Source organism: Pistacia vera, unplaced genomic scaffold, assembly GCF_008641045.1.
Source record: "Pistacia vera cultivar Batoury unplaced genomic scaffold, PisVer_v2 Contig200, whole genome shotgun sequence".
Taxonomy (NCBI): domain Eukaryota; kingdom Viridiplantae; phylum Streptophyta; class Magnoliopsida; order Sapindales; family Anacardiaceae; genus Pistacia; species Pistacia vera.
The window spans coordinates 1,181,497-1,323,445 of NW_022196003.1; the positions used below are offsets into that span (position 1 = coordinate 1,181,497).

General features: G+C 35.9%; 18 protein-coding genes across 20 annotated transcripts; 14 read left to right on the forward strand and 4 right to left on the reverse strand.

Annotated features, from left to right (window-relative positions):
• Positions 1-10,470: 10,470 nt before the first annotated feature.
• LOC116128491 (cytochrome P450 71A1-like) lies at positions 10,471-11,067 on the forward strand. The gene has a single exon (XM_031414205.1). The coding sequence runs from the start codon at positions 10,471-10,473 to the stop codon at positions 11,011-11,013; it is 543 nt and encodes a 180-aa protein (XP_031270065.1). The 3' UTR covers positions 11,014-11,067.
• A 3,068-nt stretch (positions 11,068-14,135) lies between these two features.
• Positions 14,136-16,099, reverse strand: LOC116128631 (cytochrome P450 83B1-like). Of its 2 annotated transcripts, none has more exons than XM_031414386.1 (2): positions 15,162-16,099; positions 14,136-15,060 (listed from the first exon to the last, which is right to left on the reverse strand). In XM_031414386.1, exons 1-2 carry the CDS (start codon positions 16,041-16,043, stop codon positions 14,434-14,436), a joined length of 1,509 nt encoding a protein of 502 aa, XP_031270246.1. In that variant the 5' UTR covers positions 16,044-16,099; the 3' UTR covers positions 14,136-14,433. The 2 variants fall into 2 exon arrangements, with proteins under 2 accessions (XP_031270246.1, XP_031270247.1); XM_031414387.1 differs by having other exon boundaries at positions 14,136-15,039; positions 15,162-16,096.
• A 4,942-nt stretch (positions 16,100-21,041) lies between these two features.
• LOC116128533 (protein IQ-DOMAIN 32) lies at positions 21,042-30,255 on the forward strand. Its single transcript, XM_031414246.1, has 6 exons — positions 21,042-21,216; positions 22,158-22,490; positions 22,578-22,760; positions 23,122-23,202; positions 23,331-25,065; positions 29,789-30,255. The coding sequence occupies exons 1-6, from the start codon at positions 21,136-21,138 to the stop codon at positions 29,806-29,808; spliced, it is 2,433 nt and encodes an 810-aa protein (XP_031270106.1). The 5' UTR covers positions 21,042-21,135; the 3' UTR covers positions 29,809-30,255.
• Positions 30,256-31,179: 924 nt separating this feature from the next.
• LOC116128492 (zinc finger CCCH domain-containing protein 6-like) lies at positions 31,180-35,287 on the forward strand. Its single transcript, XM_031414206.1, is given in 4 exon segments — positions 31,180-31,604; positions 33,723-33,932; positions 34,111-34,235; positions 34,327-35,287. Coding segments are annotated over 4 exon segments (1,356 nt in total). The 5' UTR covers positions 31,180-31,544.
• Positions 35,275-39,657, forward strand: LOC116128543 (zinc finger CCCH domain-containing protein 6-like). The gene is made up of 4 exons (XM_031414263.1): positions 35,275-35,696; positions 37,815-38,024; positions 38,184-38,308; positions 38,400-39,657. Exons 1-4 carry the CDS (start codon positions 35,637-35,639, stop codon positions 39,400-39,402), a joined length of 1,398 nt encoding a protein of 465 aa, XP_031270123.1. The 5' UTR covers positions 35,275-35,636; the 3' UTR covers positions 39,403-39,657.
• Positions 39,658-39,793: 136 nt separating this feature from the next.
• Positions 39,794-42,264, forward strand: LOC116128544. The gene is made up of 2 exons (XM_031414264.1): positions 39,794-40,296; positions 41,974-42,264. The coding sequence occupies exons 1-2, from the start codon at positions 39,940-39,942 to the stop codon at positions 42,001-42,003; spliced, it is 387 nt and encodes a 128-aa protein (XP_031270124.1). The 5' UTR covers positions 39,794-39,939; the 3' UTR covers positions 42,004-42,264.
• Positions 42,265-43,007: 743 nt separating this feature from the next.
• LOC116128644 lies at positions 43,008-46,556 on the reverse strand. The gene is made up of 7 exons (XM_031414403.1): positions 46,284-46,556; positions 45,550-46,161; positions 45,029-45,213; positions 44,474-44,712; positions 44,146-44,345; positions 43,462-43,587; positions 43,008-43,356 (listed from the first exon to the last, which is right to left on the reverse strand). The coding sequence occupies exons 1-7, from the start codon at positions 46,437-46,439 to the stop codon at positions 43,258-43,260; spliced, it is 1,617 nt and encodes a 538-aa protein (XP_031270263.1). The 5' UTR covers positions 46,440-46,556; the 3' UTR covers positions 43,008-43,257.
• Positions 46,557-46,781: 225 nt separating this feature from the next.
• Positions 46,782-48,699, forward strand: LOC116128647. Its single transcript, XM_031414406.1, has 3 exons — positions 46,782-46,931; positions 47,138-47,203; positions 48,275-48,699. Exons 1-3 carry the CDS (start codon positions 46,884-46,886, stop codon positions 48,320-48,322), a joined length of 162 nt encoding a protein of 53 aa, XP_031270266.1. The 5' UTR covers positions 46,782-46,883; the 3' UTR covers positions 48,323-48,699.
• A 1,533-nt stretch (positions 48,700-50,232) lies between these two features.
• Positions 50,233-54,562, forward strand: LOC116128591 (probable pre-mRNA-splicing factor ATP-dependent RNA helicase DEAH5). The gene is made up of 2 exons (XM_031414339.1): positions 50,233-53,282; positions 53,726-54,562. The coding sequence occupies exons 1-2, from the start codon at positions 50,464-50,466 to the stop codon at positions 54,117-54,119; spliced, it is 3,213 nt and encodes a 1,070-aa protein (XP_031270199.1). The 5' UTR covers positions 50,233-50,463; the 3' UTR covers positions 54,120-54,562.
• An 834-nt stretch (positions 54,563-55,396) lies between these two features.
• Positions 55,397-56,407, forward strand: LOC116128493. Its single transcript, XM_031414207.1, has one exon. The coding sequence runs from the start codon at positions 55,484-55,486 to the stop codon at positions 56,405-56,407; it is 924 nt and encodes a 307-aa protein (XP_031270067.1). The 5' UTR covers positions 55,397-55,483.
• Positions 56,408-56,429: 22 nt separating this feature from the next.
• Positions 56,430-58,277, forward strand: LOC116128573. Its single transcript, XM_031414312.1, has one exon. It carries the CDS (start codon positions 56,718-56,720, stop codon positions 57,972-57,974), a length of 1,257 nt encoding a protein of 418 aa, XP_031270172.1. The 5' UTR covers positions 56,430-56,717; the 3' UTR covers positions 57,975-58,277.
• A 1,009-nt stretch (positions 58,278-59,286) lies between these two features.
• LOC116128571 (auxin response factor 5) lies at positions 59,287-66,188 on the reverse strand. Its single transcript, XM_031414311.1, has 14 exons — positions 65,515-66,188; positions 65,106-65,218; positions 64,057-64,155; positions 63,891-63,947; positions 63,555-63,707; positions 63,382-63,466; positions 63,067-63,157; positions 62,504-62,668; positions 62,271-62,393; positions 61,990-62,065; positions 61,716-61,851; positions 60,339-61,630; positions 59,856-60,046; positions 59,287-59,705 (listed from the first exon to the last, which is right to left on the reverse strand). Exons 1-14 carry the CDS (start codon positions 65,618-65,620, stop codon positions 59,552-59,554), a joined length of 2,841 nt encoding a protein of 946 aa, XP_031270171.1. The 5' UTR covers positions 65,621-66,188; the 3' UTR covers positions 59,287-59,551.
• Positions 66,189-69,584: 3,396 nt separating this feature from the next.
• On the forward strand, positions 69,585-72,880 carry LOC116128614. 2 transcript variants are annotated; one of them, XM_031414364.1, is made up of 7 exons: positions 69,585-69,816; positions 70,325-70,476; positions 70,745-70,854; positions 70,987-71,072; positions 71,273-71,374; positions 71,471-71,655; positions 72,566-72,880. In XM_031414364.1, the coding sequence occupies exons 1-6, from the start codon at positions 69,707-69,709 to the stop codon at positions 71,607-71,609; spliced, it is 699 nt and encodes a 232-aa protein (XP_031270224.1). In that variant the 5' UTR covers positions 69,585-69,706; the 3' UTR covers positions 71,610-71,655; positions 72,566-72,880. The 2 variants fall into 2 exon arrangements, with proteins under 2 accessions (XP_031270224.1, XP_031270223.1); XM_031414363.1 differs by lacking the exon at positions 72,566-72,880 and adding an exon at positions 71,774-71,820.
• Positions 72,881-80,603: 7,723 nt separating this feature from the next.
• LOC116128628 (auxin-induced protein 6B-like) lies at positions 80,604-81,700 on the forward strand. Its single transcript, XM_031414382.1, has one exon. It carries the CDS (start codon positions 80,690-80,692, stop codon positions 81,140-81,142), a length of 453 nt encoding a protein of 150 aa, XP_031270242.1. The 5' UTR covers positions 80,604-80,689; the 3' UTR covers positions 81,143-81,700.
• Positions 81,701-96,657: 14,957 nt separating this feature from the next.
• On the forward strand, positions 96,658-97,753 carry LOC116128629 (auxin-induced protein 6B-like). The gene has a single exon (XM_031414383.1). It carries the CDS (start codon positions 96,744-96,746, stop codon positions 97,194-97,196), a length of 453 nt encoding a protein of 150 aa, XP_031270243.1. The 5' UTR covers positions 96,658-96,743; the 3' UTR covers positions 97,197-97,753.
• Positions 97,754-118,759: 21,006 nt separating this feature from the next.
• Positions 118,760-123,462, forward strand: LOC116128494 (filament-like plant protein 4). The gene is made up of 4 exons (XM_031414208.1): positions 118,760-119,211; positions 119,744-119,869; positions 120,452-120,671; positions 120,791-123,462. Exons 2-4 carry the CDS (start codon positions 119,750-119,752, stop codon positions 123,460-123,462), a joined length of 3,012 nt encoding a protein of 1,003 aa, XP_031270068.1. The 5' UTR covers positions 118,760-119,211; positions 119,744-119,749.
• Positions 123,463-123,512: 50 nt separating this feature from the next.
• Positions 123,513-129,473, forward strand: LOC116128577 (filament-like plant protein 4). Its single transcript, XM_031414321.1, has 6 exons — positions 123,513-123,732; positions 124,265-124,390; positions 124,973-125,192; positions 125,312-127,736; positions 128,192-128,237; positions 128,706-129,473. Exons 2-6 carry the CDS (start codon positions 124,271-124,273, stop codon positions 129,153-129,155), a joined length of 3,261 nt encoding a protein of 1,086 aa, XP_031270181.1. The 5' UTR covers positions 123,513-123,732; positions 124,265-124,270; the 3' UTR covers positions 129,156-129,473.
• Positions 129,474-137,732: 8,259 nt separating this feature from the next.
• LOC116128449 (auxin-responsive protein SAUR50-like) lies at positions 137,733-138,828 on the reverse strand. Its single transcript, XM_031414173.1, has one exon. It carries the CDS (start codon positions 138,358-138,360, stop codon positions 138,043-138,045), a length of 318 nt encoding a protein of 105 aa, XP_031270033.1. The 5' UTR covers positions 138,361-138,828; the 3' UTR covers positions 137,733-138,042.
• Between the last annotated feature and the right edge of the window lie 3,121 nt (positions 138,829-141,949).

The window sequence follows — 141,949 nt, forward strand, 5'->3', positions numbered from 1 at the left end:
TCCGGCCATCATTCCAAGGCTCTGCGCACGAGGCACTGGTGGCGCTGAAACAACACTCCACCGTGACTGAATATAGAGAGGAGTTTAGTCCCAACAGCACCGTTGAAGGACTTAGGGGAAGAAATATTGATGGGAGTATTTATTAATGGGCTTAGGGAGGAAATACGGCTGAACTAAGAGTGTTAAGGCCCAGTTCACTGCAAGAAGTAATTGACAGGCCCATCGCGTGGAGGAGAAAACTGGATCATGGATAAGTGTCGGCCCAAATCATTCAAGCCCAAGGCTCCAGAAGGCTCCTCACGCGTTTCCTATAGCCCAGACTTAAATCGGGCCACATGGTGGTCCAACCCAGCAAAACATCCACCACACCAGATCTGCCCCGACCCGCCTGGTGGCCCAACGCAACAAAACCTCCAGATCCAAGCCAGATCGCATCGTCACGACACCCGAGAGGAAAGAGAGATCACCGGAAATGGCCAGCGCGAGTTTCCGAGGGGGTTCAGGAGTTTTTTCGGCGTTTGTCTGAAGCAATATCAAATACAAGAGAGAAAGGGGCTGTGCTCCGATGTGACAAAAATTTGGCCCCAATCACCGCTGTCGGAGCAAATCAAAGACTTGCTGGTGTTAGACGACGACGACTCTGAGAAGAACGAAAACCCACCGAAAATGAAGAAAATCACAGCCCAGAGGGAAACGACTTAGCGCTGTCCATGAACTCCATCGTGGGTTTATCATCAACAAACTTTGAAGGTAAAGGGTCAGATTAAGGATTCAGAGTGGTGGTGCTGGTTGACAGCGGAGCATCACACAACTTTATTTCTCGGAGTTGGTTGAAAGGCTTGGGATTGCAGTAGAAAAAGGGAAAATGTTTGGGGTAATGGTGGGAAATGGCGTAACTGTGAAAGGGAAGGGGTATGTCGGCAGATTACTCTGGATGTGCAGGGGATTCATAAGCAGGATTTTTTCCCTTTGAACTTGGAGGAGTTGACATCGTCCTGGGTATCACCTGGTTACTCATTGGGAGACGTCTAGGCTACTGGAAGAAGTTGACGATGAGTTTTGAGGTGGATGGGATCAGATTTATTTTACAAGGGGACCCGTCCTTGTGAAGGCAGTTGTCTCCCTGAAGTCCATGTTTCGACCCTCCCCATAATGGGGGAGGAATTCTGGTGATGCTACTCATGGGGAGAGTTGTCACGACCACAGAGGAAGAAGTCGTCCAGAGTTCAGGCAGTGGTAGATCAGTTTAGACACCTTTTTGACCAACCCACCAACTCCCTCCACACCGCACCCATGACCACGCCATAAACCTAAAGAAGGAGCACCAATACCTAACATCCGTCCTTATCGGTATCCTTATTTTCAAAAATGAGATTGAGAAGTTGGTGGAAGAAATGTTAGCGCCCGAATCATTCAGCCCAGCACCAGTCCGTTCGCCAGCCCAGTGTTGCTAGTTAAGAAAAAAGATGGAATTGGAGGTTTTGCGTTGACTACAGGGCTCTTAACGACATAACAATTCCGGACAAATTCCCAATTCCCACCATGAAGAGCTGCTGGATGAATTAGCAGGGCAACGATTTTCTCGAAACTCGATCTTCGATCCGGATACCACCAGATTAGAATCAGGGCACAGATATTCCCAAGCGCCTTTCGAACACATGATGGCACTACGAGTTTCTGGTTATGCCGTTCGCTTGACCAATGCCCCCTCGACTTTTCATCTTTGATGAATAGCATATTTAAACCAGTTTTGCGTAAGTTTGTGCTTGTTTTTTTGATGATATTCTGATTTACAGCCCCGACTTGGAATCCCACATCAAGCACCTGCGGCACACTAGTTGATTCTGGATGAAAACAAATTGGTTGGAATTTAAAAAAATGTTTGTTTGGGCAGCAGAAGCTGGAATATCTGGGGCATTTGATTTCAGCCCAATGGGGTCGAGGCAGTCCACAAAATTGCCGCGATGGTTTCTTGGCCCACACCCACCAATGTGAAGAGTCTTCGTGGTTTTTTGGGATTAACAGGTTATTACGCAGGTTTGTAAAGGATACGCGCACCATCGCCCAGCCACTACAAAACTACTGAGAAAATCCTTCGTTGGGACCAAGAAGCACAACAGCCTTTCAGGCTTTAAAAGAGGCCATGACTTCAGTACCTGTTCTGGCAGCCCCGGATTTCAACTCTCCATTCGAGATTCACACAGACGCCTCGGGTTACGAATGGGGGCGTTCTTAGTTCAGAACAAACGACCCATAGCTTACCTAAGTAAAGCCTTCTCCCCTCATAGACATAAATCAGTTTATGACGAGAGTTAATGGCCGCGTGTTTGCGTACACAATGGGTCCTACTTATGGGCAAAAATTTATCATACGCACAGACCAGCGTAGCCTCCAGTTCCTCAAAGATCAGCGGATTAAAACCCCAGAACAACAAAAATGGGTATCCAAGTTAATGGTTTTTTCATTCGATATTCACTACTGGCCAAGAACCACAAATAAGTGCCGATGCTTTATCCCGACGAGAGAGACCTGAATTATCATCCTTGTTAGTAAGTCAGTTTACAGAATTTGAAGAATTGTCAAATGAAGCTCACAGACCCAAGCTTAGACATGATTCAGGATTTGGTTGTAGCACCCAAGCCGACCAACTACAGACTTCGCCACGGCTTTTTTACTGTATAAGGACAGACTGGTTCTGCCAAAAACTCTCGGTTCATCCGAAATTACTTGCTGAATTTCACTCCAGCCCAACTGGTGGTCACTCGGGCTTCTTCCGGCCATATAAAAGGGTAGCCAATATCGCTTATGGATAGGCATGAAGACGGATATCCAGAACTATGTTAAAGTCTGCACCATATGTCAAGTCAATAACACCTCAGCTTTGAAACCAACCGGATTACTTCAGCCTCTTCCGATACCCATGCACATTTGATGACTTGAAAATGGACTTCATTGGAGGACTCCCACGGGCCAAGGGATTCGATACCATTCTGGTTGTAATTGACCGCTTGACCAAATATGGCCATTTTCTACTCTTATCGCACCCGATAACCGCTAAGGATGGCCCTACTATTCATGAAAGACATAGTGAAGCTTCACGGGTTCCCTCGAACCATCATTACCGATAGAATAGACTTTTCATGAGTCAATTTTGGCAAGAGATTTTCAGGTATCCGGGACAGCCTTGAAGTTTAGCTCAGCTTATCATCCTCAAACGGATGGTCAATCCGAAGTGGTCAACAGGTGTGTGGAAGCATATCTTCGCTGTTTTGTAGCTCACAGCCTCGTCAATGGCCGAATTGGTTGCCTGGCTGAATTTTGGTACAATACGACATATCATCGCTCTACCAAGATGACCCCGTTCAAAGCCTTGTACGGCCGTGACCCCCCGTTTCTCCTGAAATTCACAGACTATCCTTCCCGGTTGCTGAGTAAACCAACAGATCAGTGAGCGAAATGCCATCATTCAGGACCTTAAACACAACCTGGAAGTAGCACAAGATCATATGAAAACACAGCAGATCGACATCGCAGGAATTCATTTCTCCTAGAGATCACGTGTACCTTCGCCTACAACCTTACCGATTTAAATCTCTGGCCACAAGGTTGAATGAAAAACTGAGTCCTAGTTCTTGGACCTTTCCGGATCTTGGATAAATCGGTCAGGTAGCTTACAGGTTAGAACTACCTCCGACGGCCCGCATTCACCCGGTCTTTCACGTATCTCAGCTGAAACACAGCCTGCATAGCTCGGTTCCTGTACACTCTACCGCCCTGTCCACCGAGGACTTGGAACTGCAAGTTCCCAGCTGATTGCTGGATATAAGGTCTCTTATAGATGGCACTACAGAGGTTCTCATTCGATGGCACGATCTGCCCACTTTCGATGCCACATGGGAACCCTTTGAGGTGATAAACAGTCAATTTCCTCAATTTCACCTTGAGGACAGGTGGCACTTCGAGGGGCGGGTATTGTTAGACCTCCCATACATAAGGTCTAAAATCCAAGGCAAAGTAGGAATAAGAATAAAGAGGTGCTGGGTATGAGTTTGTTTTCAGGGGTTGAGGTGTACAATAAAGTTGTTAGGATGTTGAGTCTGTTATGAGTCTGGACAGGTGGCTGGACAGGTGGCTGTCAAGTCTGTTACAAAGGGAATAACTTGCTTATAAATGGAAAGAAGTGGAGGGTAGGATTAGTTTATATTCTGAAATTGGGTGGGAGGTCCCCAGCTCCTCGAACTGCTGGGATATCAGTTTGCTAATTGCATTTGTTCTGTTTCTTCATTCAGTAGCTATTAATACAATCTGTTATTCCTATTATCCTTGCCTATTGCCTTTGTGTGTGTGTGTTGGTTGTTTGGAGTTTCTCTTTACAGAGGGTTCCAACAGTTTTGTTGGGATCCCACTTGAAAAGGAAAAGGGTGGGCATGTGGGTTATAAAGGCTTGGGCACCCTCCCTTGGCAAGCCGGTTTTCCAAGGAAGTTCTACCCAAGCCCATGAAAGACCCATGGCCCAGCCCAAATTATTGAGTTATAGAGTGGGTTCCTATCAATTGGTATCAGAGCATGATCCGGCGTCTATGTGGCAGCGCACGCGTGGCAGGCTGACCCGTGGCAGGCTGACCTTGGCCCGGGCTGCTACCCCGAGAAAGGGCATGGAGGCCCGAGGGAAAAGGGGATCCGCGTAGTCACCCAGGGGCAAAGAGGCCGACGGGGGTAAAGAGGCCGACTAGACTCGGTTGCGGAAGCGTGTGGAATGTTGGGATCCCACATTGAAAGGGAAAAGGGTGGGCATGTGGTTTATAAAGGCTTGCCACCCTCCCTAGGCAAGCCGTTTTCAGGAGAGTTCTACCCAAGCCCATGAAAGACCCATGGCCCCCCAAATTATTGAGTTTTAGAGTGGTTTCCTATCAGTTTGAAGAACTGAAGAATAAAGTCAAATTGCTGGAAGAACAACATCAAAAAATGTTTGAGATGATGAATCATCACATGACTATAGCAGCTGCTCATGCACAATCTGCTGCAACTCTAAATCCACAGCCAACTCCATCTCCAATTGATGATGACACATCATCATCTGCATCAGCTGCGTCTACACCCCCAACTGGTAACATTTGAGATGCTACTATTGATGGTTAGTTTTTTTGTTGTGTGAGTAGTATATATTCTGACATGGGGGTAGGATAGGTTTTTTTTTTGGACTTTTTGGGATAGCTTGTGCATATATTTAGGTGGTGTACACGGGGTGGGCATTTTGTAAGTTGGAGTACTTATGCACAGATAGATATATTTTGATGAAAATGATGGGTGCATGCTTTTGTTTTTTGTTATGCACACATGATAGTGTATTTTTGGATTTTTATTGCTCATGTTGCAAAAAAATCCATGTATGGACTATTGACTTTATATATAATGAAGACAATTGATGTTATATATTGATCCACATTTTTGCATTGTGTCTCTTATTTTGTTGATGTTCAATGTGTTCACCAGGTGAATTATAAGGAGCAGCAACATTACTCTTAAATGTAATCCTATTTGCCACTAAAGTTTTAGTTGTAGAAATAATAAACAATCTTGGAGTAATCAATTATTACTTACTAAAAAACTTAGGCTCAGGTACATAGTTTTGGAAAACTATTCTCAATAAAGTTAAATAAAAAATTTGTGTTTGGTTTACTTATTCTCAAAATATTATTCTAAATTATTTAATTTCTTTTAAACTCCTAAATTTGTTAATTTAACTAAACAACCCTAATTTTTTTTTTTAAAATTGACAAAAACACCTTAGCAACCCACATTTACCAGATTTTGGTCACCACTGTTGGAAGCTAGCCAGAATCTGGTGTAATGACGCACTATTGGCTGAATCATCTAGTCTTTTCTAGCCAGATCCACGGTGGATCTGATCGAAAAAGGTCAGATCTTTGGCCGTAGACAGTTGTCAACGACAGTCAAGATATGGTCGTCGTTGACCATCAACGACGGTCTTATCTTTGGCCGTCGTTGATGACCAAATGCGGCCAGATCTGGTCGTCAATTGTTAGATCTAGCCGTAGATTTGGTCTTTTTGGGTCAGATCCACCGTGAATCTGGTCGAAAAATGCCATATCGGAGCACGACCGGCAAGATCCAATTGGTTATGCGTCGATATGACGACTCTGGCCACCCTCTAGCGGTGGTGGTCGGATGTCCGTATTTAATGAGTAGGTTGGGGGTGTTTTTGTTATCTTTAAATATTTTATTATAGGGGTGTTTAGTAAATAAACAAACATAGAGGGTATTTTTGTTAATTTTCAAATTCTGCATCGTAATACCCACCCAATTTAAATTTTTTCAAAATATATTCTAAAAACTATCAGAATAATGAACCAAACGGACCCTTAGTTTCCAAATCTCATATACTATGGCCAACTATATATACCACTTATGTAATAGCTGCTTTCTACTCAAATACTTATAAAACATGTATATATCAAAATACGTATAAAATAGTATAAAAAATTGGGCCCAAATTTTTCTTTCATTAAACATATACATTCTTTAAGCAAAATTTGTATCATGTACAAAACTATCAAAAACAAGGTGAACAGTGTAGCCATTTCTCATCGCTTACCTTTTTCTTTCATTAAACATATACATTCTTTATGCAAAATTTGTATCATGTACAAAACTATCAAAAACAAAGTGGACAATGTAGCCATTTCTCATCGCTTGCCGACGTCCATCCGACTGTGTCTTCACCTAGATCCTGCAAAACATAGGAAACAACGGGGTGAGCACTAAAACAATGCTCAATAAGTAAATCCTCTACTCATCTAACCCCGTAACTCTCTCTCTAATTCTTTTCTTATAATGCTCATTTACTCTTTCTGTTGTACTTCTCTCTATTTTTCCTTTCTCATAACTCTTTTCTACTAACTCTCTTTAGTAGTCACGGCCTCATCTTACCAGAGACACGGCCGGGACTCGCTCCCGCTCTACGTGACTTCTACTCATTCTTCTTCGATCGGACTTGGTTATGCATAGATTCGGAACCCTTGGCCATGTGAGTGTATACACTCTCTCTCGGGTACTCTCGGGTATAGCTCTCATCCGTATATACTCTCACGGGCTACACCATTTTTCTCTCTCATACTCAAGCCGCTCTCTCTCTTTACGATGTACATACGGGAATACGCTACCTATTACTCACGGGTTCCCCATCGCATAACCTACTCTATGCTCTTTTTCTCTCTTTTCTCTTAATGAAACTCACACTCAAAGTTCTCTACTCTCTTTCTTTAATGCAAATAATGCACTTTCTCTATTCTCTTTCTCTAATGCAATTAATGCATATGGATGAATCATGCTCATTAATGCACTCATGTAATGCAATTATGCCATGTAGCAATAATTAAGGTTCTCTACTCTTACCAATGTCTTACTCAAGCATTTCATCATACAACTCATGTGCATATAAAACTCTACTTGCTCTATAACTCTTCTCCCCTATTTAATCATCCCAAAATGGGAGAAACTCCCTCATACTCTCTAAGTTCCTATCAAAGAAAGACACTCCCAGAGGATTTGGCTCAAAACTCTCTCCAACTTCCACCAAACTCAACTCAATCTCAACTCAACATCATAACATCTCAACTCTTCTCATAACTCAAGTATATACAACAATAAATAGAAATAACCATCAATCTCATCATAATTTCTCAGTAGACATAATATATACACATACATACATAAATCTCCTTAAATCTCAACTTGAGTTGGATTTACTTACTTTGTGGGTAAGTGACTTCTCTAACACTTCTAATTTCCCTTGTTGTCTTGTCATCTCTCTACAACTATAACAATAACAACAATATTAGACTTCAATACAACTATAAGCAAACTCACATCTAAAGCAAGAATCCTTACCTTAGGATGCTTTAGATTCAAACTCTGCTAAATTACCCCAAAAGCTCCCTAAAACTCCTTAGAAATCCTGGAAAATTGAATGGAGGATTGGAAGGAAGTAGAGAATGAGAATGGCGATGGAAAATGGGTGAAATGAAGGGATAATTCTTTGTTAGCTCAATTTACAAACAAACATTCCCATTTTACCCTTGCTCTTCCTTGAAAATTCCATCTTTGTACTTTAATTTATTACAAACACACCCCCAACTCCAACACATGCTCTACTAAATTTTCTTACATTTTACTTCCCACTTTTCCTGCTAATTAGGGGTAGAAGAGTCATTTTCTCCCTATGGAGAATGCTCTAGAAACCTCAAGAAAACTTTTCGGCTATCTCGTCGCCGCGGCCAAGAAAGTTTCGTCGCCCTGGTGAAAAATTATAGAATCAACATCGCAACACAGAGCTGACGTCGTCGCGGCGAAGACTATTCTTCACCCCGGCGAAGACTGTACTACCAAGATTCCTCAAATCTCAACCAATTTCGACCAAAACTACCAACATACAAACTCAATTGAAGCTAGATCAATGAACATTTAAGTAATAAAACAAATCTTAACTACGTACCTCAAGCGGAGCGTTACAACTTAGATGCAGAAAAATCTATTTTCCTAACCAAATGATTAGTTGCAAAATCAAAGAAAGCAAATTGGCCAAACACTTTTAGCAACTAAAATTGAGCTGTTTTCGCTACTGATAATTTAGTCGTTAAAATGCACTTTCTGAAACTAATTTAATGGTTGTAGAAAAGAAATTATAATATTTGATTCAACATTCACCGACTAAAATTTTTGGAAATCACCATTGAAGTTTTAGTCACTAAAAGAGGCATTTTGCAACTAAAAAAGTTGTTGTGAAATGCTTTTACTACATTACCGTTAAGCATTTGGCGTCAACTTTTTTAGAATTACTATCCATTTTTTAGTCACTAAAAGCTATAATTACCCTTATTCATTTGGCATGTAATTCAGGGGACTATTTTCTAAGACAATTAGTAACTAAATTGCTGGTCGTTAAAGGAAAAGTATTGGTGTCTAACCATGTTTCTAGTCGCAGATACTTTCTGGGACAGCGATTTTGCAACTAGCTGGCGACTAAGAATTTTAGACGCAATAAACAATCAACGTCTAAATTTGACTATTAGCATCTATTTTCGATACACCCCAAATACCATTTTTCTTGTAGTGATATTAAGTGCAAAGAAGAGTATTGTTGGCATCACTCGCAAATGGCGAAGGTCATTGATCCTCCTCTCAATACAATCACATTGAACAAAAATTAAGGGTATGTTTGGTTCAGTATTTCTACCCATATTCTCAATCCTATTCTCAAAATATTGTTTGGCACATTATTCCAGAAATATTAGTGAATTTTTTAATTACTTTTAGGCCCCTTAAGTTATTAATTTCACTAAATACCCCCCAAAAAAGTTTAAAAATTAGTAAAAACACCCCCACCCACCCATACTTGCCAGATTCCGGTAACCACAGTCGGTGGTAGTTGGAATCTGTCACAACGGCTTAAACCAAGCCCAAAACTGATCGGTTATTCACCGATCTAGCCATAAGCGACGTCAAAACTTGGCCATCGTTGACCGAAAACGACGGCCATATCTTTGGCCGTCACTGACGGCCAAAGATGGATCTTTGCGGCTATCGACAACCACATTTGGGCGTAGATCTGGCCTTTTCCAGCCAGATCCATGGTGGATCTGGCCGGAAAAGGCCATAGCGACGCGTTACGACACAAATCCGACTGGTCTATGTCGTAACAAAATTTTTCGGCCAGATTGTGACGGTGGTGGCCGGAATCTGGCATTACGGGTGGTGGGGATATTTTTATCATTTTACATATTGGGGTGTTTAATTAAATTAGTAAACCTTGGGGTTTTTTTATAAATTTTTAAATTTTACATCGTAATACTCTCCTATCCAACTACCCAAAATTATTTCCGAAATCATATCGAAAATGATGAACCAAATGCACCCTAATATATAGAAATATGATAATGTGTTAAGAAGGTCAACAACTATTACACTAACGCTAATACCCCTCTAAATGCGAAAGTACCTCTTCAATTGTATTAGACATGTTTTTTTTCATGTATATGAATATGACGACAAATTAATTATAAAAATCTTTTTTTTTTTTAAACAAAAATTAATAATGAAATTTAGGCTAATAATATTACGTGGTATGTAGGTAATTTAAACTAGTATATATATGTCTCCTCTCCATATTTCAATTGTAAGTGAGTTGGAGAAAGAAAAAGATAAATAAACTTTTTCTATTTTGTATTAGTTGTAAGAAATAAACACAATTATAGAATTTATTTTTTCAGCAGATCCCTAGAGACCGAAAACTGATCCACAAGAAGATATTATTGATACTTTATTAATTAAAACCTCAAAAGGATGGCAGATTTAAATTTGATCTCACTTGGAATTACATCAAAGCCGTACTTATGGTCACTTACTGTCTGAGTTTATATATATACACACGGGTATTAGATATCAGCTTCGATGGCACAATTCACAAACACGAGTGCAGCTGCCGTGGTTTGGGCCCTGACACATCTAATGAAGAATCCTAGATCAATGGAGAAAGGTCAAGAAGAAATTAGATCCTTAATTGGAACTAAAGGTTTTGTAGATGAAGATGACACCCCGAAACTGCCGCATCTTAAAGCCATAGTGAAAGAGACAATGAGATTGCAACCGATAGCCCCATTACTGGTTCCAAGAGAAACTACGGCAGAATGCATCATAGATAGATATGAAATAGCAGCTAAAACACTGGTTTATGTGAATGCATGGACAATAGGGAGAGATCCTGAAGCGTGGAATAATCCGGAAGAATTTGATCCTGATAGATTCGTTGGCAGTTGTATTGACTTGAAAGGACAACACTATGAGCTAATACCATTTGGCGCCGGCCGAAGAATTTGTCCAGGGATGCTCATGAGAATTGCAACTGTGGATCTTTCACTTGCTAATCTGCTTTACAAATTTAATTGGGAAATGCCGATGGTAATAAAGGGTGAAGACATGGATTTAGATTGGTGAGGATTATCATATAAAGGATGAAGATGAATATAGAGGAGCCTCACCAAATAATTCGGTCAGAATATTGTTGGTATAAATGGTACAGGATCTCTTAATCAATATATGCACACATGGGAATATAAAGATAAACCATTACGTTCATCCTAAACTTTTTCCTCATATCGAAATTCACCAGAAATTAGATTGTACAAATTTCACAATGTCACTTCACTAAACCCCACCTCACATGATACGTGACAACATAGCGAAAATTAAATACCAATATGCGTCGGTGCTTCGTCCTTTTCGGCTTTTCAAATGAAAGATCCAGTATGCAATAGAATTAACCCTGCTCATTTTTGGTCTTGTAGTATAATGTCGTCCTCAGTTGTGCGGTGACTAATGCCTATCGCCTACCGACCACGCAACACATAAAATGAAATTACCTGTGTGCATTTTTAAAGGGTAAATTTTTGTTGGTTGGCTTTGTTTTGGTGGTGGTTATCTTATGTATGTTTTAAAGATAATCTTATATAGGTTTTATTTTTGTCTTAACTCAGGATTTATTCTGTGGTAAGATATACACTGAGAGATAATGTTTTGTATAACTCTTTTATCTTGATTAGACTTTTGCTTTTTATCATATTTTAGGGGTTTGTCCTGTGGAGCTAATCATCTTTATAAGTCTCTTTGTACATTCTTTTTCTCTTTTTATTGAAAGCTTAATTACCAAAAAAAAAAAAAAAAAGAAATTTAACAACTCAAAATGAGAGATAATAATTAATAAGACAATCGACATAAGCTTTCACGGACGTCAAATTTCATTATTTTATATGCAGAATGAAGAAAACTTGTTTAACACAACTATCTGATAAAACCCGTAGGCCAGTTTTAGTCGTAGTGTTAGTTTGACTACCCGTCTGAAATTAGGAATTTTTACTTGAAATCTACTGTAATTTGCTCGAGTTGTTTGCCTGTTTTTATCAATTCTTCTTCATAATTCCCTGAAAAATAAGAGTGCCGCCTGAAACATTTATATAAACAAAATAGGAATAATTTAACACAAGGTCAAGGCTATGTTTATAAAAGAATAATTTAATCTTTTATATAATTCATCTACTCTCACGAAATAATTATTGTCAAATTATTAGATAAAAACATCGGGTGCGTTTGTTTTATTATTTTAGATTGGATTTTGAGAATAATATTGAATAATTAAATAGGGGAGTATTACAAGGTAAAATTTAAAAATTTTAAAAAACCTCATAGGTTTGCTAATTTAACTAAACACTCCAATATATAAAAAATTTGTAAAATGACAAAAACACCCCCACTACCCGTAGTGCTAGATTCTGACCACCATCGTCAGAATCTGGTCGGAAAATTGCGTTACACCACAGACCGATCAGATTTGGCAGGTAGGGCGTTGATATGGCCTTTTCCGTCCAGATCCATCATGAATCTAGTCAGAAAATGCCATATCTGGCAGTTGATGGTCGCAAATGTCCTGACAGCCAAAGATATGACCATCGTTGTCTGTCAACGATGGCCAAGATTTGGCCGCCGTTGACCGTTAGCAAAGGCCATTTCTTTGCGACGGCCAAATCTGGCCAGAAAATGCCAGATTAGTGAATTACCGGCCATTTCCGGTGGTGGTGTAGACCGTTGTGATAGATTTCGGCTACCACCGACGGTGGTTGCCAGAATTTGGCAAGTATTGGTGGGTGGGGGTGTTTTTGTTAATTTTTAAACTTTTTTCTGAGGATATTTAATGAAATTAATAAACTTAAGAGGTTTAAAATAATTAAAAAATATACTAATATTTCTCAAATAATATACCAAACAATATTTGGGGAATAGGATTGGGAATATAGGTAGAAATAATAAGCCAAACGGAGCCATCGTTTACACAACTGTTTTGTTTGTATGAAATTATTGATGTGATTTATACAAGACCTAGGGGTCTCAAATCACCTTAATCATCTTGTATAATTGATTGGAGGTAGAGGATGATTAAGTTAAAGCCCTCTATCAACAACAAAACCAGGTTTGGCCTGAATATTACATCAAAAATAAAAATTAAAGAAGACAAAAGAAGAGAAAAAAGAACGCCACAAATCAGTTTTAGTTTCACTTTTCGAGATTGGGTGAAATATTTAGTGTAACATTTTAATGTATGAGCACTGAGCAGTGTAATAAACTAATAACTTAAGTCATAGGAAACCATCAAAAAGAAGGATGGGAAAATCCGAATTAAGTTCACATGCCTAATATGACCCCAGTATTAAGGAATCCTTTAAAATTCTATTTCCATGTGAATAACATAAAATAATGGGATACTGCACCTTAGCATTCATGGGTAGGGGTATCATGCTAAGGTACAGTTTCAACTTTATAACCTAAATTATGTGAGTCATTTGAGACTTTCAAAAAAAATAATGGATCAATCCAATAGTTCATATGAATAATCTGACTCCAGTATCAAATTTATAACGATTTCATATTTTTTAACTGATTCCGCAAAGCCATGGATTTGAATGGTCTACTAAACTTATGTTGTATATATAAATCCTTTTCTCAGTTGCCTCTTGGATTATTAGGGAACTCAACCAGCCCTCTAAGCAGAAAGAGGTTCGTGTTTTATATTATGAAGAGGCAACTTGCTTTGTGTGCAATTCTGGAAACTAGAGTCGTGTGAGTGACTATTAAGAGCATCTTCGATGAAGTTTTCAGGGGATGACATTTGGTTTCTAATAGTGATCAGAGTATGCGTGGGTGTAGGATTGTTGTTGGGTGGGATTGTTTTTTACTTTTATTTTTGTCAAGGCCTGGTTTTTGTTCTGGGTTTGATTGTAAAGAATTGTATATCCTTATGTCTCTTGGTTTTTTGATGGACACTTGAGCCTGTCCAAGTTTGTTGCTTTAGATTGAAGGGGAGTCCCCTCTTCTAAGTTGTATTTGTTTCATTATTTCTATACAATTATCTATTTGCCCAAAAAAATAAATAAATAAATAAAAATTAGTGCAGGATTTTCGAGCAACATGAGAAGATGATCAATGCATATATATACTAAATTCAAAAGTTGTTTACATCAAATACGCTTCATGGGACCAATCAAACAAAAGTTTAGTGGATTTCAAGATAAGCTGATAAACGTAATCCCAATTGTGGGGACAAGCTTGAAGAGGTTTCATATTGTTTGTTTAATCTGAATAAAATTGTGTCCAGCTAAAGCCTAGATGAAAAAAAACAAATGAATATAAGGCAACCAACTGTATAAAACTCAAGCCCCTCTATATCCACAAGCTTTTATTTATTGCAATCCGGGTTGACCAAGTTATAACCTAACCAGAAAACTGAAAAAAAGAAAAACCTGATTTATTATAATATAATATAGTTGGCATTGAAGACTTTTTCATTCATCCCTTTGCCTTTTCATATTACATGTATTTCCTAGGCACAAGGCGAAGAGGATTCTTCTTGTGCATGGTAATACCTGGTAGAACATCAAAATCTAAGTCTTCATTCTTCATTCCAGCTGGCATTTCCCAGTCAAAGTGATAAAGAAGATTAGCAAGTGCAAGCTCCACACTTACTATTCCCATGTGAATCCCTGGACAAATTCTTCTGCCGCTACCAAATGGTATTAGCTCAAAATTTTGTCCTTGCATTTCAAGACAGCTGCCAATGAATCTATCAGGATTAAATTCTTCTGGGTTATCCCAGGCTTCAGGGTCCCTTCCTACTGCCCATGCATTCACGAAAACAAGTGTTTTAGCTTGTATTTCATACCCATTCACAATACACTTTTCTGTTGTTTCTCTTGGGATTAATGGAGCTGCTGGTTCCAATCTCAATGTCTCTTTCACTACTGCTTTAAGATAAGGGAGTTTCTCAACATCATCTTCATCAACAAAACCTTTTTTTCCAATTATATTTCTAATTTCTTCTTGAGCCTTCTTCATTGTTCTAGGATTCTTCGTTAGGTTGGTCATGGCCCAAACCACAGATGCTGCAATAGCGTCTGTGCCACCAACAAATACGTTCTGCATAAAAAGAAAGGATAACTAGTAAACTATCGATGCATGGAATAATCATTAAGTACTTTGAAGATATAATAGTACACATACAAGTAAATAAAGCTGATCGATAAGTTAAAATTGATTACCATGAGTATTGCTTTGATGTGTTCATACGTAAGATCTACTTTAATCTCGCGATCTCTCTTGATTTGAAGTAAAACATCAATTATATCCTCTTGCTCATTTTTTGGTCTCTTTGGATCTAGATGCTCTTCAATGAGTTCTTGATAAAACTTATCACATTCCTCAAAGTTTTTTTCAAGGCGACGCCTCATTCCCGTGAGTTTGTCAACCCAACCCAGGAAAGGAAAATGATCTGCAAAAAAGAAGCTTCCTAACATTACCTGAGTTTCTTTATGTAGTGCACTAAATCTGCTTTTTTCGCCTCCTTCATCTTCATACCTCTTGCCAAAACCAAGTCTACAGATAATTGTGCTTGTAAGAGACATCGTCACCTCACTTAAGTTGATGGGTTGAGAAGCATCAGCTGATTTTGATATTTTTTTAATCATCCGATAAACCTCATCTTCTCGAACGGGACGAAATAGTTGAACCCTTATAGAGTTAAAGAGATGAATAACACAAACTTTCCTCATCTCTCTCCAATAAGCATTATATGGTGAAAAAGCCAAATCTAAGAAATTGTAAGATAAGGTTTGCTGGCCTAGCAAATTAGGTCTGCCTGAAAATGTAAGATCGTGTGTTTTTAAGACCTCTTTAGCCATCTTTGCGGAGGAAACTACAAGGACTGATACAAAACCAAGACGCAAGAACACGAGGGGGCCATATTGTTTAGATAGGTTCCACAGGTACCGAAGAGTGTTTGAAATATCGAACTGATGTATGTTACCAATCAAAGGAAGACCTCTAGGACCAGGTGGGGAACGAACACTTTTGCTCTTTCTGTGTCTCTGAAGAAGCAATAGAAGTATTGGGAGAGATAATACAAGGATGATAAGCAAAGCCATTTTGCTGAAAAAGCATGCAATAACAGAAAAAGACTATATTACTATAACTTCTTTACCTCTGTTCGGGTAAAGGATTCGGGAGCAATTTTTTATATCCATTTACTCTGACTGTTGTCAAGAACGGCACTCAAGCTATCTATCTGCCTAACTCTTATAAGTTATCTATGAGATTCCTTCCAGATAGAAAGTGCCAATCAAAAGGTTAATTTATTAGGTGATGTTATGCCTAAAAAGGTAAGGCACAGGGTCAACATCCAGGGCTCAAGAAGGTTTTATGCCACCTGCGCGCTGCTATGCCGCACAATAGCGCAAGTGGTATGGCTCCTATCAGTAAGTATTAGTCTTGCGAGTAGTTAGAGATCGTCCACGTGCCTAAACCCTATGTAAGTTGTGGATATCTCTCGGATAAGCAACCATTGGGACGCAAAAAAAGATTTGTACAGCACCTACCCACTTGCAGATTTATAATTATTACATGGAAATATCCCACTATAAATAAAGGTTTCTCCTCTCATTTGCGGGATTGGCTAATCTTACTCTAAAAATAGCTTACACTCTCTCTCTCTCTCTCTCTCTCTCTCTCTCTCTCTCTTTATTCTCTCTAAATTGTAACTCAGTTTACTGCGTATGACCTGATTTTACCATGTTATTAATACAATAGCAATAGACGTAAAATTCGTTTTTGATTATCTGAATCACTTTAAATATCACCTCTCATCCGTTATTTTATTTGATATTCTCATATCATGTATGATTTCTAAGTCCGTTTAGCATTTTACACGTGCAAATAGTTAGTGTCAAAATCAAACATCATCAAGTGTTGATATCCGTGTTTTTTTTTTTTTTTTGTAAAATATGATCATAGAGCATCGATTACACGTTATACAACCAATATTTGTAAAGTTATCTTTAAATTTTTGTCTGTTAATATTAGAGGTTGATAATGAACGAGATTTATGCATATTTTTTAACAACAATCACAACAAGGATAAATTAAATCATAACTATAAATAAGTTTCATTAAGTCAATGTTAATCTTTCTTCTATTATCTTCTAACATAATTTGTTGTGCTACTTCCACTTCTTCTACAGTTTTACTTGCACGTATAAGAATTTATCCTTCCTACTAGAAGACACGCCTGTTACGTATACAAGTCGAAAAAGAGAAAAAGAAAGATATATTAAAATAAATAACGTTAGTATAATGTTACTGTTAGTGACAATGGCTGATAAACTTTTGTACTCATTCAAATTTATTTGTTAATGTATCGTTTTCACATTATCGTATAATTAAATTTGTTTTATTTAATGGTTATTATTAGTTTAATTATTATCTATTAAAATAATAAGTGAATGGCTATAATTAATACATTAATAATATTATGTAGTCGATAGATAATAAACACAATTATAAAATTTACTTTTCAACAGGGTTATCTTTTTTTTATAATCATTCTTTTATAAAATAAGATAATATTAGCGATGGTTGTTTACTTCTTTTAAAGTTGAATGTGAGTGTGTTTAGTTTGATTACAGTGTCAACTAGATATTAGTGTATTTATATGAGTAATGCTAGATTCATAATTCAATCTTTTAACCTTCTCTCATAACTTTCAACGTGATAATTCGTCATTGGTCAACTCGTAAAATATGTCTCGTCTGCTTGTATAGGTTTTATATGTCTATTTGCGAGCTAACCAATAATAAACTATCACGTTGGGGTTATGAAAAAAGATTGTAGATGTGGTATTACTGGTATTTATACATAAATAATGAGCATATATATAATGAGTATACCAATTTATGTTTTGGACAAATATTTTATATATGGGCAATGTCATGCATGTTTATGAAGATCAAAGAAAGTATTATATATTTAATTATATAATAATATATTTAACTTTTTCTTAAATCATTTATTGCATGTAATATAATCAATTTTGTTATTTAAAATATAAAATTAAAATGGTTATATTAGTATAGTGATGTCGTTGGGGCAAATAATATATTACCGATAACTATATAATCATATTGGCCCTTTCAATTGTTAGATGGGTGATGCGATTTCCGTATTAAAGTTATATCCTAAATTATGCCGTTATCGTTTTTTTGGAAATTATAATAATCATATTTTACTTAGATCATCAAAATATTAAATTTAACAGTCTCTTTCATTTAATTAGAATAAGCAAAATCCATCATAAGAAATGTATACTTAAGAAATGAAGTAAACGACTTTTTCCCACCCAAGTTTTTCCTTAATGACACTATCCCACCCAAAAAGTTTTAAAATAGAATAAACCACTTTTCCACCCAAAGTTAATATTTCGTTACTATCCAAAGTCGATTCTAGTAGCGAAAATTCTTCCTATCACTACCATTTAAACCTCAAATATCCTCTCTACAAAACCCCTCTTACTCTAGCACCTGATTTCTCACGGATTGTTAACCACCACAAAGTTAAGATTTCATGTTTTTATTTGATTTTCGACTGATTTCGATGGCGAATATTCAATCGATCATCACCATTTGATCCATCGGCCTCCACTCTACAAAAACCCTCTTACCCAGACTCTTTGTAACTCGTCGAACGCCGATTGAGAAAGTAAAGTGTATTTTGGGTATTAACGAAACATAAACATTGGGTGAGAAATAGTATTTTGAAACTTTTTGATAGAAAAGTGAACCTTGGTTGGAAAAAAAAAAATCCTTTACACTTGAGAAATATTTATAGTAGAGTCCAAACTGGATTTAATTCAGGGATGGCAATGTGGGTGAATTAGACTCATAATGTGGGTGAGTTAAATTGGACAGTCCAATTTAATTGGGATTTTAAGTGAGTCCAGAAATTTAATGCAATATTTAAGGCATAGGCCCAACCCAATAAACAAAATAGATTATGAAAGGTCTTGATATGAATCATAAAGTAATTGGCTAATTGCCTAGTAGGTTTAAGTCCAAACAAACCATTTATATCATATTGTGCAGTGAGTGTGACGCTATTGGAAGTTGAAATTGCAGTATAAGTTGAGAAATAATGAGATGCATGTTAACTTGTGGTTAAGATAGAGTGCCAGAGTGTCGTAGGGACCATGCTCACTTATATTTTGCTTCTAAAGTCAATAATCGAAAGCTAAAGAGGTGACATCAATACCTCTCAATGCATTTGTGACTTTACTCCCAACAAGCTTCTTCTCCTTCTTGTTCTTGGTGGAATAGATTAAAGCCAGCCGGTCCCGCTTTTACCCAAACATGACCCCTTCCTTCTATGATAACCTTTATAATATATAGTATTAGTTCAACAAATGTTATGAATTTTATTTTATTATTTGAAGTACACGATCTTAGGTTATATGAAGAAACGAGAGTGATTTATTGGTACATAGATAGAGATTAATTATATTATGAAAAAGAAAATTTGATGCCATTATAGCCATGTGAGAGGGGCCAGCACCAGCAAAATGGTGGACAGTCATATGCCGTTGTTGTACCTAAATGCCAGTTGCTTCATCAAATAATTCTCTACCTATGAGTGAAAAGCTTGACTTTAATTGCCTTTGTGATTGTGACTCCTTGCTTTCTACAAGCTTTTAAAATTACTGCAATTACATGAAAACGTCGTTGTACTACTACTAAAATATTCATTATATTGAAGTGAGTTGGTGCAATTACTGTTAATCTCATCATTACTAGATGATCAAGGATGAGATAATACGCAAGTTAATTAAAAGGTTATTGTTGATGGTTGAGGCAGTGATCTCCTATTAAATTCATTTAAAAATCTATGTGATAAATTCATTAAATAGATTCACTGGGTTGTTGTGTATCACAGAAGAAGAGAGAAGATTAAGTTAATTAATCATAGTTTGACTACTAATTAAGGGGGTTTTGGGGAATAGAGATTGCTGGATTTAGAATGATTAAGGTCATAAGAGCTGGGTTTGGTTTGGTTAGGCCATAAATATAATCGCATTAATTTTATGTGGGGTAGGGCCGGGGGGAGGCATCCCCACTTGCTTCAATGAAGCATGGCATCCCTTGTGAAAATTAACCATCCCATTAACAGTGAGGTGGACTCCACGTGCTATTACGTGTCAGCAATCCCATAAAGCCACGTTTCGTGTCAAGACAAAAGAGCTGTCAATGGATGGTTAGTGGTTTGATACCATGTTGTCATAACATTATTTGCCAGAGGGATACTCGACAACCTCCGTTTGCCCCTAAAACACACCGTTTTATATATTTTATTCCTTAATCTTCATCATCTTCACATGAAAGGCCCCACTCTCACCTTCTCTTTTTCCCCATTTCATCAATTTCTCAATTATGTTGTGTGTCTCACGATAACATGCATTTTTTTTTCTTTTTTTATAATTAAGAGCAAACAAAACTTTATATTTCAATTTGGACTCAATTATCAATTAAATTTCTCACCATATTTGATATGGGACCCTTTTTCATAAGTAATCAATAAACACATCATGCAATCAAACTTTACCATTAGTTCAAATCAAGCTATCAATAATGCTAATCTTAGCCTTATCCATCTATAATCTAATTGGCCTTTTGTCTTTTACACAAAAGGCAATAATTTAACTATATAGTACCATTTTTTACTATTTATTAGGTAATATAATTTAATATCTATAATATAAGATTCAAATTTATATTAATTAGATCTTGTCGCATAATGGATAAAAACGAGGAATTTACGCGAGTGGAAAGAACGTAAATTATCGCGAGTCCTGTGAGCAACGGCAGGATAAAACAAAAAAAAAGGTGTGCGTAGAGAGAGATCTGACAGCTTTTCCTCGCCTATCTCAACGAACAGGGCAAACAACGCAACAGCCTTTCTTAAGAGGCGGATTCCAACGCAAGAGTGAACTACATTTAAGGAGTGCGTTGAGGCCCGTGGTGTCTTTGTTACAATTTCCAACACAGCACAACACAACAATATAGGGTCTCTTGTCTGAAATTGAGAGAGAGAGAGAGAGAGAGAGAGAGAGGGAGGGAGGGAGGGAGTGAGTGAGAGAGTAAGGTCTGTGTGACTGTTCGAGAAAAACAGATAAGAAAAAACGGAAGGAAAAAAGCAATGGGAAGATCCACTTCTTGTTTGAAAATTATCACCTGCGGTAGCGACTCAGCTGATAAAGATGATCCTGATTTTGCTGAGGTATCTAATTGGTTAACTGACTGTTGTTTTCTTTACTCACAATTCATTTGACTTTTCATTTTTCTTAGTTCTGTTTCTTCTCTATGTCGTCTCGATTTGCATTTGATGGTTTACTTAGTTTAGACGACGTTAAAGCTGTTTTGTTATAATTTAAGTTGTTAATGTTAAGATCTGACTAATATAGAGTGTTTATCAGAGTAAACGATTAAGTTCAGCTCAGCTCAGTACTGGTTGACGACTTTTACAGAAGTGGAAATAGTAACTGTGATGTTAAATATGTTTTTTCGTTTACTTAGATTTACTGGCAGCCAACCGGAGAATTAGCTTAGATTATTTAATATGTATACGCAGACTTATTGTTATTTTTGTTGATTGAAAAAGTATAATTGGATAATTGTGGAGTGTGGTATTTGTAATTGTGATGGTTATCAGAATTCTTGAGGATCGTGTGTATAACTCCCATTGGCGTCCCTGCTGATGATAATTTCAAGTAATCTTTTGATGACTTAATTATTAGTTTTCTGCTGGTCTTGTACTATACTCCACCAATGTGTCTTTTGCATGTACAGTATGATCCACTACCGAGGTTATTGTAAAAGTGATCACATGATTGAGATTCTTGGAGCATTGAAGCACGTTCTGATTTCCATGGTTTGCATAATGGAAAAATGCAAAATCAAATGTACCATTTCTCAAGAAATATTAGATTGAATAGATTTAGTTATGAATTGTTCAGGTGCTGCCGTTCACATTTAGCTAATTGTTACTCTCTTGTTCTCCTTGAGTGACACTATTGTGATATGTTCAAGGTGAAATGCGCTTTGTTTTACATGCTAGACATTGTGAAGTTCTCATTTGGACACTAAGGGAAAGACGGTGGTTGTATTTCAATTTCATTTGCTTCTCCTACAGAGTTAATTGATATTTGAATATCTTTACAGAACAAAGGTGCAAATGACAAACGTGGGTGGAGTTTTCGAAAGAGATCTGCTAGGCATCGAGTGCTAAGCAACACTGTGATATCAGAAACCCCTTTATCTGCCAAAAAGGAGAGCCCAGAATCTGCTGATGTCAACTACCAACCACCCAATAACTCCAGTGTTCCAGAGAAAATCTCCATGGTACAGTGCATTGATGAGAAACCTCAGCTGTCGACTCCAGTGGAATTGAAAGTATCTGAGACCATTGTTGTCACTGATACCGAAAGCAAGCATGATTCCATCGCTGATGAGTCTGTTGTTACTGTCATTCAGGCTGCTGTCCGAGGGTTCTTGGTGTGTCCTCGTTTCTGGATTATGTGATTTATGAATTTATAGTTATTATCATATTTAACTTTTCCTATTTTCAAAATTGTTTTCTAGGCTAAAAGAGAACTCCGAAAGCTTAAGAATGTAGTTAAGTTGCAAGCTGCTGTTCGTGGGCACTTAGTTCGGAGGCATGCTGTGGGAACCCTACGTTGTGTTCAAGCCATTGTTAAAATGCAGGCTCTTGTTCGTGCTCGTCGTGCCCGTCTTTCTCTAAATAGTTCAAGTATAGAGAAGAAGGTAACATGTAGTACAGAAACTTCACTAATGCAAGTATGCAACTGAGTTTAAATTAGTCTATCCAAATTAGATGATATTTAATGAGGAAGCAAAATTTTTCTGTACAATGCTGGTTGAATTTGGTCAGACAATTGGCTTTATTTTGTAATTTGATGAGCGGGCGGTGACTATAACAGTAGTTTAGGTTTCTAATGCAAATTCATCTGTGTTCTTGACTTCTAGAGTATGCTTTCTTGAAAGAAAATTACCAATGTTGTCTAATCCTCTAAACAAAAGAATCCTTCCATGCATTTTTTGAAAACAATGGTTATTGTTTGTTCATCTTTATATGACTTTTCTTAATCATTCTTTATCGTTTCAGGAGAAGGAAGATTCGGTATCCAAACCAAATGAAACCTACGTTTCCATGGAGAAACTACATAGCAATAGTTTTGCTCGTCAGGTGAGTAAATTTTCATTTATATTCTGAATTTTGCAGAAGCATTGTAGGCTGTGTATGTTGCATTCCTTATTGCAAATTATTCCAGCAATACTGATGCTCTCTTGCTCCACTCCTCCCTCTGATTAAAGCTAATGGAATCAACACCGAAGACCAAGCCCATCAACATTAAATGTGATCCTGCAAAATCAGATTCTGCTTGGAACTGGTTGGAGAGATGGATGTCTGCTTTGGCTACAAAACAGTCACCAAAAACAGAGTCAACAGTTGAGCAACCTGAAAAAGAGAAGACTGAGAATTTTGCCTCTCCAGTAGAAACTATTCATTCTGAAGTTTTATGTGATTCAGTGGATGTGGACTCAAAGTCAAGTGCCAGGGAAACTGTTATGCCATCTGAAAGTGAAGAAAATCTGATGACTACTGATGCAGACAATTTTGTTTTTCAGCCATGCCAGCCAACTTCTTCTATGTTGAGAGATGATATGGAGCTATGTCAGCCTGAGAACACAAGCACATCGGATGTGAATGAGATCCCAATAGAGATGAATTCTCATCATAATCAAGTAAAGCAATCAGAGGAAGCTTCTCAAAAGGAACTAAACTCTCTTTCTAGTAACCCTGTAATTGAAAGTGAACAACCTAAACGTTCAATGAAAAGGTTGGCCTCTGACAATCTTGAGACAGAGGGGAAGAAGTTTGTATTTGGATCGAGAAAGTCAGGTAATTCGTCATTCATTGCTGCGCAATCAAAATTTGAGGAGCTTAGTTTATCAAAATTTGAGGAGCTTAGTTTATCAGCAAATTCGGGAAGATCAATCTGTTCAGTGCACCAAGATATTTCTGTTGATTCAAATGTGGACACAGTTTCTTCCGGAGCAGATACTTTAACCAGGACAAAGGATCTTGACGTGACAGAAAATTCAGTATCAAGGTTTTATGGTGGCTCTGAATGTGGCACTGAACTTTCTGTTACTTCCACTCTTGATTCTCCTGATAGATCTGAAGTTGGAACCAGAGAATATGAGAATGAAGCTAAAGTTACAGGAAAGGAAATTTATGATCCAACCAACTCAGATAACTTGGATGTCAAAGGTGCAACTACCTTCCCAGTGTCTGATGAGTCCCACTCAGTTGTGGATCAGCCTGAGAAGGTTGATGAGGCCCAAGTTGAATCTGTTACTTCAGCTACAGTTGTAGATTCTCCACCTGTAGAGCACAAGCCAGAAGGTAGTTCATTTGATGTCCACAAGCCAGAAGGTAGTTCATCTGATGTCCACAAGCCAGAAGGTAGTTCATCTGATGTCCACAAAGTGCCGGACTCTGAGACAGGGCGCCAAACATACAGGTCATCCCCTGAAGCCTCTCCCAGAAGCCATATGACTGTTCCAGAGTCCCAAGGAACACCTTCAAGCCAGGTATCAGTGAAAACTAAAAACAACAGAACAGAAAAGAGTGGATCCAACCGAAAGCGTAAGCCCCTGTCAGCAAATAAGGGATCTCCATCAAATCCAAATCATGATTCTGGTGCAAGAAGTAGTACGGAACAATTGCCAAAAGATCAGAAAAATGGGAAGAGACGCAGTTCCTTTGGTTCTACAAAAACTGATTACATTGACCAAGAACCAGGAGATAGTAGCAGTAGCAGTTCTCTCCCCCATTTCATGCAAGCCACAGAATCTGCCAGAGCCAAGCTTCAAGCAAATAACTCACCCAGATCAAGTCCAGATGTCCAAGACAGAGACTTCTACATCAAGAAGCGGCATTCCTTGCCTGTTGCAAATGGAAGACAAGGTTCTCCACGTATCCAGCGGTCATCTTCTCAAGCACAGCAGGGTGCAAAGGGAAACGGTACCCAGCCTCTTCATGGTATTTTCTTCACTTTTCTCATTTTTTTTCTTCAAATGATGGTCATGCTGAGATATTTGCACTAGTTTTGCTTCTGATTTTTTTTTTAATTCAGAGATGGCAATGTGGGTGAATTGACTCATAATGTGGTGGTTAAATTGGACAGTCCAATTTAATTTAGATATTAAGTGAGTCCAGAATTTAATGCAATATTTAAGGATAGGCCCAACCCAATAGACAAATGTGATTATGGAAGGTCTTGACATGAATCATAAAGCAATTGGCTAATTGCCTAGTAGGTTTAGTCCAGATAACCCTTTATATCATATTGTGCAGTGAGTGTGACGCTATTGGAAGTTCAAATTGCAGTATAAGTTGAGAAATAGAATAATGAGATGCCAGAGTGTCGTAGGGACCAGCTCACTTATATTTTGCTTCTAAGTCAATAATCGAAAGCTAAAGAGGTGACATCAATACCTCTCATTGCATTTGTGACTTTACTCCCAACAAGCTCTTTCTCCTTCTTGTTCTTGTGGAATGATTAAAGCCGCCGGTCCCGCTTTCCCAACATGACCCCTTCCTTCTATGATAACCTTTATAAATATAGTATTAGTTCAACAAATGTTATGAATTTTATTTTATTATTTGAAGTATACGATCTAGGTTATATGAAGAATAAAGATGATTTATTGGTACATAGAATTATATTTGAAAAAGAAAATTTGATGCCATTATGCCATGTGAGAGGGGCCAGCACCAGCAAAATGGTGGACAGTCATATGCCGTTGTACTCAATGCCAGTTGCTTCATCAAATAATTCTCTACCTATGAGTGAAAAGCTTGACTTTAATTGCCTTTGCGATTGTGACTCCTTGCTTTCTACAACTTTAAAATTACTGCAATTACATGAAAACGTCGTTGTATACTAAAATATTCATTATATTGAAATGAGTTGGTGTAATTACTGTTAATCTCATCATTACTAGATGATCAAGGATGAGATAATACCAAGTTAATTAAAAGGTTATTGTTGATGGTTGAGGCAGTGATCTCCTATTAAATTCATTTAAAACTAATGATAAATTCATTAAATAGATTCACTTGATTGTTGTGTATCACAGAAAGAGAGAAATTAAGTTAATTAATCATGGTTTGACTTCTAATTAAGGGGGTTCTGGGAATAGAGATTGCTGGATTTAGAATGATTAGGTCATAAGACTGTTTTTGGTGGTTGGCCATAATATATACGCATTAATTTTATCTGGGTGGGCCGGGGCGAGGCATCCCCGCTTGCTTCAATGAAGCATGCGCATCCCTTGTGAAAATTAACCATCCCTTAACAGTGAGGTGGCTCCACGTGCTATTACGTGTCAGCAATCCCATAAATCCACGTTTCGTGTCAAGACAAAAGAGCTGTCATGGATGGTTAGTGGTTGATACCATGTGTCATAACATTATTTGCCAGAGGGATACTCGACAACCTCCGTTTGCCCCTAAAACAACCGTTTTATATTTTATTCCTTAATCTTCATCATCTTCACATGAAAGGCCCCACTCTCACCTTCTCTTTTTCCCCATTTCATCAATTCTCAATTATTGTGTGTGTCTCACGATAACATGCATTTTTTTTTTTTTTATAATTAAAGCAAAACAAAACTTTATATTTCAATTTGGACTCAATTATCAATTAAATTTCTCACCATATTTGATATGGGACCCTTTTTCATAAGTAATCAATAAACACATCATGCAATCAACTTTACCATTAGTTCAAATCAAGCTATCATAATGCTAATCTTAGCCTAATCCTCTATAATCTAATTGGCCTTTTGTCTTTTACACAAAAGGCAATAATTTAACTATATAGTACCATTTTTTACTATTTATTAGGTATATAATTTAATATCTAATATAAGATTCAAATTTATATTAATTAGATCTTGTCGCAAATGGATAAAACGGGAATTTACGCGAGTGGAAAGAACGTAAATTATCGCGAGTCCTGAGCAACGGCAGGATAAAACAAAAAAAAGGTGTGCGTAGAGAGAGTCTGACGTTTTCCTCGCTATCTCAACGAACAGGGCAAAACACCGCAACAGCCTTTCTTAAGAGCGATTCCAACGCAAAGTGAACTACATTTAAGGAGTGCGTTGAGGCCCGTGGTGTCTTTGTTACATTTTCCAACACAGCACAACACAACAATATGGGTCTCTTGTCTGAAATGAGAGAGAGAGAGAGAGGGAGGGAGGGAGTGAGAGAGTAAGTCTGTGGGACTGTTCGAGGAAAACAGATAAGAAAAAAGCAATGGGAAGATCCACTTCTTGTTTGAAATTATCACCTGCGGTAGCGACTCAGCTGATAAAGATGATCTTGATTTTGCTGAGGTATCTAATTGGTTAACTGACTGTTGTTTTCTTTACTCACAATTCATTTGACTTTTCATTTTTTCTAGTTCTGTTTCTTCTCTATGTCGTCTCGATTTGCATTTGATGGTTTACTGAGTTTAGACGACGTTAAAGCTGTTTTGTTATAATTTAAGTTTGTTATGTTAAGATCTGACAATCTAGAGTGTTTATCAGAGTAAACGATTAATTTTCACTCAGCCAGTACTGGTTGACGACTTTAACAGAAGTGAAATGTAGCGTGATGTTGAATTGTTTTTTCGTTTACTTGATTTACTGGCAGCCAACCGGAGAATTAGCTAGATATTTAATATGTATACGCAGATATTGTTATTTTTGTTGATTGAAAAAGTATATTGGATATTGTGGAGTGTGGTATTTGTATTGTGATGGTTATCAGAATTCTGAGGATCGTGGTTATAACTCCCATTGGCGTCCCTGCTGATGATAATTTCAAGTAATCTTTTGTGACTTAATTATTAGTTTTCTGCTGGTCTTGTACTATACTCCACCAATTGTGTCTTTTGCATGTACAGTATGATCCACTACCGAGGTTATGTAGTGATCACATGATTGAGATTCTTGGAGCATTGAAGCACGTTCTGATTATTCCATGGTTTGCATAATGGAAAAATGCAAAATCAAATGTACCATTTCTCAAGAAAATTAGATTGAAAGATTTGTTATGAATTGTTCAGGTGCTGCCGTTCACATTTAGCTAATTGTTACTCTCGGTTCTCCTTGAGTACACTATTGTGATATGTACAATGTGAAATGCCCTTTTTTTACATGCTAGACATTGTGAAGTTCTCATTTGGACACTAAGCGAAAGACGGTGGTTGTATTGCAATTTCATTTGCTTCTTCTACAGAGTTAATTGATATTTGAATATCTTACACAGAACAAAGGTGCAAATGACAAACGTGGGTGGAGTTTTCGAAAGAGATCTGCTAGGCATCGAGTGCTAAGCCACTGTGATATCAGAAACCCCTTTATCTGCCAAAAAGGAGAGCCCAGAATCTGCTGATGTCAACTACCAACCACCCAATAACTCCAGTGTTCCAGAGAAAATCTCCATGGTACAGTGCATTGATGAGAAACCTCAGCTGTCGACTCCAGTGGAATTGAAAGTATCTGAACCATTGTTTCACTGATACCGAAAGCAAGCATGATTCCACCCCTGATGATTCTGTTGTTACTGTCATTCAGGCTGCTGTCCGAGGGTTCTTGGTGTGTCCTCGTTTTGGATTATGTGATTTATGAATTTTAGTTATTATCATATTTACTTTTCCATTTTCAAAATTGTTTTCTAGGCTAAAAGAGAACTCCTAAGCTTAAGAATGTAGTTAGTTGCAAGCTGCTGTTCGTGGGCACTAGTTCGGAGGCATGCTGTGTGTAGATGGGTGATGCGATTTCCGTATCAAAGTTATATCCTAAATTATGTTGTTATCGTTTTCTTGGAAATTATAATAATTTTCATATTTTATAGTTGACTCTATAGGCTTAGATCATCACAATATTAAATTTAACAGTCTCTTTCATTTAATTAGAATAAGCAAAATCTATCATAATATTTCAAACTAGATGAGCTGAAAAACATTAATCAAGTTTGATTGCCATAAGAAATAGAGTAAACGACTTTTTCCCACCCAAGGTTTTCCTTAATGACACTATCCCAACCCAAAAAGTTTTAAAATACAACTTACTCACCCAAAGTTAATATTCTATTACTACCCAAAGCCGATTCCGACCGATTCTAGTAGCGAAAATTCTTCCCGTCACTACCATTTGAACCTCCAATATCTTCTCTGTAAAATCCCTCTTACTATGACACTTGATTTCTCACAGATTGCTAGCCACTACAAAGTTAAGATTTCTTGTTCTTAGCTTATTTTCGACTGATTTCGACAGAGAATATTCAATCGATCACCACCATTCGATCTACTAGCCTCCACTCTACAAAAACCCTCTTACCCTAACTCTTTATAACTTGCCGAACACCGGCTGAGAAAGTGAAGTATATTTTGGATATTAACAAAATATAAACATTAGGTGAGAAATGGTATTTTGAAACTTTTTTTTTGTGGAAAAGTGAACCTTGGGTGGAAAAAAAAAATCCTTAACNTACCACTGTTTATTATTATTTGTATTATTATTACTGGATTGATGTCTCGACAAGCACTGGGGTGGTTGAGCATTATGGCATGCCAACACTAACAAAACACGAACACCTGTAGGATACAATTATTACTGAAAAAGTAATTTTTCTTTTTAAATTTTTATAGGGGTTTCTTGACAGCACTGACTTTTGTACTTGGTTGCATGGTTCTTGCTTGTTTCAGAGAGAAAATGGCAAAGGTGATGAGATGGACAAAGTGATGAGAAGCATGATGGCAGTCCTGCTAGTAACCAGTTCAGATAGAAACTTGGATTGGATTGGATTGTTGGTCTACTTGACTGGTCACAATATAGATCTACACTTTAGTTCTTTTGCATTTGATGGCGCATTAGCTGATCTATGCATCGAGATGGGATTATGGCAGGAAAGGACACATTAAAGAAAAAAAAGGAGTCAGGATCCCATGTATATTTTTAGTACCCAATCTTTTCTATCATTTTTTTTTTCAAACTTTCGTCCCAGAGGAATGCTTGTGTGTTTGTTCAACAGTGTTTTGTGTGATTATATAGGGTTGTTACAAATGTTTTGGGATGTGTATCTGAAAGTTTGACACATTGACTATCAAGTGGAAAGCTTCTGCTGTTGTTTCCCACTTGTTTTGTAATAAATTGATTAGTTTTCATTCTTCCATGATTTTAGTTTCATCTATAAAGTTAATTTAATTATACTCGAACAACTATATGGAGCCTTGTCCAGATTATTCAGAGCCAGAGGCTGGCTTAGGCCTTTGGGCAGGTCGACACCGGACCTAGCCTTTTGTCGAATCACTTCTCAGTTACCTAGAAAGGGGACACAAATATCTTAATATGGTACGTAAAACAAGTGATAATTGCAATGGGGACTCAAATTAATATTCATAATAGGATTTATATTCCTTATCGTAATTGTATTCCAACCTTAAGGAAACATAAAAAGAAACGAATCAAACAAATTATTAATAAAATTAAATGGTATTAATTTCTCTGATTTAAAATATAAAATTGACTTTCTTTTTGGTTACCTTATATCTTACTAGGATTAGAAGCAATCATATATTAATATTACTATACATAAGCTTATCATATTACAAATTCTCTCGCATCTTATTGCAAGTTCTCTCCCATCAGGTTGAATGACAGGCCTTAAGAAAAGTTGAACTAAACTCTTCTCCTTCGGAGAAATTCTTGGTTTCAAACCCAAACACAACGCTGATAAACCTTAATACCTTATCTAACAGGCCCATAAACTTGAACAACAAAACAATCCACGTGGCAATCTGCATGACCGACAAGAACTTATAGGCTATAGCTACTGTTGACCCGACCAATCATACACTTTGATCATCTACCGTCGTTTCAACCAAAAAAAAAGTGTGGTCAGAATCTCAATTCTATTAAAAGCTAAACCCATTCTTTTCAACCAAAAAAAAAAAAAAATCTAAACCCATTCTCAATCACAACGCGTGTAACAAAACACCACAGCCTAACTAGGTCCTTCTGTTGACGCGCTGCAGTACACGTGTTCCACCATTCATTCGCGTATAAAACAGATATAGAAAAAGAGAAAAAGGAACAAAACAGTGTCACACATTGAAACGGCAGAGCAGCGAATACGGAGGATCTAGGGTTTCCTGGTATCTCTCCGTTACTAGTTATTGCTCAATGAAGTTATATAGAAATCTATATATCTGATCAGTCTTTCTGGCCTCTCCCTCTCCGGTTCGATCCTGTAAAAATCTTACGGTTATTAGGGTTCTCAAAATTGGGTAAGAGATTTTTAAAACACAGTAGTCATAAGAAGTGTCTAGTTGGGGTTTCGAATCTGACAGAAACCCTAATAAAGGAAATTCTTGCATTGAAAAAAAAAACAGTACTTGTACTATAAAAACATATACTGAGAATCGAAGCTGGAAAAGAAGTTATTTTGAGAATATTGTAAATATGCGAGGATTGCACAAATCGAAAAGGGTTTCTTGGGCATCAGATGTAAATCTTTGTCAGGTAAAAGAGATTATCAATTTTGACGAATTTGATGAGTATCTGTTGGGATTAAGGTGATAAAAGAAAAAAAATCGATGAACCTAAAAACCGATACAGTCCTTGTGAAAACTTATTTTTATGCTGTTTATCGGATATTTTTGTTATATTGCTTTGCGGTGTGTGGTTTTTCTATATCTGAAACTTTTCTGGGTTCATGCATCAATGGGATTTATGCAATAATGGTGTTTCCCTTAATTGAATTAGATGAGTAGATTTTTTGAAGTTAAGTTTGCTAGGATAGAAGATTTATATATTGTTTTACATTGTGAATGGACTGGAAATGCAGTTTGCATTGAAGCTTTTTACCACCCAAGTTTTATCTCTAAAACTAGTTTTTGAACAAGTTAAGCATTGAAGTTATTATATTTGGCGTCTGAAGTTCCTTGTGAAATCACGTGTTGTTGTGCTTCTTTTGATTTTAATTATATAATTTGCTAAATTGCTTTGGTGTAAACTCAACTGGAAGTTCAGATTTGGGTTTGAACTCAATGCATTCTCTGAATTTCAAGCTAAGTTGAAATGCTATGTAATTGATGTAATGTTACTAATAGTTTAGATCAATTACAAGCCTGTTTTAAGTTTAACTGAATTTGGTAAGAATGTTTGACTATGAAAGTACACTGAACTCATTAGCACTTTGGCTCTGTTCTGAATTAGCAGGTTGCCAAATTGTAGGAATGTGGAATCGTTACTATGATCATGCAAATTGCAAGTCCTGTGAAGTAATCTCAAAATGTTGCCACTATCAGAAGTTTGTTAGCAAAATTGACTAAATGAGATGTGCTTTTCATGTACTTTTCATCTCAAAGTGATGGGGTAATGTTTTGATAATAGGCCTACTTTGTTTCAGATTATAGGATGAAATATGAAAAGAAGATAATATCATTGTTTATCTGCAAATAAATGCAGAAAATTGTATTAGAAGCTAATTATCATACACTTTTTAATGCATTCTTGGCTGAAACAAAGATGGTGAGAGAGGTAAGCCATAAATTCATCAAAGTGAATCCAACTTGGTCCAGGCACTGACTGATGCCTATTTAAAACTATCTGAAACTTGAATAATAATCACTGTGAACAAAGCTGGATTTTTTTTTTAAATATTTAAAAAAAATTAAATTTGGAAGTATACAAGAAAGGGAAAAAAAAAAAAAAAAAAAAAAAAAAAGAAAACAAATTTAGTACATTTTGAAGTGGTGAGAAAATATTTGATGGCATGTGATTTGCCAAAGTGTATAGGAGAATTTACTAGAGTGCTAGGTGGATTGTAGTTTATGATCTTGTATGGGCATATTATTTCTGCAAGATGAAGAAATTGGTTTGTGACAGAAAATATAACAGTACTAACGTGTTTAATATAACAATGGATGTAAGGTCGGTGCTTTAACTTGCCAAATTTTGTTCTAGGCGTCGGTTAATATAACCGAATGTTCTTTTTCAAGTATTTGACAACATTAATGCTTGAAAATTGTTTTTCCCTTGAATTGGATCTGTGCCAAACTCTGGGATTTCTCTCCTGCTCTTAAATTTCTACATTATAATTTCCTACCTAATATTTGCTGAGGAGTTCCATTTATGGATGGTTGATTTAGTGGTTCTTGTTTGATGCAGTGTACTACTTTAAATTACTTTAGACAAATTGTTTGTTTTATATAAGTGATTTCTGTTTCTAGTATTATCTCTTATGAAGTGCTGGCGAGTAGCATACCTTTTATTGGACAATATTGAGTTTGCTGTGCGTGCACATGAACATATATGTGGAAGTTAGGAGAATTAGAGAGCATTGATTTGTTCATTGGTTGTGCCATGGTAATGCTTTAGATTGAGATGGTACAACTTATATAGGCTTTGTTTATTCTATCTATCTAAAATTGCTTCTTTGGTTGGATTTACATTTCATGAACAATAAGTTTACATCTCAGTATCAGCATAACATAAAAAAATGCATGTTTGAATTCTGTATTGATTTTTATCTTCGTCATTATTTTTCACTTAAGGTTACTTTGTTATTGTTGCTTGAATGTGTATCGGACACTAAGGTTCTATTTAAAGGGTAAACTAATGCTTCTCTGTATATAGGTGAGGCTTTTTTTGTCGGAGGAGTCTCCTTCACAAGTTGGGTTAGGTGCCCAGGAGCACCTGCAAGCAAAGTCTTCATGGCCAATGCATTCAAATGGAGTGGTCAGTGATGAGTTTCTTCCTCCTGGTTTAGAGGGAACTCATCCTCCAAACCAGTTACAAATTAAATTGTCTGAAATTCCTCTAATCAAATGGAGATGTCCTCCCAGGGTAAATCACAGTTTCAGCTTTTAATTTTGACCACTTGCTTTCGCTTGAATATTAATTGTTGCCAGTAATATTTATAAGCTGAACTTTGTTATTTATTGCCAGTAATATTTATAAGCTGAACTTCGTTGTTATTTATTGCCAGTAATATTTTATAAGCTGAACTGAGTTCTTATTACAGTTTCGTTTGGACCTTAATTGGCAAGTGGTTGCTGGGGATGAAAGCAAAGAGGTGGAGATTCAAAATCAAAGAGAGATGAGAGTGCTTGAAGCTGTTTATCCTCGTCCATCTGCCATTCCTCCAAAGTTGGAAATTCTGCTAGTTTTCTGTAGCATTAATCCCATCTTGGATTCTATTTTCCTTTGACTGAAATGTTTCTTTTTCCTCTCTTAACAGCCCCTCTGTCTCAGTGGACATAGAATGTGCGCATTACAATGATCAGCAAACTCCTCTGATACCCATTACTCCCATTGAAGATGAAGAAGCTGCAGCAGACACACCATCTGGTTCAGTGGCACCATTTAATGTTTCGATGAGCTCACAGCCCCCACTTTTGCCTCCTGGAATTCCAGCACCTCCTCCGGGTAACATACTTGGTGTGTAAAACACTGCTGTCAATGAGAAACCAGCAGCATCTGGAATGGCCTTGGGTGTTGACCCTGAAGTAGTTGCTGCTGCATCTGCTGCCTTGAATGAAATGACAAAGAGCAATGAGCATGTCAATTTGATTGACCATGACTTGCTCATTAAAATCCTCAGCAACCCAAAATTGATCGAAAAATTAGTGACTGATCATGGAGCTGCCTCCAAACTGCAGAATATACCCAAGCCAACTTTGCCTCCAGTATCATTGTCAGATCATCCTCCTGTTCCTCCTGTTCCTCCTGTTCCTTTAACCGACCGACCTCCTTTTCGTGTGAACATGATGGAAACAAGTTCACCTTCAATAGTGGCTACTTCAAGTGGAGCTTTTTATACTCAACCAAATGGGGTTGGAGTGGGGCATCCTCCTAATGCATGGGTTAAACCACCACCTGGGGTTATTCCATCTTCATCTTCGGCTTCCTGTGGGGTTTCTCAAACAAAAGACATGAACTACTATAAGAACTTGATTCAGCAGCATGGTGGGGAAAGACAAGAAATTCCACAGACTCAGCAATTTGGTAGCCGATACATTCACCATTCAGGAACCAACCAAGAATTAATAAATAACCCCAAATCTAGAGATTCGAAGCCCAAAATAATGAAGCCTTGTATTTATTTTAACAGTTCAAGGGGATGCCGTCTCCACCATTCATTCGCGTATAAAACGGATATAGAAAAAGAGAAAAAGGAACAAAACAGTGTCACACATTGAAACGGCAGAGCAGCGAATACGGAGGATCTAGGGTTTCCTGGTATCTCTCCGTTACTAGTTATTGCTCAATGAAGTTATATAGAAATCTATATATCTGATCAGTCTTTCTGGCCTCTCCCTCTACGGTTCTATCCTGTAAAAATCTTACGGTTATTAGGGTTCTCAAAATTGGGTAAGAGATTTTTAAAACACAGTAGTCATAAGAAGCGTCTAGTTGGGGTTTCGAATCTGACAGAAACCCTAATAAAGGAAATTCTTGCATTGAAAAAAAAAAAACAGTACTTGTACTATAAAAACATATACTGAGAATCGAAGCTGGAAAAGAAGTTATTTTGAGAATATTGTAAATATGCGAGGATTGCACAAATCGAAAAGGGTTTCTTGGGCATCAGATGTAAATCTTTGTCAGGTAAAAGAGATTATCAATTTTGACGAATTTGATGAGTATCTGTTGGGATTAAGGTGATAAAAGAAAAAAAATCGATGAACCTAAAAACCGATACAGTCCTTGTGAAAACTTATTTTTATGCTGTTTATCGGATATTTTTGTTATATTGCTTTGCGGTGTGTGGTTTTTCTATATCTGAAACTTTTCTGGGTTCATGCATCAATGGGATTTATGCAATAATGGTGTTTCCCTTAATTGAATTAGATGAGTAGATTTTTTGAAGTTAAGTTTGCTAGGATAGAAGATTTATATATTGTTTTACATTGTGAATGGACTGGAAATGCAGTTTGCATTGAAGCTTTTTTACCACCACAAGTTTTGATCTCTAAAACTAGTTTTTGAACAAGTTAAGCATTGAAGTTATTTATATTTGGCGTCTGAAGTTCCTTGTGAAATCACGTGTTGTTGTGCTTCTTTTGAATTTTAATTATATAATTTGCTAAATTGCCTTTGGTGTAAACTCAACTGGAAGTTCAGATGTTGGGTTTGAACTCAATGCATTCTCTGAATTTCAAGCTAAGTTGAAATGCTATGTAATTGATGTTATGTTACTAATAGTTTAGATCAATTAACAAGCCTGTTTTAAGTTTAACTGAATTTGAGTAAGAATGTTTGACTATGAAAGTACACTGAACTCATTAGCAGCTTTGGCTCTGTTCTGAATTAGCAGGTTGCCAAATTGTAGGAATGTGGAATCGTTACTATGATCATGCAAATTGCAAGTCCTGTGAAGTAATCTCAAAATGTTGCCACTATCAGAAGTTTGTTAGCAAAAATTGACTAAAATATGAGATGTGCTTTTCATGTACATTTTCATCTCAAAGTGATGGGGTAATGTTTTGATAATAGGCCTACTTTGTTTCAGATGTATAATGGGATGAAAATATGAAAAGAAGATAATATCAGTTTATCTGCAAATAAATGCAGAAAAAATTGTATTAGAAGCTAATTATCATACACTTTTTAATGCATTCTTGGCTGAAACAAAGATGGTGAGAGAGGTAAGCCATAAATTCATCAAAGATGAATCCAACTTGGTCCAGGCACTTGACTGGATGCCTATTTAAAACTATCTGAAACTTGAATAAGATAATCACTGTGAACAAAGCTGGATTTTTTTTTTTTAAATATTTAAAAAAATTAAATTTGGAAGTATACAAGAAAAGGAAAAAAAAAAAAAAAAAAAAAAAAAAAAAAAAAAAAAACAATTTAGTACATTTTGAAGTGGTGAGAAATATTTGATGGCATGTGATTTGCCAAAGTGTATAGGGAATTTACTAGAGTGCTAGGTGGATCTTGTATGGGCAATTATTTCTGCAAGATGAAGAAATTGGTTTGTGACAGAAAATATACAGTACTAAGTGTTTAATAACAATGGATGTAAGGTCGGTGCTTTAACTTTGCCAAATTTTGTTCTAGGCGTCGGTAATATAACCGAATGTTCTTTTTCAAGTATTTGACAACATTAATGCTTGAGAATTGTTTTTCCCTGAATTGGATCGTGCCAAACTCTGGGATTTCTCTCCTGCTCTTAAATTTCTAATTATAATTTCCTACCTAATATTGCTGAGGAGTTCCATTTATGGATGGTTGATTTGGTTCTTGTTTGATGCAGTGTATACTTTAATTACTTGACAAATTGTTTGTTTATATAAGTGATTTCTGTTTCTAGTTTATCTCTTATGAAGTGCTGGCGAGTAGCATACCTTTATTGGACAATATTGAGTTTGCTGTGCGTGCACAGAACATATATGTGGAAGTAGAGAATTAGAGAGCATTGATTTGTTCATGGTTTGCCATGGTAATGCTTTAGATTGAGATGGTACAAATTATATAGGCTTTTTATTCTATCTATCTAAAATTGCTTCTTTGGTTGGATTTACATTTCATGAACAATAAGTTACATCTCAGTATCAGCATAACATAAAAATGCATGTTTGAATTCTGTATTGATTTTTATCTTCGTCATATTTTTCATCAAGGTTACTTTGTTATTGTTGCTGAGAAAGTTTAAAGTCGATGTGTAATTGGACTATTAGGTTCTATTTAAAGGGTAAACTAATGCTTCTCTGTATATAGGTGAGGCTTTTTTTGTCGGAGGAGTCTCCTTCACAAGTTGGGTTAGGTGCCCAGGAGCACCTGCAAGCAAAGTCTTCATGGCCAATGCATTCAAATGGAGTGGTCAGTGATGAGTTTCTTCCTCCTGGTTTCGAGGGAACTCATCCTCCAAACCAGTTACAAATTAAATTGTCTGAAATTCCTCTAATCAAATGGAGATGTCCTCCCAGGGTAAATCACAGTTTCAGCTTGTAATTTTGACCACTTGCTTTCGCTTGAATAGTTATAAGCTGAACTTTGTTATTTATTGCCAGTAATATTTATAAGCTGAACTTCGTTGTTATTTATTGCCAGTAATATTTTATAAGCTGAACTGAGTTCTTATTACAGTTTCGTTTGGACCTTAATTGGCAAGTGGTTGCTGGGGATGAAAGCAAAGAGGTGGAGATTCAAAATCAAAGAGAGATGAGAGTGCTTGAAGCTGTTTATCCTCGTCCATCTGCCATTCCTCCAAAGTTGGAAATTCTGCTAGTTTTCTGTAGCATTCATCCCATCTTGGATTCTATTTTCCTTTGACTGAAATGTTTCTTTTTCCTCTCTTAACAGCCCCTCTGTCTCAGTGGACATAGAATGTGCGCATTACAATGATCAGCAAACTCCTCTGATACCCATTACTCCCATTGAAGATGAAGAAGCTGCAGCAGACACACCATCTGGTTCAGTGGCATCATTTAATGTTTCGATGAGCTCACAGCCCCCACTTTTGCCTCCTGGAATTCCAGCACCTCCTCCGGGTAACATACTTGGTGTGTCAAACACTGCTGTCAATGAGAAACCAGCAGCATCTGGAATGGCCTTGGGTGTTGACCCTGAAGTAGTTGCTGCTGCATCTGCTGCCTTGAATGAAATGACAAAGAGCAATGAGCATGTCAATTTGATTGACCATGACTTGCTCATTAAAATCCTCAGCAACCCAAAATTGATCGAAAAATTAGTGACTGATCATGGAGCTGCCTCCAAACTGCAGAATATACCCAAGCCAACTTTGCCTCCAGTATCATTGTCAGATCATCCTCCTGTTCCTCCTGTTCCTCCTGTTCCTTTAACCGACCGACCTCCTTTTCGTGTGAACATGATGGAAACAAGTTCACCTTCAATAGTGGCTACTTCAAGTGGAGCTTTTTATACTCAACCAAATGGGGTTGGAGTGGGGCATCCTCCTAATGCATGGGTTAAACCACCACCTGGGGTTATTCCATCTTCATCTTCGGCTTCCTGTGGGGTTTCTCAAACAAAAGACATGAACTACTATAAGAACTTGATTCAGCAGCATGGTGGGGAAAGACAAGAAATTCCACAGACTCAGCAATTTGGTAGCCGATACATTCACCATTCAGGAACCAACCAAGAATTAATAAATAACCCCAAATCTAGAGATTCGAAGCCCAAAATAATGAAGCCTTGTATTTATTTTAACAGTTCAAGGGGATGCCGTCATGGGGCCAATTGTGCATACCAGCATGATCCATCGTCCCAGCAACGGGGCAGTAACATACCTGAGATGCAAAATGCCAAGAGAATGAAAATGGATAGGGAGATTAGCAGTTAAAAAATCCCCCAAAAAAAGAAAAAAATATCACTTTTGGCTTGCTCTTGTTGCAAATAGTGTAATTTCATTTCAATACTTTTTTTGTTGCATTTATAATCAGGATTTGAGTTACGGGATGAGAATGAGGATCTTGTATTTGACGATCTCAACCGAGGATTTTCATTATTGTCATGACATATTATCTCCTAAGTTTCATTTCCCTCGGAGTGGTCTTTATTATTATTTTTAATTATAAATAAAATTTATCTTCTTCCATGGGAACCAATGCAAAAATATTTCTGCTTGTAATTTCGAAAATATGTTTGCCTTGTATTTGCAAATAATATTTAAAAATATATCAACAAACAAAATGAAGTAAATAGAAAAATTTGAAAAATGGTTCTAAATGAAAATTCGCCGGCCGGTCCGTGCCTCCACGGTATTTTAACTTAAAAAGAACCCACAGTCCGTGGTCTCTTCTTCCCCCGATTTCTGTACAACTAAACCTCAGTTTCTCTGGCTTATAACGGAGAATAGAATACAGAAGAGAGTGGGAAAATGTTGAAGTTCCTTTCAAAGGTACGAATTGAGTTCAATGCCTTGGACCCACGCATAGCATCGTGCATGGAGTTCTTAGCCCAATGCAACGCTCGCAAGGCTAAAGAATCCAACCCAGCTTGCCAGGTCCAGGTGAAGCGGAGAACCGATGATCAACCGCCACAGATCACCGTCACTTTTGTTAATGGTGTTGAGGAGGTATTCGATGCCACGTCAACACCTGCCCAGACCATCAGGACCATGATTCTTGATAAGGGTCACTATCTGGAGACGGAGCAAATGTTCCGGGAAGCTGGTGAGAAATGGCCTGTTGTTATTCCCGAGGAGGAGCTTCGTCAACCTGCTCCGGGTACCAAGGTTTGTGCCATTGTCCTCTTTGTGGCATTTCGTAGAACAATTGGTGTGATTTATTTTCTTATGAACTAGTTTTTTGGTTTGATTTTGAATTGAAAGCATGGACTTGATTCTCTATATAACTTACGGTTTCTNACAGTCCGTGGTCTCTTCTTCCCCCGATTTCTGTACAACTAAACCTCAGTTTCTCTGGCTTATAACGGAGAATAGAATACAGAAGAGAGTGGGAAAATGTTGAAGTTCCTTTCAAAGGTACGAATTGAGTTCAATGCCTTGGACCCACGCATAGCATCGTGCATGGAGTTCTTAGCCCAATGCAACGCTCGCAAGGCTAAAGAATCCAACCCAGCTTGCCAGGTCCAGGTGAAGCGGAGAACCGATGATCAACCGCCACAGATCACCGTCACTTTTGTTAATGGTGTTGAGGAGGTATTCGATGCCACGTCAACACCTGCCCAGACCATCAGGACCATGATTCTTGATAAGGGTCACTATCTGGAGACGGAGCAAATGTTCCGGGAAGCTGGTGAGAAATGGCCTGTTGTTATTCCCGAGGAGGAGCTTCGTCAACCTGCCCCGGGTACCAAGGTTTGTGCCATTGTCCTCTTTGTGGCATTTCGTAGAACAATTGGTGTGATTTATTTTCTTATGAACTAGTTTTTTGGTTTGATTTTGAATCGAAAGCATGGACTTGATTCTCTATATAACTTACGGTTTCTACTTTTGGTTTTGGCATGACAACTATTTGTTTTAGGCATTTCGTCGAACATGTGGTATGTTTCATTAGGTTAGGTTAATGGTCTATTCTTTTACTTTGAAGTAGAATATACGAAATATTTCCCCCTTTATTAATCAAGGTAATAGTATTGAACACTTAAATGGATCATAATTGGGTCGATGCGTTTGGATTTGAGTAGCTGGTGCATATAGTTTTTCTGTTTCTTTTTCAGCATTCTCCTTCTTTTAAGTTCATCATATTATGTCTCTTTCTTTCTCTGCACTACCCTTCTTTTAAGTTCATCATAGTTTTCCCTTTGTCTTAGTGATTGTTTGGATGTTTAGGATGAGCAGTAATTGAAGAAAGATCACAAATAGTTAAAGGAAAAAAAATTACAGTTAAGTATAAAGGAAAATTTAGTATTTTAATAAATAACAAATAAATGTAAAGGTAATTTCTGGGCATTTCTCTGCATTTGAAGTACTGAAACTAATACCATTTTTTCTGTTTGTGTATAATCATTCATCATTTGATATGATATAAACACATAATCAGCTGTGTAGTTCCAAAGTCTTTGGAAATTAATGATTCGCAAGACAGCCTATTTTTGTTAATTGATTCTGCATTATAGCTATGGAAATAACATAGGAAAAATGACTGCTTTTACCATTTTCGAACCTGAAATTTTCTTGTTCCATTGATGTTAGCAACTGTGCAGTAATGAGATGTATTATGATTGTAACTGTATCTTCTATTAGAAGATTATTGGACTGAAGATTGATTTGACTGTAAAAGGCTATCTGTTAGAGAAAGTGTTGGAATCTGTGCTCTGTCTAGTTCTTGCCATGCTCTCCGTAATGCAGTCATAGGGTAGTGGGGTGTTTTACCATGCCCACTTCTCTTAGTCTTTTTGCTATATGCTGCCTTCTGATGTTGCCATGCATTTTTTCGTTTTTTTCCAGCCAAGGAAAGCGGAAGAGAAGAAGATGTGATACTGTAATTTGTCTCAATTACATTTTGTTTCAGATCACTATTGATGGCCAACCATGAAATCGTACATTTTTGTGAGAGAACTCCAAACATAGTTTTGATCTTTATTAACATCTATGTTCTTATTATAGTTAAGCACTAAGAATTTGAGAATTTCAGATTGATTTGTTGGATGACTCTGAATTATGAATTGTGGATGTTAGAAATTGTCTCTCAGTTCTTTTGTTTTCATGTTCTAGATGCAAGAGAAATTGTTATGGCAAACATGATGGTGCAAATAATAAGCAAATTTGGACTGTACTATGATAGACCTTCTTCTGGGCCTATTAAGCACTAACTGATAGGCATGACAATGTGCAATTTCAAGGATTAAAGATTTAATATATTGTTTTAGGTTTCTATATGATTTCCAGCAACTTGAGTATGATTTATGTATATGTTTGGTTGAGAGATGGGATTGGAATTTCTGATATGCTGATGGATTCTAAACCAGTGAGGCCAGCTAAAAGTGGATATTCACCCAACAATTGATCTGATATGAAAATAGAAATCTGCTTTCTTCTGTCTGGGTTTAGAAAACTGGTTTAGACTGATCTATTTGTGCTGATCCGTTGAGTTTGTTGAGCAAAATGTGAACCACGCTTTCTTAAATTCCATCTTCACAGTACCACGATGTGATCCTCCATTACATCTTAATTTCACTCTTAATTTTCCATCTAAAATGTGATCTTTCTGTACTGGTGAAATTTGGCAAAATTATAGCCTGCAGCAGAGCAAGAAGATGAAATTTGAAGCAGAATATTAGGATTCCAGGCTCACGGATATTGGTTATTGCTAACGTTTCAAAACGTAAAAGTTTCCACGCGTATCACTGTTATGTAGGTAATTTATATTGGTTCGGTTTTGCAGACTCGCAGCTTTTTCTAAACTTCCATTATTCAACATTAAACTAAGAAAAATTAGTTTGGTTTGCATGGCCCTTGGGGCTTTAGCTGATCCAAACAACTTAGTACTGTGAAAAAAACCAATGCACAATTTTTAAGTATTTAGTTATATCGTAAACAAGCTTACACAAAGAACAAATCTTACAGACGAGTGTGCACCTCCAGAAATCGGTGCAACCACAATCCAGATATATAAAGGGAGTTGCTTGGCTAGTTTGACTTTCCTCTTGTTATAGTTACAACAACGCTAACATGAACATAAAACCAATCACCCCCGGGTACACAGAACAGCTTAATTCTTTACAAATTACCTTATCGATCTTCCCTTTTAACTGCATTGGGATCCGATACCATGTCCATCATCATCTTCTCAGGAGAATCTTCCCAACTAGCAAATGTTTTCATGTCAACCTGCAAAAGAAGCAAAACAAACATTTATTTTGAGCAATTTACCCAATCCTTAGATGCAAACAGTCAATAGCATCCAAATTTTCTTGAATGATTTCTGTTGGTTACCTTGCGTCTTTGCTCAGTGAAAAGTTCCTCCCTCTTCTTGTATGAATTCTGGGATTGCTTTGCTGAGCTCCCACCCAATCCCCAGACTTCTACTTCCGAAATTGGAGCTTCGACTGGGAGAAACCCCTGCATATAAGTTCATCATTAGAAGCCGTTCTTGTGAATCTTTCACGGTGTAACGTGGTTCTATCAGTGTTCATATCAAGCAAGGATTCCAAACATATATTATAGTTGCTGCTGACTCAACCTTGCAGTTATTGAATGTATCATCTCCACAAAAATAATAGAGAAGCACCAAAATACAGATTGTCTATGGTGATTAACAAATTTTAAAGGCATCGATATGCATAAGCAATTAAGTTTAAAGAATATTCGAGTGAAATATGGGAAATAAGTGGCGGATAATAAAGTATGAAACTAGTAATTCAGAGTTTCTTGACACATGCACCATAGAAACATTGAGCAATGTCAGTCAAAAAGTTGAAAATTAAAGACACAAAAAGGAAATCAACATAGTGCTCAGATCTTAAAATATCATCTCATTCTGATTTATATTTACAATGTTATAAAAACTTCAAATTTTGGCATGGAAAAACGATAAATAATTGGCAATTTTAAAGGGTTCAAATTCTGTTATCAAAAATGAATATTAGCTTTAATTGTCTTTCTCATAAGCATCAATACCTGACATGGAATAAGGGAGCCCGGTCGGTAAGTTTTGTCAACTGCATGATGGCGAACAGTAACTTTAGCAAAATCTTCATCAATAAAAATTCTCTCATTCCCTATGGTTCCTCCAAATGCAATTCCCACAGGCTTCGGATGTGGTTCATAAACCTTACCAGTTGAATGCAAATGGCTGTAAACAAAGTTCTTCTCCTTCGCTATAAATGAATTCATAATTAGGCAGTCAGTTCATTGACTGTGATAAAATTAAATATGTTTATAGCAACTTGATTTTAGCACATCAGTCCTGAAAAAGAAAAGATTCCACATATTCCCCTCAACATACCAGAAGGTAAGAAAGCATGGAAGACTGGACTTATAGCATACAAATTCCCTGCGCTTCCATAAAACACATCCCTATTTTCGAATCCCTGTTCTGTAAGTGCACCTATGATCCATTTCCTGTCACTGGCATCACCCCCATGGGCATCTCCAGAATTAGCAGAGACCAAAATTAGCAATGGACCATGGTAACCTTCAATGTTAGACCAGAACCTGTTCAGGCCTTTGCCATGGAGAGATGACCTACAAAGTAATGTTAAATAAGATTTAATGTAGTAGCAAGCAACTACACAGGCAAATTTGACAAGTAAAACCCGGAAAATAAAGACCCAGCCAAACATGGACATACAATTACAATCTCAATCAGAGGAGAGATTTGTTTCTAGTTGTCAAGAAGCTAAGTAACAACTCATGCAATCAACAACTTAAGCAATAGAAGCAATATTATAGATTAAGCTGACAATTCATTAGATTTAAGAAATCAATAACAAGAGTATTCATCTGCGCAACATGCAAGTAAAATAAGTCATAACAAGATGAGATGGGAAAGATGACATACTTATAGACAAGATTTTCATCTGTTTCATCACTCTTAATAGGACAGCATAGTTTCAAAACCTCTTCACATACAGTTCTGTATGTAAGGGAAATTGAGAATGCCCTTCCCCGGGATAGAAGATAATTATCACGTGCCTTTGTCGAAGAGATATCTCCTAAAGACGATATAGAGGGTCCCAAAGCATTCTGCCATTTTTCACAAAATAGTTATCCCACCAATGATATATTAGCAGCAGATAGTGTTTTAATGCAAACTGTTCAATTGTTTGAATGCACAATTCAGATAGCGAGTTTTGTTTAGATAAACTAATATCTTAATCCTCAATTGGAGTCTTAAGTCCTGAAAAGTCTGCAATCCATCAGTGTTCAGACATGGGATATCTCATGCGCTTATATGCATAACAATCAATCATGTCGCTCACAATACACCAGCGAAAAAAACCAAGTCAACCAAAACTTGGTATTTGGATAATGAGAATTCACGAAAGCTAGCTAACTAGAAGGAAAAGATAAATTATATACCTCTAAGGCAACACAGTTATGTAGTCTTGCATTGACAAATTTGGTAAAGCACTCGGTGAGACTTGGCACTGTTTTGAAGGCCCATTGAAGAAACTTTCCTGCAGGAAGCTGAACTTCCAAGTCAGCAACACTGCAATCCCATACATTGAAATCACTGCCAACTTCAGCACACGACATAACAGCCGACAATACCAAATGATTAACATCTGGCAGCCAAAGATCTACTTTTTCTTCCGAAACTATTCGAGTTCTAGAATCCCATAACAGAGTCCAGCTCATCCAAAAAATCATAAGCACATCAACAGGCAGAAGATACCCACCCACCTTACAATCAGCATCATCAGATTCAAATTCCAATTTCAAATTCAGTCCTGCCTTTGTACCAGCTGCGCAGAATATTCTCAACAAAGTATTAAGCACCATTGAAGTAGGCATCCTTCCACAACACTTAACATAACCTTTCACAAACTCAACCCAACTTAATCCTCCCTTTTCAGGCACAAAGAATAAATCTGCTATGGATACACCCACATGATCCAACAAACTCCAAATGGAATTAACCACAAGGGGTGCTTCAGAATTCGGGTTTTTATAATTCAAATTAAAACATTGCTGAAACAGATTAAATTCCGTAAGTGAGATAACGTAAGATAACATATACAAACCTAATTAAAGATTTAGACTTTTGAGTATATTTACCAACAAAGCGAGCAATGTAATGTAATGTAACGAACCTGTAGAGTGCGGCGAGGAAGTAAATTAGTTTGAGGATGATGAAGCTTTGAGAAAGCATTTTGAAGCACAGGAAGTGATCCTGTAGAAGCTGCTAAACTTTCCACTTCTCTTTGTTCATTGGGAACATTGTGGGATGTGGACGGTGATGCTCCCATTTTTTCTCACTTTCTCTTCAATGTCAATCAAACCTCCTCGATGAATTCCAGTTTCACACTCACAACAATATCAAAAGCATCCACCGTCTCATGCATTGCCAACTCGGCAACATTTGTCACACCCCCGATGACTTAAAAACTTTTTGTCCCCTTCCTTCAGTTATGACTTATGAGTAAGTTTATCCTACATTTTATAAAAGTAATATATTTTAAAGGCCTATTGGATAAAACTACCCAATTTATTCTTTGACTGTTATTTTGATTGAAAGTACATAGATAAAACTGGGCCTATTGGACCTTGTTACTGGGCCTTTACGAACTCGCCCAATAAGTTAGTTGGGAAACCCACTCAGATTTAAAACTGAAACAGAAAGATTCTGAAGTCAGTTCGATTGGAATCGACAGCCATCCCCACTCGAAGAGTTTTCGGTTATTTATCGTCCAATGGTGCCACCTCCTGGACCTTACTCCGGCACCAGCACGCTCGCCCTGGTGATCAATTTCACTTGTTAATCTCATACTGAAACTTTAATCAGTTATTTAATACATAAATTATCATCTGCTAATAAATGGCAAAATTAGCGTAATTAAAATGGGACTAAAGGTTTAATCGACTGTTCTACATGACTTCATTTTATTAGTTTGTGCCTTTGTGGGACCTTTTTTTTTTTTTTTTTATCGGGTTTCTTTTTGTGTAGGTGGCTCGTGTGTCGGCCTTCAGTTTTGGTGCGGTTTATGGTAATATGAAGCTCAAGATTCTTAAGGTCATCCCTCATCTTTGATTCTTAAAAATCATCTGTGATTTTGAATTCTGATATTGTGATGCGTTCTTAGATCTAATTATGTTTTATTGTAATTATTTTTAGTTTTTTAGGTAATTAGATTAGTAATCTCGGTTAAATTTAATTTAGGAAATAAAATTTTACTACATGATTTATACTTATTGTATCGATAAGGACATTCACGGGGTGTGCCTGGCGTTAGAATAGAAAAATTGCAATGCATACTGGGTTTTGCTTGAGAAGCTTATTGAAACTTAATTAGGACTCCTCTTGTTAATATTTGTTGGTTTAGAGACAAGATTAAAGAACTATTTGGTGTGACCGTTGCAGTTGATATCAATTGTAGAGCTATTAAGACAAATTCCATTGTCAGAGTTCCAGTATGAAAAAAGCAATGCAGCCTATCAGGGATTCACATGTAGTTTAGAAGTCTTTGAACTGTTGGTAATGTGTTGCTACCCCCTGGTATGCGCCGCTTTCCTAATCAAAAGATAGGAGAGAACCCCTTCTCCTGAGGAATCATTGGACAATGGTGACATGGTTTATCACTCTTTTTAATATATGAGAATTTGTCTGGTCACCATTACTAGGAAAGGAGTTACATTGGAAATCAGTTTACCGTCTCATGAAACTGGTATTGAATGACTATGGGTTTGTTAAATACTTTCATCACATGCATCCTCAAGGTGTTATGCATCATGATTCTTTGTGATCTTTTAGTTTAAGAATATCCTGAATGAAGCTTGGCTAAGGTGGTGAAATTCTCAGAGATTTAGAAATCTATTCTTCTGTATTGTTATCAGTAAAGGAGGACATTACATTCCAAAATTTATATTACAGTGCTAAGTTGGGTATTGTCACTCCACTGAAATTATTTTGTTTGACATATCTGGTCCTCGTATAAGCTATGGATGGGAATAACTGAGAGATTTTTGGATTCTGTAACGTTTATGTGTGAAAAGCATTGCAGCCCATTACCGATCTATTTTGTTTGTAAAATTTAACCTTTTTCCTTTCTTTCTTTTTTGTTTTTTTTTTTTTTCTTTTAACCAGATGAAGGCAAAGTCACACAAGAAAGCGGAAGCCAAGGCACATCACTGAGGAGCTGTTCATAGAATGGAATAAGGAGAGGTGGGGCTCCTGTTTCAAATTTGATGCATTTGAACACGACGGTTCTTGAACATGGTGTTGGTAGTTAATTTTGGTTTGCTATCTTTGCTATTAGAATTCTCATTATTGCTTTTCCTTTTGAAAGAGCGCAAGGATGATCTTGATATAAGTGCTGCTAGTTTATCATCTGAACTATTGGAATTCACATTATCTTCATAGAGAGAAGAAGAATTGTTGTTATGATTTAGTTGATTCCCTTCTGCTTAGTGTTTTTTTCGTGATTTAATGGAATAATTTGATGGTTGATGGCTTGATGCAGAAGGTCTTCCACCACTCAATGTTGTATATTGATATTAATTCTTTCTTTTTGTTTGTTTGTATTCAGGAAAGAAAAATAATTATGAGAAAGTTATTCAGGAATTAAACAATTACTGCTGTCCGTTTGCAGCAGATACGTGAAACGCTCTCAACCTGATTCAGTTGTTGATGAACTAAAACTCTGGTGGGTTGTATGTTAAAAAATTAAAAATTAAAAAATAAGAAATGTTATTTGTTTTCTAAAATTTACGTAATAATTTAAATATAATATACAGCAACATTTTAACCACTTTTGGGTGGTTGGGTGAAACAATGAGAATTCTTGAGTGTATTACTTGATTGTTAATAGGGGTGTTTATTGGAAGGTTTATCTGGTTGTTAACTTCCAGGGTCTGAACATCTACAGGTAGAGCTATATATCCCTAATTCGGGTGGAGCTATAAGTGTTCTTTAAGTGTATTATTTAGTTGTTAATAGGGTGTTCATTGGAAGGCTTGCTTGTTAACTTTTAGAGGTCGTTTGGATTGGGGGTAAATAAGATAACGGGGGTAATCTTTGTTTATTTTGTAAGAATATTGTGTTTGGTTTGTATGTAATAAAATATTACGAGAATCTTTTATTGCAAATAGTGGCTACTTTTGGTAATGTGTGGGGTAATCTTATTACCTTATCAGGGAGTGTCATTAAAACATTATTAGAGTAATATGATTTTTCTACTCATTTTGTCCTTAATTAAAAACCATTTCAGACACAATTATCCTCAAATGTCTACCAAATAACAATTAGCCCAACCGCCCTACATTTGAGAAATTAGCTAAAACACTCTAACCATAAAAAAGTTTAAAAGTTAACAAAATACCTCTAATCACTCAAAACCACCGTCGGCCACCGACGTTAGTCGCCGTAATGGTGCGCGACCGGCGGGATCTGACTGGTCGTGCACCAGTGAGGCATTTTCTTCATCGTCGAAAACAATTAGATTTGGCATTTCTATGGTTGTTTCATGGTCACAAATGTGGTCGTTTTCCGACCATGGATTTGTAATCCATGACCATTTTCGACTTTGCCGATTTCGTTGACTATCGACGGTGGTGGTTGGTTGTCGGTAGTGGCTTAGGCTGAGTGAAAGTGATTTTGTTATAAATTAAAATTTTATATGACTTGAGTGTTTTAGCAAAATTTTAAATGATGGGGGTTAAAAGTGATTCAAAAAATAATAATAAAAAATATTATTATATTAATATTTAAAAAAGAATGCAATTTAATAATTATATAACATACTCATCCATTTATTCAAATCAATCAAACATATTTTCTAAATATTCCTATGATTTTTTTTAATTAATATAATATATTTATATATTAAAATATTATATGATCCAAACGAGGGCTCAAGTATCACGAGTTAAAGAATAAAAAAGAAAAATCGGTTTTTCTTAAATAAATTGTCTTTTGAAGATAACATGTAGTAAAATAATCCCATACAGCTTTTAAATCCAATATGTGATTATTGGGGAGAATTTTTTCAGCAGTCCCCTAAATTATTTTTCAGAAAAATAAGTCGGAGCATAAGAAAAACGTCCGACTTGGCAACTTCTTACTTGGCGCGCAAGTGAACCGTCCATGAACCAGACACGAATGATCCAAAGAAGGTTGACAAAAGGTTGATCTTAAAAGCCTCCATCCAGTTTCGATTCCCTGCAACACAAGGAGTCTGTAGTTTTGTAAGCCATATTCGATCAGGTACACGAAGACTCTCCAAATCTTTTTGTGTGTGTGTGTGTGTGTTGTGTGTGTGTTTTTCATCTGGAACGATGGTTATAGAAGATGATGCTTTTAAGAAACTAGAATATCTGTCCCTTGTCTCTAAGATTTGTTCTGAGTTGGAAACACATCTAGGCTTTGGAGATAAGGTATTGGCTGAGTTCCTCTGCGAGTTAGGCCGTAGTTGCGAAACAGTGGAGAGGTTTGATACTAAATTGAAAGCAAATGGAGCTGAGTTGCCTGATTACGTTGTCCGTACATTGTTAACTATCATTCACGCCATTCTTCCTCCGGGTAAGAAGCGAAATTCAGATGAGAAGTTAAAGAAAGAGAGAGGCAGTGATGGTGAGAAGATCAAGTACAGTGCTCTTGAGAAAGAAATTGAAGTTGATGTTGGTAATCGATGTCGAGAAACTGAGGATCCCAAGTTGTATATGGTTTATAAAGGGACAGTATCAAGAGTGATGGAGACGGGTTGTTTTGTTGAGTTGAGGGATTTAAAGGGTAAGGAGGGTTTGGTTCATGTTTCGCAGATTTCACGTAGGAGAATTGGTAATGCCAAAGATGTTTTGCAGCCTTATCAGGAGGTTTATGCGAAGGTGATTTCGGTTTCAGGTGGGAAGTTGAGTCTTTCCATGAGGGATATCAATCAGAATACTGGTAAGGACTTACTTCCGCTAAAGAAGAGCTCCGTGGATGATAAGTTCAGGGCTAATGCATCAGGGCCTATAGCTAGGATGGATCTTGAGGAGGATGATGCTGTCCGGTCGCGCCAGCAGCTGAAGAGAATGAGCTCACTGGAGAAGTGGGAAAAGAAACAGTTGATTGCTTCAGGGGTTTTGGCTGAGAATGAGTATACCATGTATGATGAGGAAGGAGATGGGTTGGCTTCTGAAGAGGAGAATGCTGAGGAAGAGCTTGAGATTGAACTGAACGAGGATGAACCAGCATTTTTAAATGGGCATTCTAAGTATTCTGTTGACATATCACCTGTAAAAATCTTCAAGAATCCAGAAGGGTCTCTGAGCCGTTCTGCTGCTCTCCAATCTGCTCTCATCAAGGAGCGGAGAGAACTGAGGGGACAACAGCAGAAGACAATGTTTGATTCAATACCAAAGGATCTGAACCGTGCTTGGGAAGATCCGATACCGGAAACTGGTGATAGACATCTTGCAGATGAGCTTAGGGGTGTTGGTTTATCAGCTTCTAACATGCCCGAATGGAAGAAGGACGCATACGGAAAAGCATTGACTTTTGGACACAGATCAAAGCTCTCCATTCAGGAACAGAGGAAGAGCTTGCCAATTTACAAACTCAAGAAGGAACTAATTCAGGCTGTGCATGATAATCAGGTTTTGGTTGTAATCGGTGAGACTGGTTCAGGTAAAACTACCCAAGTACCACAGTATCTTGCGGAGGCTGGTTACACAACAAAAGGTAAGATTGGATGTACTCAACCTCGAAGGGTCGCTGCAACATCTGTGGCCAAGCGAGTTGCTGAAGAGTTTGGTTGTCGTTTGGGGGAGGATGTTGGGTACGCTATACGATTTGAGGATTGTACTGGAGCTGATACTGTGATCAAGTACATGACGGATGGTATGCTTCTCAAAGAGATTTTGATAGATGAAAATCTTTCTCAGTATTCAGTCATTATGCTTGATGAAGCTCATGAGAGGACAATCAACACCGATGTTCTTTTTGGGTTACTTAAGCAGCTTGTGAAACGGAGACCTGACCTTCGCCTGATTGTTACATCTGCCACATTAGATGCAGAGAAATTTTCAGGATATTTCTTCAACTGCAACATCTTCACAATTCCTGGAAGGACTTTCCCTGTTGAGATATTCTACTCCAAACAGCCAGAAAGCGATTATCTAGATGCAGCACTGATCACTGTCCTAGAGATCCACTTGACAGAACCTGAAGGAGATATCCTTCTCTTCTTGACTGGTCAGGAGGAGATTGATTTTGCATGTGAATCTCTTCATGAGAGAATCAAAAGATTGGGAAAAAATGTTCCTGAACTGCTTGTTTTGCCAGCTTATAGTGCCCTCCCTAGTGAAATGCAATCAAAAATTTTTGAACCTGCCCCTCAAGGGGGTAGGAAAGTGGTTGTGGCCACTAATATTGCTGAGGCTTCTTTGACTATTGATGGGATATATTATGTTATTGATCCTGGATTTGCAAAACAAAATGTCTATAATCCGAAGCAAGGGGTTGAATCACTAGTCATAACTGCAATTTCACAAGCATCAGCGAAGCAAAGAGCTGGGCGTGCCGGGCGTACTGGGCCTGGAAAATGTTACCGCCTGTACACAGAAAGTGCGTATCGCAACGAGATGTCCCCTAGTACAATTCCAGAAATCCAAAGGGTTGACCTTGGAATAACTACACTTACAATAAAAGCTATGGGAATAAATGATCTCTTTTCTTTTGATTTTATGGATTCCCCTCCACCCCAAGCTCTCATTTCTGCCATGCAACAGTTGTTCAGTCTTGGAGCGCTCGATGAGGAGGGACTTCTGACAAAATTGGGTACAAAAATGGCGGAATTTCCTCTAGATCCGCCATTATCGAAGATGTTGCTAGCCAGTGTCAGCCTTGGGAGCAGTGATGAGATAATAACAATCATTGCCCTGATTCAAACTGGCAACATCTTCCACAGGCCAAGGGAAAAACAAGCTCAAGCAGATCAGAAGAGAGCCAAGTTTTTCCAGCCCGAAGGAGACAATTTTACTCTGCTTACTGTTTATGAGGCTTGGAAAGCCAAGAACTTCTCTTTGCCTTGGTGTTTTGAGAATTTTGTTCAGTCTCAATCCTTGAGGAGGGCACAGGATGTCAGGAAACAACTTCTCTCCATCATGGACAAGTAAGTTTTTGTAGTTTCAAGTTTATATTATTTTCATTTTAGTCTTTGCAGTCTTTTCCTTCTAAAATGCCATGATTTAGTGACTTATGTGAGGTGATTTCTAAGTATAATTGCTGATAAAGGGGTATAATTACAAAGGATGTGCTTAATAATTTTAAGTATAGGAAGCAAAGCTAATTAATTGGAATAATGGTGCTCTCAATTTGCAGTAGTTGAATGTGTGTTCACTTGGGACAGGCAATTATACGTTTTCCAATTGTTTCTCTATAGTTTGGTACACTGGCAACCATTAACGATTCTCATATATATGAAACATTTGTGATTGGCGTCATTTGGATCACATGCTTTCTAATTGTTTCTCTCTAGTGTGTTACACTTCTCATATATACCCATATATTAAACTTATGCTTGGTACATGTGCTAAAACTTTTTGTTTATTTCAGATATAAATTGGATGTTGTGAGTGCTGGAAAAGATACCACAAAAATAACAAAGGCAATTATCGCTGGATTCTTTTTTCATGTCGCCAGAAAAGACCCACAAGAGGGATATAGGACTTTAGTTGAGAATCAGCCTGTTTATATCCACCCAAGCAGTGCTCTCTTCCAAATACAACCAGATTGGGTCATCTACAATGAGTTAATAATGACTACGAAAGAGTACATGCGCAACGTAACTTCTATAGATCCAAAGTGGCTTACAGAACTGGCACCTAGATTCTTCAAGGTGGCAAATCCCACAACATTGAGCAAGCGCAAATGTAGAGAACGCATCGAACCGTTACATGATAAATATCATGAACCTAATTCTTGGCGATTGAGTAAAAGACGAGCATGATATGTGATTTACTTATAATCAGTTAAATTAACCAATTTCAATCTCAGATTTCGCCTCACACTCTGTTGCCAAAGACAAGGAAATCAAGGAGACAGATGACGTGTTAAGTAAGCTGAATATATGCTGAAATTGGTGATTCCTAATGGTTGAGTGTTTTTTCATTTTAAAATCACCGTTGTAATATCTTTAGACATTAGATAGAGCTGTATAATTTCCTTTTATACAGACTTGTTTAATTGTCTAAAGCCTTAGACAAAGCTCTGTAACTGTTATATATGTGGAGCTATTGTAATCTTTTTTCACAATGAATGATAAAAAAAATCACTCCCTCTTTGCCATCATTGGGGAAGTAGGTAAACTTTCATCTTGTTTAACTTCCTCCTAAGGTGGTAGGAATACTATAAACAGGAAGCATGATGCAACAAACAGCCTAATGCTTGAAGGTAAAGCATCATATGATATGATAACTCTTTTTTTCATTAATTGATGTAGCAAGTAAGACATACCAATTGAGAATGCTTGATGGGATAACTAGTAATTGCGAGGTCCATATGCACTTTCTGTTTCTTCAGAGGTAAGCAGTTGTCTTTGAAGCCAAATTTCCCCCAAAGATTAAGATGTGCTTATTTTATTGTCAAATTTTCCAAACTTTTGGAAAAGCTTGAGGTTCTGGTTAGCTTTTATAGGAGTAATGAGATCTAACAACATTAAAATATAGAACCATTTGTATATTTGATAACGGAAAAGGCGAAAATTATGTCGCCAAGGCCCTTTACTCTTGAATGGGTTTTCGACTGTTCGTCCAAGTAAGAGGAGGACCCAAATTGAAGGTGGATGAGTTGGATTCGTTGAAGTTCTGACTTTTGACTGGGGTAGATAGATGGTCTAATCTTCACGGGATGATTATCACGTCCCTTTACCGAGGATGTGTTGTGGGATTGTCGTATGCACAATTGTGGGTCCTCTATATTCTTGATGTTTACAAGTGTACCGTCCATAAGAAAGAATGTGGCGCTTTGTAACTCCTAATCCTATCCCACCAGGTCCAGGATTTATCATCTTCTACAGTTGAGTTTAATTAGAATTTCCTGTCACAAGACAAGATGAAAGTACATATATTTAAGCCGATTTAAACACAAAAAACTAATACAATAGTGATAATCGAGTTTCACCTTGAATTCATTATAATTGTTGTGTAACCGACAGGACTAGCATTAATATTTATTTTTTCTTGATTATATTATGTAATAGAAAAATCTCCACTTGCCACTTCACAAATCTCACTTTCAATACCCTTCACTCTCTCTTTCATTTCAATTACTCACTTTCTCTCACACACTAGCAGAAGCAAAGCAGAGAGTAAGATGGGTTCAGTTTCACTGAAAATAGGAGATGGAACAGCTAGATTTAAGAGAGCAACAGTATGTTCATCAGCTCTGAACATTCTCATGCTTTTCTCTGTTATCACCACCAATCTTTTTGCTTTATACGCCTTCACGTCGTCCCCCAAAGACAATCAAAACCACCCACTTCTTCACCACCACAGGAACATCTCGTTGATCTCTGAACATGTCTCTCTTATCCTTAAAGAGATCGACTCATCTCAAAAAAAACTTGCTAAGATGGAAAAAGAGCTTTTAGGATATGATACCATTGATCTTTCAAGACCCAATATTGCAAATGAGCTCAAATTGTTTCTCCAACACAACCCACTTCCTCTTGGTAAAGATTCAAAAACTGGGGTCACTGAAATGGTAGCATCTGTGGGGCATACCTGTGAGAAATCTGCTGATTTGTTGACTCAGTATATGAGTTACAAGGTATCTGGGCCTTGTCCAGATGATTGGAGCCTTGGTCAGAAGCTGATTTTGCGTGGATGCGAGCCTTTGCCTAGAAGGAGATGCTTTGCCAAGTCTATTCCTAAGGTGGGTCTTCAATCTTTTCCTAATTCTATTTGGAAACCTGTTAGTGATAAAATTGTTACTTGGAGTGGTCTAGGTTGCAAGAATTTTGATTGTTTGAATGGTAAAAAGTTGAGTAGGGATTGTGTTGGTTGTTTTGATTTGGTCAATGGGTATGAAAATCAAAGATATGTAAAGGCTAGAAGCAAGAATGATTTTCTTATTGATGATGTGTTAGGTTTGGGAAGTGGAGGAATTAGAATAGGGTTTGATATTGGAGGTGGGTCTGGTACTTTTGCTGCTAGAATGGCAGAGAGAAATGTGACTGTGATCACTAATACATTGAATATTGATGCTCCATATAGTGAATTTATTGCTGCAAGNTGAGTTTAATTAGATTTTCCTGTCACAAGGCAAGATGAAAGTACATATATTTAAGCCGATTTAAACACAAAAAACTAATACAATAGTGATAATCGAGTTTCGCCTTGAAGTCATTATAATTGTTGTGTAACCGACAGGACTAGCTTCTCAAAGTTACGGTGTCTTAATATCAATTTTTTCTTGATTATATTATGTAATAGAAAAATCTCCACTTGACGCTCCACAAATCTCACTTTCAATACCCTTCACTCTCTCTTTCATTTCAATTACTCACTTTCTCTCACACACTAGCAGAAGCAAAGCAGAGAGTAAGATGGGTTCAGTTTCACTGAAAATAGGAGATGGAACAGCTAGATTTAAGAGAGCAACAGTATGTTCATCAGCTCTTAACATTCTCATGCTTTTCTCTGTTATCACCACCAATCTTTTTGCTTTATACGCCTTCACGTCGTCCCCCAAAGACAATCAAAACCACCCACTTCTTCACCACCACAGGAACATCTCGTTGATCTCTGAACATGTCTCTCTTATCCTTAAAGAGATCGACTCGTCTCAAAAAAAACTTGCCAAGATGGAAAAAGAGCTTTTAGGATATGATACCATTGATCTTTCAAGACCCAATATTGCAAATGAGCTCAAATTGTTTCTCCAACACCACCCACTTCCTCTTGGTAAAGATTCAAAAACTGGGGTCACTGAAATGGTAGCATCTGTGGGGCATACCTGTGAGAAATCTGCTGATTTGTTGACTCAGTATATGAGTTACAAGGTATCTGGGCCTTGTCCAGATGATTGGAGCCTTGGTCAGAAGCTGATTTTGCGTGGATGCGAGCCTTTGCCTAGAAGGAGATGCTTTGCCAAGTCTATTCCTAAGGTGGGTCTTCAATCTTTTCCTAATTCTATTTGGAAACCTGTTAGTGATAAAATTGTTACTTGGAGTGGTCTAGGTTGCAAGAATTTTGATTGTTTGAATGGTAAAAAGTTGAGTAGGGATTGTGTTGGTTGTTTTGATTTGGTCAATGGGTATGAAAATCAAAGATATGTCAAGGCTAGAAGCAAGAATGATTTTCTTATTGATGATGTGTTAGGTTTGGGAAGTGGAGGAATTAGAATAGGGTTTGATATTGGAGGTGGGTCTGGTACTTTTGCTGCTAGAATGGCAGAGAGAAATGTGACTGTGATCACTAATACATTGAATATTGATGCTCCATATAGTGAATTTATTGCTGCAAGAGGGCTATTTCCCCTGTATTTGAGTTTAGATCATAGGTTCCCTTTTTATGATAATGTGTTTGATTTGGTTCATGCATCTAGTGGATTAGATGTTGGGGGTAAACCTGAAAAATTGGAGTTCTTAATGTTTGATCTCGACCGAATTCTGAGGGCTGGTGGCTTGTTTTGGTTGGATAACTTCTATTGTGCCGATGATGAGAAGAAGAGGACTTTGACTCGTTTGATAGAGCGATTTGGGTATAAAAAACTGAAGTGGGTTGTGGGGGAAAAGGCAGATAATGTCAAATCTGAAGTATATCTGTCTGCTGTTCTACAAAAGCCAGTGAGATCGTCATGAGAGGCATAGTGTTCAATGTTCCTAGCCTTATTGACACAGAATTTGTGTTAGTTCATTGGCTCAAAGATCCTCATAAAATTCATTTGAATGTGGAATAAGTGCTTCCATTGTTTCTTTTCCCCAAACATATCTGGGGATGATAATCTGTTCTATAGTTGAAAAATGTTTTATCTATTGTTTTGTACTTTAGGTGATAGCTATTATCTCAGTTATCTGGACAAATATAATGTTAGTAAATTAGTTATTTCTGATTTACTTCATGAATCTGTTTACATATTTTAATTTTTTTACTTTCTTTGAAAATTTTTAGCGAAAGAGATGTTCTCATGTCTGAAGTCTGATCCAAATAGTGAATTTATTGTTTTTTATAGGAATATTGATGAACTATTTGCCCTTATAGCTGCAATTATCTTCCCAATATTTAAAGCAGCGAATTGTTGTTATTTAAACCTGTTAAATGATTTGGGTGGTCTTCTGGTACTTGTGTGGCCTCCTCAAATTCGCTGATGAGTTGTAATCAATAATTTCACTGGTCCTTACCATTTTTCTTTAGCCCCATTTGATGAAGCATTTACGGCTTTAATGGTTATCCATTAATGTGTATATACTTGATACAGCAATCTAACAATTCCCCTTTTTTTGTTTCCAAATCTATGCATGGTTTTCTCATTCTTAAACGCCTGCTTTAAAGAGATCTTACTGATTAATAGATGGAACATGTAGTATGGAGAGGCTCTCTGTTGTTTTGCCAAAAGAAATTTTGCTTTTAATACTGAACCACCTAATCATATGGCTATTGCAAAATTAGTGTGAGTTTAAAGAGATTGTATCGTGTGGAGCTCCCTCCCATGGAAACATACAAACAAACTGGAATTTCGTTTTTGCGGACATTAAATCGGAGTGGAAACTAAAATGAAAGGTAAAACAAAAATGCATTTTTTTTTTTTTTTTTCTCCAATGAAAGTTCTTATAAAAACAGAAATTTCAGGTCCATTAGCATCGTATTCCTGAGCTGTTATGAAGGAGCATCTGACATAATTGTACTAGGATGGGATCAGTTATTGAAACTTATTAGAAATACCAGTAAATCCGGCCACGGCTATTAAACCATTGTCCTTTATGTGGGCTTATCAAACCTACCAAGAACTCTATAACGTTAGCGTGGAAGCCCTATAGCGGACGGGCCTGGGGCGGAAGTGGTTCTCCATTCTCCAATGCTTATGGAAATGGAACCTGCTATAGAACGTTTTAAATCTCCGAATGCAAAGAAATTTCGTAATCGCGGGAAAGGCGAAATCACCATTTCATCATATTATCTGATAAGCATTAATACGATGATATTAATATTAGTAGTTTCACTTCCTACTTAACAAATGTGAAATGTCTCCTTACATTCATTCATTCGTCAGTCCGCCTTCACTAACTTAAAACTAAAACAAAGGTGAGGGCCTCTAGGCCTTTCCTTGAAGCAGTGTTTACAGCAGCATCCATATATTTTACCAGAGGGTCTTCTCCTTCCATAAACAAGGCAGTAAGGAAGAAATTGGAAGAATATCTAGTGATGGGTCTATCGGGATTCACTGAGGACCACCTGCACGACCACCACCTACCATGGAACACTCAATGCCTTGCATTGCAGCGCTGTTGAGAAGCTTCATTCCCTCTTCACTCATCTGCTTAACTTCTTGAGGTGACAGAATCCTTATGCACCGGACACAGCCAACAAATTCTCTGTATGCAAACATGGAATCAACACGATCAGAAACTTGGCACTGGAATGAGAAACCAAAATTTTTTTTTGAAACTGCACTTAATAATCCATGAAAATATCGACAATGGACAGATTAAAGCACATAAATCAACAAAGAAAAGAACACTTACTCCCAAGGATCATCTCCCACAAGTAGAACATCATTTTCATAATCTACGTACACCAATTTCCATTCAGAGCCTCGTGGGTCATTCAGCAGACCCTCAAGTCCAAACATATGCTCAATGGCAGAGCATAGTTCATCATAATTTTTAAAAGTCGTGACATCTATGGATCTCCCAACCGATCCTGCCTTTTGAACCTGTCAGCCAGAGACAATTTTATAACCTCTGGTCAAAGTGCCATCAAAATTTGAAACAATAATGATACAGGATAAAGTTAGTATATACACAACAGGCAAATATACAACCCATCACTGACTCTAACCGGTTCTATGAAAATTTTTTGTCAGTGAGCAGTTTTGCCTAGCTGATTTTTCTCCAACAAAACTTATACATTCCATACCATGAATTCATAATTTGAAGCCCACAAATTTATAAGGAAACAATAGGGCATAATATAATATGTATAATAAGATAGTAGAATTTTAGTACCTTGGTATATGTCCGCACAGGTGGAGCTACTTGCGGCCATGAGGTATTCTGCAATAGACCGCTCTCATCAAAATCCAAATTACTTGAAGATGTGCCACCTGAGTTGTCTTGGAAGTCTTGCTTAGAGACAGCCTGAGAATCTGCTAGGCTTGCAGAAGTAATCTGAGATTGAACGTCCTGACTAGAGCAGAAATTGTTAATTAAACAATCAGAAGGATTCTGGAAATTAGCATCCTTCAATGGACAAAATCCATCCAGAATTGCACTTGAGACGGAATGATCAATCATAGTACTTGCACCATTACTAGCATCAATGTTGACACAGCTGTAAGTCCCACTCTGATTATTGCTCTCATCCGACAAATCCCTCAACCCATTGGAGTTTAGGCCACAGGGATCTTGCTGAGCAAATGGAGTAAACGGGTCTACTTGGGAGAAAAACCTCAAATTATTCAGTTGATGATCCCACATTTCCTGGCCTGGTGAAGGTAAAGGGGGATTGATTACTTCAGGGAACACTGCTGAAGGGTCTTGCAATCCAGACATGGGTAATGGTGTTTTACCATACATACCAGCAAGTGATTGACAAGAAGTGTGTGATATCCATTCATCAGTGTCTACAAAAGGAAGTAAGCCGTTCAGATTACCAGAATCATATGGGGATACATTAATCTGTGGCCCGTGCAATACAGATGAATCCAGTTGTGACTGCATTGGCCAAGGACAGGTTTGTAATTGCATTGGAGCCTGGTTCGGGTTATGGTATGTATGCTGGTTTACTAAGTTTTGTGGATTTAGAGAACTAGTCACCAGTTTTTCCATGCTGCTCTCTCCCATCGAAGTTAAATGACTAAACTGATCAGTTGATTGCTCAGGTTCTGATCTCAAATTCTCAGTATTAGTTCCAGCTGGCATTTGCTTCTCACATTTGCTTGGAGGATTTGATTTTGATGAACTCATATTTGTGGCATCAGTTTGGTCAACACATAATCGGGAACTATTTTGGTTTTCTATCCTTGCATTTTCTGACTGGATAAGCTGAGGTTTCTGATTGACTATAGCCTGCAGGGTCTTCGTCTCTTCTACCGGTACTGGAGCTCCCTTGGCATCAGAGGTTTGTTGTAGAGAAGAGGCAAAGGTTCCAGAACTATTACCAAGCTGAGGTTTCAGCATCATCTTGATCAATTGCTCAGAACACAGGTTTGACATTGGAGAGTATGGCATAACCCCATTTCCAATCTCAGGATAGATAAGAGGTCTCTTCAATAAATTTCCCCACTCAGTTTCTGCTCCTGGTACCACAATTATAGCAGAAAGATAAGTATCCAACAAACACACCCCATAGGAAACAATTAAAAATAAACAGACAAAACTCACCTAAAAATCCAGAAGAAAATGGTCGTTTAAGACCTGAAGTCAGAGATGGAAATATGAATAGACTTTCAGGTGTCTCAATTTCCCATGAACTAACCCTTTTCTGCTTATCACTACACCCCGGCTCATCCCACTCTACCTGTTACAAAGCAGATGTCTGGGGTTCAATTGTCAAACTGGCAAATTACACAGAGCACTAGCTTTTACAACTTGAAAAGAATGAAGAAAATCAATGTCAGATCAGAATTGATTAACATCTAGAAATAATGTACTGTACCTGAAGATTTCGCCACTTGGAACCAGGCCACCTCAGTGGATCCAAATCACTAACCCCAACTATTGTTCCCATATATCTGTGGAAAACAAGATAAAAGGTTAACAAACCAAAATTTGGCCTAACTTCAAACTTGCAACTACTGCAATAAAACAGTTAGTGTACCCATAACAAACAGAAGAGATTTATCAGAAACAGATGCTACATTCTGAAACTACAACCCCTTTCTTCTCACTATACGTAATGCTAGAATGAATATGAGTAATCAACACTCGAAACAATACCTCCGTTTACCGGACTCCTCTGTTTCAAACATCATTCCAAACCGCATACCAACTGAAATTTGGGTCCCATATACAGACTTTCTGTATTTAGCCACAGGAATAACAAATTCTGAAGGGCACGCCCTAGAAGATAGTATGATCAAGGATAAGTTTAAAGAATCAACAAGAAATGGGGAAAGAGGAATAATTGCAACTAAGATCAGAATAAGTAAGATAATCTATGTTAAACAAACCTTGGGTTGTAGAAAATAGTAAATGGGCTACGATTGGAGGCAGCATGAGCTGCAGCAGCGAGTACACCGATGTGCATGCTATCAGCTGATAGAACTGATGAAGGTAATGCTGTTTGTTGGCGATTTGCACGCCTTACACCCACCAATAACTGTGATTTTTCATCCCTACAACATGAAATGAACTACAGTGAGATAATCATATTCATATAATGTTTATTGTGCATTCACTAAACAATTCCAAAAGGCATAACTTGTCCTGAACCCATTAAAAATATTTATTATCGGTTAAGGCACAAATCATCAACAACATAATAGTTGCCCAAATAAGTCAGCTACATAACTAGCTATCAAGCATGTATAGTGCCACGCGAAGAAATTACTTGAATTCAAAGTTTTCCACAAAATAAATTGAGTCAAGTTTGGTAAAGTTTGGAAAGAGGCACACTAAGCCATTTGAGACAGAAATTCCAATTTATAGAAATCCCATAACCTTACCAAACAATGACTTCACATTGAATAAGCAAGTACAAATGACATATTTACATAACCAACACAGAAATTACCTGATAAACAAAACAGAATCACCGGCTCTGAGCCTTTTAGACCCAACAAACAAACTCCACCCTGTTGTGAGAAGGTGCCTTTTTGGCTGCCCTGCATAAAGCAAAATACTGTGATTAGTTATTGTGCTAAAACAAAACTAAACTGATAAACAATATTTATATAGGTTATACTGCTGTGCATAATCTGACAAGAATATACAAAGAAAAATTAATTGTTTAACAATTTTCCAAATTCCAGAAGCACTTCTTCCATGCATAATCAACTTAACAACCAATGTATGAGATATTAAAAAATATTAAGAAAAGCAACCTTACCGCGGTAGATATGGCGAAATGTCCAGGTATTATCATGCAAGTCACGAACAACAAGCTCTTGTGTTGGTGGTTGCATTGAGTAATCCTGAAATAGATATAATGAAACGTGTAAATATAAATACACCATTCCATCATTACTGCTTGCAAGGTTTTCCACCAGAGGTAATGCTCACCAGTGGAGGAAAGAGCTTTTCTGCAGCCCTGCGTGGAACTGAGAAGCCACCATGTGTGCTTGTATCACTTGCAGTCAGAGTTTTGCAGAAAAATTCAGTTGGATGTTTGCTAGGCTTTAGTCCAAAGTCTGGTATAGGGTAGACGTCCTTTTCCTGATTTTAAAAAAAAAAAAAAAAAAACATGGTTTATGAAAACAGTATAAACATATACAATTCCTACCACCTCTGTATTAGTTGGGGCTTTGGTGGTTTTCCAATATACATTTTTGAGGTTCAATATCTAACAATATAGATACATTCAATTACTTTCAGATAAGTTAAGATGATCAAACTTACAGAGTTCAATGGTTGAAGACTCATTTGGGCATAGACTTCATCTGTATCTTTGTCTGCCTATAACAGATTGCAGATAACAGATTACAAGATGCGGTACATAGATGTCCCAATGCAGTAAACCAGTACTATATATAGAGGAAATTTATAATCAGCCAAAAAGACTTACATGTAGAGTAACATTGTGAACTTGGCACAACAACTGAGATGGAAGATTAGGATAGTTGGGAATTTGTGAGGTTGCCGATCTCTTAGTAGAAACTGCCACCTGATCAAACAACAAAAATGTTCATAAGTGACAAAAAGAAAACTGGGATGCTCTTATTTTAACCCTGAAATTGGTTTTACAAACGCTCTCACTACATTATCTCTTCCAGTTGTATTATTACCGATATGTCCAGTAGTGAAAATATACTCAACATTTAAACTCCTTCAGTCACAAACTATGCAATACTTGAGATCTGCAAACATTTTACTAAAATGATGCACACCTAATTCTCTCAAAAAAACAAGGAAAATGCCATAGCACCTCATTCAAAGGCACATGTATGTCAATATTCTCGAATTAATTCCCACAGAAAGCCAGAGTAAAACAAAAATTAATATATATATATATATATATATATATATATATATATATTTTTATAGTTCTTGGTTGTTCTTAATACATCTACGCAGATTTTCGAAAGGTTCGTAGAAACAAAGTACAGAGGACATCCGAAACTGATATTTAAGAAGATTTCTAGCAAATCCAGCTTTAGTTTGGTTGCTCAGGATGGATCTCTGATACTGTAGACATGAGAGCACTAAATGAGACCAGATACTAACATTTTTAACCGCCCGATAAAAAATAATCAGATGTTCAAGGTAGTGAAGTGAGCTTTTCACTCAAAATTCTAGTTGTCAGCTTAAATCTTATCTCAGAATCTCACCAAAAAAAAAGGAAGAAGAAGAAGATGAAAGAGCCTATTAGGATTCATCTAGGAAGGCCATTACACAGCCCTAAAGACAAACTGAGACGGTATAGATTCGAATCTACAAAAATATAAAATTTTCATCGATCAAGGAAACGATTTAATACCCACAGCTTGCTTCCTCCTCCTTTTAAATCACAAAGCAAAGTTTTTTTTTTTACTATTTATTTATTTTCTGGAGGCCAAATAGTATTTATTTCTGTATAGGGAAGCAAAAGAACAAGAATTAGAAATAAATGCAGACCTGTTCACTATGTCCCTGAGGGAAGTAATACACAAGACTACCCAGCTGAGGCAAAGAAACAAGTGGACCTGCACAGGCATGCCATAGCTCCGAATTTATAGCTTTCCTTGCCCCTGAAATTAACAAGGACAAGTTTTTTATGAGATAAACTCCGGCAATGCTTCTTCAAAACAACATCAATTGTATAAAAATAGTTAAAAATTACATATACTACGCCATGAAAACCATTTAGTTGAACTTAGTTACGCTCAAAAGATGAAATTTGAAACCTTTTTATTCATTTCAATTCACAGACAAAAAGGCAAACTTTTAATTCAAACAAAAAACTGAAAGTTTTGTGAAGTAAGCCAAACCAACAATCTTGGAATGCTTCTTCAAATAAAACTTAAGTTGAAAATTCAAAACAAACCAGACTGATCCTGCATTTCTTTCAACAACTTCATTTCCTCTAGCAAAGTAGTTTGTGCTCGACCAACCAAGCCTCCAGCTTTGATCTTCTCTTCAACAGAGGCCATCTTCTTCGTAAGAAAACGCAAAATCCAAAAGCTAAAACCTTTTATCCGTATCTCATTTTTCTGTTTATTCTATTCCAATCTTCCAAAACTAGGATCGACCCATGTCATGGAATATAAGGTTGCTGAAAATCAACCAATAGAAGCGAGCACAAAAGAACCTTCAAGAGTCCAAACTCAAGGAACAAAGCCTGCAGAAAAGGTTGGTAGCTTCTGAAAAAAAATCTACAAGGTGGGGCTTTTACACAACCAAAAATAAAAACCCATCAGTTTGCATCGAAGCACGCCAACCAAAGTATGAATAGTCTCTCTTTGTTCTTGTTTTTATCTCCTCCAAAGAAACCGACCTTTCAATGAAACCCACTCATCATCATAATAATACAACTGAACTGATTCCTTCTTTATGCCAAAGCCCCATCCTCATCCTCATCCTCATCCTCATCCTCACCCTCACTTTCACCTTCACCCCCTCCCTCTCTCTCCCTGTCTACATAGAGTAGCTATATATTTTGGTTGAAACTGGAAAGAGTGTGCATGCTCTTATCCTGCGCACACACTTTCAGTAAAAGGCGATTCCGTTGCAGCTTTATACTGTGTATAAATATTTAAAGACCAAATGCAATAATAACTAATAAAGAAATGCAAAAAGCAGAGCAACACCAAGCGAACACGAAAACTCAACAGTACTTACACACAATATTAAAAAGAAAGAAAAAAAAAGTTTTTCAAAAGAGGAGGGAGGCCGGTTATAATGTCTTAGTAGATGGCGCATTTTAGCACGTGGATTACGAGGATCACATCACTGTTGGCTTTTGGCTTTTGCTCAACTCCATTTTTTTTACCTGCTCTATATTAATATTCGCCAAATCCGATTATAATATCATACATTACAGCTCATGTTAAATTCTCAAGCTATAGCGACATATACTTGAACATTCAACAGTTAGTGAAGCAAAACTAAATGAGAAAAATAAAAAAAAATAAAAAAGGAAAAAGCGAGTCTCTGTGCTTTTGCGCCTGATATTTGGCTGTCATTACGCGTGCAGTTCACGACAAATCAATGGTGGCAGTGGCGCACGTTAACCTGTAGTGAAACGTGTCACTAGTCTGAGTAACGGGTCGCGGCGGCGCTGCTTCTTTGAATTGTGCGTTTCTTTACATTTACATATAAATAATACAATTAAACAACACTATTAATTATATCCCGCAAACTTTCCCCGATAATTCTGACGTGAAAGTTTAAAATTGATTAATTCATAACGAGTTTTAAAGGATCATATAAATCTTATTAATTAATTTTAAATTAATTAATTATAAACTATCATATTAAAATTATTAAAAAAAATTTATAAAAAATTATTATTGACATAATATTAGTCTTTACTAAGTATTTAATTGTAAGTTGCAATTAGTTTTATTAATGTCATTCATTATCTTCTTCTGCTCATGTCCTGCCAAGATCCTTAATTAAGCTTAATGGTTAACAGGGGATTTGTAGTAACAAAATCTTCTGGAAATAAAATAGGCATATGTTGTTGGGTTGAAAATGGAAGATATTTGTACCAAATTGACAAAGATTTTTTGGTGAGTGGAGCACTCCCGAGAGGAATCCGCTAATAAAGGGCAAGAAAGAGAGAGAGAGAGAGCTTTAGGTTTTCCAAATGAGATGACTCACTCATGCAATGTACATGATAATATGAAATGATGTAATTTGGCCACTGTTGCATAGTTGAATACGCATGGAAAGGAAAAAGTGCTCACGCACGCATCCCCATTCATATTTGGAGATTAAGTTAAGATTATCTTCTCAAGTGAAAAATGGGCAACCGGTTTAAAGATTAAAGCCCTTTCTCCTACCAAGTACGAGCTAGATCTACCCTTTTAAACAGTGGGGCCGGCCATCTTCAATTCTTAAGAGTTAAATAAGACAATCACCACCAAATGGTCTTAAATGGGACAATTTTTGTTTTTGTTAAAAACACAAAAACAAAAGTTCCCAAATCATTTAAATTGTTTAGGAAGCAATCTTGTCAACTTTTTTTAAGATCACCAATCCCCAGACACGTTATTTTGTATAGGAAACGTGAACACCCTCCCAGCATGCATTTATATGGATGTGGGTCATGATCGGACGGTCGGGATTGGACGCTGAAATCGAGCGGCACGCGAGGTTAGAATAGAATTGGACCTCCCTTGTGCACATTATTCAATGGCTTTGGAACATAAACTCGCCGTATTCTCAGCTTAATATTTAACTCTAAACGATGCGTATGAGTTTATAACCCAAAACCCATTAGTCTCCTTCCCTGTTTCCACCATGCACAAAGTGGGTTCGGGTTCGCCGTATAAACTTAGTGCTTGACCTCTAATTGACTATCATCAATTATCATATCTAACATGCTCAAAAATTCAACCAAACTCGATATTGTAAGATCTCTAGTGGTCCAACTAAAGTGACATCACATAACAAAGTCAAGATAAGGCATATTTATGAGAAAGTGAGCTGTGTTATTGCAATTGAAATGCTTATAAAGCGATGAGGAGGGGCCTCCCAGATTTAGTGTGGGATCCACTCTTCTAAGAAATCATGTGAAGGGACCATTGAATTTGCTATTGATATAGCCCCATGGGGTCAACATTTATGTTTATATCAAGCCATGAATTTGATATATAGTAGTTTAGGTTTCTTTCTTCCTCATTATTAAAATTGGGCAATGCGTAATGATTTTGCACTGCAAAAAAATAAAAATAAAGGGGTGAGAGTAATCATGCCATAGCATATCATACCACGTCAAATAATGAAAATGGCGAGATGGACAGTAGAATCATTCATTTATATGGGACAAAATTAAATGTGGTCCGAAACTTTACACCCAAAAAACGAGCTATTTGAATTTCATGCCCAAAATCATGGCCGTTCTCGTGGGCAGATCAGAGACTGTAGTTATTATTGTTACGTCAAGTCCTGGTGATGATTATATCAGATGTCTCCGGCGGAATTTCAGAAACGGTCCCATTTTGGTCAAGCTATGATAATGGAGGAAGCAAAGCAATAGAGAAAGTAGTAGTGATAGCATCTTTAAGAACAGAAAGGTCAGGTGGTAAGTGTACAAACTGTACAGGAGAGACAAATGATATAAGAATCATATTATGAAGGTAAAAACAAAAGAATAAATTTTAAATTACAGAGCAAAAGCATAGAATTTTCCATGGGATTTATGTTTATGTAAATGTTAAGAATGTGGGGAAGGGGTCCACTTATGATAATTGGAAGTGAAACGAGCGTGGTATGAGGGGAACATTGAAGCAGTATATGTTGTAGGGATGTAAGGAGACATTTGCTTCTGAATCTTCTGACGATAGAGAGCTCCATTTTGTCTCTTAACTCTCTCTATTTTTATTCACCTTTTTTTTTTTTTTTTTGTTTCCTATTTCCTTTTGTCTTTATGGTTGTGGGCCGAGATTCAAGGCTGCTTTATGGGCTTTTTCAATAAAAGAGGTGGAAAAAAGTGCCTTTTCTTTTCTTTTCTCTCTCTCTACTCATTCATTTTTCCACTACACCTTTTATAAACTTATATTATCAACCCTTTTTCAACATCAAAATGCATGTCATTCTATTTGCTAAGAAGCTGGATTACATCAATCATGCTGCTCTTTACTCAAAATGCCTTACAACTTAGCAAATAATCACAATTTCTTATGGCATAAAATGATTCCTGATGGCCAATATCCATCATTGGAGACTTTGGAGTAGGATAAGTTTGGGCTCTGTAAAGTCCATTGGCTTGGACCTTTTCTTCATTGTCCTTCTGGGTCAGTGTCCGTAACAAAAGAACTTGGACATGATCCAATTGTTTTATCAACAACAGGCCTAATTCAGTTCAGGCCCACATTTAAAGCCCATATCGACGGGTCTATTTTAAATTGTTAAACTCTGTATTCTAATTTCACTTGATTAAAACCCTAGAAACAGAGCGCGAGAACCGGGAAGAATTGGAAGGGTTTAGAGTAGCAGAAGCTTAACTACATAGAGCGCAAATATTCCAACTCTGAAAACCGTGGTGATTAGGGTTTAAATCAGAGCTCTAAATGGATGGATTGAAAGTATCAGATGCTAATTTAGTAGTGTATGTTCACCCATCGAAGGGTAACAGGGTTTCTCAAGCAATACGCCGCGAGCTTAGTTCTCTGCTCTTCAAGTTGGTTTTCCTACCCCTTACTTAACTGCTTCTTTTTTCTTCAATCTTTTGTTTGATTAAAGCTAATAATCTGAATTTTTTTTTAATAAATGTATGAAGACATATTTTTTATGCTTAAGGCATGGGACATTCTGTTAAGAGTGGTGTGATTTTCTTATCATCTACTTTTATTTGTTTAATCTTTTCTTAATTTCATTTCTGTTATGCCTCATTTAACTTGTATGAATCAGTTTACATAGGTAGTATGTAGTGTAGTATAATTAACTTTCAAATTTTGTGCCTTTAATTTCTTAAAGACGCCGTTTGGTGTGTTTTTCATTCGGATTAAATTCTATTGAAGCCATTGGGATGTTGAGATCTGTTAACAGGCTTCTGAGGCCATTTTCGAAGTCAATAGTCATTTTCATATCGTATATTTATACATTACACCAGCTTGTTTGTCTTTGTCTACAGACATTTTACACCCATCTGTCTTGTTATAATGTTCTTAATTTGGTTTCTATTGCAGATTTAGTGAAATTTTTGAAGGTGTTGTGCTGGCTTATGATGTCAACATTCTGGATGAAAATGCAAAAATCCTTTCTGGGATTCATCCGTATTTTGGTGTGAGGCTAAAAGCAAAGCTCTTACTTTTTTCTCCAAAACCAAATATGCTCTTAGGTGGGGTTTTCAGGATCTTTCACATTCTTAACTACTCATTATCTAAAATTGTTATGAACACACAATTATGTTTATTATTTAAGTTATATCAAGATCATATCATTTGATTGATTAAGTTTGGAACATATTATGAATTTCATATGGTTGGAAAAAATAAGATTTTCTGATGATGCATAGCAGTACATAATCTTATATGTACTTATAAATCATTGTTGCCCATCAGTCATGATGCACATTCATTTGGTTTCTAATAATGTTACTCTTTCAGAAGGGAAAGTGGTGAAGCTTACACAAGAGTCCATTCATGTTATTGTTCTGGGATTTTCATCTGCTATTATAATAGACAAAGACATACGAGATGAGTTCTACTATAAAATTGTATGTACTACTTATCATTTTGTTTTGATGTTCATAGCATTCTCTCATTCTTTCTTTCTTTTAATTGATATTATAACTGTTTCTGTGGAAAGTCTAAAGATAACTAACAGAATTTCCTTTTTTCAAACTTAGAAACATGGTGAAGAAGTTTTTGCTAGCAGATCCCAAAAGCGACATGTGATAAAGGTTGGAACCATGATACGGTTTTTGGTTAAAAGGTGACATATTGCTTTTCTAATTATTTATTTTCTTTTCCTAATGGCATCTTAGAGGAAGTATTTTTTTAATTTCTATTTGAGTGACAGTATGCTTAATATCTGAGGATAATTTAAATTTTATTTTGATAGTATGCTTCACATATGAGGCTTAAACTTAGATTCTATGTTGCGCGATCTCTTACACCGATTCATATTTGCAGCTTCAATGAGGAAATCCTTCATATCTTTGGATCCTTGAGTCCAGCTCATACTGGAAGCATTCGTTGGTTAGATAAGAAATCAGAAGATGTTTCAGTTGATAGGTTTAAACTTAACTTGGACTCTAGAAGTTTTAAAATCTGCAAAACCTCAATCCTAGAACACCTGTTCATGACTATAATTGCTATATGATTATGTAGGAGTACTAGGAAGAGGAGGGAGGGTTTGAGGGAGCCAGATTTGCTGGACAATGGAACCATTGGTGATGGAGCATCTTCATTGAGCAATGATCGTAGGATGAAGAAGTCAAAGAAGCATAGATCTGCCGAAGATCATTAGAGTCTGCTATGGAAATTCCATTTGTTGAAGGCGTTTTCTTGCCCAGGTAATTTTTCAACTCTTTAGATTAATTAGTGCAATCATTATTAATGTTTTGAATTTTTTTGGTTAGTGTTGAATTGTCTTGTAATTTTTCTTTTAATCCCACCATTTGCTGGTTTCAGGTCTGAAAGCTTTTGTACATATACTTGTATAAGCTCAGACTTCATAGCCAATTAGCCATGTTTCATACCTGGTGGGTTCAGTTTGATGATCTCTGGATTTCAATAGAGTGATTATTCTCTTTTTGTGGATTTAGTAAAGCAAATAGATGCCTATTGGTCTATTCATAGGACCAATGCAATGACTTTACATGTGAAGCCCTTATTCTATTAGCACATTCACTTTGAGAACCCTGCGAGCAATGAAGCAGAATAAGCATTAGCAGACCATAATGGCTTGGAGTTACTGGAGCTTAATTCTAAACTTGGGGCTTAATCACGTCATGTAAAAAATTATGGAAGTAAAAGTCCGGACACCCTGGTTTGATTTTTTGTGAAGAAGGTTTCTTTTGGTCAAGTTAATTTAAGTCTAAATGCTTCTGGTTTACTTGTATATTTTCCTATTTGCAAGACTAATTAAGTCTTTTGAGCTTTTTTTTAATTATTTGAAAAACATCAAAGTAAGTCCCCAGTTTTCTTCTTTCAAGATGGAGGAGTTTGTATGAGCCCCTTATTAAGCTCCACTTGGGCCATTTATGTTGCCCTAACAATTAATATAGCTAACTTAATTATTTCATTTTTGTGTTCAATAACTGGTCTCTAAACATGACATGACGGTAAAGCAATGCAGGCTTGAAAGTACTAAATACTATGGTGTCTCCTTTAACATTGCATTTATATATTATCAGCTATTGGTTGTGTCTGTTTAAGTATTCATTTGTTTCTGATTTATTTTACTTTCACCTGTTATTACAGTTTAGGACATTTTATGCTTCCACAGTTCCAACATAGGTTAGTTGTATGCTGGGAGATAGGAGGCTGATTCCAAATTTGACGACATTGAAAGGCGAAAATTTGTTCTTGGAAGCAAAATGGCTTGGTTTCCTTTCAAATGTTTTGACAGCCGTTTTAGAGCTTCTTAATTTTGATGTAGCGGAAACCCATTCAAAGAGTTAGATTTGCTTATCCTCTGTACATTTGATGAAATCGATTGTATAACATTTGATCTGCTACCATTGATATATTGATAACATATTACACTTTCAATTGAATACTTAATTGCGACATCCTTGGTGATACAATTTATATTCCCTCTCTCCCCCTTTGGTTAACTCAATACAACATCTTGTAATCAATTTATAGATTAAAGCATAGTTGCTTCTAAAGATATATTTGTTATCACTTTCTCATATAATGGGACTGACGATATAATGCCAGATTTCGCAGAGAAAATATACAAATTGAGGGTCTAAAGGCTCTAAACTGCTCGATCGCAGAGAAAATCTCCATCGAATCAGCCGGAAGTGACCCTTATGAGTTGTGTGGATCAGAGATATTTATCTTAAACAAATGGAGGAATGCCACATTTCGAAAGCATTATGGGTTGATGGGCTGTATCGTTTGCTAAATTTACTGAGTGGAGACTTCTGACTCAATTCGGCTGTGCATTACGTACAGCTACAGCTATGCTAATTTGGTTGGTTGGATATTATGGGTTGGTTTGATTCAATGTGCAGCTAAATTGTCTTCATCAATCAAGATGGACATGGCCCAAATGTACATATCTTGGGTGAGATTCTTCTTGATGGTGTTACTTATGCAAAAGCTACAGCTAGCTTGGACACATGTCAACAGTCCACCATTTCGCCGTGGAGATTTCGTCAGTCTAAATTTGTTTATATATAAAGTATAAATGGTGTACAAGTTCCAGTGTTGGTTTATCAATCATTTTTATCAAGGATTTGGGTGTGGCTGTGCAAGTACATTCCAATTACACCACGTACTTATGATTGGCAAAAGAAATATATGGACGGCTCCCAATCCCATAACAAAATTATACACAAAGACAGATCTGTATGGTTGGAATCATGATCATTTTCACCATCTATAATCAATCAGGTATGGGGTTTCTTTCAGAACCACCACATTTTTATTCGTTTTGGATGGGACCCTTTAATATCATCAGAAAAAACTATATAGTATATATTTAAGCATAGGCATTGGACATAAAAGAATTGATTATTACATAATTATTAAGATGTGAAAGAGACGAGTGGGAGAAGATGGTTGATGATTCTGAGTTCCATGTGAATTACTGTTTATTATAATGAGAAAACAAACAGCAGATTGCGACAAAATTTCTCCGTATAATCCGGGCTCGTAACATGCTATTAACTCTCTTAATCAAAGTATCGAGAAACTTACATGTTTTTCTTTTTTATGATGCGACTGTTGCCTTACTTAAAAGAGCATCTCTCTCTCCATGTAGAATCTTTGTTTGGTTTACCTTTCATTATCTGACATTTTTTTCTCTCTATACATGTTGACAATGGATTTCCAAGATCTTCTTTAGATGCAGATAGTTGCTGTTAGACGTGATCTTCAACTAAAACTTGTAACCTTATTACCATATTAACAGTTTGAAATTTTATCTACAATATCATGGATTCGAATCTCACTGTAAACTGTGACTAAGAGTATTTACCCGAGCCCCAATCGAGAATTAGTCTCATACCTTCGAGTACATGACATCTCGAGACTTTCACCCAAAAAAAAAAAAGAGTTTGAAGTAGTTGAAACTAACTTGAACAAAGCCATACTTCCCCTTGAAGCATGTTAATTAGTTATCTTTTTATCATATGATTACAAAGATAACTACAACATCATTCTTGTTTCTTAATGGATATTAATTAATTAATAGCTTCTAATTGACCAATGCTTAATTAATAAACTCAAATAATTAATCCTATAGGATATCTTTTATATGCTTCAAATCTGAGGCTAATCTAGGTGGATTAACCTAAATTATGTTTTATATAACATAATACCTAGTCAAAAATTAATTGTTAGCTTAATTAAGTTATCATGTCAATCATTTTCAATCATTTGATTTGATTAGATAAACAATAAAATTTAATTTGACCCAATAATCCTACCCACCCAAAAATTGTATGCCTGTCAAATATATATATATACAGCACCACCATTACCTAAACAATAAGGTCGTTTACCAATATCGTTGCCTTTCTTCTGCTTCTTCTTCTTCTTGGACTAAGTCTGGGATTATTCTACAATTAGTTAGTTAAATTCCTTTTAATCATCACTTAAAGATAAAGAATTATATTTTATTGATAGGAGTCTAGGACAGCTAGCAATACTTTGGCTTTTTATTATAGCTTTAATGTTAAAAGAGACTTTGACATGTTTTAGTTAAGGGTTTTATTTATTTAAGGTTATCTTCATTTTAATTAAAGCCCCATTGATGTTGACTGAACTCAAACAGGTGGCGGTTTATCAAGTTTTGGAAGTATGGTTAGTTTATTAATTAATTTGTGGTGGCTGTTCCCAATCTTGGGAATGACCAATCCATATAATTGTAGAATTAAAAACCAAAAATAATGGAATGGGATTGTGTCAGTAGGAGATAAGTTATATGGGTTGGCTGGCTAACTTAGTGTCCATATTTTACTGGTCTATGGTATCATGTTCATGTAGTGGATTCTGTGGGCTTTATAACAGTCGAGATTATTAGTTAAAAAAGCTAGATTCTTAAAGCTTAAATCTAATTTCACCGTCCAAATTATGGTCTGAAAAGCTGGGACAAAAAGAGAAGAAGGTTTTGCTTTCGGGCGTCCCTTTTATATAATTATATGGAACAGTTAATATGGTTGTACGCGCAATGAATAGATTGATAGAATATGAGATGGCGTGACTCTTGGTTTTATTAATGGAAAGATTACCTTTTTATAACCTAATAAATTTGAATATGCTTAGTTGGTGTAGAACTTTAATACTCTCTCTCACGATTAAGCTTATATATTAAGTCATGTTTGTTAATGAAGGTAATTGGTGACTCTAACTCCTCATCTGATAGTCAAAATGGGCTCCGATACTATAATAGAATTTGAAGTAGATCTAACTCCTCACCCAATAAGACCTTATTAAATAGGATTATCCTTTCTTGTAACCCAATAAATTTGAGCCTCCCTGTGTGTCCAACATATATTAGTGCAATTTCTATCTGTACTACTGTCTTCTCCTTTTTGAATGCATGGATAGTGGGTTACAAGTTGTACAAATGATGAGGTCTCACTCTCAGCATGTACGCTTCTTCGTCTTCCCCAATCACATTATTTCTGTTTATTTATTTTCTCACCACATGCACCTCATCAGTAAACTGTTGAATTTCTCAAAAGCTTCACCGCTATAATTTAATTAATGGGGGCGATGAAGTAGAAGCTATAAACCTAATTAACGGGTGCCAACGACCAATAATATGATTTCTTAGCTTCAGTATTATATTAATCAGTACAACCGTAGGTACATAATTTGTTGGGACATTTTTAATACCGCGCTTTACTCGGAATTAAAACCGTGTATTAATTTAATAAATTAAATATAAGTGTGAACTCCTTCTTCACAAATCACAACACTATTTTATATATAATAAAAATATAATTAAGCTGGAGCTAGCTTCTTCCTTCTTGTTGAGATCAAACGGTGTTACATAGTGATAGGGGGTGTGTGGATGGAACGTGGACTGATTTATTGTTATTTAATTAAGTTTTTGAGTACATGGGTTCATTAGCTTAATTGCCGTCATTTTAGGATGAAGAAGTAGTATTAAGGGTAATGTTATGCGTACTAACAGATTTTACTAGTTAATGTACTAATTTAAAATATAGTATAGGTACTATGTGTAATTTTAACAAAGATTAATACACTAATTAGTAAAATCCGTTAGTATATAAAGTATTATTCATAGTACTAATGCCTATCCGCCTAAGAAGTATGTCACACAATGAGATCTCATTTTTCTTGCAGGATGTATTAAAATGATAAAATCTCTGGTTATTGTACAAAGGTAATGAATGGAATCGAATTGGTTTATATTAAAGTTGTATTATCTTATATTCACCGCCAAACGGGGACGTAATTTGGCGTTTTAGTTGGTTCCAAATTTAGTTAATTAGTGTATATTAAAGTAGATGGAAAGTAAAGAGTCAATGACTGTGCTCCAACTGGCTACAGCTAATGCCTCTGTACTTTATAATCCTGATAAATATATATATAAACTTCTAAATATTTCCTCATCTTGATTATTATTCTCAATTAATCATCTCAAAAAATCTAGGAACGTACGTACATTATGCAAAGAAAGAAGGCCATGGGTGATCTAAAATTTGAGCAAGTGGATTTTATCGTATGCAGAGTGCACCAACCATGCACTAAAAACTAAAAAGTAACCTTGTCTTCTGCCTCTTCAATCCGACGAACGGGAGGAACCAAGCAAAGAGGTCGGGTGTTGGGCAGATTAGAAACCAGCTTGTACTTATTTATATTGAGTTGATTGGTTTTATTTAACAACGCAAAATTTAGTGTATATTTCAACTACGTACATATCTTTAAGCTGGCGATACAGTGTTATTAATATTGTATCTAATTGTGCAAGATAAATGGATGAGGTCCATGAGGATGATGATCAAATACAATGTTCTGACAATGGAATCGTAAATATTAATATCTTGGGGTGTCATGTTTGAAGTTCGTGTTGATGAAGAAGCTGTCAAAGATCTGAAAAAATCCGGCATATCTTCTCCTATTACAGTGTGCGCTCAAAGACACCCTCACGTTTGCATTATCTGAGAGGTGTTTGATACCTTGAAAGCAGCACAGCAGGAATAATGAAGACGACAAATCACCCAACGTATTAACCTAGCCCAAGTGTCACTCTCTTAAACGCTACTTTGCATACGCCCAAAGTTGGTGTGAAATACAAATCCAAATTATAAACATCTGTTTGTTGTTTAATTTGTCTCTAAACAGGCTCCGCATGTGCCAGCGAAGTGATTATACTGTATAATTATATCTTATTAGCAAGCCTTGTCGGCGCTTAATCCAAATTTAATTACCATTTGTGGATGAAAAAGGATAGAACAGATTCCCAAACTACCAACAAAAGTTTTTCTGGTTGAAACTAGACTACAAACAACACACGTCTTCCTTCCACCTTCCATTACTAATTAACAAATCTTTCACGCTTGTCTATCTTCTAATCCTTTTAATTTCTTGTCTTTTGTTTTTGTTGATGTTGTGATTTTCACCGACGTATAATTCGTGATTAAATCTATGTAAGAGACTGTATAAAATATATGATTCAATATGAGATCAATAGATCAATGAAAAACACAAACAATAAAATATTTTTAAAGTGGTTCAGATACTAGACATAAATCCTACATCATTGTTTATGTATTGCTTTTTATGTTTTATCTGTGTACAAATGCGGCTCGTCCTAAATATGAATGAGACGTTCGAAAAAACTCTCTAATTTAAGTCGAAAGTCTGTTTAAATACTGTTACAATAATAAACTTATAAATAGAGTTAACCTAAAATGAAATGACACAACGGGAATTTATAATCCGGGGATTGATCAATGCCCGTAACACCATCAAACCTTGATGTTCTTCTTCAACTCTCAACTTTAAACATCTTTCATATGATGATGTTTTGATCGTTGCATTACTTATATTTGGGTATGAGCGGATTACACAGAAGGGTTGAATGATTCATGAGTTGAGAATTTTAAAAAGAAAAATCACCCCGTACGAGAAGGAGACGGAAGAGCGTGGGTCCGTGAGGCCCGTGACACAGTTCAGTACAACTAAGCAGCTACGAACCTAGACGTTACTTTTCTCTCAAAAGTACTTCCCAAGTCCCTTAACTGTATTACCCATTTAAATAATAAAATAAAATTCCTATTGGCCTATTTGGGCGGGTCCTTTTACCATGGGACCCTTTTCTCATGCCTCGAAGACACAAAGACAATGCCACGTCAGCTCTAGACAATGACGTGGGATAACTGTTTTCCTCGACCACTGTGCAGAATTGAAGCCGACTTTACAATTACTGCCACGTCATTTTTCCTTTTAAACTCCATTAAAGTCGAGATTTTTACACGGTCGAGTCAAGTCCTACTGCTACACCTTGAATGGATAAATAAATAAAGTAATTAATTAAAATATAAGTTCAATTACCCTCATCTGTGTTGTATAATTACGAGATTACCCTTCCCTAAATTCTGCATATATTCTCCAAATCTTCCTACATTTTTGTCTCAACAAAAACAAAAATTAAATGCAGAAGAAAACAAAGTAGTTAATGCATGATACAATCTATTCGTATAATGGAAAGATATTGGTGTAGCATTTTGTTGCCAAAAATTAAATTATATCAAAGTGTTGTTTGGTTTAAAACATTGAACAATGAAAATTATAAATGATATGATCCTTAAATCTTAACAAGTGGGGTACTTAAAATGGTATTGTGGGGGGATGCATCCTCTCTCAAATTTTACATTCACCTGTATATGCAATCGGGTCCATCTTGACCATTCAATGGTGTTTTTTTCCATTTTGATGATCATTGTTTTAGAGAAGTGATTAGAAATTTGATTGGGTAGGATGGGCAATAGAGTGATTAGGAGGAAAGATTTTGGCAGTTTGCTTTGAAAGATATAAAGAAAAAGGAAAAATGGGGCATCCTTGCACATGGAGGATGGTCAGATATGGAGAATATAAAAATGGTTTCCTTTTAGAAGAGTTGGTTTTTTGTAAATTTAATAAAATTTTTATGAAACAAAAGCATCTTGAATAGCCTCAACCACTTCTATACAAAGAAACTTTTGCGTTTGCATGTGGTGGGTTATGAGTTTGAATTTTCGATCGACTTCGTCTTCGTCTTCGTGCGTGCTTAAAAAGCATCCCGCACGGACAGCGCAATTGCCAACACTTTTGTTAATTAAAATATGAAATCCCTTCTTCACCTTGGTGGCTATATCCCTTTTTCTAAGTTACAGAGATAAAAATGGCCGCCTATAATTTTCTCAGTTTATTACTTCCTAATTACCTCATTCATGATAAGGATTAGTTTATGTTAGGAACCCACTCGAATAACTCAACAATTTAGGTTGGATCATGGGTTTTTCATGGGTTTGGATATAACTCTCCTTGAAAAACCAGCTTATCAAGGAAAAGTGTCCAAACCTTTATAATTCACATGTCCACCCTTTTCCCTTTCAATATGGGTTCCTAACAGTTTACTAGATTAACATTCATGAATCTTGAAAATTTCGGAGGCTTCAACAGCATTTCTGTTTTTTAAGCTGACCGAATGAATCCCATTCATTTATATTATTTTCGAGAACAATCACATGGGTTCTTTACAGTTAATGTCTTCGTTAAATTCAACATCCTTTAACCTTTTGGACTTGACCAACTCCAACTTTAATGCTAAGTTTTAGCAAAAATTGACCTTTAATGAAAAATTAATTGCATGTTTTAAAACATAATTCTTATCCATTAATACATATTTTAAATTTAATAAATCAATTTAATCGTGGATTAATTTTGCCTAATATATCATTGTTATGTTTTTTTTTTTTTTTTTTTAAATCGAAGATATTTAAATTAACTTAAACACACCTCAAATAACCATTCGTGGTCTTGAAATTAATAATTTGAAATTAATAATCGGGTAAAGATCTCTTTACCTTTTTGCCATCAGACCATCTTGATGGTTTATATCCATGTTATGTTAGTATAATATAAAATAAAAATAAATAAATTGAAATATCGTTTAAGATTTTAGCATTAGCCTGCCAAAAGCAAATATTTATATGCTGATGTAACGACAGAAATGGCATTGTAATTAATTGCAATATGAAGGGCAATTTTGCCACCATGAATCTTTATAAACCTTGTCCCTCCAACAGCTCCAATCCCCCCAATATTTTCTCTTACTATCACTAATACCAAGAGAAACCGAAACCAAACAAAACCAAACCAGACCAAACAGACTCTATTTTCTTGTCAAGGAAAATGTCTGCCGGACTTGGAAAATGCAGCAAAATCCGTCACATTGTCAGGCTAAGACAGTTGCTACGAAGGTGGCGTAACAAGGCCCGCATGTCAGCTAATCGCATACCATCCGATGTTCCTGCCGGACACGTGGCGGTGTGCGTTGGCAGCAGTTACAGGAGATTTGTGGTGCGTGCGACGTACCTTAACCATCCCGTCTTCAAGAAACTACTTGTCCAAGCTGAGGAAGAGTACGGATTCACTAGCCAAGGTCCATTGGCCATCCCATGTGACGAGTCCGTGTTTGAAGAAGTCCTTCGATTCATTTCACGGTCGGAATCCGGGCACTCATCTCGGTTCGTGAATCTTGAGGATTTTCAGAGATACTGCCACGTGGACATCAAGAAAAAACTTGATTTTTGGACTGAATCTCGACCTCTTCTTCATGGAGTTGGTAATAAAAGTATCTGGTAAGGAAATAAGGTAAAAATAAATAAAGTTAAATTGTTTGATTCTGACCCGGGTTTGACTCAGTCCGAGTTATCTCGCTCGTTCGTTCCGAGGAAGATAGGAAACGAAATCTTGAAGTGAAAAGTTAAGATACAGTGACCGAGTTCATTTATGTGATCGACTCGTTTGAGTTTACTAATTCTTGGGGTTAACACTTACCAATAACGAAAGGTAAGTGGGTGGGTTTATAGTTTTGTTTTGGTATAATCATGTTAAAATTGGATTGCGAGTTAAGATCTGAGCTGAGTCATACTACAAATTGCTCCGGAGAATGCATGGAGATGGCAAAATGGGTGGGTGAGTTATCCTCCGAGTCGTCCCGGGTTCTGAATAGGAGTTAATGAGGCATAATCTGAGAATCGGAGAGATCCATGAAGTGGACAAGACTTGAAGAGGACGAAGAAAAAACGAAAAAAAGTGATGGTTAATTACTCACTTTTGTAAATTATGTGATTTATTGATTGTTTTTCTTTATATATTTTTTAATGAAATATTGTAGAGAAATTCTGGCATGATATGATAGTGTCCATTATCTGATTATTTTCAATTAATTAAAATAAAAATAATTATTATTATTGTTAATAGTACAGAAATGAATTATTAAATGGTATTACAGTATTATTCAATAGAATGATGATAGGGTATAGCCGTTGTGGGAGTTATAATGGTAGGCTGGTAGCAACCCACGTGAAAGCAGAGAGTCTCCCATTTGCTCTGTTTCACCTGATTCAACCCAACTTTGTCTTTAACCTGTAAAATGATATTCTGTGGGCAAATATGCCTGCGATTTTCATAGAATATCTCAATCCTATGTTTTGTTTTATCTTCCATTTTGATTTGATGGTCTCCATTCCGGGCCCCTGTGAAGCCTTTCTAGTTTCTAGTATACAGCTTCCCACCAATATTCCAGAAATAAAACATCTTTTTATGAAGAATTTTGCAGATCCTTATTCAAATGCATCCTTATTGCTTTTTAAGTTTTAACCTATAATTCTCCCTTTATTTTTTGGAAGGCAATGAAAAACTTGCCATAATTACTTGGAACTTTTTTAATCCTGTTCTTTGATAAGTGTAAAGATAATTTGAGATATCTCGCTTGCGAAAATAAATTTCCAGGTTGGAGGAAGGTGTTTACTGGGGATTTTGTGTTGACTTTAAGGCTTTTAATCATATCAATTGATTGTTAAGAAGAAAAACTAAGTTACAGAAGTCATAATGAATCCTGGACTCATATAACTTCTGACCCCGGAAGCTTTCGGAGATTTACTTGCTTTTTTAAGAGTATTTTTCCTGGACCTTCATAATTCAGTTGGTAGGCAACTACTCCAAAGCACGCCAAAGGATGATGGATCTTTGACTTGTTTATGAATTTTGAATGAACAACTTCGCAGTAGTTGCTGCATGTTCGAGTTTTAGAATTAGAACCCACCATGAATTATTTCAATTGCAAAGACTACTATTATATAAACCATCCATAATTAATTACTGTTAACCCTGACTTATTGACCTTTGATCACTGATACTTCTGTATCTTCTATTTCAGTGGGTCGTAACCACAAAACCAGTGACAAAAACAATTGGTTTCGGCTCCTCTTCCAAGTAAAATAAAAACACATTATGGTCCAGTAAAATATGCAATATAACGTGTGTCAGTTTCCAATCTCAAAGTGGCTCAAATGGGTTTATTAGTGACGGGGTGAGGTTGCATGTGATTTGTGAAGTTTTTATATATGCAGATCATGAGATAATTAATATGAAAATACACAATATATGTTAATACCGTGTACTTGTCGATTCACCGCGTAGGAAGGACAATCTTTGTTGAAAAGGACATGTTAATTATAAACAAGAAAAATGAGTAACACAAAACAATGTGAAACGTTTGACTTTCAATGTCATACTCTAGGAAATGGATGTCACAATCAATTCCGTTTAAATTATTAAAACTTAAAAAATAATAAATAAAAAAAATGACAGAGTCCAAGCCTAACTTAAAAGCATCAAAGGCCTAGCTAGATGCCCAGAAAGTGGTGGTTGAGAGTTGAGAAGAGGTACGGAAAGTAGTAGAACCAAGAGTAGTGGAGAGTTATGGTGACTTAACATGGAAGAATGTATTTTCAGGAGTTATGATGGTTGATGGAACTAACTAAAGTCAAATTTGTTGCGGCAAAGAGATTAGATTTAGATGGGTAGATTCGCTATCGTCTCTCAAAAAAGTTGGACGGTTTGATAATGGCAGATTCATGGCGATAGGATTATGCTTTGAATGGACAAAATTTGTTAAAGAAGAGATATGGCTTGTTTGGTTTGGTTACTATTCCACTATGAGAATGCTTTTTTCAGTACGCCAGAATGTGAGCGTGGTCCACGTACTATCACAAATGTTTTATTTTATTGGCCGTAACATCAATAACATTACATCTGATGGGTCATTAACCTAAACATTGATATGGGTCCTCCATACTTTTGAATGCAGATTGTAAATTTGCAATGATGGAAGAGCTATCCCAATTCAAGAGTTTATTCCACTGTCAAATATGATATCTAATCACCTGTCATATTGCTTTCTGGTGCTGAATTTGGTATGCTATAATCAGTTGTTGTGGTGAAATTTAAACTGAAAACGATGGTCTTTCGTTACAGATAACATTGGGTTACTTGTGCCAGAACGCCCTCAACACAATATGAAAGCCTATAGCTCTAGGCCCACTACCTTTACTATACAAGCCCCATGGCTCATTACACTATGGAGCCCTGCTGATTCAATAAACTATCCTGGCTTAAGTTTCTACTTGTACAAGCCCAACACACTAAACCCAAAGAGATTGCACCTGCTAAGTGGGCTCTTAAAAGTTGCTCTATGGGTACACACAGGCCCTACTTTGTGGTTGTGGTTATATATATGTACATACACACAGTAGAATTCCAATATACGTGTCTCGCTGATCCAATCATCCAATTCCAACACAACACAACACAAATCCAAGCTAAATTCGGCCAACACAAATATTGGAGTTCAAGTCACTTACTTGCAATTTTTAGACCAAGACAAGTAGAAAAACTTTAAGCATAAAAGATTGTTCCACCAATCTGAATTGATTCATCACCAAATCCTCCTGCCAAGACTTGGATAAAAAATGTACATTCAATAACACATAAGTTCTATCAAATGGATAAAATTAATTTTCATATATTTCATAAGCTAAATGTTATAATGAAAATAGTTGTCTTTATATAGGCAAATACAAAGGTAAACAAGTAATTGACAAATACATTAAAATGAAATAAAATTAACTAATATTACAAGTCATTCATTCAAAAAGCGAGACCATACATATTTAATATAAAAGAGACATGATTCCCTAATTTTATGATATATGTCTTTAACCTCTCGTTAATTGAAATAAGGTCACTTTATTAGATCAAACTTTGATCAATGATCATAATTAAGTCTATTAATAAGGGTGTAAGAGTTTTGGACCTTGAGAATCTTGCAAATAGATCCAATAAGGGTTTATGTAGATCTTTCCTTTTGGAATGAGACTTGGGTCAGATTGGACAACTTCAACACTTTGACTTCTTTCTTGGTGGGTTTGAGTTTCCCTTGTTGAGCTTGGGCTTGGAATAGTTTGGACTGAAATATTTAGACTCTCTCACTCCTTAGAACTTGTTTGGGTCGAATTTTCTCTATTGCATTTCACATTACACAATCCAAATGTTTTATAACTTTGAGTAAAATTCTTCAATCTAACCGAATTAGCATGTATTTTAGAACTTGTAATTTTTTATCTTCTCATAATTACTGTGTTTTAGTACTGGTAAAGGTATCACTTGCTATCAGTTTATCTGCGGTATCACATTAATTATAAGATAATGTAATAAATGATTGACTTTTCTTTACCAAATGTGGTGGCGTTAAGAGAATTAGAACCCACATTCCATTCCACTATGTGTACTCTTTTACAGTATGCATTTTACAGGACAAGCAGTAGAGATCTTGTTATTGGTGAAGAGTTTTGACATAATAGTGATAGGAAGGAGCAATGAAATGTCATATGATAGACAGCATTAATAACACTGCCGGTTGTTGGAAATACAAGAAGGTTGCAGAAAATCTCTGAGTTGCTCAATAGTCANGTGGTGAAATTTAAACTGAAAACGATGGTCTTTCGTTACATATACATTGGGTTACTTGTGCCAGAACGCCCTCAACACAACTAGCCCAAGGCCCACTATCTTATGGCTCATTACACTATGGAGCCCTGCTGATTCAATAAACTATCCTGGCTTAAGTTTCTACTTGTACAAGCCCAACACACTAAACCCAAAAAGATTGCACCTGCTAAGTGGGCTCTTAAAAGTTGCTCTATGGGTTGACACAGGCCCTACTTTGTGGTTGTGTTTATATATATATATATATACAGTAGAATTCCAATATACGTGTCTTGCTGATCCAAATTCCAACACAACACAAATCCAAGCTAAATTCGACCAACACAAATATTGGAGTTCAAGTCACTGGCTTACAATTTTCAGACCAAGACAAGTATAAACACTTTAAGCATAAAAGATTGTTCTATCAACCTGAATTGATTTACCACCAAATCCTCTTGCCAAGACTTGGATAAAAAATACACACTCAATAACACACAAGTTCTCTCAAATGGATAAAATCAATTTTTATATATTTCATAAGCTAAATGTTACAATGAAAATAATTGCCTTTATATAGGCAAATACAAAAGTAAACAAGTAATTGACAAATACATTAAAATAAAATAAAATAAACTAATATTACAAGTCATTCATTCAAAAAACAATATCATGCCTATTTAATTCAAAAGAGACATAATTCCTTAATTCTAGGATCTATGTCTTTAAACTCCCCATTAATTGAAATAAGTTTACTTTATTATATCAAAACTTGATCAATGATCCTAATTATTAATTAAGTATACTAATAAGGTTGTAAGAGTTTTGGGCATTGAGAATCTTGCAAATTGATCCAATAAGGGTTCATGTAGATCTTCCCTTTTGGAATGAGAGTTGGGCCGGATTGGACAACTTCAATACTTTGGCTTCTTTCTTGATTGGCTTGAGCTTCCTTTGTTGAACTTGGGCTTAGAATTGTTTATGCTAAAATGTTTGGACTCTCTCCCTCCTTGAAACTTGCTTGGGTTGAATTTTCTCCATTGTATTTTACATTCCACGATCCAAATATTTTAGAATTTTGAGTAAAATTCTTTAATCTAACCGAATTAATAAGTGTTTTAAAATTTTTAATTTCTTATCTACTCATGTTTATAAGTGTTTTAGGACTTGTGAATGTATCACTTGCTCTCAGTTCATCAGCGGTATCACATTAATTATAAGATAATGTAATAAATGATTGACTTTTCTTTACCAATTGTGGTGGCGTTAAGAGAATTAGAACCCGCATTCCATTCCACTATGTGTACTCTTTTACAGTATGCATTTTACAGGACGAACAATAGCCATCTTGTTATTGGTGAAGAGTATTGACATAATAGTGACAGGAAGGAGCAATGAAATGTCATATGATAGACAGCATTAATAACACTGCCGGTTGTTGGAAATACAACAAGGTTGCAGAAAATCTCTGAGTTGCTCAATAGTCAACAGGATTACCAGTACAACAATGCTCAAGTTTGTGGTGGTGAATCAGATTTGGATATACAAAATTTATACCCTCCTCACTGTGCTTAAAACTTAAAACCTCGGTAGTTAGATTCATTTCCTCATTAGGAGAAATAAATAAATAATTAATTAAATATAAGTTCAATTACCCTCATCTGTTTGTGTAATTACGATTACCCTTCCCTAAATTCTGCATATATTCTCCAAATCTTCCTACTTTTTGTCTCAACAAAACAAAAATTAAATGCAAGAAAACAAAGTAGTTAATGCATGATACAATCTATTCGTATAATGGAAAGATATTGGTGTAGCATTTTGTTGCCAAAAATTAAATTATATCAAAGTGTTGTTTGGTTTAAAACTTGAACAATGAAAATTATAAATGATATGATCCTTAAATCTTACAAGTGGGGTACTTAAAATGGTATTGGGGGGGATGCATCCTCTCTCAAATTTTACATTCCCCTGTATATGCAATCGGTCCATCTTGACCATTCAATGTGTTTTTTTTTCCATTTTGATGATCATTGTTTTAGAGAGTGATTAGAAATTTGATTGGGTATGTGGCAATAGAGTGATTAGGAGGAAAGATTTTGGCAGTTTGCTTTGAAAGTATAAAGAAAAAGAAAAATGGGGCCTCCTTGCACATGGAGGATGGTCAGATATGGAGATATAAAAATGGTTTCCTTTTAGAAGAGTTGGTTTTTTGTAAATTTAATAAATTTTTATGAAAACAAAGCATCTTGAATAGCCTCAACCACTTCTATACAAAGAAACTTTTGCGTTTGCATGTGGTGGGTTATGAGTTTGAATTTTCGATCGACTTCGTCTTCGTCTTCGTGCGTGCTTAAAAAGCATCCCGCACGGACAGCGCAATTGCCAACACTTTGTTAATTAAATATGAATCCCTTCTTCACCTTGGTGGCTATATCCCTTTTTCTAAGTTACAGAGATAAAAATGGCCGCCTATAATTTTCTCAGTTTTATACTTCCTAATTACCTCATTCATGATAAGGATTAGTTTATGTTAGGAACCCACTCGAATAACTCAACAATTTAGGTTGGATCATGGTTTTCATGGGTTTGGATATAACTCTCCTTGAAAAACCAGCTTATCAAGGAAAAGTGTCCAAACCTTTATAATTCACATGTCCACCCTTTTCCCTTTCATATGGGTTCCTAACAGTTTACTAGATTACTTCATAAATCTTGAAAATTTCGGAGGCTTCAACGCATTTCTGTTTTTTAGCTGACCGAATGAATCCATTCATTTATATTATTTTCGAGAACAATCACATGGGTTCTTTACAGTTAATGTCTTCGTTAAATTCAACATCCTTTAACCTTTTGGACTTGACCAACTCCAACTTTATGCTAAGTTTTAGCAAAATTGACCTTTATGAAAAATTATTGCATGTTTTAAAACATAATTCTTATCCATTAATACATATTTTAATTTTAAATCAATTAATCGTGGATTAATTTTGCCTAATATATCATTGTTATGTTTTTTTTTTTTTTTTTTAAATCGAAGATATTTAAATTAACTTAAACACACCTCAAATACCTATTCGTGGTCTTGAAATTAAATTTTGAAATTATAATCGGGTAAAGATCTCTTTACCTTTTTGCCATCAACCATCTTGATGGTTTATATCCATGTTATGTTAGTATAATATAAATAAAAATAAATAAATTGAAATATCGTTTAAGATTTTAGCATTAGCCTGCCAAAAGCAATATTTATATGCTGATGTAACGACAGAAATGGCATTGTAATTATTGCAATATGAAGGGCAATTTTGCCACCATGAATCTTTATAAACCTTGTCCCTCCAACAGCTCCAATCCCCCCAATATTTCTCTTACTATCACTAATACCAAGAGAAACCGAAACCAAACAAAACCAAACAACCAAACAGACTCTATTTTCTTGTCAAGGAAAATGTCTGCCGGACTTGGAAAATGCAGCAAAATCCGTCACATTGTCAGGCTAAGACAGTTGCTACGAAGGTGCGTAACAAGGCCCGCATGTCAGCTAATCGCATACATCCGATGTTCCTGCCGGACACGTGGCGGTGTGCGTTGGCAGCAGTTACAGGAGATTTGTGGTGCGCGACGTACCTTAACCATCCCGTCTTCAAGAAACTACTTGTCCAAGCGGAGGAAGAGTACGGATTCACTAGCCAGGTCCATGGCCATCCCATGTGACGAGTCGGTGTTTGAAAATCCTTCGATTCATTTCATCACGGTCGGAATCCGGCACCTCATCTCGGTTCGTGAATCTTGAGGATTTTCAGAGATACTGCCACGTGGACATCAAGAAAAACTTATTTTTGGACTGAATCTCGACTCTTCTTCATGGGTTGGTAATAAAATTATCTGGTGGAAATAAGGTAAAAATAATAAAGTTAAATTGTTTGATTCTGACCCGGGTTTGACTCAGTCCGAGTTATCTCGCTCGTTCGTTCCGAGGAAGATAGGAAACGAAATCTGAAGTGAAAGTTAAGATACAGTGACCGAGTTCATGTATGTGATCGACTCGTTTGAGTTTACTAATTCTTGGGGTTAACACTTACCAATAACGAAGGTAAGTGGGTGGGTTTATAGTTTTGTTTTGGTGTAATCGTTAAAATTGGATTGCGAGTTAAGATCTGAGCTGAGTCATACTACAATTGCTCCGGAGAATGCATGGAGATGGCAAATTGGGTGGGTGAGTTATCCTCCGAGTCGTCCCGGGTTCTGAATAGGAGTTAATGAGGCATAATCTGAGAACGGAGAGATCCATGAAGTGGACAAGACTTGAAGAGGACGAAGAAAAAACGAAAAAAAGTGATGTTAATTACTCCCTTTTGTAAATTATGTGATTATTGATTGTTTTTCTTTATATTTTTTAATGAAATATTGGAGAGAAATTCGGCATGATAGTGTCCATTATCTGATTATTTTCAATTAATTAAAATAAAAATTATTATTATTATTGTTATAGTAAAAATGAATTATTATGGTATTACAGTGTTCTTCATAGAATGATGATAGGTATAGCCGTTGTGGAGTTATAATGGTAGGCTGGTAGCAACCCACGTGAAAGCAGAGAGTCTCCCATTTGCTCTGTTTCACTGATTCAACCAACTTTGTCTTTAACCTGTAAAATGATATTCTGTGGGCAAATATGCCTGCGATTTCATAGAATATCTCAATCCTATGTTTTGTTTTATCTTCCATTTTGATTTGATGGTCTCCATTCGGGCCCCTGTGAAGCCTTTCTAGTTTCTAGTATACAGCTTCCCACCATATTCCAGAAATAAACATCTTTTTATGAGAATTTTGCAGATCCTTATTGCTTTTAAGTTTTAGCCTATAACTCCCCTCTATTTTTTGGAAGGCAATGAAAAACTTACCATATTACTTACTTAACTTTTAACCGTTCTTTGATAAGTGTAGAAAATTTGAGATATCTCGCTTGCGAAAATAATTTCCAGGTTGGGAAGGTGTTTACTGGGATTTTGTGTTGACTTTAAGGCTTTTAATCATATCAATTGATTGTTAGAAGAAAAACTAAGTTACAGAAGTCTAATGAATCCTGGACTCATATAACTTCTGATTAAGAGTATTTTTCCTGGACCTTCATAATTCAGTTGGTAGCAACTACTCCAAAGCACGCCAAAGGATGATGGATCTTTGACTTGATTATGAATTTTTGAATGAACAACTTCGCAGTATTTTGCTGCATGTTCGAGTTTTAGAATTAAAACCCCCATGAATTATTTCAATTGCAAAGACTACTATTATATAAATCATCCATAATTTTACTGTTACACCCTGACTTATTGACCTTTGATAATTGATACTTCTGTATCTTCTATTTCAGTGGGTTATAACCACAACCAGTGACAAAAACAATTGGTTTCGGCTCCTCTTCCAAGTAAAATAAAAACACATTATGGTCCAGTAAAATATGCAATATAACGTGTGTCAGTTTCCAATCTCAAAGTGGATCCATTGACTGAGTTGAAGAAGAAATTATCATTCATTTACCAGTCTCAATGGGTTTATTTAGACCATCTCCAACCATCAATTTAGTACAAATTGCACCAAATTAGTATAAAATTTGGTACAAAACACTATTTTATCTCTAACCCATACATCAAATATTGCACCAAAAAGAATATTTTTTAGAATATTTTTTTTCTTTTATTGTAATAATAACACTAATCTAGTTCACTCATTATTTTTGTATAATTAATTAAATTAGGAATGATATTTTATTAAATATAATTATTTTGAAAATTATACTAATTTAATAGAATTAAACATTTATTAATCAAATAAACAATACATTTAATATAGAAAAACATTACATCTATATAAAATAATACAAAAAAAAAAACAACAACAACACAAAGGTAAAATTCCATATTGATAAATTTAATTTTCCAAATTAGTATGCTCTTCCCATAAATGATCAATTATGCATTTCGAGGCATGGTGAGCCTCTGTACCTTGATTGTTTATGTCGAGCAAGAAATTTCGAAATCGGACTTCTCATCATTTTTTAATTATACATTATTATAAATAATATCAATTAAATTAATACAAATACTAAAATTTAGTGTGATTTTTAGTGTAAAATTTAATACTCAAATTAACTAACAAAATTAAAAAAAAAAAAAAAACCAAAATTTTATTTTTGCTACCGTGCCGCGCCATTTTGGTGCAGTTTTTTAGCGTGGTTGGAGTACACCCACGCCATTTGGGTTTTCACGTCATTTTGGCGTGGTTGGAGATGCCCTTAGTGCCGGGGTGAGGTGCATGTGATTTGTAAGATTTTATATATGCAGATCATGAGATAATTAATAGAAAATACACAATACACGTAATACCATGTACTTGTCGATTCACCGCGTAGGAAGGACAATCTTTGTTGAAAAGGACATGTTAATTATACACAAGAAAAATGAGTAACACAAAACAATGTGAAAACTTGACTTTCATGTCAGACTCTAGAAAATGGATGTCACAATCAATTCACTTTAAATTATTAAAACTATTTAAAAAAAAAAATGACAGAGTCCAAGCTTAACGAAAAGCATCAAAGACCTAGCCAGATGCCCAGAAAGTGGTGGCTGAGAGTTGAGAGAGGTACAGAAATAGTAGAACCAAGAGTAGTGGAGAGTTATGGTGACTTCATGGAAGAATGTATTTTCACAGAGATATAGGAACTAACTAAAGTCAAATTTGTTGCGGCAAATAGATTAGATTTAGATGGGTAGATTCCCTATCGTCTCTAAAAAAATTGACGGTTTGATAATGGCAGATTCATGGCGATAGGATTATGCTTTGAATGACAATTTGTTAAAGAAGAGATATGGCTTGCTTGGTTTGGTTACTATTCCACTATGAGAATGCTTTTTTCAGTACGCCAGAATGTGAGCGTGGTCCCACGTACTACTATCACAAATGTTTATTTGATTGGCAGAACATCAATAACATTACATCTGATGGGCTTATAGCCTAAACATTGATATGGGTCCTCCATACTTGAATGCAGATTGTAAATTTGCAATGATGGAAGAGCTATCCCAATTCAAGAGTTTATTCCACTGTCAAATAGATATCTAATCACCTGTCATATTATTGCTTTCTGGTGCTGAATTTGGTATGCTATAATACTCATAGTAATAGTGATAGGGGGTGTGTGGATGGAACGTGGACTGATTTATTGTTATTTAATTAAGTTTTTGAGTACATGGGTTCATTAGCTTAATTGCCGTCATTTTAGGATGAAGAAGTAGTATTAAGGGTAATGTTATGCGTACTAACAGATTTTACTAGTTAATGTACTAATTTAAAATATAGTATAGGTACTATGTGTAATTTTAACAAAGATTAATACACTAATTAGTAAAATCCGTTAGTATATAAAGTATTATTCATAGTACTAATGCCTATCCGCCTAAGAAGTATGTCACACAATGAGATCTCATTTTTCTTGCAGGATGTATTAAAATGATAAAATCTCTGGTTATTGTACAAAGGTAATGAATGGAATCGAATTGGTTTATATTAAAGTTGTATTATCTTATATTCACCGCCAAACGGGGACGTAATTTGGCGTTTTAGTTGGTTCCAAATTTAGTTAATTAGTGTATATTAAAGTAGATGGAAAGTAAAGAGTCAATGACTGTGCTCCAACTGGCTACAGCTAATGCCTCTGTACTTTATAATCCTGATAAATATATATATAAACTTCTAAATATTTCCTCATCTTGATTATTATTCTCAATTAATCATCTCAAAAAATCTAGGAACGTACGTACATTATGCAAAGAAAGAAGGCCATGGGTGATCTAAAATTTGAGCAAGTGGATTTTATCGTATGCAGAGTGCACCAACCATGCACTAAAAACTAAAAAGTAACCTTGTCTTCTGCCTCTTCAATCCGACGAACGGGAGGAACCAAGCAAAGAGGTCGGGTGTTGGGCAGATTAGAAACCAGCTTGTACTTATTTATATTGAGTTGATTGGTTTTATTTAACAACGCAAAATTTAGTGTATATTTCAACTACGTACATATCTTTAAGCTGGCGATACAGTGTTATTAATATTGTATCTAATTGTGCAAGATAAATGGATGAGGTCCATGAGGATGATGATCAAATACAATGTTCTGACAATGGAATCGTAAATATTAATATCTTGGGGTGTCATGTTTGAAGTTCGTGTTGATGAAGAAGCTGTCAAAGATCTGAAAAAATCCGGCATATCTTCTCCTATTACAGTGTGCGCTCAAAGACACCCTCACGTTTGCATTATCTGAGAGGTGTTTGATACCTTGAAAGCAGCACAGCAGGAATAATGAAGACGACAAATCACCAAACGTATTAACGTAGCCCAAGTGTCACTCTCTTAAACGCTACTTTGCATACGCCCAAAGTTGGTGTGAAATACAAATCCAAATTATAAACATCTGTTTGTTGTTTAATTTGTCTCTAAACAGGCTCCGCATGTGCCAGCGAAGTGATTATACTGTATAATTATATCTTATTAGCAAGCCTTGTCGGCGCTTAATCCAAATTTAATTACCATTTGTGGATGAAAAAGGATAAAACAGATTCCCAAACTACCAACAAAAGTTTTTCTGGTTGAAACTAGACTACAAACAACACACGTCTTCCTTCCACCTTCCATCACTAATTAACAAATCTTTCACGCTTGTCTATCTTCTAATCCTTTTTCTTGTCTTTTGTTTTTGTTGATGTTGTGATTTTCACCGACGCTATAATCCGTGATCAAATTATGTAAGAGACTGCATAAAATGGGATCAATAGATCAATGAAAAACACAAACAATAAAATATTTTTAAAGTAGTTCGAATACTGGACATAAATTTTATATCACTATTTCTGCATTGTTTTTTATGTTTTTCTATGTATAAATACAGTTCGTCCTAGATATAATGAGATGTCCGAAATATCCCTTAATTTAAGTCGAAAGTCAACTTACATATTGTTACAATAATAAACTTATAAATAGAGTTAACCTAAAATGAAATGACACATGACCGGAAATTTATAATCCGGGGATTGATCAATGCTCCCAACACCATCAAACCTTGATGCTCTTCTTCAACTCTCAACTTTAAACATCTTTGATATGATGATGTTTTGATCGTTGCATTACTTATATTTGGGTATGAGCGGATTACACAGAAGGGTGGAATAATTCATGAGTTGAGAATTTAAAAAGAAAAATTCACCCCGTAGGAGAAGGAGACGGAAGAGCGTGGGTCCGTGAGGCCCGTGACACAGTTCAGTACAACTAAGCAGCTACGAACCTAGACGTTACTTTTCTCTGAAAAGTACTTCCCAAGTCCTTCAACTGTATTACCCATTTAAATAATAAAATAAAATTCCTATTGGCCTATTTGGGCGGGTCCTTTTTCCATGGGACCCTTTTCTCATGCCTCGAAGACACAAAGACAATGCCACGTCAGCTCTAGACAATGACGTGGGATAACTGTTTTCCTCGACCACTGTGCAGAATTGAAGCCGACTTTACAATTACTGCCACGTCATTTTTCCTTTTAAACTCCATTAAAGTCGAGATTTTTACACGGTCGAGTCAAGTCCTACTGCTACACCTTGAATGGATAAATAAATAAAGTAATTAATTAAAATATAAGTTCAATTACCCTCATCTGTGTTGTATAATTACGAGATTACCCTTCCCTAAATTCTGCATATATTCTCCAAATCTTCCTACATTTTTGTCTCAACAAAAACAAAAATTAAATGCAGAAGAAAACAAAGTAGTTAATGCATGATACAATCTATTCGTATAATGGAAAGATATTGGTGTAGCATTTTGTTGCCAAAAATTAAATTATATCAAAGTGTTGTTTGGTTTAAAACATTGAACAATGAAAATTATAAATGATATGATCCTTAAATCTTAACAAGTGGGGTACTTAAAATGGTATTGTGGGGGGATGCATCCTCTCTCAAATTTTACATTCACCTGTATATGCAATCGGGTCCATCTTGACCATTCAATGGTGTTTTTTTCCATTTTGATGATCATTGTTTTAGAGAAGTGATTAGAAATTTGATTGGGTAGGATGGGCAATAGAGTGATTAGGACGAAAGATTTTGGCAGTTTGCTTTGAAAGATATAAAGAAAAAGGAAAAATGGGGCATCCTTGCACATGGAGGATGGTCAGATATGGAGAATATAAAAATGGTTTCCTTTTAGAAGAGTTGGTTTTTTGTAAATTTAATAAAATTTTTATGAAACAAAAGCATCTTGAATAGCCTCAACCACTTCTATACAAAGAAACTTTTGCGTTTGCATGTGGTGGGTTATGAGTTTGAATTTTCAATCGACTTCGTCTTCGTCTTCGTGCGTGCTTAAAAAGCATCCCGCACGTACAGCGCAATTGCCAACGCTTTTGTTAATTAAAATATTAAATCCCTTCTTCACCTTGGCGGCTATTACCCTTTTTTTAAGTTACAGAGATAAAAATGGACGGCTATAATTTTCTCAGTTTATCACTTCCTAATTACCTCATTCAAGATAAGGATTAGTTTACTGGAGTAACATTCATGAATCTTGAAAATTTCATGGCATAGACTCCAGTGTTCTTGAAAATTCAGACCTTTAAGGCTTCAACAGCATTTCTGTTTTTTAAGCTGACCGAACGAATCCCATTCATTTATAATATTTTTAAGAACAATCACATGGGTTCTTTACAGTTAATGTCTTCGTTAAATTCAACATCCTTTAACCTTTTGGACTTGACCAACTCCAACTTTAATGCTAAGTTTTAGCAAAAATTGACCTTTAATGAAAAATTAATTGCATGTTTTAAAACATAATTCTTATCCATTAATACATATTTTAAATTTAATAAATCAATTTAATCGTGGATTAATTTTGCCTAATATATCATTGTTATGTTTTTTTTTTTTTTTTTTTTAAATCGAAGATATTTAAATTAACTTAAACACACCTCAAATAACCATTCGTGGTCTTGAAATTAATAATTTGAAATTAATAATCGGGTAAAGATCTCTTTACCTTTTTGCCATCAGACCATCTTGATGGTTTATATCCATGTTATGTTAGTATAATATAAAATAAAAATAAATAAATTGAAATATCGTTTAAGGTTTTAGCATTAGCCTGCCAAAAGCAAATATTTATATGCTGATGTAACGACAGAAATGGCATTGTAATTAATTGCAATATGAAGGGCAATTTTGCCACCATGAATCTTTATAAACCTTGTCCCTCCAACAGCTCCAATCCCCCCAATATTTTCTCTTACTATCACTAATACCAAGAGAAACCGAAACCAAACAAAACCAAACCAGACCAAACAGACTCTATTTTCTTGTCAAGGAAAATGTCTGCCGGACTTGGAAAATGCAGCAAAATCCGTCACATTGTCAGGCTAAGACAGTTGCTACGAAGGTGGCGTAACAAGGCCCGCATGTCAGCTAATCGCATACCATCCGATGTTCCTGCCGGACACGTGGCGGTGTGCGTTGGCAGCAGTTACAGGAGATTTGTGGTGCGTGCGACGTACCTTAACCATCCCGTCTTCAAGAAACTACTTGTCCAAGCTGAGGAAGAGTACGGATTCACTAGCCAAGGTCCATTGGCCATCCCATGTGACGAGTCCGTGTTTGAAGAAGTCCTTCGATTCATTTCACGGTCGGAATCCGGGCACTCATCTCGGTTCGTGAATCTTGAGGATTTTCAGAGATACTGCCACGTGGACATCAAGAAAAAACTTGATTTTTGGACTGAATCTCGACCTCTTCTTCATGGAGTTGGTAATAAAAGTATCTGGTAAGGAAATAAGGTAAAAATAAATAAAGTTAAATTGTTTGATTCTGACCCGGGTTTGACTCAGTCCGAGTTATCTCGCTCGTTCGTTCCGAGGAAGATAGGAAACGAAATCTTGAAGTGAAAAGTTAAGATACAGTGACCGAGTTCATTTATGTGATCGACTCGTTTGAGTTTACTAATTCTTGGGGTTAACACTTACCAATAACGAAAGGTAAGTGGGTGGGTTTATAGTTTTGTTTTGGTATAATCATGTTAAAATTGGATTGCGAGTTAAGATCTGAGCTGAGTCATACTACAAATTGCTCCGGAGAATGCATGGAGATGGCAAAATGGGTGGGTGAGTTATCCTCCGAGTCGTCCCGGGTTCTGAATAGGAGTTAATGAGGCATAATCTGAGAATCGGAGAGATCCATGAAGTGGACAAGACTTGAAGAGGACGAAGAAAAAACGAAAAAAAGTGATGGTTAATTACTCACTTTTGTAAATTATGTGATTTATTGATTGTTTTTCTTTATATATTTTTTAATGAAATATTGTAGAGAAATTCTGGCATGATATGATAGTGTCCATTATCTGATTATTTTCAATTAATTAAAATAAAAATTATTATTATTATTGTTAATAGTACAAAAATGAATTATTAAATGGTATTACAGTGTTCTTCAATAGAATGATGATAGGGTATAGCCGTTGTGGGAGTTATAATGGTAGGCTGGTAGCAACCCACGTGAAAGCAGAGAGTCTCCCATTTGCTCTGTTTCACCTGATTCAACCCAACTTTGTCTTTAACCTGTAAAATGATATTTCTGTGGGCAAATATGCCTGCGATTTCATAGAATATCTCAATCCTATGTTTTGTTTTATCTTCCATTTTGATTTGATGGTCTCCATTCCGGCCCCTGTGAAGCCTTTCTAGTATACGCTTCGCATCAATATTCCAGAAATAAAACATCTTTTTATGAAATTTTGCAGATCCTTATTCAAATGCATCCTTATTGCTTTTTAAGTTTTAACCTATAATTCTCCTTTATTTTTGGAAGGCAATGAAACTTGCCATAATTACTTGGAACTTTTTTAATCCTGTTCTTTGATAAGTAAAGTAATTTGAGATATCTCGCTTGCGAAAAATAATTTCCAGTTTGGAGGAAGGTGTTTACTGAGGATTTTGTGTTGACTTTAAGGCTTTTTCATATCAGTTGATTGTTGAGAAGAAAAACTAAGTTACAGAAGTCATAATTAATCCTGGCTCATATAACTTCTGACCCCGGAAGCTTTCGGAGATTTACTTGCTTTTTTAAGAGTATTTTTCCTGGACCTTCATAATTCAGTTGGTAGGCAACTACTCAAAGCACGCCAAGGATGATGGATCTTTGACTTTTTTATGAATTTTGAATGAACAACTTCGCAGTAGTTGCTGCTGTTCGATTTTTAGATCCGCCATGATGAATTATTCAATTGCAAAGACTACTATTATTAACCATCCATAATTAATTACTGTTACCCCCTGACTTATTGACCTTGATCACTGATACTTCGTATCTCTATTTCGTGGTGTCGTAACCACAAAACCAGTGACAAAAACAATTGGTTTCGGCTCCTCTTCCAAGTAAAATAAGAACACATTATGGTCCAGTAAAATAGCAATATAACGTGTGTCAGTTTCCAATCTCAAAGTGGCTCAAATGGGTTTATTAGTGACGGGGTGAGGTTGCATGTGATTTGTGAAGTTTTATATATGCAGATCATGAGATAATTAATATGAAAATACACAATATATGTTAATACCGTGTACTTGTCGATTCACCGCGTAGGAAGGACAATCTTTGTTGAAAAGGAATGTTAATTATAACAAGAAAAATGAGTAACACAAAACAATGTGAAAACGTTTGACTTTCAATGTCACTCTAGGAAATGGATGTCACAATCATTCCGTTTAAATTATTAAACTTAAAAAATATAAATAAAAAAAATGACAGAGTCCAACGTAACTTAAAAGCATCAAAGGCTAGCTAGATGCCCGAAAGTGGTGTTGAGAGTTGAGAAGAGGTACGGAAAGTATTAGAACCAAAGTAGTGGAGAGTTTGGTGACTTAACATGGAAGAATGTATTTTCGGGAGTTATGATGGTTATGGAACTAACTAAAGTCAAATTTGTTGCGGCAAAGAGATTAGATTTAGTGGGTAATTCGCTATCGTCTCTCAAAAAAGTTGGACGTTTGATAATCAGATTCATGGCGATAGGAATGCTTTGAATGGACAAAATTTGTTAAAGAAGAGATATGGCTTGTTTGTTTGGTTACTTTCCACTATGAGAATGCTTTTTTCAGTACGCCAGAATGTAGCGGGGTCCACGTACTACACAAATGTTTTATTTTATTGCCGTAACATCAATAACATTACATCTGATGGTCATTAACCTAAACATTGATATGGGTCCTCCATACTTTTGAATCAGATTGTAAATTTGCAATGATGGAAGAGCTATCCCAATCAAAGTTTATTCCACTGTCAAATATGATATCTAATCACCTGTCATATTGTTTCTGGTGCTGAATTGGTATGCTATAATCATGTGTGGTGAAATTTAAACTGAAAACGATGGTCTTTCGTTACAGATACATTGGGTTACTTGTGCCAGAACGCCCTCAACACAATAGCCTATAGCCAGGCCCACTACTTACTTAGCATGGCTCATTACACTATGGAGCCCTGCTGATTCAATAAACTATCCTGGCTTAGTTTCTACTTGTACAAGCCCAACACACTAAACCACAGAGATTGCACCTGCTAAGTGGGCTCTTAAAAGTTGCTCTATGGGTACACACAGGCCCTACTTTGTGGTGGGGTTATATATATGTAATACACACAGTAGAATTCCAATATACGTGTCTCGCTGATCCAATCATCCAATTCCACACAACACAACAAATCCAAGCTAAATTCGACCAACACAAATATTGGAGTTCAAGTCACTTACTTCAATTTTCAGACCAAGACAAGTAAAAAACACTTTACATAAAAGATTGTTCCACCAATCTGAATTGATATCACCAATCCTCTGCCAAGACTTGGATAAAAAATACATTCAATAACACAAAGTTTCTATAAATGGATAAAATTATTTTATATATTTCATAAGCTAAATGTTAAATGAAAATATTGCTTTATATAGGAAATACAAGGTAACAAGTAATTGACAATACATTAAATAAATAAAATAACTAATATTACAAGTCATTCATTCAAAGAACCATACATTATTTAATTAAAAGAGACATAATTCCCTAATTTTAGAATATGTTCTTAACCTCTTAATTGAAATAAGTACTTTATTAGATCAAACTTTGATCATGATCATATTAAGTCTATTAATAAGGTTAAGAGTTTTGGACCTTGAGAATCTTGCAAATTCCAATAAGGGTTCATGTAGATCTTCCTTTTGGAATGAGATTGGGTCGATTGGACAACTTCAACACTTTGCTTCTTTCTTGTGGGTTTGAGTTTCCTTGTTGAGCTTGGGCTTGGAATTTTGGACTGAATATTTGACTCTCTCCTCCTTAAACTTGTTTGGGTCGAATTTTCTCATTGCATTTTCACATTACACACCAATGTTTAGAATTTGAGTAAAATTCTTTAATCTAACCGAATTACATGTTTTTAAATTGTATTTTTTATCTTCTCATATTACTGTGTTTTAGTACTGGTAAGGTATCACTTGCTTCAGTTATCTGCGGTATCACATTAATTATAAGATAATGAATAAATGATTGACTTTTCTTTACCAATTGTGGTGGCGTTAAAGAATTAGAACCCACATTCCATTCCACTATGTGTACCTTTCCAGTATGCATTTTACAGGACAACATATAGATCTTGTTATTGGTGAGAGTTTTGACATAATAGTGACAGGAAAGCAATGAAATGTCATATATAGACAGCATTAATAACACTGCCGGTTGTTGGAAATACAATTTGCAGAAAATCTCTGAGTTGCTCAATAGTCAACGGATTACAGTACAACAACATACTTATTGTGGTGGTGAATCAGATTTGGATATACAAAATTTATACCCTCCTCACTGTGCTTAAAACCTAAAACCAAACCTCTGGAGAAGCATTTCAAGTGGTGCATGTGAATACTGCACAAACTTTCACCAAAGGATCCGTCCAAGATTTCAAAGGATTCAGAACAGGCTATGCACGAGAAACCCACTAAGTTACAAATGGGAAGGCTAAAATTATGAGACATGCTTTTTTGATTGTGCATTCTTCTTCAAGTTTACGAAATTTCTGAATAATTGGACCACTCTGTACGCCATGTAGTAATTAATTGCTCACTCCCTTCCTTCTCTGCAATCTTTTTCTTCTAGATTTTTGCCACTTCTTGGTAATTACTAAGTTAGGATTCTTCTTCTCTTTGGGATCAGATAATCGATACCCAAATCTCAGTTGTAAATGGTTATCGCCTGCTTACCTGCGTCACATTATTTATTGAGTTTTGTCGTTGTTTTTCAAAAGAAGAATTTTATAACTTCATTTTTATTATCTCAACTACCAACCTCCAATTACAGTAAAAGAATTTGTATTCTTTACAAATAGCTGTAGTAGCATCACCTTGTTGCTTTCTTCTATTTTTGTTTTGATGTTAGTTTTGGCATTATTTGGCTCATAGAACGACAGCATATGGTTCAATGAATGGGTAAAGTAAAAAAAAAAAAAAAAAAGAAGAGAAGTTGGGAGAGTAAGTGATGATTTTTATGATGAATTAGTGACAACAATGAAAGTAAAAATGATTATGATGTTATTAACATTTAACACTGTGGTTAATCTCTTGTTTCACAAAAATGGGATTTGCTTGGAGTCATGGTCAGATCCAAATCAAAATCAATCAATTAAAGTTAAATCCCTATTAAAAATTTCATAACTTTTCGTTTTTCCTCTGTTGGGCCAGCCTGCCTTTGTCGAATTCTGTTTTAATCCAAGATCAAGATGTTGAAGAAGAAGAATTAAAAGGAGAATAAAGGGTAAAGTTAGTATTGACCCACCAATAAAACCTTGCACTGGCATTGATTTTGGTTTGGTATGGTAGAAATAATAACTTTTTTTATCTTCTGGTAAATCCCTTCAATAAAACACCAATTTCCCGAATCAGAAAATGAAGTAAATACCCAATTGAAACTTTATTCACAAAAGAAACAATGTTTGGTTGATTTTATGCCATTCATTCCTGCCTTGTAAAATTAGTGTTTCTCCATCAATGGCTCATGCAACAAATGCCAAATGAAATGATCATAAAGTTTATTTCAGGACATTAAGTTGCTGGTAATGATAATAAGTTAAAGCCATCACTATAGGAGGAATCAAAAGCAAAGAAAAAGTGCAAGAGTGACTTGGAGAAGTACCAAAGTCTCCTGAAATCGAATCCAAAGAAAAAAAAAAAAAAAAACTCCTTCACTTTCAGAAATCAGAGGGCATAATACATAAAACACTGGGTCCCTACTCAAATGCTATAATAAAATAGAATATATATATTTTGGGTAATTTTTTTTTTTTTTTTATTATTATTCTATTCCATATAAATTCTTTCGTACAAACAAAGCAAAGGTTGAAAATTCCCACAAAAAGTGTATCATTGCTAAACCAATCATTTTCGTCCACTACCTTTTTTTTTTTTTTTTTTTTTGGGGTTGGGGTTAATTTCATTCTCCAATTTACTTTGCTTCATTCATTCACTTCTTGTCTTTGTCAATACCAACAATATTAAGATGATTTAAATATCAGGAATTAACTTTAAAAAATTTATTTATAAAATTATAGTATTAATTATTATTTGAATTTCACATTTAAAATTGAAATAAAAACAAAAGGTAAAATGTAGAAAACTAACTCCAATGGCATCAAAATTGATCATGCGTTAAACCCGTACACGCTTTTTCACATTACCTTATCATATTATTACAATTATATGAATGTGCGTGCAAAAATCATATAAATTACAAAGATTTTGGTGACAATATTTGAAGCCATCTCTGCAGTTCCTAACAACTATCCATTCTGATTCTGATTTCATTAATAATTAATTCCAAGATGCTATTCATTCTAGCTGTCAATGGAATTTCCTCTTTACAAATACTTGCCACTAAGGAACCATCCCCTATCCTTCTTTATACTTTTTCCCTTTTTAATACCCTTTTTTGTTGCAGAGACAGCTATACAATTTAATCAAGTTTAAGTACAGTCAATTGCGTATATCGGAGGATCTTTTTTTTTTTTTTTTTTTTAATATATATTATCTAATGATATAAATTAACAAAATTTGGCTTGATTGAACTGTCCAATCTGGTTTATGCTTCATGGGTTGGTCAAGTATATTTATATGGAAGTATATTCTTTAATAATCAGTACAAAGATAAGTCCGATAAGTTGATAATTGGTTGACATTGTATTTTATTTTAAGAATATAACTCTAATTAATTTAAGGGTTTTGAGAAAATGACTTGGAGCCTAATGTTAGGCAATGGGTCCGGGGCATGGTATGAGTGACAAATGCTATTCAAATTAAGATAGTTTATTATTTTTTAATCATATTTTTATGTAACGAGATTATAAATAATTATCACTTAACTGAGTTTATTATGCTTATTAAAATTCAGTTGTTAGCTTGTTATATTCCAGCTGTTCACTTATTTTATAATTCTCCTCCATCGAGTTGTCTATTTAATTTATGCAGGGTTTTACCGGTTTATAATTTTTACTACACATTACTCAAAAAAAAAAAAAAAAAAAAAAACATTCCAATTATAATTGAAATAATAAATAATTAAAAATCAATTATTATCATAATGTTTTTGTTTGTTCATTTAGCCTATTGACAAATTAAGTTATCGACAGTAAAATCTATGGTTACAGAATAAGGTCTAATGCTGTGAGGTTGAAGTAGTATAATTTGTTAATAAACGCAAAGCTTACATAAAACACTAGTGTGGTGTTTGCTTAAGTTAGTAAGGTTGAATGGGGTTATTTAATAAGGGCTACAGAAGGAAGAGTTAGCAGAAGTTTAGTCGAAAACTAAAACTATGACATAAAGTATAGTTTTTATGAGCAAGAACTTAAGAGCTAGTAGGTAATAAAAGGCAGGACCTCTTCTTATATAGTGGTTTTAAGGTCTTCGAATCTTAATAGACGTTTGATTCTATAACGATAGAGTTTTAGTAAATGGGAAAAAACTGAATTTATTTACCGACAATTGAGAGTCATGATTATTAAAAATTAATTATTATGATAATGTTCTTATTTGTTCATTTAGCTTAATGAAAAATTAAGTCTAATTGTTATGTCGATAAGATGACACTTTCGAAGACAGAGATAACACGAAGTTCTTAATTAAAGAGGGCATTATCTTAACAATAATTGATAAGTCCAAATCAACATACCTGAATTAGTTACAGTGACTAATCCTAATCATAATAAAAGAGTAATACCCAAACCACCCTCCTCTAATATTACAGTAGTTGGTGGGGTTGAGGATATCCAAGGCATTTTAAGATATGTGTGTGCCTAAATTCGTGAAATTTTAGTGTTCCAAATATCTGATTTAACCCTTTTTTATATGTAATTAATAGTTTCTCTCTAAAGTCTAATGTGTTTTGCTTTTCAGTTTTGATCATAGTTTGTCGTTATTGGACAGGTGAGAGTTACGCTTCTGTCTGCCGACGCTGTCACAGTTTTGATAACTAGCAATACTGCAATAGGGTCCTAAGCTAACCATCCGGGTTCTAATGAAACGTGGTCGCTTACTTTTGACACGTGTAAAAATGGAAGCGCATTCAGGTGGTCCCCACATGATAAAAAGGCTAGTGGCAAGTAGCAACACAGAATCGTGTGGAGCGTAGGGACCACGTGTCTCTCTCTCTTTTTTTTTTTTTTTTCACTTTATTTAATTGTTCCTTGGATGCTACTCACACAGACTACTCTCTTCTTCTTCTCCTTCTTCTTCTACTGCTCCACTATTAAGGGCTACCGCTGGCCCTGTCTGTCCTTTTATTTTGATGGGCCTTATCTTAGACGCGCCTCATTGTTGTGTGTGTCTCTGCGTGGGGACCACTCGCTCTGGTCTTGGAATTGGGTCTAACATCCACCGTACCAATTTTTGTCTCTCTTTGTTATTCTACACTGTACTGGCGGTGCATATTACCTATTATGTTTACACTTTAATCAACACACATCATTCCCAATTTACGGTTTCAATCTTAGCGTAGATGTCTAAAATCAATTGATTAATCAATAATGAGCCCGTTTTAACAATTAAGTGAAAAACAAAGTTAGGTAGAAGGCTTAATTAGTTAACTGAGAGTCTTTTGTTTTATTTTATGTAGTAGTTCGATAAATATAACCACATCTTTGTTAAATTAATATTTACTTTGTTTTTACTTTCTATTAAATATCAACTTATCCGTTCATTAAAATAAATTATTGATAAAATGTTAGGTTACATGCATTTACTATAATTTCAACCTTCAAGAATCCGATGGCTTATACGTCGAGCTTTAAAAGTCTTAAATTCAGACAAAATTTGACACGAGTTTAATCGGAGCACGGTATTTAATATAAGAGTAATGCTTTGCCCATAATTTATTATTTAAATTTCTTGTCACAACCCCGATATGGCAATTCTAAATCTGTAATTTTTCAGGTAGAATGCAAGTGTAGTTAATCAATTGTAGCTATAACATCTAAGAAGAAGTTTGCGAAACTATCGATGTAGAATTTTCCTCAACATAATTTTAGCCGAGGCAGTAACATGTGAGCTGTCAAATAACGCCGACATGTCAAAAGTGGTTATAGGGATTGATTTATGTAGCTATTAAACGACAGTTGCTTGATTTCCTCACCCGACGTCACATATACGGATTCGATGAAGCCAAGAATAATAATATATGACATACACACTTAGAATTTCCAATATACGTGTCCGCTGATCCAATCATCCAATTCCACACACACAACACAATCCAAGCTAAATTCGGCCAACACAATATTGGAGTTCAAGTCACTTACTTCAATTTTAGACCAAGACAAGTAAAAAACTTAACATAAAAGTGTTTCACCAATCTAATTGATCATCACCAAATCCTCCTGCCAAGACTTGGATAAAAAATTACATTCAATAACACAAGTTCTTCAAATGGATAAAATTAATTTTATATTTCATAACTAAATGTTATAGAAAATAGTTTCTTTATATAGGCAAATACAAAGTAAACAATTATTGACAAATACATTAAAATAAATAAATTAACTAATATTACAAGTCATTCATTCAAAAAGCGAACCATACATATTTAATATAAAGAGACATATTCCCTAATTTATGATAATGTCTTTAACCTCTCTTAATTGAAATAATTCACTTTATTATATCAAACTTGATCAATGATCATAATTAAGTCTATTAATAAGGGTGTAAGAGTTTTGGACCTTGAGAATCTTGCAATAGATCCAATAAGGGTTATGTAGATCTTTCCTTTTTGGAATGAGATTGGTCGATTGGACAACTTCAACACCTTTGACTTCTTTCTTGTGGTTTGAGTTCCCTTGTTGAGCTTGGGCTTGGAATAGTTTGACTGAATATTTAGACTCTCTCACCCTTAGAACTTGTTGGTCGAATTCCTATTGCATTTCCATTACACATCCAAATGTTTTATAACTTTTAGTAAAATTCTAATCTAACCGAATTAGCATGTATTTTAGAACTTGTAATTTTTTATCTTCTCAAATTACTGTGTTTTAGTACTGTAAGGTATCACTTGCTATCAGTTTATCTGCGGTATCACATTAATTATAGATAATGTAATAATGATTGACTTTTCTTTACCAATGTGGTGGCGTTAAGAGAATTAGAACCCACATTCCATTCCACTATGTGTACTCTTTTACAGTATGCATTTTACAGGACAACATAGAGATCTTGTTATTGGTGAAGAGTTTTGACATAATAGTGACGAGGGAGCAATGAAATGTCATATATAGACAGCATTAATAACACTGCCGGTTGTTGGAAATACAAAGGTTGCAGAAAATCTCTGAGTTGCTCAATAGTCAAGGATTACAGTACAACAATACTTAAGTGTGTGGTGGTGAATCAGATTTGGATATACAAATTTATACCCTCCTCACTGTGCCTTAAAACCTAAAAACCAACCATCTGGAGAACATTTCAAGTGGGTAGCATGTGAATAATGCACAAACGTTCACCAAAAGATCCGTCCAAGTTTCAAAGGATTACAGAACAGGCTATCACGAGAACACCCACTAGTTACAAATGGGAAGGCTAAAATTATGAGACATGCTTTTTTGATTGTGCATCTTCTTCAAGTTTACAGAAATTTCTGAATTAATTGGACCACTCTGTACGCCATGTATAATTAATTGCTCACTCCCTTCCCTTCTGCAATCTTTTCTTCTAGATTTTTGCCACTTCTTGGTAATTACTAAGTTAGGATTCTTCTTCTCTTTCGGGATCAGATAATCAGATACCCAAATCTCATTGTAATGGTTATCGCCTGCTTACCTGCGTCACATTATTTATTGAGTTTTGTACTGTTGTTTTTCAAAAGAAGAATGATAACTTCATTTTTATTATCTCAACTACCAAATCTCCAATTACAGTAAAAGAATTTGTATTCTTTTACAAATAGACTGTAGTAGCATCACCTTGTTGCTTTCTTCTATTTTTGTTTTGATGTTAGTTTTGGCATTATTGGGCTCATAGAACGACAGCATATGGTTCAATGAATGGGTAAAGTTAAAAAAAAAAAAAAAAAGAAGGAAGTGGGAGAGTAAGTGATGATTTTTATGATGAATTAGTGACAACAATGAAGTAAAAATGATTATGATGTTATTAACATTTAACACTGTGGTTAATTCTCTTGTTTCACAAAAATGGGATTTTGCTTGAAGTCATGGTCAGATCCAAATCAAAATCATCAATTAAAGTTAAATCCCTATTAAAATTTCATAACTTTTCGTTTTTCCTCTGTTGGGCCAGCTGCCTTTGTCGAATCTTGTTTTAATCCAAGATCAAGATGTTGAAGAAGAGAATTAAAAGGAGAATAAGGGTAAAGTTGTATTGACCCCACCAATAAAACCTTGCACTGGCATTGATTTTGGTTTGGTAGGTAGAAATATTAACTTTTTTTATCTTCTGGTAATCCCTTCATAAACACCAATTTCCTGAATCAGAAATCAGTAAATACCCAATTGAAACTTTATTCACAAAAGAACAATGTTTGGTTGATTTTATGCCATTCATTCCTGCCTTGTAAAATTAGTGTTTCTCCATCAATGGCTCATGCAACAAATGCCAAATGAAATGATCATAAAGTTATTTAGGACATTAAGTTGCTGGTATGATTAAGTTAAAGCCATCACATAGAGGAATCAAAAGCAAGAAAAAGTGCAAGAGTGACTTGGCGAAGTACCAAAGTCTCGAAATCGAATCCAAAGAAAAAAAAAAAAAAAACTCCTTCACTTCAGAAATCAGGGCATAATACATAAACACTGGGTCCCTACTCAAATGCTATAATAAAATAGAATATATATTTTGGGTTAATTTTTTTTTTTTTATTATTATTCTATTCCATATAATCTTTCGTACAAACAAAGCAAAGGTTGAAATTCCCACAAAAAGTGTATCATTGCTAAACCATCATTTTCGTCCACTACCTTTTTTTTTTTTTTTTTTTTGGGTGTGTTAATTTCATTCTCCAATTTACTTTGCTTCATTCATTCACTTCTTGTCTTTGTCAATACCAACAATATTAAGATGATTTAAATATCAGGAATTAACTTTAATTTATTATAAAATTATATATTAATTATTATTTAATTTCACATTTAAATTGAAATAAAAACAAAAGGTAAAATGTAGAAAACTAACTCCAATGGCATCAAAATGTGATCATGCGTTAAACCCACACGCTTTTTCACATTACCTTTCATATTATACAATTATATGAATGTGCGTGCAAAATCATATAAATTACAAAGATTTGGTGACAGTATTTAAAGCCATCTCTGATTTCATAATAATAATTCCAAGGCTATTCATTCTAGCTGTCAATGGAATTTCCTCTTATAAATACTTGCCACTAAGAACCATCCCCTATCCTTCTTTATACTTTTTCCTTTTATACCCTTTTTTGTTGCAGAGACAGCTATCAATTTAATCAAGCTAAGTACAGTCAATTGCGTATACCGGAGGATCTTTTTTTTTTTTTTTTTTTTATATATATTATCTAATGATATAATTAACAAAATTTGGCTTGATTGAACTGTCCAATCTGGTTTATGTCCTGGGTTGGTCAATTATATTTATATGGCAGTAATTCTTTAATATCAGTACAAGATAAGTCCGATAGTTGATAGTTGGTTGTTTTATATATGCAGATCATGAGATAATTAATATGAAAATACACAATATATGTTAATACCGTGTACTTGTCGATTCACCGCGTAGGAAGGACAATCTTTGTTGAAAAGGACATGTTAATTATAAACAAGAAAAATGAGTAACACAAAACAATGTGAAACGTTTGACTTTCAATGTCATACTCTAGGAAATGGATGTCACAATCAATTCCGTTTAAATTATTAAAACTTAAAAAATAATAAATAAAAAAAATGACAGAGTCCAAGCCTAACTTAAAAGCATCAAAGGCCTAGCTAGATGCCCAGAAAGTGGTGGTTGAGAGTTGAGAAGAGGTACGGAAAGTAGTAGAACCAAGAGTAGTGGAGAGTTATGGTGACTTAACATGGAAGAATGTATTTTCAGGAGTTATGATGGTTGATGGAACTAACTAAAGTCAAATTTGTTGCGGCAAAGAGATTAGATTTAGATGGGTAGATTCGCTATCGTCTCTCAAAAAAGTTGGACGGTTTGATAATGGCAGATTCATGGCGATAGGATTATGCTTTGAATGGACAAAATTTGTTAAAGAAGAGATATGGCTTGCTTGGTTTGGTTACTATTCCACTATGAGAATGCTTTTTTCAGTACGCCAGAATGTGAGCGTGGTCCACGTACTACTATCACAAATGTTTTATTTGATTGGCAGAACATCAATAACATTACATCTGATGGGTCATTAGCCTAAACATTGATATGGGTCCTCCATACTTTTGAATGCAGATTGTAAATTTGCAATGATGGAAGAGCTATCCCAATTCAAGAGTTTATTCCACTGTCAAATATGATATCTAATCACCTGTCATATTGCTTTCTGGTGCTGAATTTGGTATGCTATAATCAGTTGTTGTGGTGAAATTTAAACTGAAAACGATGGTCTTTCGTTACAGATAACATTGGGTTACTTGTGCCAGAACGCCCTCAACACAATATGAAAGCCTATAGCTCTAGGCCCACTACCTTTACTATACAAGCCCCATGGCTCATTACACTATGGAGCCCTGCTGATTCAATAAACTATCCTGGCTTAAGTTTCTACTTGTACAAGCCCAACACACTAAACCCAAAAAGATTGCACCTGCTAAGTGGGCTCTTAAAAGTTGCTCTATGGGTACACACAGGCCCTACTTTGTGGTTGGTTTATATATATACTACAGTAGAATTCCAATATACGTGTCTTGCTGATCCAAATTCCAACACAACACAAATCCAAGCTAAATTCGCCAACACAAATATTGGAGTTCAAGTCAGCTTACAATTTTCAGACCAAGACAAGTTAAACACTTTAAGCATAAAAGATTTTTCAACCTGAATTGATTACCACCAAATCCTCTTGCCAAGACTTGGATAAAAAATCACACTCAATAACACACAAGTTCTCTCAATGGATAAAACAATTTATATATTTATAAGCTAAATGTTACAATGAAAATAATTGCTTTATATAGGCAAATACAAAGTAAACAAGTAATTGACAAATACATTAAAATAAATAAATAAACTAATATTACAAGTCATTCATTCAAAAAACAATATCATGCCTATTTAATTCAAAAGAGACATAATTCCTTAATTCTAGGATCTAGTCTTTAACTCCCCATTAATTGAAATAAGTTTACTTATTATATAAAACTGATCAATGATCCTAATATTAATTAAGTTATAATAAGGTGTTAAGAGTTTTGGCATTGAGAATCTTGCAAATTGATCCAATAAGGGTTCATGTAGATCTTCCCTTTTGGAATGAGAGTTGGGTCGGATTGGACAACTTCAAACTTTGGCTTCTTTCTTGATTGGCTTGAGTTCCTTGTTGAGCTTGGGCTTAGAATTGTTTATGCTAAAATGTTTGACTCTCTCCCTCCTTGAAACTTGCTTGGTTGAATTTTTCCATTGTATTTACATCCACATCCAAATATTTTAGAATTTTGAGTAAAATTCTTAATCTAACCGAATTAATAAGTGTTTTAAAATTTTTAATTTCTTATCTACTCATTTATAGTGTTTTAGACTTGTGATGTATCACTTGCTCTCATCTCAGCGGTATCACAAATTAAGATAATGTAATAAATGATTGACTTTTCTTACCAATTGTGGTGGCGTTAAGAGAATTAGAACCCATTCCATTCCACTATGTGTACTCTTTTACAGTAGCATTTTACAGGACGAACAATAGATCTTGTTATTGGTGAAGAGTATTGACATAATAGTGCAGGAAGGAGCAATGAAATGTCATAATAGACAGCATTATAAACACTGGCCGGTTGTGGAAATCAACAAGGTTGCAGAAAATCTCTGGTTGTCCAATAGTCAACAGGATTACAGTACAACAATCTAAGTGTGGTGGTGAATCAGATTTGGATATACAAATTTATACCCTCCTCACTGGCTTAAAACTTAAAACCTATTAGACATCCTAACACATCTGGAGAAGCATTTCAAGTGGGTGGCATGTGAATACTGCAAAACGTTCACCAAAAGATCCGTCCAAGATTTCAAGGATTACAGAACAGGCTATCACGAGAAACCCACTAATTACAAATGGGAAGGCTCAATTATGGACATGCTTTTTTGATTGTGCATTCTTCTTCAAGTTTACAGAAATTTCTGAATTATATGGACCACTCTGTACGCCATGTAGTAATTAATTGCTCACTCCCTTCCCTTCTGCAATTGGCACTTTCTTTCTTCTAGATTTTTGCCACTTCTTGAGTAATTACTAAGTTAGGATTCTTCTCTCTTTTGGGATCAGATAATCAGATACCCAAATCTCAGTTGTAAATGGTTATCGCCTGCTTACCGCGTCACATTATTTATTGAGTTTTGTTCGTTGTTTTTCAAAAGAAGAATGTTATAACTTCATTTTATTATCTCAACTACCAAATCTCCAATTACAGTAAAAGAATTTGTATTCTTTTACAAATAGTACTAGTAGTATCACCTTGTTGCTTTCTTCTTTTTGTTTTGAGTTAGTTTTGGCATTATTGGGCTCATAAACGACAGCATATGGTTCAATGAATGGGTAAAAGTAAAAAAAAAAAAAAAAAGGGGTGAAGTTGGGAGAGTAAGTGATGATTTTTATGATGAATTAGTGACAACAATGAAAGTAAAATGATTATGATGTTATTAACATTTAACACTGTGGTTAATCTCTTGTTTCACAAAAATGGGATTTGCTTGGAGTCATGGTCAGATCCAAATCAAAATCAATCAATTAAAGTTAAATCCTATTAAAAATTTCATAACTTTTCGTTTTTCCTCTGTTGGGCCAGCCTGCCTTTGTCGAATTCTGTTTTAATCCAAGATCAAGATGTTGAAGAAGAGAATTAAAAGGAGAAAAAGGGTAAAGTTAGTATTGACCACCAATAAAACCTTCACTGGCATTGATTTTGTTTGGTATGGTAGAAATAATTAACTTTTTTTATCTTGGTAAATCCCTTCAATAAAACACAATTTCCGAATCAGAAATGAAGTAAATACCCAATTGAAACTTATTACATAAAGAAACAATGTGGTTGATTTTTATGCCATTCATTCCTGCCTTGTAAAATTAGTGTTTCTCCATCAATGGCTCATGCAACAAATGCCAAATGAAATGATCATAAATTTATTTAGGACATTAAGTTGGGAATGATAATAAGTTAAAGCCATCACTAGGAGGAATCAAAAGCAAAGAAAAAGTGCAAGAGTGACTTGGAGAAGTACCAAAGTCTCCGAAATCGAATCCAAAGAAAAAAAAAAAAAAAACTCCTTCACTTGAGAAATCAGAGGGCATAATACAAAACACTGGGTCCCTACTCAAATGCTATAATAAAATAGAATATAATATTTTGGGTAATTTTTTTTTTTTTATTTTATTCTATTCCATATAAATTCTTTCGTACAAAAAGCAAAGGTTGAAAATTCCCACAAAAGTGTATCATTGCTAAACCAATCATTTCGTCCACTACCTTTTTTTTTTTTTTTTTTTTTTTGGTGGGGGGGTAATTTCATTCTCCAATTTACTTTGTTCATTCATTCACTTCTTGTCTTTTCAATACCAACAATATTAAGACGATTTAAATATCAGGAATAACTTTAAAAATTTATTTATAAAATTATATATTAATTATTATTTGAATTTCACATTTAAAATTGAAATAAAACAAAAGGTAAAATGTAGAAAACTAACTGAATGGCATCAAAATTGATCATGCGGTAAACCGTACACGCCTTTTCACATTACCTTATATATTATATGATGTGCGTGCAAAAATCATATAAATTACAAAGATTTTGGTGACATATTTAAGCCATCTCTGCAGTCCAAACATCCATTGATCTGATTCATTAATAATTAATTCAAGATGTATTCATTCTAGCTGTCAATGAATTTCCTCTTTAAATACTTGCCACTAAGGAACCATCCCCTATCCTTCTTTATACTTTTTCCCCTTTTTTGTTGCAGAGACAGCTATACAATTTAATCAAGTTTAAGTACAGTCAATTGCGATATCGGAGGATCTTTTTTTTTTTTTTTTTTTTTTTATATTATTATCTAATGTATAAATTAACAAATTTGGCTTATTGAACTGTCCAATTTTTTATGCTTCATGGGTTGGTCAATATATTTATATGGAGTATATTCTTAATAATCAGTACAAAGATAAGTCCGATAAGTTGATAATTGGTTGACATTGTATTTTATTTAAGAAATAACTCTAATTAATTTAAGGGTTTTGAGAAAATGACTTGGAGCCTAATGTTAGGCAATGGGTCCGGGGCATGGTAGAGTGACAATGCTATTCAAATTAAGATAGTTTATTATTTTAATCATATTTTATGTAACGAGATTAAAATAATTATCACTTAACTGAGTTTATTATGCTTATAAAATTCAGTTGTTATCTTGTATATTCCAGCTGTTCACTTGTTTTATAATTCTCCTCCCTCGAGTATCCATTTAATTTATGCAGGGTTTCACTGATTTATAATTGAAATAATAAATAATTAAAAATAATTATCATAATTCTTTTTGTTTGTTCATTTAGCCTATTGACAAATTAAGTTATCGACGTAAAATCCACGGTTATAATGATAACTCAACCTGTGAGGTGGAAGTATGATAATTCGTTAACAAGTACAAAACTTACGTAAAACCTAGTGTGGTGTTTGCTTAAGTTAGTAAGGTGGATGGGGCATTAATAAGGGCTAAGAATGAAGAGTTAGCAGAAGTTAGTCGAAGACAAAAGTACGACGTAGGTGCTAGTTCTTATGAGAAGAACTTAGAGCTAGTTGGTGGTAAGAGGTAAACCTCTTCTATAGTGGTTTTAAGGTCTTAAAATCTTAACAGTAGGGGTGGGATAAATAATCTAAAAACCGAACCGAACTGAAAATTAGTTTTTTTAAACCGGTTCGGTTTGAAAAAATTTTAACGGTTAACGAAAACTGTTTTTAAACCAATTTTACCCTAAATATAAAGCAAAAAAATTATTATATATAAAATAATAAATATTTGAATTTAGGAATTAAATAAACATTGAAGAATTTTAAAGATAAGGATAATTTAAAAACCGGTTAACGGTAACCGAACCGAAAACGGTTCGGTTTACATTATGTTTTAACCGAAACCGATCTAGTTTTCAGTTTGGATAACCATCGGTTAACTGGATTATCTCATCCTACTAATAGACGTTTGATTCTATAACGAGAGTTTTAGTAAATAAGAAAAATCGGATTTATTTGCCAACGATTGAGAGTCATGATATTAAAATTAATTATTTGATAATGTTCATTTGTTCATTTAGCTTAATGAAAAATTAAGTTAATTGTTATGTCGATAAGATACACTTCGAAGACAGAGATAACACGAAGTTCTTAATTAAGAGGGCATTATCTTAACAATAATTGATAAGTCCAAATCAACATACCTGAATTAGTTACAGGGACTAACCCTAATCAAATTAAAGTATAATACCCAAACTACCCTCCTCTAATATTGCAGTAGTTGGTGGGGTTGAGGATATCCAAGGCATTTTAAGATATGTGTGTGCCTAAATTCGTGAAATTTTAGTGTTCCAAATACTGATTTAACCCTTTTTATATGTATTAATAGTTCTCTCTAAAGTCTAATGTGTTTGCTTTCAGTTTTGTATAGTTGTCGTTATTGGACAGGTGAGAGTTACGCTTCTGTCTGCCGACGCTGTCACAGTTTTGATAACTAGCAATAGGGTCCTAAGCTAACCATCCGGGTTCAATGAAACGTGGTCGCTACTTTTGACACGTGTAAAAATGGAAGCGCATTCAGGTGGTCCCCACATGATAAAAAGGCTAGTGGCAAGTAGCAACACAGAATCGTGTGGAGCGGGACCACGTGTCTCTCTTTTTTTTTTTTTTTACTTTATTTAATTGTTCCTTGGATGTACCACACTGATACTCTCTCTTCTTTCTCCTTCTTCTTTCTACTATTAAGGGCTACCCCTGGCCCTGTCTGTCCTTTATTTTGATGGGCCTTATCTTAGAAGCGCCTCATGTTGTGTGTGTCTGCGTGGGGACCACTCGCTCTGGTCTTGGAATTGGGTTAACATCCCACCGTACCAATTTTTGTCTCTCTTTGTTATTCTACACTGTAGTGCGGTGCACATTACCTATTATGTTTACACTTTAATCAACACACATCATTCCCAATTTACGGTTTCAATCTTCGCGTAGATGTCTAAAATCAATTGATTAATAATAGATTCCGTTTTAACAATTAAGTGAAAAACAAAGTTAGTAGAAGGCTTAATTAGTTAATTGAGAGTCTTTTGTTTTATTTTATGTAGTAGTTTGATAAGTATAACCACTCTTTGTTAAATTATATTACTTGTTTTTACTTTCTATTAAATATCAACTTATCCGTTCATTAAAATAAATTATTGATAAATGTTAGGTTACATATTTATTATAATTAACCTTCAAGAATCCGTAGCTTACACGTCGAACTTTAAAAGTCTTAAATTTAGACAAATTTGATAGGGTTTATGGAGCATGGTATTAATTTAAGAGGAATATTTCACTTTAATTTTTTTTAAATTTTTATACACAATTTAATATGACAGTCTAATTGATCCACTGTAATTTTTCATGTAGAATGCTAAGGTAGTAATGAATTGTAACTATATATCTAAGAAGAAGTTCGCGAAACTGTCGAGTAGAATTTCCTCGACATAATTCTGGCTGAGGCAGTAACATGTGAGCTGTCAAATGAAGCGGACATGTCAAATGTTAGTGGTTATAGGGATTGATTTATGTAGCTATAAACGACAGTGTGCTTGATTTCCTCACCCGACGTCACATATACGGATTCGATGAAGCCAAGAATAGACAGAGGCAAACACATCGCAGCCGTCGAAAATAAAAATAATAAATGAATCATGAACACGAAGAATGGGAAAGGTGAGCATGTGCGTGCAGCAGTGCAGGCGTGCTAATAGACAGGCGCAAAAACGAGTCAGATAAACAGCAAAAGTTTGACTTGATGAGAAACAACCTAGGAAATATAATAGTCCCGAGCATACCATCTGATCATCACATGATTTTAACGTTCTGCTATTCATGCCGTATTCAAAAACATTATCATTGAAAATAAAATGCCCCACGAAGACAGTTTGTTTCCCTAGTAAAGGAAAAACAGGCCTGGAGAAAATTAAAGCTGGTAGAAGAAAAAAGATGCTTAACTTGTAGAAAACGACGTAGCTGCCTGCTCTTTAAGATACCCAAAATCTAACGTGAAAAGAAATCTCAGAGTTCCAAATTACGTTTTACTTCTTTTAGATAAATCTGCTTTACTTTGTATTCTCATATAAAGTTGAAGATCCTGACCGCACATAATTTAGCGGTAGATTATGCTACGTACAAGAGGATGAAATCTTGACAATTGATTGTATTGAGGTGATTTTACAGAAGAAAAATGCATTTCACATTTTTAAGAGTGGTTAGGTTTTTGCTTCGATTCAAAGTTGTAATTAGAGTTAGTCCATTATTGTAAATTAACTTACCATCCATACTTATTACCTACCACTGGTTTTGTAGATAGTTAAGCAGTCCTGATTAATTAACTCTATATATGGTTTCACTGTTTTGAAAAAAATCGAGATTGAATTATATTTGTCTTTACCATAAAACAAGGAGTAGGGCTATCATTTGTCAACTTAGATCTTTTGAAATCAACGCCCACAACATAATTTGGGCAGTGGCCCTACATTCAAGCTCCTCTGATCATTCCAAAATCTCTCAATTCTCTTTCAATTTTGAGGTGGGAAAAGCATAAAAATCAGTACAAGGAAATGAACGGCCCAAAATGTGATGATCCATGAAAGCTTATGCATTGGCAGTACATGGTGGAGTCCTCACTACACTTACAGCCTATGAGCTGTAGAGAGTGGTGACGGTGGTCCAGAGTCGTAACATACAAACTAATAACAGAACTTTCCAAATATCGGATACAGCTCAGCTTAGCTTCTGGCACAAGCGTGGGGGACCCATTCGCTATTCTTTAGTTTCTCAAGGGTATATATGTCAAACCATCTTCAATCTCATTAAGTAGTGGTATAACTCTCCAGATATTATAATAAACACAACAGAACAAAGGAAATAAATTTAAAATAATCTGTGTGGGTTTTCCTAATATCCAGAAAAATAATTAATTTAAAAGGTGATGGTTTTGGAGCTTTAGCAACGTCTTGCTTTTATTTTAAGTGACACCTAAGTCCACAAAAACATCTCACCACAACCACCACCACCACCACCACCGCTCTCTCCTCCTCCTTCTCCTCTTCCTCATCCTCCGCCATCCCAACCACCTCATTGTCGCTCTTCAATCATTCCTTTTAACAGAAACAACAACTGTATCATTTAAAACCTGCTTAACTACAGATCTTTGTTGTTCAATCCTGAACAAATTGGCCACTGTCAAGGCAATAGTTGTATATTTATTTACTTCAATATCTCGTAGACTTTTTTTTTAAATCTCTTTTGAAGCCACATTACTTCTGGTAGGTATTTTTTCGCCATTAATCATCTCTACAATTTATGGTTTTATTTTTTCTCTTTGTTGTCAATCATGCTGTTGCTTACACTTAAAAATACTAATGTTGTTTCCACTTTTTCTACTTCCTGAAAACAGTCTTTTGTTATTGTTTAAAAACTCTGTGCTTCCAAGTTTTGTTTCTTATCTACTTTTGTCGGCGTGGTTTCTGTTCTTGATTGCTTCCGCTTCAGGGTCAGCAAAATACTGTCAATATCTCATCTTCTTAATCCGATTTTGAAATAATCACCTTTTTGTTTTACTATCACTCTTTATTCTGTCAGTGTTGCTTGGTACGATTGATTTCAGTTAGTATTTTCCCGATGGAACTTTTGCTATTCCACTTCTTCTAGTTCTTATCAGTTGTTACTATTTCTTGCAGTGTTTCTGATTAATTTGGATCTCATTTCGTGTATATAAAGGTGTTATTCTTCTTTCTGTCATTTATCCGAACTTTCCTTCCGATTCTAAGATCTTAAGCTATCGGAAGCTTTACAATCAGATCTTAGAGGTTGGTACCGTCAATTGATGTATTCTAATAGGAACACCTGAAGCGGTGATGTTCATGATTTTTCAATTTTAAAAACTTCAGATTTATTTAGTTTTACCACAATGCATGTCATTGTTTACACATTTTTCCTTTTTGTATTTAATCAGTTTGTAATTCACATCATATCTCCAATTACTCTTGAGTGTTTTTTCCTTTTTGGTTTCCACTTCATTTTTTCGATTATCTCCTTCTTTCATGACTTTAATAGGCTCTGCAATAATTTGATTAGTATTTACAGAAGAATTTTCAATTTTGAAATATTTTCATTTAATGTAAAAAGTAATTGCTTGTTAGGTATACTATGTGCTCATGTGATGTTGTTTTGGAATTTAGACTGATGTGTACGTTAATGATTAGTTAGCAAATCGCTGTAACACGTCTGATCATTTTATTTTAAGTATTTGTGTTTTTTTATGCACTCATTTGTTTATCTTTCTTAAGTGATCTTCTGTCATTTTGAAGCTTAAACTTCATTCTTGTGCTAACTATACAGCTTGAGATGGACCGCCGGGGTTGGCCATGGAAGAGAAAATCATCATCTGAAAAGACTGAGAAGGTGTTAGCTGCTTCGGAGTCTGTTGGTACTCCTCCGGCGTCGGCTGGATCTCAAGCCAATCAGGTAAGGTCATTAAAATCAGTTTCAGGAAAATCATTTTTGAATTAAATCTGCATTCTATATCTTTTTCAAGCACCCTTCTTGATGATCTGTATGTCTACATATATATGAATAGTTACTATTCATTCATGCTCAGTGAAAGCTGTGAATGCACATTTCATTTTCAAATATTGTAGTCAGTCAGATGATTTGCCACATTGCCGTTTATGGAATATAATGCTGCTTTGATGTAAATGAGTAAAACATTGTCTGCGGGTTTGTGATTATTAAAATAAACAAGGATAATTAGAAGAATTACAAGCCTCGAAGTATCTATTTTTTAAAGTTTAAAATTGTTATTTTAATTGCATACGCATTATTTTCTACTAGCTCCTTTTGCTCAATTGACAGTCTTGTTCAGCAACTCCTTTCCCCTGCCCCACACTTAAACCAATATCAGGTTCTTAAAAGCTCCACGGGGCTCACGGATGCATTTTTTCAATGTGCATGAGGGTGGTGGGATATAGATAGCAGTATCTGTTTATGAGGTTAATTAATTTTGTTGGTTTAATTGTTCTTCTTTGTTGTTATCGTCTAATTTGACAGGATAATTACAAAAAGCCAACATATGTTCAAATTTCTGTGGAATCATATTCTCATCTGACTGGTCTGGAGGAACAAGTGAAGACTTATGAGGAACAAGTTCAGACACTGGAAGATCAAATTAAAGACTTGAATGAACAGTTGTCCACTGCCCAATCAGAGATTACTACCAAGGACAACCTGGTGAAACAGCATACCAAAGTTGCTGAAGAAGCTGTCTCAGGTATGTTGGTGGTCTAATCTTACTACAATACTATTGTCATTCAAAGACTCTTTAAAACTATTGGGTTTTTGATTCATCTAGTCTTGAAAATTTTAAAATGAGACCTTCATTTGTGGTAGGTTGGGAGAAGGCTGAAGCAGAAGCATTGGCATTGAAAAATCATTTAGAATCCGTCACACTTCTGAAGCTTACTGCCGAAGATCGAGCGTCACATTTGGATGGTGCTCTTAAAGAATGTATGCGGCAGATACGAAATCTGAAGGAAGAACATGAGCAGAAATTGCAAGATGTTGTTTTTACAAAAACTAAGCAATGGGACAAAATTAGACTTGAGCTTGAAGCAAGGATAGCAAACCTAGACCAAGAACTCCTTAGGTCTGAAGCGGAAAATGCTGCGCTTTCAAGGTCTTTGCAAGAACGTTCTAACATGCTAATGAAGATAAGTGAAGAAAAATCCCAAGCTGAGGCTGAAATTGAACATTTGAAGGGCAACATTGAATCATGTGAAAGGGAAATAAATTCAGCAAAATATGAACTCCACATAGTTGCCAAAGAGCTTGAAATTCGTAATGAAGAAAAGAACATGAGCATGAGGTCTGCAGAAGCAGCCAACAAGCAACATATGGAGGGTGTCAAGAAGATAGCTAAGCTGGAAGCAGAGTGCCAAAGATTACGGGGACTTGTGCGGAAGAAGTTGCCTGGGCCCGCTGCTCTGGCACAAATGAAGCTAGAGGTAGAAAACTTAGGCCGAGACTATGGAGATACCCGCCTAAGGAGGTCTCCTGTTAAGCCACCCAGTCCGCATTTATCCCCTGTTACCGAGTTTTCACTTGATAGTGTACAGAAATTCCATAAAGAGAATGAGTTTCTCACCGACCGGTTATTGACAATGGAAGAAGAAACAAAGATGCTTAAAGAAGCTTTGGCAAAGCGTAACAGCGAATTGCAGGCTTCAAGGAATCTGTGCGCTAAGACATCTAGCAAGCTTCAAACTTTGGAGGCACAACTGCAAACTGGCAGTCAGCAGAAAAGTTCTCCGAAGTCTATGGTTCAGATTGCTGCTGAAGGCTACTCAAGTCAAAATGCTAGCAATCCACCTAGCTTCACCTCCATGTCAGAAGATGAAAATGAGGACAAGGTAAGCTGTGCAGACTCTTGGGCAACAACAATGATCTCTGAGCTCTCCCAGTTCAAGAAGGAAAAGAACATTGAGAAGTCAAACAAGGCTGAAAATGCAAAGCACTTGGAGCTTATGGATGACTTTCTTGAGATGGAGAAGTTGGCTTGTTTATCAAATGATACTAATGCAAATGGTGCCACCACCGCTCCAGACTGTGCAAACAACAAGATATCTGAAGTTATGAATGGCAATGCTTCAGGAGTGGTCAATACTCGTGAGAATTTCCAACCTGAACAGCGGCATAATATGGATTTGTCCAAGCGTAATCCAGAATCTGATGCAAAGCAGCTTCCAATAACGCAGCTTCGATCAAGAATCTCTATGTTACTTGAGTCCATGTCCAATGAAGCTGATATGGGGAAAATTGTGGAGGATATTAAACGTGCTGCTGAAGATGTGCATGGTACACTGCATCAGCAATCTGCAGGTTGTGGTTCTACAGATGTGGACTGTTCTGATGCCTCATGCAATAGGGAGGCTCCAGGAGATGCCAAATTAAGTGCAGATAAGAAAATTGACTTCTCCCAAGATGGCAAGCCGATTTCAAAAACTATATGTGTTATAAGCCAGGAATTGGTGACGGCTGTTACTCGTATCCATGACTTTGTGCTGTTCCTTGGGAAAGAAGCAAGGGCAGTTCATGATACATCTTCTAATGGAAATGGATTGAGCCAAAAGATTGAGAAGTTCTCTGTCAGCTTTAACAAGGTCTTAGACAGCAGTGAAAGTTTGGTTGATTTCATTTTTGACCTTTCTCATGTTTTAGTAAAAGCCAGCGAACTTAGATTAAATATCCTGGGCTATAAGGGGATTGAAGTAGAACCTAATAGTCCAGATTGCATTGATAAGGTTGCATTACCGGAGAATAAGGTAATTCAGAAGGACTCATCAGGAGAAAGATATCCAGATGGCTGTGACCATATTTCTAATCCAACCTCAGATCCTGAGGTTCCTGATGACGGTAATTTGGTCAGAGGCTATGAAGTAAAAACCAATGCATGCCCATTCTCGCTGGAAGAGTTTGAAGTGTTGAAATTGGAGAAAGATAACATGGCAATGGATCTAGCTAGATGTACTGAAAATATGGAGATGACTAAATCTCAATTACATGAAACTGAGCAGCTTCTCGCTGAGGCTAAATCACAATTGGCTTCTGCTCAAAAGTCAAACAGCTTGGCCGAGACACAGCTCAAATGTATGGCAGAGTCATACAGGTCACTTGAAATGCATGCCCAGGAACTAGAATCTGAGGTGAACCTTCTGAGAGCAAAGATAGATAATCTGGAAAATGAGCTTCAAGACGAAAAGACAAGTCACCATGATGCTCTGACCAGATGCAAGGAACTTGAGGAGCAATTACAAAGGTTAGCATCCAACTTTTTTTTCTTTTCTCTTTGTTGTCAATCATGCTGTTGCTTACACTTAAAAATACTAATGTTGTTTCCACTTTTTCTACTTCCTGAAAACAGTCTTTTGTTATTGTTTAAAAACTCTGTGCTTCCAAGTTTTGTTTCTTATCTACTTTTGTCGGTGTGGTTTCTGTTCTTGATTGCTCCCGCTTCAGGGTCAGCAAAATACTTTCGATATCTCATCTTCTTAATCCGATTTTGAAATAATCACCTTTTTGTTTTACTATCACTCTTTATTCTGTCAGTGTTGCTTGGTACGATTGATTTCAGTTAGTATTTTCCCGATGGAACTTTTGCTATTCCACTTCTTCTTGTTCTTATCAGTTGTTACTATTTCTTGCAGTGTTTCTGATTAATTTGGATCTCATTTCGTGTATATAAAGGTGTTATTCTTCTTTCTGTCATTTATCCGAACTTTCCTTCCGATTCTAAGATCTTAAGCTATCGGAAGCTTTACAATCAGATCTTAGAGGTTGGTACCGTCAATTGATGTATTCTAATAGGAACACCTGAAGCGGTGATGTTCATGATTTTTCAATTTTAAAAACTTCAGATTTATTTAGTTTTACCACAATGCATGTCATTGTTTACACATTTTTCCTTTTTGTATTTAATCAGTTTGTAATTCACATCATATCTCCAATTACTCTTGAGTGTTTTTTCCTTTTTGGTTTCCACTTCATTTTTTCGATTATCTCCTTCTTTCATGACTTTAATAGGCTCTGCAATAATTTGATTAGTATTTACAGAAGAATTTTCAATTTTGAAATATTTTCATTTAATGTAAAAAGTAATTGCTTGTTAGGTATACTATGTGCTCATGTGATGTTGTTTTGGAATTTAGACTGATGTGTACGTTAATGATTAGTTAGCAAATCGCTGTAACACGTCTGATCATTTTATTTTAAGTATTTGTGTTTTTTTATGCACTCATTTGTTTATCTTTCTTAAGTGATCTTCTGTCATTTTGAAGCTTAAACTTCATTCTTGTGCTAACTATACAGCTTGAGATGGACCGCCGGGGTTGGCCATGGAAGAGAAAATCATCATCTGAAAAGACTGAGAAGGTGTTAGCTGCTTCGGAGTCTGTTGGTACTCCTCCGGCGTCGGCTGGATCTCAAGCCAATCAGGTAAGGTCATTAAAATCAGTTTCAGGAAAATCATTTTTGAATTAAATCTGCATTCTATATCTTTTTCAAGCACCCTTCTTGATGATCTGTATGTCTACATATATATGAATAGTTACTATTCATTCATGCTCAGTGAAAGCTGTGAATGCACATTTCATTTTCAAATATTGTAGTCAGTCAGATGATTTGCCACATTGCCGTTTATGGAATATAATGCTGCTTTGATGTAAATGAGTAAAACATTGTCTGCGGGTTTGTGATTATTAAAATAAACAAGGATAATTAGAAGAATTACAAGCCTCGAAGTATCTATTTTTTAAAGTTTAAAATTGTTATTTTAATTGCATACGCATTATTTTCTACTAGCTCCTTTTGCTCAATTGACAGTCTTGTTCAGCAACTCCTTTCCCCTGCCCCACACTTAAACCAATATCAGGTTCTTAAAAGCTCCACGGGGCTCACGGATGCATTTTTTCAATGTGCATGAGGGTGGTGGGATATAGATAGCAGTATCTGTTTATGAGGTTAATTAATTTTGTTGGTTTAATTGTTCTTCTTTGTTGTTATCGTCTAATTTGACAGGATAATTACAAAAAGCCAACATATGTTCAAATTTCTGTGGAATCATATTCTCATCTGACTGGTCTGGAGGAACAAGTGAAGACTTATGAGGAACAAGTTCAGACACTGGAAGATCAAATTAAAGACTTGAATGAACAGTTGTCCACTGCCCAATCAGAGATTACTACCAAGGACAACCTGGTGAAACAGCATACCAAAGTTGCTGAAGAAGCTGTCTCAGGTATGTTGGTGGTCTAATCTTACTACAATACTATTGTCATTCAAAGACTCTTTAAAACTATTGGGTTTTTGATTCATCTAGTCTTGAAAATTTTAAAATGAGACCTTCATTTGTGGTAGGTTGGGAGAAGGCTGAAGCAGAAGCATTGGCATTGAAAAATCATTTAGAATCCGTCACACTTCTGAAGCTTACTGCCGAAGATCGAGCGTCACATTTGGATGGTGCTCTTAAAGAATGTATGCGGCAGATACGAAATCTGAAGGAAGAACATGAGCAGAAATTGCAAGATGTTGTTTTTACAAAAACTAAGCAATGGGACAAAATTAGACTTGAGCTTGAAGCAAGGATAGCAAACCTAGACCAAGAACTCCTTAGGTCTGAAGCGGAAAATGCTGCGCTTTCAAGGTCTTTGCAAGAACGTTCTAACATGCTAATGAAGATAAGTGAAGAAAAATCCCAAGCTGAGGCTGAAATTGAACATTTGAAGGGCAACATTGAATCATGTGAAAGGGAAATAAATTCAGCAAAATATGAACTCCACATAGTTGCCAAAGAGCTTGAAATTCGTAATGAAGAAAAGAACATGAGCATGAGGTCTGCAGAAGCAGCCAACAAGCAACATCTGGACGGTGTCAAGAAGATAGCTAAGCTGGAAGCAGAGTGCCAAAGATTACGGGGACTTGTGCGGAAGAAGTTGCCTGGGCCCGCTGCTCTGGCACAAATGAAGCTAGAGGTAGAAAACTTAGGCCGAGACTATGGAGATACCCGCCTAAGGAGGTCTCCTGTTAAGCCACCCAGTCCGCATTTATCCCCTGTTACTGAGTTTTCACTCGATAGTGTACAGAAATTCCATAAAGAGAATGAGTTTCTCACCGACCGGTTATTGACAATGGAAGAAGAAACAAAGATGCTTAAAGAAGCTTTGGCAAAGCGTAACAGCGAATTGCAGGCTTCAAGGAATCTGTGCGCTAAGACATCTAGCAAGCTTCAAACTTTGGAGGCACAACTGCAAACTGGCAGTCAGCAGAAAAGTTCTCCGAAGTCTATGGTTCAGATTGCTGCTGAAGGCTACTCAAGTCAAAATGCTAGCAATCCACCTAGCTTCACCTCCATGTCAGAAGATGAAAATGAGGACAAGGTAAGCTGTGCAGACTCTTGGGCAACAACAATGATCTCTGAGCTCTCCCAGTTCAAGAAGGAAAAGAACATTGAGAAGTCAAACAAGGCTGAAAATGCAAAGCACTTGGAGCTTATGGATGACTTTCTTGAGATGGAGAAGTTGGCTTGTTTATCAAATGATACTAATGCAAATGGTGCCACCACCGCTCCAGACTGTGCAAACAACAAGATATCTGAAGTTATGAATGGCAATGCTTCAGGAGTGGTCAATACTCGTGAGAATTTCCAACCTGAACAGCGGCATAATATGGATTTGTCCAAGCGTAATCCAGAATCTGATGCAAAGCAGCTTCCAATAACGCAGCTTCGATCAAGAATCTCTATGTTACTTGAGTCCATGTCCAATGAAGCTGATATGGGGAAAATTGTGGAGGATATTAAACGTGCTGCTGAAGATGTGCATGGTACACTGCATCAGCAATCTGCAGGTTGTGGTTCTACAGATGTGGACTGTTCTGATGCCTCATGCAATAGGGAGGCTCCAGGAGATGCCAAATTAAGTGCAGATAAGAAAATTGACTTCTCCCAAGATGGCAAGCCGATTTCAAAAACTATATGTGTTATAAGCCAGGAATTGGTGACGGCTGTTACTCGTATCCATGACTTTGTGCTGTTCCTTGGGAAAGAAGCAAGGGCAGTTCATGATACATCTTCTAATGGAAATGGATTGAGCCAAAAGATTGAGAAGTTCTCTGTCAGCTTTAACAAGGTCTTAGGCAGCAATGAAAGTTTGGTTGATTTCATTTTTGACCTTTCTCATGTTTTAGTAAAAGCCAGCGAACTTAGAATAAATATCCTGGGCTATAAGGGTATTGAAGTAGAACCTAATAGTCCAGATTGCATCGATAAAGTTGCATTACCAGAGAATAAGGTAATTCAGAAGGACTCATCAGGAGAAAGATATCCAGATGGCTGTGACCACATTTCTAATCCAACCTCAGATCCTGAGGTTCCTGATGACGGTAATTTAGTCAGAGGCTATGAAGTAAAAACCAATGCATGCCCATTCTCGCTGGAAGAGTTTGAAGTATTGAAATTGGAGAAAGATAACATGGCAATGGATCTAGCTAGATGTACTGAAAATATGGAGATGACTAAATCTCAATTACATGAAACTGAGCAGCTTCTTGCTGAGGCTAAATCACAATTGGCTTCTGCTCAAAAGTCAAACAGCTTGGCCGAGACACAGCTCAAATGTATGGCAGAGTCATACAGGTCACTTGAAATGCACGCCCAGGAACTAGAATCTGAGGTGAACCTTTTGAGAGCAAAGATAGATAATCTGGAAAATGAGCTTCAAGACGAAAAGACAAGTCACCATGATGCTCTGACCAGATGCAAGGAACTTGAGGAGCAATTACAAAGGTTAGCATCCAACTTTTTTTTCTTTTTTTTTTTTTTTTTTCTGGTATAAGCTGCATTATTTTGTTTAAGAAATTCACAAATTAACCTATGTAATAAAGTATATGCAAATTTTTTACGCAAGAAGTGGTTTTTTGGCTGTGGATTCGTTTCCCTGCCCTTAATGGACTTGGTTGTCTTGAAAAAGGTTTAGTGACTCATGTATCTGGTATATTTTTGGCTCTGTTGACTTAGTCCACTGGTAGTAAGCCCCCCAACACTTTTTGATTTAATTCATGTTTTACCTGATCACCTTGTCCATAAGTTTTGAGAGTTGTTTCAACCTAGGCTATTGGTTTTTTTGTACCATTACCTCACTATTGACAGATTCATTTACATATTTAGATATTCTGGAATTGCATTATGCTTTATGGAGCTCTGTTCTTATCTCTAATTTCTGCATTTCCTAATATTTTTAGGAATGAGAGCTGTGGCGAGGCTGATGATGATCTCAAGACCAAACAGGTGAGATTATAATATAATCTTGAATCATATTTTCCTATACTTGGTTTAAGTTCTTGTATCTTTACGATTTAGTGAAATAAATTACTTATTTATGAAGAATTAGGTCAATAGTTGTTATTATCCTTACAAAATATAGATAAGGGGTACTTGCTTATGAGTGTCATTGGAAGAACTAAAATTTGTGCTTACGGTAGATTGTTTAGTTGCATTATTGTCCATGAGAGTTGCATAAACCTAAAATTAGCTTTAGGCACACTACTGTTGATTGACTGTCGTGTAATCTTTTTGAGCTGAGCTATTATTATTTGATTGAAATGTGTACAGTTTTACATAATACAAAAGCGTACCAAACCCCTGATTCTTGTTTAGTTTCTTTATTGTTTACTCTGATGCCTGAATTGAGTGTAGTTAATATGTAAGGTTATCAATTCATAAGTCCTGTATCTGAATTTGCTTATCTTATCCCAGGAGAGAGATTTGACAGCGGCAGCAGAGAAGCTAGCAGAGTGTCAAGAAACTATATTTCTTCTTGGCAAGCAGTTGAATTCTTTGCGTCCTCAACCAGAGCTCATGGGATCTCCATACAGCCAGAGGAGTCAAAAGGGTGAAGGGTTACCCGAAGATGAACCTACTTCCAGCAGCATGAACTTTCAAGACTTAGATCAAGCTGAGACAGACACTGCTGTTTCTGCCAATATGCTCAGAGTAGGTGGTGAGTCCCCCTTGCATACATATAGTTCCCCATGTAGCCCATCCGAAAACGAACCAAACATCAATAGATCACCAATCAATCCCAAGCATCCAAAACACAGGCCTACAAAATCAAGCTCTTCATCTTCTTCCTCCGCCCCAACTCCAGAGAAACAGTCAAGAGGGTTTAGCAGATTCTTTTCCTCGAAAGGGAAGAATGGTCATTAGGCTTTGCAGCTTGCTAGCCAAAAATATGTTACGATGGATAAGGGCATTGGGTAATAATCAAAAACACCAAAAGCGGGGAGTTGTATGGTTGTTGACGTCAGGATAAGATATAGGAGGTTCAACTTGTGAAGGTGAATTTGGTTGGATTAAAGGTTTATGAAATGATGGTTTGGACTTCTGTTAATTTCTGTAACTAATGACTGTATATGATATCCATATCAGTTAATTTGTATTTTCTTCTTTCTACTCCTGTAATTTTGTTAATTAAATATGACATAGTTTCAAACTGTTTTGAATATATTATATGTGGCAGTGTTATTACGCAATATTACTCTTCTTCAAACAATAATAGCTTGGGATATTTGACATCTCTTAATGCAGCTCTCAGTTAACCAACTATTAGGCCGAACGTCCCATTCTTCAAATATATCTTCATTGTATGTTGAGCTATCAATGGGGTCTCCTGGATACTCTTCTTACTGGTGCAAAGTGAAAGCTTGAAGGTTCAGGGTGGTTGGACTTGGAGACTATAGGTTAGGGTTTTTGCTTTATATTGTCTTTTCGGGCTTGTCCTACATTATCCTCGGGGTAATCTTATATTGTTTGGGCCCAAAGTGTATAGCTCATAGTGTAAACTTTAAGAATCGGGTGCATAGAAAGCCCAAAGCCAACAAAATCCAGTTCTGTTTCAGCGATAAAAAATAGTATCGCCAAACCAGTAGCTTTTCGCTCCATTTGAGCAAATAGTAAACTTGTTTATCCAATCCAAATTTTATTGGGAATGGATGAAGAAGTAGTCGATGTCTTTAATAGAGTTAAACTCAAGTGGGTTTTTGTCTGTAGACCAGTAAACCCCGAACTTGTTCAGAAATCTAGTAGTCATGGACTCGAGATTAGGGCTTTCGAACTTACCTTCCCTAATAAATACAAAGACATGGTTGTTGATTCTTACTTGACTTACGTATTGAAAGAAGCTAAGTCAATGAAGCAGGAGAGCAAGAGCTTAAAAATCTTCGCTCTTGATCCTGATTATGCTTGTTTCGGCTTCGTGAACCATACGTGGGTACCGGTGAATCTTGATCATCCTGCAACATTTGATACACTTGCCACTGAGCCAGATCTCAAAAGCAACATTGTGCAGGATCTTGAAAGGTTTGTGGAGAGGAGAGATTATTATAGACCTAAAAAATTCACTACTCCTCTAATCTAATCATAAGTCAAATTTTGAAAGTGATCCTGGCGGCATTCAGGAAATATGAGAGTTTCATTGGAGAGTAATATTTGTCAATCCCATAGAATACTTTTGATCACTCTAAAAACAAAACCGAGTTACCTTATGGAATATTCTGGTGATGCATACATTAGAAGTTAACTTAGAATGTCAGCTGTTCTCTGTTTGTTTGTTGAGAATCTGCATAAGAATAATAAAATTATTGTATTTGATAATTGGCCGTGCAGGTGACATTATCTGGTTTTCTCAATTTCATAGATGGACTTTGGTCCAGCTGTGGAGATGAAAGGATTATCGTTTTCAGTTTTCACAACTAACCGCAAAAGATAAACTGGACCCGGGATTGTTGCGCCCTGGACGCATGGACTTTCATATTCACATGTCATATTGCATCCCATCTGCGTTGAAGATTCTTGCTGTGAACTAGTCTTATCTTGGAATTGAAGACCACATTTGACTTTCAGAGATTAAGCAATTAATTCAAACAGTGGCCAAGCATTTTAATGGGGGCATGATCATTCTGAAATTGCACTACCAAGGCCTAATTGAATTCTTGAAGGTGAAGAAGAAGCCACGGCCTAAAAGAATTAAGCAGAAGAAACAGAAACTTTTTGTTTTACAGATGTTTTTTTCCTTTCAGATGAAAATATGAGTTTAAATAGTTCTTTTGTTTATAGTTGTAAGCAATAGAGGCAGAGGCGGAGACCATTTATAAGCCTTAAATAAAAATTATTTTCTTTATGTATTTCCAAGATCTAATTTCTTGATAATCTTCACTTATAAGCCTTTGTAAAGAGCTCTTGATAATGACTATGGAGTTGTTGGGCAGTTGAAGCTACGGGCTTATTCTGTTTGTTTGTCTCAGTCACGGGAATACGGGCTTAATCTGTTTGTTTGTCTTAGTCATGGGGCCTAGCCTTTCAAATGGGCCATTGTTAAATTTGTCGTAGTGGGTCTCTATGTTAATCAATAATTTGGTCCGTCTTTCTTGTCATTTTTCTAACAATATTTGCAAAGGTATATGCCATAGAAGCTTTCAAGTCTTTGAATTTTTGTTTCAACAATTTTGTTCTTCTATGTAGTGAAAAGTGAGGTTTGTCCTAGGTTTGATTTCCCATTGGGTACAAATGTAGTATCTTTGTCCATGATTTATCTGAGAAGCTGTGACAGTAGATTATTGTGAGATAATTTTTCTTGAGAAATAGTTAAGATACGCGTAAACTAGTCTGGACAGTACAGTTAAAAAAAAAAAAAAAGTGAGATTTATTTAATGATTCAATAAATCAAAACAAAACAAGTAGGAGAAAATTTGAAACACCTGTTTCTGTTTGAGGAATAACAAATAAATAAAAAGAAAATTCAAACTTTATTTAAATTTGCCGTAGTGAAGCAGTTCCCAACTGATTGAACCCAGCAGCCAAATCAAACTGCCAAAACCCAAAGGCTGCAGCCTTTTGTATTATTGACGAGAAAGATAGGTCCAAAAGTCCCCACTCTCTTATACATCCCAGAAGTCACGTTTCCTTATTTACTCCATGCAGCTGCTGTACTGTATTTAATTTGATTTTCAAAACCCAGCAATATCAAAAGAACTTAATTCTGCATCCAAAATTTTATATTATGGAGAAGTTTGAGTAGTTCAAGGTCAAAGATGGATGAAAATAGGCATAGCACACTATTTTAGACTTAATTCATACAGAAATCATGGATTTTTGTCTCTGTAAACGGTTCACCATCAAATGTTGTCTTCAAAGTAAAGCACTAGAATTCTGTGCCTGTCTGATTCATTTAATCTACAATAGCACATCACACTATGGTTGGCTTTAATTGCACAAGTAGTCTTATAAATATTCACGAAATCTCATTTTTACAATTCGTTTTTAGCCAACAATATGAGATTCTAAACGTAGGGTCCTCGTGGAGAGGCCATCCAATCCAAGATAACTCCAAGCACGTCGTCGAGAAATATCAAGGTCAAATATCAGAAACCGAACTACAGTCTACAGACCAGTGGAAAAAAATAAAATAAAATAAAAATAAAATCTTGGGTGGTTTCAAATATGCACTAAGCGAAGTCAGTGAGATTGAAGATGACAAAGCAGATGAACCCAACAAGTGTGCCCTACAACACAGCCTACCTCCCAACATAAGTGGCTCTCCGTGTCCAGCTCCCAGTTGACTCAGACAAAACTTATACAAGATTATACTGACAACAACAACATCAATACAGCTACTCAAGAGAACAGCTTTCAAGGGGTAGAGTTGAATAATATCAGCCATGCACAATTCAATTATCACAACAAGTATACTTCTTCCTTTATCTGCTTTGCTTTTCTGTTCGACTTTTGTCCTAGCTCCATTATACATTTCAAACAGTTATAAATTTTGGTTTTGAAGTTTCGATATATATATATATATATATTAATTGAAAACATTTTTTTATTTTTATTTTTTTCCATTTTGAATTTTGATAATTGAGGGAGAAGGTGGGTCACATCTCTCCTTCTAATCAGCTGATCATCATGTGAGAGTTTTCTTGTCCTCTTAGAAGGGTCAGAATCTACCTTATTCTACTAGGAAATTTCCTTTTTTTACTGCTATTTGAAAACTTATATTTATCACAGTAGAAAATGGTATAGTTCCAGTTCCAGAGAGGATGCCGTTTCTGTAAGCAATGTCCATGAATAACGGATTCCCAGCATTTAATTGTAACTTAATCCAATAATTCAGCTCATAAAATTGTAATGAGGATTAAGGTGAGTTAATTTTTTCTTGTACTTCCGGCCATTGATTGAACATAGAGAGACTTTTTTGTTACGTCTTTCTATTATAAGAAGTTAATTTCGAGAATTGGTTTTGCTTTCTTCTTTATGCCCCGAAGTTCCCAATTCATGATTAGAAATCAGAGGAGAGTTTATCGCTCAGCCGACACCTTGATTAAGCTATTTTGCCTTGTTCAATTATGCTACGCTATCTAGTTTAGATAACACAATGTTGACATCTTAACAACTTGATTTGATACAATCACATGCCTGCCTCCCTGTTGCTGAAGCTGAACTATCCAGATTCCCACCCGTTCCCTTCTTGGTTCCTATTTGGTTACTTCTTCTTTTAATTAGCTGAAGGTCTTGGCATGATGCTAGGTTTGTTTTTTAGGTGCTTAACAACTGCACCAAATATGTGTAAATATTAAGTTTAATCAGTACTACTTTGAAATTCAGTGTTCATGAAATCTAGCTCATAATCTTTTTATGACCTTGTGGTTGGGAATGAATTAAAAAATTGTATCTAATCCAACTAAGTGGCCTGGCCTACACCATTTTTACAACTCTGAAAAATCCTGAAACTATCCAATGGTTATAATTGATAATTGAATTTGAATTGGAGACAGAATATAATATATCTACCATTTCTGTTGGACGTGCATGAATTAGCAGGGAAAGGACGTTGAAAAGACATAGAAGAAATGAACCTCTCTAAGGAGAAGCAAGAAAAAGGCATTGAAAAGACGTATACGTGGATTAATATATTAAGCACACAGGTTTAGTGGTAAGTCATTAAGTTTTAAATCTAACCTTTTCTAGCTTAAAACAGATTTGAAAGGTCACAGCATACAATCTTCAGAAGATCATACTATTCAACATGTGAATTAACTTTGTCTTCATTTCAATTTTCAACTGCGGGTGGTCCCTTTACTTCATAAATATTCTTGATCCAACTTCTTCCCAAATCTTAACCCAAACCGAATTTAACCCGTCAATCAAACCAACTTGTCATATATTAAAAGAAGAACAACATTACATTAGGTTAGGATCCCGAGAAAAGGGTTAGACATGTGCTTTATAAGGGTTTGGACTTTGGACATCCTCCCCTGACAAGCTGGTTTTCAAATGAGAGTTCTATCCAAATCTACAAAAAAACCACCGTTCAACCCAATTCTTATCAATTAGAGAGTGTGTTCCTATCAAATAATATCAGAGTAAGCCCAAACAGTAGGGCCCAGTGGACCTCTCGAGGGTTTCAAATGGTGTCAGAGCATGCCCCCATGCAGCAGGGCTCAATGAGCCCCCCCAAGGGTCGAGAAGGAGCAGACTTCTAGGTGAAATAAGATCCGAATGGAGGATAGTAAAGGCTAATGAAGGCAGACACTCTCTAGAAAGAAGACAACGAGGGTGTTGGGTCTAAAACCTTCGTTGGTCTCGAAACATGTGAGAATGTTAGGATCCACATTGAAAGAAAAAGGGGGTGGATATGTGATTTATAAGGGTTTGGACACCCTGGCTTAATGAATTGGTTTTCGAAAGAGAATTATACCCAGTCGGCACTCGGCACACCAAATCCTATCAATTAGGGAGTGGTTTTATCACATTCTGTTAAGTCACCTGAATGTGTCGTCGAATTAATATTACATTATTATATTATATTTTCATAAATGAAAAGGTTTGATTTGATCCATGGAAATGATAAAACAAGTTTTAACTTGGATACAGAGAATAGGAAAGTGACCNTTCTTGGTTCCTATTTGGTTACTTCTTCTTTTAATTAGCTGAAGGTCTTGGCATGATGCTAGGTTTGTTTTTTAGGTGCTTAACAACTGCACCAAATATGTGTAAATATTAAGTTTAATCAGTACTACTTTGAAATTCAGTGTTCATGAAATCTAGCTCATAATCTTTTTATGACCTTGTGGTTGGGAATGAATTAAAAAATTGTATCTAATCCAACTAAGTGGCCTGGCCTACACCATTTTTACAACTCTGAAAAATCCTGAAACTATCCAATGGTTATAATTGATAATTGAATTTGAATTGGAGACAGAATATAATATATCTACCATTTCTGTTGGACGTGCATGAATTAGCAGGGAAAGGACGTTGAAAAGACATAGAAGAAATGAACCTCTCTAAGGAGAAGCAAGAAAAAGGCATTGAAAAGACGTATACGTGGATTAATATATTAAGCACACAGGTTTAGTGGTAAGTCATTGAGTTTTAAATCTAACCTTTTCTAGCTTAAAACAGATTTGAAAGGTCACAGCATACAATCTTCGGAAGATCATACTATTCAACATGTGAATTAACTTTGTCTTCATTTCAATTTTCAACTGCGGGTGGTCCCTTTACTTCATAAATATTCTTGATCCAACTTCTCCCCAGCTCTTAACCCAAACCGAATTTAACCCGTCAATCAAACCAACTCGTCGTATATTAAAAAAAGAACAACATTACATTAGGTTAGGATCCCGAGAAAAGGGGTGGACATGTGATTTATAAGGGTTTGGACATCCTCCCTTGATAAGCTGGTTTTCAAATGAGAGTTCTACTCAAATCTACAAAAAAACCACCGTCCAACCTAATTCCTATTAATTAGAGAGTGTGTTCCTATCAAATTAGGCTCACCTTCCGAGCCCACGCAACAGAGCCCAATGGGCCCCCCGAGGGGTCGAGAAGAAGAGTCCTTGACAGGTTTCTAGGTGAAGTAAGATTCGAATGGAGGACAATAAAGGCTGATGAGGGCGGACGCTCTCTAGAACAAAGACAACGAGGGTGTTGGGTCTCGAACCCTTGTTGGTCTAGAAATGTGTGAAAATATTAGGATCTACATTAAAAGGAAAAAGGGATAGACATGTGGTTTATAAGAGTTTAAGCATCCTCTCCCTTGATAAATAAGTTTTCGAATGAGAATTCTACCCAATCACACACAAAATCTTATCAATTAGGGAGTGGGTAATATCACATTACAAGTCACCTAGGTGCATCGTCCAATTATTATATTATATTTTCATAAATGAAAAGGTTTGATTTGATCCATGGAAATGATAAAACAAGTTTTAACTTGGATACAGAGAATAGGAAAGTGACCCGCTACTTAAAAAGAGGCCAAATTATCGGCATAATTTATTTCATTTGAAGAGATAGGTTATATAGGCCATCTTGTCAAAGTAACCAATTCATCAAACAACCATCCAACTCCAACCTAGGGTTTACCTTCCAAACCAACAAAACCAGCGCCAATCTTTGCCTCTGATTGGTTAAGTTACATAAATATTATTTTTTAAAGCTAAAAGGGTTAAATCACTGAACGAACAAGTTCATAGAAATTATTATTGTATATTATCTTACTGCAGGTTAGGCTAGCCATTTCCCTAGTTCTAGAGCCATGTTCTTCAGCTCCTGCGTTCCTTAAATTCTCTGGCTTTATCTATTCTTAATACAATAAACAAACAATCGTTATATATATATATAGAGAGAGAGAGAGAGAGAGAGAGAGAGAGAGAGAGAAGGAAATTCCGAAATTGTTAGCAGTTGGATCATTCAACGGCCATTTGCATTTCTTGGACAAAGCAAAGTCTCGGTATCACTTTATGGCAGAGTTTTTCTTTCTACGAGAAAAGCTAACAGTTGGTGAAGTTATTATATAATTCATAAAACCCTAGAATTCTAGGGTTTTTAAAAGTGTCCGGTCAGTACGGTTCTTGGGTCCACTCTACAATGGAAGACGATGGACCACTGTGTACTGTTACTATTTCTAAACGCTGCAACAGGATAGATCATGATAATCATCCTTTCTTGAATCTTTAAAGATATAAAAATATCATAACCATCCATCGTTTAGTGGCGGACTGCATGCATGCCCACAGTGAAATTGTGAAGATTATTTATTTCACGGCAGATACCCAAGAAGCCAAGTTGGAGTGCAATCGGAGCCGTTGGATTTTTGGACTATCACTTAAGGTTTGTGATTATGAATTGACCAGAGTCAATCCAAGAGCAGGATATACGAGATTTCCTAGAGTGGGCCCCTGTCACATGGGTCCTAAATCCTAATGGATGTTGATTGATCGGTAGATCTAATCTAGTAAAAGTGTGTTTACTTTTGAATTCTTCATTATCTTAATTAATTCATCAACGCCATTAAGCAACCAAATCCATCATTTCATGAGTTGAATTACGCAGTGGAAGACTGGAAGATATAAAATGATGAAGACTCCTCCAGCTCAGTCCAGTCCAGGCCTTGATGATTTTATAAAATGGGCAAGCATGCATCAGAGCACTTTTTGGATACCAAATCAAACAAGCATGAGTTCTGCAACAAATTTATAAAATTATTTTCCCTCGTTTCTGATTGAAACATTCTGTTTGGTTAATTGTCTGGTTAGGTAGGTTTTGAACAGTTTTGAAGGGCTAAACTATTGATATATGAGTTAACCAGAAACATTAAAAAAGGCGATCTCTTTCTTCCTGACAGACAAAAGCCTGAAAAAGTTGAGCTTGTGTCTGTGACCGTGCTTGTGTGAAGCACGCATGCACATTGATTAAAAACAAAATCAGTAAAAAGAAGAGAAGAGAAGAAAACTTAAACTTAATTGATGATATTAGATCTCCCACAGGGTAAATTTGGTGTAATTACAACACCACACCACAGTGAGGAAAATTTTAGAATTTGATGAGATTTACAAATCTAAACCCTGATAATACAGATGGGTTTCTTCGTTGGGTTAGAGTCAAAAGGAAAACCCAATAATAATAACAATTAATAATAATAAAAGAGAAAATCAGAAAGAGAAGCAATGAAGCAGCTTTCATCTTTAGCCGGTTTCTCTCCAAAAACGAACAAGAAGCGAGCAAGTAGCAGCCTTTAGGATCATCATCTATCTCATCTCATGAGCATTGATGTTAATGACTGAAAAACGTCTTCTTCACATGGAATGGTCAAACCCATATCATGATTAAACCCAAATTCTTCTTCAGCTTGGTGAAGCAAGGTTTGAAACTCAGGACGAGTCAAGAAAGATATAGGGACAATGTATCTGCTTCTGTTTTCTCCAACATAGACAACAAAATGACCTTTTGGGACATCCAAAGGAAGGCCTTGTTCATCGTAGCTTTGTTTCTTTCCCAAGCTCGAGCACCTCTTGAGAATTTGCTTGATAACAGCTGTCTGAGACAATTTGTTTGATTTCCTGATAGCCATATTTGGAATTTTGAAGTATAATAAAGGGTGTAGAGGAAAGAGTTTTGAAGAATTGAGAGAAGAAAATGAAAGTTGGAATAGGTGTGAATGGATTGGAGGAATGCGTAAGTGTATTTATGGTGAGCCCGAGTCGTAGTGACAGAAACAAAGTCATGGGATTGTGGGGGCAAAGGACAGAGCCTTGGGTGTCTTTGGGGTGTGTGTTAACCCGAAAGGACATGTTGGGTGCCAATCCCATTGGCTTGACACCCCTCTGTTGCCCTTCTTAAGGACACCCGGGTCCCTCTCTTAGCCTTCAATTTCAAGCTCTTTTTTCTCTCTGAAATTGAAAGGCCATCCTTCCCATTTCCCATGTTTCCTAATACATGTATTTACTTCTCATTTTCTTCTTCTTTTAGACTTTTCTGATTGAGAAATAAAGATAAAATAAAAGTACGTATTTTCCAAATACAACCATCCACCAGTTTTCTTAATCTCGTGAATAAACTAGCTAGTCCTGTAGTAACAATGTTTGATCAAGTTACGCCACTGCATTTTATTACTATAATACTACTCAGTCTTGTTCTGTTGAAATTCTAATTTACAGTTTCAATACTCTGTTCCCTCTTTATGGGTTGTTTTGACACATTCTTCCATTTCCTTGTTCCAACTTTGCAAACTCCCAACGCAATACTACTTTTTTTTTTTTTTCATTTTTCATAACTACTTTCATTAATATCTCTCCATGAATACCAACGGAATAATAACCATATTTAAAAGTTTTTGAAAGATGATCAAATCACATCTCAACTAATTCTCGGGCTCTTGACTCCCGAAGTTAACGGTTGGATAAACCTCTTGTAGTTATTCTTATTAGCAATTGAGGTGAATCGAATTCATGATCTCTTAGATAATTCCTCTATTGAGTTTATCTCGCTACAAACAATTCCCTAAACGGGACCAAATCGAAATTAAGAGAAGAATTAGAAATTGAAAACATTTAATGATATCTTGCACTCTAAGATATTTAGGCATCCACCAAATTTGAAATGTGTAATCTTTAATTCCTTCGGTTATCTTCTTCTCTTCTGGTCCATAATTCGGGGATTAAGTAGTAGCTCTACCAAAGCGTAGCTTCTGGTGGCCTGTGGGTCAATTAATTGACTGATTTAAAGTGCAGTGATGCTGCATCCAAGTTTCGTTTGATGCCCCCACCAATTATGCTTTTCATTTACTCTTTTGGTTGAGAAAGTTTAGTTGATTATATAGTTTTTCTAGGTGAAATTTATGTGGTTTGATCACTGATGCCCTGCCCACATGGACTCATGTGGCTCCACGAGACACAGGAATTTACCCATAGGATTGATCCTTTTCTGGACTAGACGTATACACTACAGTTGTGTCGACAAGATGTGAATTGATTCAGTAAAAATAATAAGCAATAAAATTTAGCCAACCCCCAGTTGCTTTATCATAATGTTACCACATAATGCGGAAAAGTTTTATATCACTAAGTTTATCATAAGGACTGTTACTTTTTGAGCATGATATTTGACTTTCCAGAATGATGGGTATATGAAGAATAAAATAGGAAAAAAAAGGTGAAAGTAGCAGAAAGAGTTTCTCTGTTGGTGTTTGGTTATAATAATCATAAGCTATCCTCCATTTGACATAGACCACCATACTTTGTTGGTACTGAAGACTGTCAAAAGTGAAAGAATCTTCATACAGTAATCTTGAGAAGAGAGGCCCCCGAATGGACCACCACAATGTTCAGTGCTTAACATTAATGGCCTCAGCAGTTGCAGCAGTTCTGAGGCTAGCTCTTCCCTTTTTCTTTTTACCTTTCAGATTATCTTCAAAAGAGAATTATTATCTCTTCACTTTAGTATCTTATACAAATCCTGTGATTGGCCCACATGACAGGCATAAAGGTTTAAGAGACTTTGAAGAAACGATCAATCCCAGATCCTTTTTTCAGGTTTTCGTGAACTTGGTTAATCAGTTAATATAAAACCAACAAAGATCAGCAAGAAACCAAAGGAAGATTAAGAACTGAGCTTCGTGTTGCCGTTGGACACCTGTTTGATATATTGGAATTAATTGTTCTCTTTAAATTTTAAAGGACCAAAAGTGTGGTCCTTCTGTTAGTACAACTAGTACTAGTAAAATAGACACATTTGTCATCTTCAGATATAGATTCCATATCAAACGAGAACCACATTTCTGTTTCTTCCAGCTATTAATGATGCAGAGTAGGTCTTGCCCATGTTCAAAGGCCCAGAAAGAGCCACTCTTTTTACGCAATTTACCTGACGCGACCTTAATACGGTTCCGTCCGCCCTGTCCTCAGTTATCTTGTTCCTTTTAATTCTATAATCCTAATGTACCATTATAGTACATTAATCTGACGGTCAAATATCCATTTATATTTTGAAGGAAAATGATATACTCACAACCTCTTCTCACAAATTTTTTTTTACAACCTCGATTTAATAGTTTGTAATTAATTAACTCATCATGAGTCTCACATGATAAATTGCAAACTGCTACGTTGAGATTGTGAGAGAAATTTGTGAGAAAGAGGTCGTGAGTATAGTATTACTCACTTAGAAAAATGTTACACCCACAACCTCTTCTCATAAATTTTCTCTCACAATCCCGACGTGATAGCTCGTAATTAGTTAACTCGTAATGGATCTCTCTTGATAAATTACAACTAATCAATTACAAGTTGTTACGTCAAGGTTGTGAGAGAAGTTTGTGAGAAAGAGGTTGTTAGTGTAGCATTACTCTTGTACTTAATATGCCTAACATGAAATTCGATCAAGTTGTTGTCAAGAATATGCTAAACTAATACATAATTTTACCTGGGTTTTGAAGTTTGAGTAGTCAGAATCCAGTTATGAGTCTTTTACGTAACAAAAAAAAAAAAAAGAAAAAAAGGTTCATGGTTGAAGGTGAAATGAGGGAGAACTGGGCCATGGGTCACAGTCATGAAAACGAAGACACCCATGTTCTGTGAATGATATTGGTTGGTGAATATATTGAGGATAAAAACAGAGCAAAATATGACAGTGGGTCCATTATTTCCACCGAAAGGCAGTGAGTATCATAACCAAACCTAATCAAGAAATTCAGATTTTCTACTTTCTTGCTAGGCTATATTACTTCACTATGTTAAGCACATGAAGGCCACGTACCTTTGCCCCCAACCCCAATAACTTATTTTCAGGACATCAATGTCAGGCAACCCAACTCAACTGTTTAGCTAATTCACCTCTACGTAATTCAAAACCTTAACCCACTTCTATGGATCTTTTATGAAGATTTGTTGCTCTTTAATCTTTACTTCACTCTACCTGCGCTACATAAATCCAACCACGTTGACAAAATGTGTTTTCAATGAGTTTATTTATCACCATTTCATGGCTGTCAATTGCATTGAATTGAAAAGACACCCATCACGAAAACGCATGAAAGAAGAAGACAAGTCTTGGACAACATAAGCTGTTAAAGATCGAAAAGTTCCTGTGCTAACATTTGTCTAAAACTATCTCATCATGGAATTGAGTTTTGCTTTTGCTGGGCATACACGTATTGTTGCTAT

Excerpts from the sequence above, each read along its gene's own strand:
- LOC116128491 (XM_031414205.1), top strand. The coding sequence starts at position 10,471 with ATGGCACAATTCACAAACACGAGTGCAGCTGCCGTGGTTTGGGCCCTG.
- LOC116128631 (XM_031414386.1), bottom strand. The coding sequence starts at position 16,043 with ATGGCTTTGCTTATCATCCTTGTATTATCTCTCCCAATACTTCTATTG. Across the intron at positions 15,061-15,161 it reads ACATCAAAGCAATACTCATG|TTATCCTTTCTTTTTATGCA; the intron begins GTAATCAATTTT and ends ATAGTTTACTAG.
- LOC116128533 (XM_031414246.1), top strand. The coding sequence starts at position 21,136 with ATGGGAAGATCCACTTCTTGTTTGAAAATTATCACCTGCGGTAGCGAC. Across the intron at positions 21,217-22,157 it reads ATGATCCTGATTTTGCTGAG|AACAAAGGTGCAAATGACAA; the intron begins GTATCTAATTGG and ends ATATCTTTACAG. Across the intron at positions 22,491-22,577 it reads CTGCTGTCCGAGGGTTCTTG|GCTAAAAGAGAACTCCGAAA; the intron begins GTGTGTCCTCGT and ends ATTGTTTTCTAG.
- LOC116128543 (XM_031414263.1), top strand. The coding sequence starts at position 35,637 with ATGCGAGGATTGCACAAATCGAAAAGGGTTTCTTGGGCATCAGATGTA. Across the intron at positions 38,025-38,183 it reads AATGGAGATGTCCTCCCAGG|TTTCGTTTGGACCTTAATTG; the intron begins GTAAATCACAGT and ends TTCTTATTACAG. Across the intron at positions 38,309-38,399 it reads CCATCTGCCATTCCTCCAAA|CCCCTCTGTCTCAGTGGACA; the intron begins GTTGGAAATTCT and ends CTCTCTTAACAG.
- LOC116128544 (XM_031414264.1), top strand. The coding sequence starts at position 39,940 with ATGTTGAAGTTCCTTTCAAAGGTACGAATTGAGTTCAATGCCTTGGAC. Across the intron at positions 40,297-41,973 it reads AACCTGCTCCGGGTACCAAG|CCAAGGAAAGCGGAAGAGAA; the intron begins GTTTGTGCCATT and ends GTTTTTTTCCAG.
- LOC116128644 (XM_031414403.1), bottom strand. The coding sequence starts at position 46,439 with ATGGGAGCATCACCGTCCACATCCCACAATGTTCCCAATGAACAAAGA. Across the intron at positions 46,162-46,283 it reads TTCCTCGCCGCACTCTACAG|CAATGTTTTAATTTGAATTA; the intron begins GTTCGTTACATT and ends AATCTGTTTCAG. Across the intron at positions 44,346-44,473 it reads CCATGCTTTCTTACCTTCTG|CGAAGGAGAAGAACTTTGTT; the intron begins GTATGTTGAGGG and ends ATTCATTTATAG.
- LOC116128647 (XM_031414406.1), top strand. The coding sequence starts at position 46,884 with ATGGTGCCACCTCCTGGACCTTACTCCGGCACCAGCACGCTCGCCCTG. Across the intron at positions 46,932-47,137 it reads GCACCAGCACGCTCGCCCTG|GTGGCTCGTGTGTCGGCCTT; the intron begins GTGATCAATTTC and ends CTTTTTGTGTAG. Across the intron at positions 47,204-48,274 it reads TGAAGCTCAAGATTCTTAAG|ATGAAGGCAAAGTCACACAA; the intron begins GTCATCCCTCAT and ends TCTTTTAACCAG.
- LOC116128591 (XM_031414339.1), top strand. The coding sequence starts at position 50,464 with ATGGTTATAGAAGATGATGCTTTTAAGAAACTAGAATATCTGTCCCTT. Across the intron at positions 53,283-53,725 it reads CTTCTCTCCATCATGGACAA|ATATAAATTGGATGTTGTGA; the intron begins GTAAGTTTTTGT and ends TGTTTATTTCAG.
- LOC116128573 (XM_031414312.1), top strand. The coding sequence starts at position 56,718 with ATGGGTTCAGTTTCACTGAAAATAGGAGATGGAACAGCTAGATTTAAG.
- LOC116128571 (XM_031414311.1), bottom strand. The coding sequence starts at position 65,620 with ATGGCCTCTGTTGAAGAGAAGATCAAAGCTGGAGGCTTGGTTGGTCGA. Across the intron at positions 62,394-62,503 it reads ACTATTTTCTACAACCCAAG|GGCGTGCCCTTCAGAATTTG; the intron begins GTTTGTTTAACA and ends ACTATCTTCTAG. Across the intron at positions 62,066-62,270 it reads GAGGAGTCCGGTAAACGGAG|ATATATGGGAACAATAGTTG; the intron begins GTATTGTTTCGA and ends TGTTTTCCACAG.
- LOC116128614 (XM_031414364.1), top strand. The coding sequence starts at position 69,707 with ATGGATGGATTGAAAGTATCAGATGCTAATTTAGTAGTGTATGTTCAC. Across the intron at positions 70,477-70,744 it reads AAAACCAAATATGCTCTTAG|AAGGGAAAGTGGTGAAGCTT; the intron begins GTGGGGTTTTCA and ends TTACTCTTTCAG. Across the intron at positions 71,073-71,272 it reads ATACGGTTTTTGGTTAAAAG|CTTCAATGAGGAAATCCTTC; the intron begins GTGACATATTGC and ends TCATATTTGCAG.
- LOC116128628 (XM_031414382.1), top strand. The coding sequence starts at position 80,690 with ATGTCTGCCGGACTTGGAAAATGCAGCAAAATCCGTCACATTGTCAGG.
- LOC116128629 (XM_031414383.1), top strand. The coding sequence starts at position 96,744 with ATGTCTGCCGGACTTGGAAAATGCAGCAAAATCCGTCACATTGTCAGG.
- LOC116128494 (XM_031414208.1), top strand. The coding sequence starts at position 119,750 with ATGGACCGCCGGGGTTGGCCATGGAAGAGAAAATCATCATCTGAAAAG. Across the intron at positions 119,870-120,451 it reads CTGGATCTCAAGCCAATCAG|GATAATTACAAAAAGCCAAC; the intron begins GTAAGGTCATTA and ends CTAATTTGACAG. Across the intron at positions 120,672-120,790 it reads TGCTGAAGAAGCTGTCTCAG|GTTGGGAGAAGGCTGAAGCA; the intron begins GTATGTTGGTGG and ends CATTTGTGGTAG.
- LOC116128577 (XM_031414321.1), top strand. The coding sequence starts at position 124,271 with ATGGACCGCCGGGGTTGGCCATGGAAGAGAAAATCATCATCTGAAAAG. Across the intron at positions 124,391-124,972 it reads CTGGATCTCAAGCCAATCAG|GATAATTACAAAAAGCCAAC; the intron begins GTAAGGTCATTA and ends CTAATTTGACAG. Across the intron at positions 125,193-125,311 it reads TGCTGAAGAAGCTGTCTCAG|GTTGGGAGAAGGCTGAAGCA; the intron begins GTATGTTGGTGG and ends CATTTGTGGTAG.
- LOC116128449 (XM_031414173.1), bottom strand. The coding sequence starts at position 138,360 with ATGGCTATCAGGAAATCAAACAAATTGTCTCAGACAGCTGTTATCAAG.